Here is a 139844-nt window from a genome sequence, read left to right as displayed (position 1 = left end):
TGGAAACTCAGCTGACTTGGTCACACAGGCCCCCTGTCCCCCGCGTGGGTATGGTCCAGTGGGGCCTCACGGTGACCACACTCCCCGGCCAGGCCTTGGGTGTCCCAGTATGCCACCATCCCCCACCTCGCTCATCCCCCACCCCCTCACCCGCCGGGGTCCTGGGGCCCCGGGGTGTGCCGGCTCTGGCGGTCCCACCAACTCGCTGTGTGACCTTGGCCCAGCCACTGCCCCTCTCTGAATCCTCTCCTCCTGTTCTTGAAACTGGGGCGGGGGAGGGGGGAGGCAGGCTCCTCTCTCTCGGAGGGCCCTCCAGGCTCAGGAAGATGGAAAGTGAGATCAAGAGAAAATAGTTCTGCTTAATTGCCTCATTAAGCCCTCCTTGTTGGAAACCAGAATGGGAGCAGCTTCCTCTGTTTTACGGCAGCCTGCGCCCTCCCCAGCTGAACTAAGCAGCTGAATGCTGGGAGGGGGTGCGGAGGGGGCTGGGGGGGGCTGGAGATAGAGGACGATCCTTGGAAGGGGCAGGCTTCCGGCCGGCCTCAGGCACAAAGCCACGCATATCCCCGTCAGGCACTTATTAGGGCCTCACAGAACAGACCCGCCCCCCCCAGAAGCGACTTGAGAGGAGGACTCCTGTTTCTCCCGTGGAATAACAACAGTGACAACTGGTGAGTGAGGTGTCCGCCCTGCGCAGGTGCACAGACCGACTCCCGCGAACCCTATGACCCCAGGCGGATAGTGCCCCCCTCCCCCGAATTTATGTCTGCCTAGAACCTACGGATATGACCTTCCAGGAGCGTGACCCCTCGGGGAGCCCCGTGTCAGTGCGATCACACAGCACGTGTCCTTTTGCGACCCGCTTCTCTCACTCAGCGTCACGTCCCCCAGGCTGGAGCAGGTGTCAGGCCCTCCTTCCTTTTCGGGGCTGAGTAATACTCCCGCCGCACGGACGGACCACATTTTACTTACCCATCTCGCCGTTGGCGGCCGGCTTCCCCGTTTCACTCTCGGGAGCAACGCTGCGATGAAAACATTCCAGCCGTGATGTCGTGCATTAGCAGCCTCGGCGCTGGATGTTCTCCGTTTGCCCCGGGCACCCACACTCCCCTGGGCTCTAGGCGCCAGGAGGCTGACCCGGGCTCCCTCTGGCTTCCAGCCGGGCTTCCCAGTGGGCGGAGGAGAGAGCGACTTGAACCCAGGCGGTCTGCTTCTACAGTCCACCCCTTACGACCAGGGGGTCCGCAAACTACAGCCCTCGGGCCACATCTGGCCCGCTGCTTGTTTTTGTCAATAAAGGTTTATCGGCACACAGCCGGCCAGGCGCGATCGTTTACATATCGTCTGCGGCTCCTTTCGTGCTAGGCCGGTAAAAGTTGAGACGTTGCAACCCGAGCCAGTGGTGGCCCACAAGTCCAAAAATATTTCCATCTGTCCCTTTACAGGAAAAGTTTGCCAGCCTCTGCTCTTAACTCGCTAAGTTACGCTGCCTTCTGGGCGGGGGGGGGGGGGGGGGGGGGGGTGGGGTTTGGAGCCTTCAAAGCCTCGCTCAGGAATCATTATTATTCTTTTCTGCTTTGACGACCTGAAGAGCCACGCTCTAATGTGGGGCTGCAAAACCACGTGCCTAGCCTGGACCCAGCAGGTGCCAGATCAGTCACTCAACAAAGATTACTGAGCGCTTGACTCTGTGTCAGGCACGGATCCAGGCTCCCCTCCTGGAGCTGACAGTCTCACGAGAGACACTGAGTGTCCAGCCACAGCGATGGGAGATCCACAGGGCACGGCGGGGGCTGCGGAGCACTGGAGGACTCAGGCTCTGGCTCCAGACTCCTGGGCCACAGAAAGTTCTTACCGTCTGAGGATGCCGGGAGGAGGGGGCAGGAGGGGCGCTGGCTGCTGGAGAAGCAACCCCCAGCCCGCTTCTGCTTACCTCTCACGAGCCGGAAGTGAGCCCCGCGGCCACGATTGCTGCCCGGAGGTCTGGAAAGGTGAACTTTTAGCTTTCCAGCTCTTGATAGGGGAAAGCAAGAGAGAGAGGATTGGAATGGGTTGTGCAAAGAGATAACAGCGGGCCGGTGTTGGAGATCTGTCCGGGAAAAATCTCCCGAGTCCCCAGCGCATCCTCCTGGCCACCCCCTGGGCACACCCCACTTTGGTAACCGGGGCTGTAAGGGCTCCCAAAGCTCCAGAAAGTAACTCGGAGGCTGTCCCTGCCATATGCCTTCCCTGAGGCAAAAGGCTTAAATGAGAGTCTGATAGAGTAAGGAAGGGGGAGAAGACCAGAGGACTGTCCCCGGGACCCCACCAAACCAAGAGACAGCCGCCAGCTGGGACAGACGGCAGTCATTTCCAACAGAGCTGCAGGGGAGGTGGGGGGGTGGCCTGGGTGGCTTGGTCGGTTAAGTGTCTGACTTCAGCTCGGGTCATGATCTCGCGGTCCGTGAGTTCGAACCCCGCATCAGGCTCTGTGCTGACAGCTCAGAGCCTGGAGCCTGTTTCGGATTCTGTGTCTCCCTCTTTCTCTGCCCCTCCCCTGTTCATGCTCTGTCTCTCTCTGTCTCAAAAATAAATAAACATTAAAAAAAAAAATTAAAAAAAAAAAAAAAGAAAAAGATAAATCAATAAATACATTTAATTAAATAAAAAACGAGGTTTCAAGGAGGCAGCAAAGCTCTTATGTGACACCGCTAAACGAAGAAACCAAATAAAACGTGTAATACACCGTATGATTATAACCAGGCTAAAAAGAAACGTCGCAATTAGAGAGAGAGAGAAGTCTAGAAGGAAAAGTCCCCACGGGTTACCACATGTTAAGGGTACTGATTGCCTCTGGATGGTGAAACTTGGGGTAAAGCTTTTACATTTCCACGTTTCAATTTTCTCCTTTCTGTTTAATATAATGAATACCTACTATTGTGACGCAGGTGTAAAAAAAAAAATTTTTCTTTTGTTTCTATTGGATAATCCCTGGATCAGCTCCATCCGCCCCGGGGTCACCGAGCAAAACCCAACCGAAGGACTTAGCAAAGAACCGTGTGGCGGGCAAGGCAGGGTCGCCACGATGGCACTCTGTGGCTACGGCCCCCAGGTCCTCACCTGAGCTCCAGGGGTGGAGGAAGCAGTGACAGGGCCTCGGGCCCGGACCTTTCCTCCACCCCCCACAGCCCCGTGGCAAAGACTTCTTGAGTTGTTCCCCCGTACCTGATGGCCCCTGTTCCTCAGTAACAGAAACCCTGATTTTTAGCTGGGCACACAGCTGGCGAGAATGGGTGACATTTTCCAGGCTCCCTTGCAGACAGGTGTGGCCAAACCACGCGGCACTGGCCACTGTAAATGGAAGTCGTTTATTCCTCCTTTCTGCTGGTCGGAATGCAGATGAGATGGCCGGAGCCCCGGCAGCCTCTTAGACCACAAGATGAAAGCCAGGAGTCCCTCCTCACTTTGTTTACCTCTGAGAAGTCAACCTTTGGTTTTTTTAACCCCCGTTACTGGGGTTCTCTGTCAAATATTTTCCTAACTCCTAACGGCAGTAAAGGGCCTGAGTAGTCACAGGTTTCCAAGGGAGGTTGGGAGAGCCTCCAGGTGGCCTTGTTTTGGTTGAGAGGAGGTGATCTTTTTTGACACTGTTCCCGAGGCCTTAGCGCTGGTCACAGAGGTGACAGACAGAGCCCGCTACGCTTGTACGGTATATTTTGAACTCACGCGTACAGACGACGTGATTCAGACCCTTCTAACATGTCCAGCATGCCCCGCGGGGGGAAACATATTTCAAATAACAAACCAGACTCCCACGGTTATTACACCATCGCCGTTCCAAACTCACTTTCTCAATATCTCGAAAACCGCAAACGATTTCAAACAATCAAAGGGTAAAGTTAATAATGTAACAGATTGTGTATCCAACCGGCTCGGGTGACACACGTACTCACATTTTGCTAAATGTGCGTCAGATCTCTCTTTTTACAGAAATAAAAGGTGGCAGATCCAGCTAAAATCCTCCTTCTCCCACTGGTCCTCCCTCCCCTCTCAGCCTCCGAACCTTGGGGGGGGGGGGGGGGAAGGGGAGGTTGGTGGTGAGTGTCTTAACACTTCTCTTACACAGAAGGTCTCCATAAACAAGACGCAGTCATAAAAACCACTTTCGTATTCTAACTAAATTCATTCCTCTGAATATTTGCTCGTGCGGAGCTGAAGCCATCACGCAACAAGAATTCATGTATGACTGCTGGACCCACGGGGAGTATGCAGGTCTCTGGGGACACTTTTTTCCCACCACGATTGCCCAAAGACATAGCTGCTATTTTATTTTTCCCGAGTACACATTACGATACACGTGTAACTATTCAAAAAAAAAAAAAAAGATTTTTTTTTTTTTTCAAAAAGCTGAACTGTGTCCCAGCCAAAATCGTGCTGTGTTTGCCTAAAGGTGTGCTACCAGTTGGGAACCCGCTCTGACACAGTCCCACGAGGACCGGGCTCTGTGACCCCCTGCTCTCCTCGAAGGCCCGCCAAACCACAGTGTTCCAGACGCTTCTGATCGTACCCCGTGACAACGAAAATAAGTTTTGAGCACCAGACCCCATGATATGAATAGTTCCTAGCTTGTAAATTCTGCGCATGCCCTTCCCTATTACTCAGCTGTCTTCTCGCGGCTCCCCCGCACTCATGTTACTAGAATTATCTTCCGCCTGCCATTTCTCTGCAGGAAGACTGTTAAGCCACTTGTCCGTTTGGTGAGGGTTCCTTCGGTTAATACCAAATGTCCTCATCCTTAAAACTGCGCCTGGGCTCACGCAGAATGCGCTCGTGAGACTGGGAGCACCAGCCCCAGGTGCCCCTGAAAGAAATGCAAACAAGCATTTATTGAGCGTTTACTGAGCGCCCGGCAGCGCCCCAGAGTCAGGGGCTCCGCAGGTGCCTGCTTCTTCCGGCCCTGGTGTGGAAACCTTATTTGCTGGGCTGTCCAATCAGCGGGCTTCCACCCAGGGCCAGCCAATGGGAGGTGCCGGTTGGAACCCGAGGGTGGGAGGGAGGGAGCTCCCGGGGTATTTCCCCAGCTCTTTCTCCTGAGGTCTTTTCTCTGTGTCTCTGACTCTCCTGCATCTGCGGCTTCCGCTGAAACACTCTGCTGTGGCTCGGGGAACCCTCACCTCTCGTTCTGGTACCACGGCCTCCTCCATTTGTCCCTCCCGCCTAGCGGTGGCAGTGACTTCCTGCCTTTGCAGGTCACTGGGCTGACTCCTGGCTTCTCAGCTCCTCCCTCTCCTGTGCAACCAATTCCCTGCATTAAGTCCCTTTCATTGGAACACCTACAGTGGCTTCTGTTTTCCTGATTGGACCCGGATGGATACACATTTTAACCGTGTTTCAGTACCATGTGACATCAAAAATATGTAATGGGGCGCCTGGGTGGCTCAGTCGGTTAAGCACCTGACCCTCGATCTCAGCTCAGGTTTTGATCTCAGGCTCGTGAGTTCAAGCCCCGCATTGGGCTCTGCGCTGGGCATGAAGCCTACTTAAAAATAAATAAAATGAAGTATAAAATAAAAAAATAAAATAAAATAAAATAAAATAAAATAAAATAAAATAAAAATAAATAGATGGGCACAAGGGAAATCAGCACCAACTACGGAAACCGCAGAAGTAGGTCTGCCCCTCAGCCCCGCTCATTACGCGAGATGGCCTGGCCGTTGAAATTTCTCTCTCCAGCTGCACAGCAGAATTAGCAGGAACGAGCACACGTTGACGAGTCTGCTCCATAACGTAAAGGGACCAAGTGTCTCAGCAAGCACTGGGGAGTGTGGCAGCCCTGGATTCATGTCCCCGCTCTGCCCCCTTCATAAGCCTTGTGACCGTGGGGCATTCACTGCACATCCCCGGACTCAGTGTGCCCTTCTGTGAAATAGGTATAATTGCCGAGCCGCCGTCGCAGACTTAGGGCAAGAATTCTGGGAGATGGCGTGCAGAACGTGCACACTCCTGGGCTCCTGACACTCACTTTCTAGGGGGAGAGCCAGACAACAAGGTAGTGAGTGTGTTACTGCCGATATCAGGGTGGTGAGTCCTTGAGAGGCCAAAGAGGCAGATGAGGGGTGGGAGGTGCAGGGGACACCCTTGGCGCCCCATCCCCGGGTCCCGTTCCCGGCCGGGGCTCCCTTTCCCCGGCTGCCGTGAGCATTGTCTGTGAGGGGCTCAGCCGCGACCTTTTCCGGGGACTGGCCTTCACCCTGGCTGCTCACTCGGGTGTCCCCCGCCCTTCAGGGGCCCATAACTGACCGATGTGGTGGATGGGGGAGGGGGCAAAAGCCTGGGCCCCCTAACCCGGGACACGCACAGATACCCGCACGCCTCTGTTCATGGCACCACCATCCACAGCAGCCAAAAGTCTAGAGCAACCCGTGTCCATCAGGGGAACAACGGATGAACGAGACATGGCTTCTATATACAGTAGACTACTGTTTGGCCATAGAAAGGAGTGCAGGTGCTGTGAACCTAAAACTAAAAATTCAAGTCTATTTAAAATATATAGGAAGGGGGGCGCCTGGGAGGCTCAGTGGGTGAAGCACCCAACTCTCGGTTTCGGCTCAGGTCGTGAGCTCACGTTCATGAGTTCGAGCCCCGCGTCGGGCTCTGGGCTGACGGCTCGGAGCCTGGAGCTGCTTCGGATCCTGTGTCTCCCTCTCTCTCTGCCCCTCCCCCACTCATGCTCTGTCACTCTCTCCCTCTCTCTCTCTCAAGAAAAAACATTAAAAAAATACTAAACAAAAGATTTAAAAAAAAACATGGCTGAGTAAGCCAGACGCAAAAGGACAAATATGGTGTAATTCCAACATATGGGTTTTGCAGGGGAAACAGTCTACGGCATGTATATGTTACCACAATAAAAAATAAAGCAAAAAGCCCAGTATCGCACCCAGACACACACACACACACACACACACTGACCCATTGGTTGAAGACGGTGGGCCCCTGGTGTAGCATCTCCCTCCCGAGTCCAGGGCCCGTGTGTCCCCGGGCTGAGGCTGGTCATCAGCCGAGAGCACTGGCTTACTTGACTTTTCCTGGGCTCAATCCTGCCTCTTCTTCCCCAACAAATCATCCCTCTCAGGATCCCTGTCTCAGCCGCTGCTTCTGGGAAAGTTGATCTAAGTCAGGAGGGCTGCAATTAAAAAAAAAATGTTTTCAACGCTTATTTATTTTTGAGAGAGAAAGAGAATGGGGGAGGGGGAGACACAGAGTCGGAAGCAGGCTCCAGGCTCCCAGCTGCCAGCACAGGGCCCCACACGGGGCTCGAACCCGCTACCCGTGAGATCAAGACCTGAGCCGAAGTCGGACGCCCAACCGACTGGGCCACCCAGGCATCGCTGCGACTTGAAAATAAACTGATCGGAAGGCCTCGCTGCGAGGTGAGCCCTGGACGGGAGCCCGTGGGCACCAGCAGCTTTGACGAGCAGAGATCGTCAAAGATCTCTTCTTCAGAGAGATCTCTTCTTTCAGAGGAGCGGGAACTCGGTGCGCAAGGGCCGAGGTTACCCCCGAGGGAGGAGGGCACAGGGGGCCCCCACGGGGGGCCCAGACCCACAGCTCGTGGCATCCTGCCTGGCCTAGCCGGCTAGGTGAGAGGTGAGGCTGCCAGCAGTGCTTCAGAAGCTTCTGGAAAATCTGGTTTGACAGCAATGGCCAGGAAACATGAGGTGGCCCCTCACCTCCGGCCCAGCTCGCAGGAAGCCCGCGTCTCGCTGAATCCATCGTTATGCGTGCCTGAGCCAGACTCTGACCTGCGAGCCCTGGAAGCCACCGGGCTCAGCCGGAAGCGGGACAGGAGCAAAGGGCCCGGCTTCGTGGGACCACTTCTCCGTGGCAAAGGCTGAGCAGACGCGGCCCAGGTTTCTTCTCTGCCCTCTGCTGAAACAGTCACTGTGCACAAACGTGGACTACTGGGTCCCGGACAGATTAATTGTGTCTTCAGGTGACAGGGAATTGCACGCAGATAATTATGGTTTTTGCGCGTGAGAGGGGAGGGGGGAGGGGGCAGATCTCATTTGACTATTTACAGTACATAGCAGGAGCCAAGTCAGACGGGGAGAACATTCCAGATTTCCACATTTGGAGCCCCGTGGGGCCGTGGAGCGGCTTCCTCCCCTCCGGAGCCACGCTTCTTCACCCCGGGGACAGGAGTCTCTGCCATAGCAGGTTGTGAGAAGCGACAGGCCCCGTTTGGCCAAAGGCAGCCGTGGGGTGGCTGCTGGGTCCGGGGTGACCCGTCGTGAGAGTCCGCCGTGGCCCGTGTGAAGGTTGCCGAGCCGACCCGATATGGGCCTCCGGGACCCACCACTGTTGCGAGGAAGAAGCAGGGAGAAGGGAACAGCATGCATGGAACACCCATAGGGAGAAGGGAACAGCATGCACGGAACACCCGCAGGAAGAAGGGAACAGCATGACCGAACACCTTCTGTGTGACAGACACGGCGCCAAGTGCTTTATTCCAATGCCTGTCATCGCTCTCTGGCTGTGTGTTCACTCAACCAATATTCATTCGTTGAGCACCTACTATAAGCTTCTTAACAAACAGCCACAGCAGCCCGGGCGTCAAGGACAAGCGCCGCGTCAGCCCGTGTGTCTGCAAGGTGGCGGGACCAGCCGCGTGGGCTGGCTCGGCCGGCAGGCTCTGTGGACACCACCTGGCCGGGCCTGGGGAGCTGCAGCTTGGCTGGGGGTGGGGGTGGGGGTGGGGGTGGGGGTGGGGGTGGGGGGGCCGCAGCTCGGCGGCCCTCCTCGTGGCCGCGGACGAGCACCGAACCTCGAGCCGGGTCTCCGGGGACCACGGCAGGCCTGGCACCGGGTCAAAGCCCAAGTCGAAGGGCAGGGAAGCAGCCCCGCCCCCGCGAGTGGGGGGAGCCGGGAAGGCGTGAAGACGGGGAGGGTGAAGGCCGGAGCTGATCTGGCGCTGCCGGCGCCAGACGGTGCTATTTGCTTCAAGAAGCCATTGTTTACTAGACAGCGAGTGTGGGCTGCTTGCTCGTACATTCCGCAAATATTTACTGAGTGCCTGCCAGCCGGCGCTGTGCAACCGCACAGTGCGCGCTGCAGAAACAATCGGGAACAAAGGCGGAGAAGTCGCCGCCCCCGTAGACGGCGCGGGGCGTGGAGGGGGAGGGCGCGAAACGAGGCACTGCGCGCGAATGTCAGCCGTGATTCGGGTTCCAAGCGAGAGGCGCTTTGCTGCGGGGGTCCCCCCCCCCAGTCATAAGGGAGCTGATCTAGCCTGGGGGGGTGGGGGGCGGTGAGGAAGGCTCCCCGCGGGCAAAGAATGTTGGAGCTGAAATGTGACGGATGGCAGTAATCGCGTCCTGGCGAAGAGGGAAGGGAAAAGCATCTTGGGAGGAGGGCTCAGCAGGTGCAAAGCCCTTACAACGAAGGTGGGGACTGCTTGCCCAAGGGGAGAGGCCTGGGGAGGCTGGCGGGGGAGGCACGGGGTCGGGGAGAGGCAGGGGGAGACGGAGGGGGGCCGGGCAGGCGGCTCGCGGGACCCCAGCCTCCGGGTCCGGGCCGCAGCGAGCCCCGCGGGCCTGGCCGTCAGCGCCTGCGGGCTGCAAGGGCCGGTGCCGACGTCTGAGGCCTTCAAAGCGGCCTGTGCTGCCTCCGAGGTAGAGAAGCCGGTGGTAAGAATCGAGGCGAAGAGCTGTCGACTTGGATCCCGGCAGAAGCCAAAAACGTACGGCCTGGTTAACCAGTCAACTGCCGCTCGGAGCGACTCCTAGGGGTTCCCGCTTTCACGCGTGACAACGGCGGGGACCGCTGCCTCCGGAAAGGTGGAGGGGATGCACCTCGCCTTCTTCCTCGCACCAGTTCAGCGGAACGAGGTGACGCTGAACGCTTACCTCCCCTCGACCAGGAGCAGGTGCCGCGCCAAGGCCGTTGTGCTCGTGGCAGAGCAAGGCGGTGGGGGGGACGATCCATGGGCGCCGCCGCTCCGCAGGTGAGGAAACAGAGGCCCTGGTCACGTGGGTTAGAACACTGGGGACCCATCTGCCTTCTCCCGACTCCATCACTGGCCGGTGCGCACCAGGCTGCCTTTGGGCTGTGACCCCAGAGAGCCCACAGTAAATGCTGAACTGCCCTTTGGATGCACACACGCGGAAAAAGTTTGGTGAGCACCTACTATGTACCGGGAGCTCTTCTAGGTGGAAGGGATACAGCTGTGAGCCGGATGGAAGGAATCCCCTTCCTATAGATGCCCGCATTCGAGTAGCAGGGGGAGACGGGCAATTTCAACAATATATCTATATACCTATATATGACGGATGATCTATATCATTAGCACACCGGTAAGTGCCAAGGACAGAAAATAAACCAGGGCAGGGACACGGAATGCCAGGGGGTACAAGTTTCCAAAAGAGGCGAGAGTGGGGCGCCTGGGTGGCCCCGTCGGTTGAGCGTCCGACTTCGGCTCAGGTCACGATCTCACGGCTGGTGAGTTCGAGCCCCGCGTCGGGCTCTGGGCTGACAGCTCGGAGCCCGGAGCCTGCTTCGGACTCTGTGACCCCCCCCCCTCTGCCCCTCCCCCACTCGTGCTCTGTCTCTCAAAAATAAATAAATGTAAAAAAAAATTTTTTTTTTTTTAACTAAAAGAGGTGAGAGAGTGAGCCACAAGAATCCGAGGGAGGAGGGCACAGCCCGTGCCAAGGCCAGGAGGCTGGCATGTATCCGACGCATGTCAGGAACAGTAAGGAGGCCGGTGTGTCTGATGCTGAGTGAGCAGAGAGGGCGACCCTGGGAGGTGAGGGCAGAAAGGGAAGGGGGGTAGGGCACGCGGGCCCCTGGGGCCACAGTGAGGACTTTTGTTCTTATCCTGAGGGAGGTGGGAGCCATGAGAGGCTTTTGAGCACAGGAGTGGCCAGCCGTGACTAGGGTTTTCATAGGACCCCTCTGGCTGCCACGTGGGCATTAGAGTCGGTGGGGCCGAGGCATCTGCCAGGATTCCGGGAAGGAGGCTACTGCACCAGTCCAAGCAAGAGAGGACGGTGGGCGGGGGCGGGGGGGGGGGGGGGAGCGGTGGAGGCCATGAAAGTGATCAGACTCTGGATCTGTTTTGAGGATGGAAACAACACGGTGTCCCAGTGAAATGGCTATAGCGGCCGCGAGGACGAGAGGGGTCAGGGACGACTCCGAGGTTGCCGGGCTGGCGGCTAGCGTTCCCGGAGATGGGGAGATGGCTGGAGGGACAGGTCTGAGGTCGATTTTAAACGCGGTCGGCTCGGGATGTGCCCGTGAACCGTCTGCGGCCCCGCCAGGTTTTTCTCTAAGGACACAGCCGCAGGAAAATGTAACGCACTGTCTGGGTTGAGCTTCTGAAAATCTTCCCTTCTCAGGTTTGTTCCCCTCTGGGGATAAAACAAACCGACCAGATCCTTCTCTGCCGCCTCCCCTGAGCGCGGCGAGCCTCCAACTGGGTCGGCCTCAACTGGCGGGGAAGCTGGCGCCATAAATCACCGAGCGATGATACCGGGGCCCTCAGAGGATGTCTCCCCGTATGAGGCTCAGACAATAGACGGGGATTCGGAAGAGCTCATACAGCGGCGGGCACATTAGATTTGCCATAAATTATTACAAAGTAACAGGAAATCGCAGTGATCTCAGCTGAGCTGCGGAGGGGAACAGGGGGACGCTGGAAGGGCCCTCACGCAGCCCGGCATGCTCCAAACCACCGCCCACAGCACAGCCTGTGTGTGTGTGTGTGTGTGTGTGTGTCCCCGAGTAGCCCCTGAGCAGACCTGGAATGAGTGAGAAATGTGGCGGTTTTATCAAGGCCACGGGATGATGTCCTTGCTCAGCTGCTTAAAAGCTGTGTGTCCTTGAGCGAGTTGCCTCATGTCTCTGAGCCTCAATCTTCCCATCTGAAAAAGGGGGCTACAAATAACAGCTGTGGAGGGTGCAGGACAGTGATTAGCTGGCTCCCTAAGCCAGCGGCCGGCTTTCCGGTTCTGGCCCCGGGCACACAGTGGGGTTGCAGTTCCCCACCCCCGTGGCACTCAGTGGAAGTGACATGTGTCCCTCTAAGAGCCCGTGCCTCATGCACCACCATTCGCTACATTTGCTTCCCTTCAAATGCTGACTGCTTCCCCAGGGTGCTGTTCTCTGCTCTGACCTACCGGGCGCGGTCATGGTGAAGCTGGGATTTAGGGGTCATTTGTTACTGCTAGGACTCAAAAACGTTAAAAAAATTTAAAAAAAAAAATAAAATAAAATAAAATAAAACTGGAGGTCCGGTCTTCTTGCAAACTGGGACGGTCAGCACCAGTCCGCGCGGGCTGTCGATCGTGACAAGTACCACAGACTAGGGAGGCTTAAGTAAACCCGTAAACGTTATTTCTCCGTTCTGGAGGCTGAAGGTCCACGATGGAGGCGATGGCAGGGTTAGTTTGTCCCGGGGCCTCTCTCCTTGGCGTGGAGACGGCCGTCTTCTCCCTCTGTCCTCACGGGCCTTTCCTCCGTGCGTGTCTGTGTCCTGATCTCCTCTTCTTGTAGGGACACCCGCCCTATGGGCTTAGCGCCCACCCTGGTGGCCTCATTTTAACCAAATCCCCTCTTCAAAGACCCCGTGTCCGATTCCAGTCCCCTTCCGTGGTATCGAGGGTTACGACTCGAACGTATGAATTTGGGGGGGGGGGGGGGGACGCAATCCTGCCCGTAACTATTGGTTACGCTCTTCGGCAGGTTACAACGACCTGAATCGTGCCAAGGACCACGTGAGTGCGCGAGCAGACCCGTCCCCAGTCGGGCATCCAGATGAGCCAGCGCCCAGCCAAGCCACATCCACACTCCCGAGCCGCTGAAACCTGGTGTGTCAGTTTAGGCTGCTCATTTGGTGGTACTTTGTTGCACAACACGGCTAACTGATGCGTCGAGTCGGCAGGCAGGCTTGTCCGACTCCGCGGCTTTCCAGCACAGAACGCTCTGTCCCCAAATTCTCTGGATGTTCTTCTAGAAGAGCTTCAAGGACCCGTGTTACTACTCTCCAAGTTCCCCTTCTGCTTCACCTGATGACTCATTCTGCACTAGGCGGTATAGAGTCTTGTCTTGGCAAAGTGTTTTCACGTGCTTCGTTAGCCGCGCCACTCGCTTGCTTGCTGAGTCTTTACCTTCCTTCCAGCCACACGAGACGGCTGTTCTCTCCTAACTGCAGCTTGAGGGTGAGGGTCAGAGAGGTGACATAATGAGTGCAATAGACCCCATCCTGCGAATGCCTTCACGGCCCTCATCTTGAACCCAGAGTGAAGCAGACTCACTGAAGCACAGAGACGCCTCTGAGAAAGGGATTTCATGGAAAACTGCGTGTTCTCATCCCTGCTTAGAGAAGCACACTGGGCATATTAAAAGCACTGATAAGTCCTACATTGGGGGGAGGGGTGGAGAAACCACCTTGCTGTCTCTTGAGGAACGTTGTTCTGATGCACACCCTAATGCTACAGGGTAAGTAAAATTAATCTCCATTTTCCAGATGAGGATGTCGAGGCTTGTTCTCACGCCTTGCCCAAGGACACCCAGTCTGACCCAGCCAGCCTGGGATTCAGACCAGGCTGGGGGACACCAAAGCCTGGAACGTCACTGACCCATATGACCTCTCAAACCCAGCAAGGAAGTGAGTGAGATTTTGTTGGGTCTCAAGGGGCCGGTTAATGTCGAGAAGTCGCTAGAACGAGGGCAGGGGCCGACACCGGGGGCCTCGTTGATGTCGTTCTGCTACAAACACGGGAGGTTCCAGCACCTCCTTTCTCCTTTGAGAACCACAGGTGCAGATACATTTTAATGTGCCGTTTTCTGTAAAATTATGGCACAAGGTGAAGGAACCGGCTGTCTGGGCCCCAGTGCCTCCTGGAACAGCATGAGCCCCGGCGTTTCTTCCCCTGAGATCTCGCTGGGGGTGGTGACACTGTTATTGAAAATGGCTCAGCGCCTTGCGTCCCACGGACGCGCGGGGTGCGCGCTGCGCTCAGCACGGCCTCGAGAAGCCTGGCGGGGGCCCTGCTCACCCTCCACTCTGCCAGTGAGGAACCCGGGACAGTCACAGCTTGACCAGGTAACGCTGGGCCAGAAGCAGGAGCCAAATGGTCTTCAGATACGTCGGGAGGGATTCCGGGAGATGCTGTAGAGACTTGCCAAGCGTGTGAGAGGGGGATCACCGACAGTGCCAGCAGGAACACCAGGTTTTTGTGCGCCCGGTGCTCTCCCAACGGCTGCGTCTAAACGCGACCTGCATCGTGTTAGACCCCGTGACAACTCTGAGATGCTGTCACCATCCCCGTTTTCTAGGCGAGAAAACTGAGGCACGGGAAGGTGCAGTGACATGCCCAGGGCCCCGCGGCCAAGCGGTGGCGGAGCCGGGACTCCAGCCCGGAGCCCTGTGCTCCCACCCCCTGCCCTCCGCGGCCTCTCCAGGCCTCCCGAGAGCCGGGCCCTGGCATCGGCCCCCCTCCTTCCCGCGTCAGCCCATGGTGCAGAGGCAGCCGCAGCCTGCGCAGGGCGCCGCGGGCCGCGCAGAAGAGCCGCACGGCTGACCCGCAGCCCGTGTTCTAACCACCAGGCGGCCCGCCCTGCCCCTGGGGCACCTGGCGCCAGGCGCCGGACGAACGGGTCTTGCCTTCGGAGGGCCGCGCCCGGCTTGGCAGGGCAGGCCCCGACGGACCCCAGCCGCCACCCCCCGGGCCCGTGGCCGCCCCTACGCCGACGTAACGTTGGCCCGAGAGGCCGGGGGCAGAAGACGGCTTGGTGCTCTCTTCGTCTGCCGCTCGCTCCGCATTCTTGCCGAACTTTAACAAAATAAATAAAAATCCCAGAGAATGCCAGAACCAGAGCTTAGCTTGCTTAAAACGAAGAGAAGGAGGAGGGGGAGGGAGGAGGGAGGAAGAGGGAGGGGGAGGAGGAGGGAGGAGGAGGAGGAAGGAGGAGGGAGGAGGGAGGAGGAGGAGGGAGGAGTGGGGAGGAGGGGGGAGGAAGAGGAGGGAAGAAGAGGGAGGGGGAGGAGGAAGGAGGAGGAGGGAGGAGGAGGGGGAGGGGGGAGGAAGGGGAGGAGGGGGGAGGAGGAGGGGGAGGAGGGAGAAGGAGGAGGGAGGAAGAGGGAGAAGAGGGAGGGGGAGGAGGGAGGAGGAGGGAGGAAGAGGGAGGAAGAGGGAGGAAGAGGGAGGGGGAGGAGGGAGGAGGAGGGAGGAAGAGGGAGGGAGGGGGAGGAGGGGGAGGAGGAGGAGGGAGGCGGAGGAGGAGGGAAGAAGGAGGGGGAGGAGGAGGGAGGAGGGGGAGGAGGAGGAGGGGGGAGGAGGAGGGAGGGGAGGAGGGAGGAGGAGGGAGGGGAGGAGGAGGGAGGAGGAGGAGGGAGGAGGAGGGAGGAGGAGGAGGGAGGGAGAGGGGGGAGGAGGAGGGAGGAGGAGGGGGGAGGAGGGAGGAGGAGGGGGGGAGGAGGGGGGAGGAGGGGGGGAGGAGGAGGGAGGAAGAGGGAGGGGGAGGAGGAGGGAGGAGGAGGGAGGAGGAGGGAGGAGGAGGAGGGAGGAGGAGGAGGGAGGAGGAGGAGGGAGGGAGAGGGAGGAGGAGGAGGGAGGGAGAGGGGGGAGGAGGAGGGAGGAGGAGGGGGGGAGGAGGGGGGAGGAGGGGGGAGGAGGAGGGAGGAAGAGGGAGGGGGAGGAGGGGGGAGGAGGAGGGAGGAGGAGGGAGGAGGAGGGAGGAGGAGGGAGGGGGAGGAGGAGGGAAGAAGAGGGAGGGGGAGGAGGAGGAGGGAGGAAGAGGGAGAGGGAGGAGGGAGGAAGAGGGAGGGGGAGGAGGAGGGAGGAGGAAGAGGAGGGAGGAGGAGGGAGGAGGAGGAGGGAGGAGGGGGAAGAGGAGGGAGGAGGAGGGAGGAGGAGGAGGGAGGAGGAGGAGGGAGGAAGAGGGAGAGAGAGGAGGGAGGAAGAGGGAGGGGGAGGAGGAGGGAGGAAGAGGGAGGGGGAGGAGGAGGGAGGAAGAGGGAGGGGGAGGAGGAGGGAGGAAGAGGGAGGGGGAGGAGGAGGGAGGAGGGGGAAGAGGAGGGAGGAGGAGGGAGGAGGAGGAGGGAGGGAGGGGGAAGAGGAGGGAGGAGGAGGGAGGAGGAGGAGGGAGGAGGAGGAGGGAGGAAGAGGGAGAGAGAGGAGGGAGGAAGAGGGAGGGAGAGGAGGAGGGAGGAAGAGGGAGGGGGAGGAGGAGGGAGGAAGAGGGAGGGGGAGGAGGAGGGAGGAGGGGGAAGAGGAGGGAGGAGGAGGGAGGAGGAGGGAGGAGGAGGGAGGAGGAGGAGGGAGGAAGAGGGAGAGGGAGGAGGGAGGAAGAGGGAGGGGGAGGAGGAGGGAGGAGGAGGGAGGAGGAGGGAGGAGGAGGGAGGAGGGGGGAGGAGGGAGGAGGGGGGAGGAGGGAGGAAGAGGGAGAGGGAGGACGGAGGAAGAGGGAGAGGGAGGACGGAGGAGGAGGGAGGAGGAAGAGGAGGAGGAGAAAAGAAAAAAGTGGGGAACAAAAGAAAACAAAACTGATGATGTCAGGAATCTTTCTTGCAAGCCAGTGCGAATCAAAGTGGCTTAAGCAAAAAGGGGATTTTTTTAGCTCAAGTCACTAACATTCCGGGAGTAGTTCCGCTTCAGGCAAAGCTGGATCCAGGGGTTTAGGTAATGTCATCAGGCCTGAGTCTGTCCCTCCCCCCCTCTCTCTGGTCTGTTCTCTCCTCCACGTTGGTTTTATTCACAGAGGCCGCATGTTGGCAAGATGGCTGCCAGGGGGTTTCTGCCACATCCCGTCATTGTCCCTGGAGGCGACGGTGCGGCTACACCACACCGAGAAACGGAGCAGCCCTGTGTCCCAGCTCTTTCCGTTTGCCCACCTCTCTCCTTCCCGCCCCGGCCCTCTGCCCTGAGGCCGACCCACGCCATCCACAGCCTGCCACTGTCCACCTTCTGGACGGACTCCCCCCAAGGGGAGCCCCTGCAGGGCCCTGGAGGAGAGTGCGTCAAGGGGTCCGTGGGGCGGACTGTTTCCCTCCACCCCAGGGCACCCCTCCTCCTACATCCTCTCTCCTGCTGGGTTTCTGGAACTCTCCCTCCCCTCCCCTCCCCTCTTCCAGCCCAGGGTGGGAACGTCTCCATTTCTAGCCCAGGATTTCCCCACACGCCTGCCCACGTCTTTGCAAATAGCCTCTTTGTAAGGCCTCCTGGAATGACCCTTACGTGACCGACGTGACATTTCCCGAGGTCTTGCCCCCAGAGAGATGCGGAGACGAAATCCAGTCCGGGCTGAGACACTTGCCTTCTCCCATGACCCTCCGGGACCCGCCTTGCCCTTCCCCAAGTCTGAGAGCCATGAGTGGGGGAAGGATGGTCGCACAGTAATGTGAATGTGCTTACTACCTCTGACCTGTGCATTTAAAAATGATGTAAAGGGGGCGCCTGGGGGGCTCAGTCGGCTAAGCGTCCGACTTCGGCTCAGCTCATGACCTCGCGGTGCGTGGGTTCGAGCCCCGCGTTGGGCTCCGTGCTGACAGTTCAGAGCCTGGAACCTGCTTCGGATTCTGTGTCTCCCTCTCTCTCTGCGCCCCCCCCCCCCCCGCACCTTGTGCTCTGTCTCTCAAAAGTAAATAAACATTAAAAAAGGTTTTTAAAAAATACAAATGATGAAAAGGGTAAATTTTACGTTACGGTTTCTTTCTCGCCATGATATGTTTTAATGTCGAAAAAAAAAAAAACCCCAACAAGAGCCACTTTGCCCCAAACCTCCTCCAGGCAGCGGCCCATCTCTGACCCCGCTCCACCCACCCCGGGGTCTGGACCCTGCAGCTCAGAGGCACTGGGTAAGGAAGGCGGGCTTCTCTGGATCAATGCCGTATTGATTCGTGTTTCGCGGGGAGAACAAGGCACAGGCTGATCTCCTTCCAGCACATCTGAACTTCAGATGCCCTCGGGCCTCGGATACATAATGATGCAAACCACTCCCAGGCCTGCCGGGGGCGGGCGGGGGAGAAAGGCGCTTGGCACACTCATGACCTGGGCAAGAGCAGACGCCCAAGGTCCCCCTCCCGGGGCAGGAACTGAGTCATCCCGCCCGGGCCCTCCCGGCAACTGGCATACCTCCCGTGGGTGGGAATGCCCCGGTTCCGTGCACAGAAGCCCACGCTCAGCAGATCGAGGATGAGCCCTTCGACGGCGGGCCGGGCGGGCCAGCTTCTAGGAGCGGTCGATGACGTGCACCCCGAGCGGGGCTGTGTGCGGTCTACGCGGGCTTGGCCGAGCTGGCGGTCCCATCAGCATTCCGGGTCAGCGCTGCTCCGGGGAGACACGAGTGAGCCGCGTGTGGAATTTTAAAATCTCCTCGGGACGCCCGGGTGGCTCGGTCGGGCGAACATTCAGCTCTCATTTTCGGCTCAGGTCCTGATCTCACGGTTTCGTGAGTTCGAGCCCTGCTCTGTGCTGGCAGCATGGAGCCTGCTTGGGATTCTCCCTCTCTCTCTCTCTCTCTCTCTCTCTGCCCTCCCCCACTCACACTGCCTCTGTTTCTCTCAAAGTAAATCCATAAGCTTAAATTTTTTTTTAATTTTTTTAACGTTTTATTTATTTTTGAGACAGAGACAGAGCATGAACGGGGGAGGGGCAGAGAGAGAGGGAGACACAGAATCGGAAACAGGCTCCAGGCTCTGAGCCATCAGCCCAGAGCCCGACGCGGGGCTCGAACTCACGGACCGCGAGATCGTGACCTGAGCTGAAGTCGGAACGCTCAACCGACTGAGCCACCCAGGTGCCCCTAAGCTTAATTTTTTTTTTAATAAGTAAATAAATAGAATCTAGTAGCCACATTTAAAAAAAAAAAAATGAAGGAAAAAGAAACAGATGAAATTAAGTGTCGTATTTTATTTAACCTACTCGGCCAAAGCGTCATCGTTTCTAGCATCGTATCCACATGAAACACCATCAGTGAGATATTTACATTCTTTTTTTTGTTTTTTTGCACACGCACGCCTCGCAATGCACTGTGCCTTTTACGCCTGCAACCCGTCCCACGGTGGCTGCTAAATTCCCATCGGAAACACTTGATCTGTACTTAGATTTCATGAAGCCGACGGCCGGAAAGGTAGGCTGGCCTGCCCGAGTCGTTCCACAGAGACCCAGTCTTCGGGCGCTGAACATCAGAAACGCGTTTCCCTTTCATATTTGCATCCACACCTTCAAAGCCGCTTTGGTGTTTCATTTTAAATTTAAATTAATTGAAATAAAGTAAAAATTGAAAATTCAGTTCCTCCGTCTCGCCGGCCACATTCCACACGTGGCTACTGGCTATCGTTCGGGACGGTGCAGGTCGGAACGCAGGCGAGAGGTGATCAAAATCTGTATGAATGAAATCATCTCACGTAAATGGGATCACGCGGGACGTCTCTTTCCTCTGACTTCTCTCATTTGAGCGTAATTATTCTGAGAGCCATCCACGTTGCTGTTCGTGTGTGTGTGCTTTGCCATTTTACCAGATGGAGGTAAGCACCGACGAGGAGGTCAAGCATAAGGCAAGACTGACGGGGGGGGCCTGAGCCATGTTTAGGTCTGGGGGACCGCGTCCCAGGCAGAGGGAGCAGCCAGGGCAAAGGCCTGCTTGGGAACCTGCCTGGTAGGTTTGGGAAGCAGGCAGAGGCCGGGGGTGGGGGGCTGGAGTGGATGGGGGAGAGGGAGAAAATCAGATCGGAGGGGCCAGATCTTGTGGGCCTCGTGGGACGTCGTAAGGACTCGGGCTTCTGCTCTCAAGTGACAAGCTCCTTCCTGGTCCCCAGCGCACCGTCCCCCCACCCCCACCCATCCTCAGCTGGCTGTTCCTGCCTGGCTTCTTCCACGGGGGTGCATCCACACTTCACTCTCTGCTCCCGCCGAACGGGGTTCCGTCGTGTGGATAGACCGCCAGCCATTTATTTACCCATTCACCTGTTGGTGGACAGCTGGTCTCTTTCCAGCTTGTGGCTCTTACCAAGAAAGCCGCGATAGACACTTGTGGAGGAGAAAACGCAGGCTTTCGTCTCTTCCGGGTGAATACCCAGGAGGGGGGTGGCTGGGTCACAAGGTACGCGCGCGACTGACCTCTTTCCAAAGTGGTTGCACTAGGGGCGCCTGGGTGGCTCAGTCGGTTGAGCGTCCGACTTCGGCTCAGGTCACGATCTCACAGTCCGTGAGTTCGAGCCCCACGTCGGGCTCTGGGCTGATGGCTCAGAGCCTGGAGCCTGCTTCCGATTCTGTGTCTCCCTCTCTCTCTGCCCTGCCCCGCTCATGCTCTGTCTCTCTCTGTCAAAAATAAACATTAAAAATTAAAAAAAAAAAAAAAAAACAAAGTGGTTGCACCGTTTCGCACTCTTGGGAGAACCCCGGGGCCTCCACATCCTCACCCACGCCTGACACGGTCCGTCTCTTTCCGTCGTTCTCGTGGGTGCGCAGTGGTATCCCGTCTTGATTTGGGACTGTGAGACCCTGAAGGTCCAGGATTCCCACTCCTGCGCTCAAAAATATTTGCCACGCGCCTGCCGAGCACCAGGCCCGACTCCAGGCACAGCTGTGAACAGAAACGAGCAGGCCTGTGGAGTGTGACGTGGTCCAGTTCCCGCAGGAGCCGGACATTTGTCCACTGCGAGGCTTTACAGGCAAGGAGGCCGGACGGGAGTGTGAACCAGGAAAGTGGGATCTACTCTTGGTGGGGAGGAAATCAGGGCAGGCTCCTCTGAGGAAGCGGCATGTGAGCGAGGCTCTGCAGAATGACTGAGTACTACCTAGCTGAGTGGGGAGGACGCAGGGAAAAGAAGTCCGCATACAAATGCCGACGAATGAGTGAAGACTCTGTGGGCTGCGGGTAACAGCCGTGCGGAAATTTATCTCATAAAATAAGAGGCCAGGAGAGCACCGATCTCCAGATGATCCGGGCTCCACAAACCTCGGAGCTCATTGACCTCCCGCTCCACCATCCTCAAAGGGTCAGCTGTGTTTTGCCTCATAGTCATAAAATGGTTGCTGTGTCTCCAGGCAACACTCCCTCACACCACAGTGAACCATGCGGAAAGGAAGGTGAGGCAGTAAGAGGGACTTTCGTCTCACTCTCTCTTACTAAAAGGGGGAAATCGGCCCCCAGCACCTTCCCTGAGCATCTCATTGGCTAGAGCTGTATCTCAGGCAGGCTCACCTTGGGTCGACCCAAAATAGGATCTCCTTAGACCTATCTGATTAATCCCCAGAACAAGGCAGCTCACCCTCCGAATAAAACCCAGGCTTTGCTGGAAAGAAAAGGGAGGGAACAGTGTCTGGCAAGGTGACCCCCAGGGCCTGCCGGCGCACGGATTACTGTTTAACTGAATCGGCCACCATCTTGGGACTATCTAGCTGTGTCACCTGAGGTGACAGGGCAAAAGCCGAGCAGCAGTCTAGGGGGCCTCATCTCAAACTCCAAACCTTAGTTCTCAAATGTCCCTCTCCCTGCCAGAGGGCCCAGTGGAAGCCACAGCTGGGAAACAAGGCACCAGCTTGGGGAGGCCCACCCCTGAGGCTTTCTGAGTGAGGGTCCCGGGCCCCCTCTCCCACCCCTACTGAGACATCCGGACCAGAGCTGGGGGCTGGTGACAGCCCCGATCCTCCCTGGCAGCGGCCCCAGCCCAGCCGGCTGGCGTTCAACCAGCACCCCGCCCCCCAACCCCTTCAAAGCCCTTTGTTTTTTCCCTCCCCTGTGGGAAACATCTCAGCGATCCCAGAAGCAGCCCTGAAGAGGAAAGCCAGCCTGGAACAGGATTAATCCAATGCCGGCTCCACCCTGCCCGAGGCGGGAGCGTGGGCACAGCCGGGTTGGGGGGAGGGGTCAGTCTGCACCTGCGGCTGCGCGCTCAGGGGTGTGCGCGTGGGTCTGTGTCCGGGGGCACGGACACCTGTGACAGGTGTGTGCCGTGTGCCTGCCCCCATTCACTGGGCCGGGATCGGAGAAGGACCCACCCACGCCTGGTGCCCCTGAGGCCCCCAGCAGCTCCCCCATCTCTGGGCCTGCGCTCTGCAGGGGAGAGAGACAAGACACAGGGACAAACACAGGGGCCGATTGTAGATAACGCCCCGGGCTGGGACGAAAGCAAAGCCGGTGATGCGTGGATTCCTCTGCCCGAGCGAGCGGCGCGGGAAGGCCGTCCACACGGCCTCCATCGGAGCTGAAATCTGGGTAGGAAGGAGGCAGCTGGGCAGAGAGCTCGGGGAACCTGGTTGCAGATAGAAAGCGTGCAAAAGCCCGGAAGTGCGAGCCCACCAACCAGCGCAAGGGGAAAAGGGCAGGCTGCAGCCGAGGCGGCCGTACTCGGCTCTGTCTCAGTCTGGATATTAAGTCTAGGCCCGGAAGGGTCTGTGGGCTTTGGTAGGAAAGTTTCACTGTTTTCTCCAAGTCGCGGAGCCAGATAGAGCAGTTAAGAATCCGTCTAAATGTCTAAACAGCAAAATGAATCTGAGATTCACCCACGTGGTCGTATGCAGCGGTAAGCTCGTTCTTATTTAATGCTGAATAATATTTCACTGCATGGATACGGGTATATTTCGGTGTATTTATCCGGTCACCCATGGAATCTGCCCTTGCCCCTTCCCCTTCCCCCCACTTCCTGCCTACATGTGGACACGATGACTGGAGCTACAGCAGCCATGTTGTAACCAAGAGACAAAGTTAGAAGCCGCGATAAGAATGGTATTGGAAAAGAAAAGGAAGGGCCTGGGTCCTCTCGCCAGCACCCTCGGGATGTGGGGATCCGCAGGGATTCCTAGTGGCTGCGGCCTGTGAATAGAAAGCAAATCCAGCTGCCCACAAAAGGGTACCTCCATTTTACAGATGAAGAAAGTGGCATTCAGAGAGGTTCAGTGACTTGCCCAGGGTCACACAGCTAGTAAGAGGTGGGGCTGAGATTTGAACCCATTTGATTTGACTTTTGTCATTTGCCGCCAGTAAGGCCTGATTAAGATGCCATGGGACCGTGTGCACCCACTCTGAGTCATCCAGGGGATAAACTGGCCCTTCCTTCTCAAAAAATGGGCTAAATCCCAGCCTTCCCCTGCCAGGAAGCCCTGCCCTTTGCTGTCACGGCTGCCACCGTGTCGGCAAGAGATACATGCACACAGGTCGGGAGCCCCAAGACCACCAAAGGAGCCACATTTCTTTCTCACACCCCACCCACAGAGCAGGGAGGATCTGCCCGGAAGTTCAATCTCCTTTGAAGTCTGAGTCACCAGCCGAAGATTCCATTTAGTGTCCTAATAAAGCAAAACCAGTGGGAAAAAACTCAAGGACCCCTCCACCCCCACCCACCCTGGCGCGCGCGCGCGCGCACACACACACACACACACACACACACACCCACCATCCATGATCCCGGGGTTAGCTTGACCCTAACTCAGGAGTGACTCAAAGCTGGCCTGTCACTCAAGGAAGATCCCGGCCCCCCGGAAGTTGCAAGGCCATGGCCATTAGCCCCATTTTACAGGTGAGGACACAGAGGGCCGGAGAGGTAGCACCACGTGCCTGAAGTTCATGAGGCAGGAAATTGGGAATAACACCCAATCTCCCGATGCCCTTCAGCGCTCTTCCCTCCTTCCTTGGAGCTGAGGGAGGCTCCTCCCTCCTCTGCTGTACAGAACCGTGGCTATTTTTAGCTACATTGCACTCATTCCCGTCTGTAACCAGCTTAATCCTGGGATTTCCTCCACCTACCAAGACTTTCCACTGGGGAAGGTCAGGTGGGGCTCCACCCCCTCGAGGGGCGGAGCCCAGGTCTGGCCAATCATAGTGTTATTAGGACTTACGTAAGAGTTACCAGGGAGAAAACAGCCCGTCTTTTCCACCAGTCTGAAACGGGCCTCTACTGCGCTAAAATCGGAGAGGTCAGCAGGGTCGTGTTCCTCCCAGCGGGTCAAGGGAGAATCCGCGCCTTGCCTTTCCCAGCCCCTTCTGGAGGCTGTCCCCATTCTGTGGCTCGTGTCCCCTTCCCCTGTGGAGCCCTTCGGTCTCTACTTCTGTACTAACATCTCTCTCTGACCTGGATTCTCCGGCCTGGTGTTGCATTACCCTTGCAACGACCCAAGATACGCGCGCCATTTCAAGATCCTTAACTGAATCACAACTGCCAAGTCCCTTTTGCCATGGAAGGTCACAGATTCACGGGTCTGCTGGGATGGGGACATAGGCATCTTTGGGACCATTATTCAGACATCCAGACCATGGAAAGCAGGTGCTGAGGTGGAGAAAAAGTAAATCCTGGTAAATGTTTTGAGCCCCTGAGTCAAACCGTACCTGAAGCGATCTGCTTAGCTTTTCGATTGCATGACGACAATTGCATGACCTTTTCTTGCCCCAGCTACTTTGAGGCTTTTGTTTTGTTTTATTTCTCGGAGAAAGAGGGCCTCATACAAGTCTCAACGAGTAAGGATGTCACAATGAATAATTACCAGCCTGCATGTCTCTGTCTCATGTGAAACCCTCTGAGAGCAGAGACAAGCCCTTATTTAACTCTGTGTCACCGGACCTAGCACAGCGCCTGGCCCATCGGAGGTGCTGAGCCAATGTGTGTTATGGAGTAACAATTTGCTGGGTGAACAATCCAGTAGACGCCCTCCCACACGCCCTCCCTCAGCGGCCATCGCTGGAACAAGAGGGCGGAGAGGAGCCTCAGCAGAATTTTCCAAGGGTGAATTGCAGGCCAGTCGTTTCCTCTCCGGAGCTGGCCACTTCCTCAGAGAGAGGCCCCGAGAGTGACCCAGACAGGAGGCTCAGAGAAGGCCTGGCCTCCGCGGGCAGCCAGCAGCCCCGCCGTCCTGGGCCAGCACTCTCCCAAATTAACCCCAGGGTGGCAGCAGCAGGCTTCCGCCAACAAATCTCTCTGAGTCATTTGTGGTCAGGAAGCACCTCGCTCTTACATGAGAGTCACGGCAGGCCCCTCTGCACACCGGAAAAGACAGACTCCTCATTTTCTGCCGCTGCAAGGAGGGTTTCCGTGGAGGCAGGAGAGGCACTGAAGGCAAATCTCCCAGGAACACCTGCGCATCTTGGTCCCCAGAACTGAACTACCATTTTAATCAACAGGCTCCCCCGTGACTGTTGTCCGCACGCACCCGAGAAACGAGGCCCGAGGGAGGCTTCCTTCCCTCCCCTCTGCACCCACCCCAGACACGGCTGCCTGTTCCTTTCCCGCCTCACATGAAAGGGCCTGATTTGCGGGCGCCTGGGGGGCTCCGTCGGTTAAGCGTCCTACTTAGGGTCCGTGGGTTCGAGCCCCGCGTCGGGCTCTGTGCTGACAGCTCGGAGCCTGGAGCCTGCTTCTGATCTGTGTCTTTCTCTCTCTCTCTGCCCCGTATGTACCAGGCTCTGTTCTGTCTGCTCTAGATACGCATAAATTACTTAATCTTCACCCAAAGCCTAAAAAACTCGCACAACTGGCAAATGGCAGCCGGAGCTGTCCACAAGGGTGGTTGCTTAACCCCCGAGCGGTGCCGACTTGGGACTTAGGGTCCTCGGGGCAGGCTTCCTGGACCCCGGATTTTAACCAAGTTCCTGCTGTGCCCCCCCCCCCCGGCCCCTGGAAGCCCCTGTGCTCTGTGAGGATAGGGGGTCGGGTGGGGTGGGGGCACCTCATTCACCTCTGACCCCAGCACCATCGTGGAATGGATGCGTCAACGCCGCTGGGGGGCTGGGGGTGGATCTTCCAGGCATAAACCAGGTGCCCAGGGTGAGGAAGTTACCAGAACTGCTTGCAGATCTTGGAAGGCGGCTGCCAAGCCCAGAGAATACAGAAGGGAGCACCCTTGACTTCCCCACTCTGGGGGGGGACATTCTGAGGCCTGATCTCTGCTGGGCTCTGGCTTCTCCCGGCCCGGACTCAGGCAGTGGCCCTGTGAGCGGCAAGGGGATGGCTCAGGATTTTAGAAGCCTGGCTGCTGGAATTTCCCGAGCCCAGGCTCCCTCCCCAGAGATCTGGGCTCAGAGAAGACTTCTGAACCCACGTGTCTCTCCGGGTCTGCTTGACAAGCGTGAGATCCCGGGCTGACTCCCGGCCACAACCTCATCCTAAGAAACAAATCTGGATCTCGGGAAATCAGAGCCAGGAGTTCTCGAGGAGGCCGAGGCGTTGTGGGCGTCTTCTGGCAGAGGAGAGGCCTGCCTTTGGAGACAGGCATCCCATCTGCAAGCAGGCCCTGGCAGGCAGCTGGCGTCTTACCTCCAGGGACGGGGAGCTCACTCCTCCCCGAGTTCACGGTTCAGGATGGTGGATTGAGTGTGTGCAGAGAGGACCCTCCAGCAGCCACCTGCTTGCTCAGCTCTGCTCACACAGCAGGAAGCCAGCACCTCCGCCCTTGTCGGGTTCCCCACACCTTCTGGCCTGGCCCCGGTCACTGAAATCAGTCCCAAATTGCCAGGAACCCAGACCCTGAGCCTCCCAGGGCTTTCCTTCTTCATGGAGCCTATGTTCCATCCAGAACAAGGAGGCGGGGACCCCAAAATAATCAAAGAAATAAACCGTGTAGTTACAAATTGTGATAAGTGCCAGGGAGACAGGGGGCAGACCAAGGAGACAGGGGCTACTTGTAAATCTGAGTTTTTACACCAAAGTGTTAGAATTTCCAGAATATTTCCTGGGTTTTGGGGGAAGGAGGTTTTGTTGGAAGAAAAGAGAAGAAAAGAAAAGAGAGGAAAGGAAAGGAAAAGAGAAAAGGAAAGGAAAGGAAAGAAAGGAGAAAAGAAAAGAAAAGAAAAGAAAAGAAAAGAAAAGAAAAAAAAAGAAAAGAAAAGAAGGAAGGAGGGAGGGAAGGAGGGAGAAAAGAGACCATAGGTTTCCATAACTATAATCTAATCCAGGAGTCGGCAAACTATGACCATGGGCCATATCCACTCCGTGGCCTGTTTTTGTGCAGCCTACGTATGATTTCTTGCATTTTTTTTAAACTTCTTACATTTTTAAAGGGCTGTAAGAAAAGAAAACAAACAAACAGAACAAAGAAGAATGTGTAACAGGGACATTTACGGCCCACGACGCCTGACACGTTCACTATCTGGCCCTTTACGGAAAAAGTCGGCGGCCTCGGAATCTCACCAGGTTTCGCTCACCGACAGCTTTCCTGGCCTGGGCCAGCTGGGAAATGCAGCATGAAGGGACAGACCAGACAGCCGAGAATTTTCCATTTCTGCCCGCGAGGCTGAGCGCCATCCATCACAAACCTTTCAAAGCCAAGGCCCAGAAGGTTAAGCGATTTCTGCTCTGGCTCAGCGAGGCGAGGTCGGGGGCCACGGGAGGATGGATGTCCTCACACACCAAAAAGAAAGGAGTGCTCGCGCGGCCTCTCTCGCTGTCCATTTCTCATCAGCTTTTTAGGGAGCAAGGGAATTAATTTTCCGTGTTCAGGTATGCCAGGATTAGTGGGATTTCTGTTCTATGAAATAAGTGGGGGAGGAAAGGCCTACTTACGAGTCAGGGCTCTTGGTTTCGAGTGACAGAATCCCAGTTCAAGGTGACTAAAGCAACAAAGACTTTTGAGTGGCTCGTGTTACTGAAAAGTCCAGAATTTGCACAACCTTCAGGCATAGCTGGATCCAGGGGCTCAAAACGGCACCATCAGGACTCATTGCCTCTGTTTCTTCTGGGTTGGTTTCGTTCTCAGGGAGGCTCTCCCCTCATGAGGCAGGTGGCACCAGGGGCCCGCGTCTCCCCCGCGTGCCAGCCTCAGCGGAAAGATGTGGTGTCCTCGATAGTTCCCAAACTGAGTCTCATTGCACCCTTCCTGGATCACTGACCTCCCCTCTAACCAGCGACTGGGGCCAGGGGCTGAAAGGATCTCATTGGCCAGGCTTAGTCACGTGCTCTCCCAGGAGTGGGGTGGGAGGAGTCAGCCCCACCTGGTCTGCAGGTGCTGAGAGGAAGGAAGAGAACTTTTCTCCCCCAAGGAGATCAGGAGGCCACTGCCAGAAGGAGGGACAGACACTGAGCCATCAAAGGCAGCCGCTGCCCCCACAGAAAACGGATGACACTTCGCAGGCCCCTTTGCTAAGTCTCGTTACCGCCCATTTCACGGGCGAGTAAACTGAGACCCTGGAGGTAAAATCAGTCTCTCAAAGTTACAAACTTCGTTCATGATGGAGGCAGGGTTCCCGTCCTAAGTCGATTCATCCTCCTGCTACCCGCACTGACCCTCATGCATTTACTTCCAATCCTGTCCTCCAAGAGCCTAGCAACACCGCATGCAGTCGGTGGGCAATAAACGCCCCTCGAGTCAAACTGTTGTTGAGTGTCTGCCCCCCAGCGGACTGTAAGATGCCCGAGACCACGTCTGTCTTGTTCACCGCGGCATCCCGAACGCCTGACACGTGGTAGGTGTTCCACAGACACCTGGCAGGTGAATGCACATGGCCTTAGCATTTAGCACATAGTAGGCGCTCCGCAAATAGTTGGTAAATGAGCATGGCCGTAGTGTCCACACATAGTAGGTGCTTAACAAATAGCTGGTGAAGAAATGAATGAATCTCAAGCGGGAGCCAAAGCTGCCTGATGGATCGACATTTCCAGATCATTAACAAGATAGATGGAGAAGGGGGGGGGGCGCGATGAAGGAGCCTTGGTTCCTACGGAAGGTCCTAGAGAGGACCTACAGCGTCAGGGTTACTTGGAGGGGAGCACTCAGCTTTGGAAAGAGACGCTGGGTCTTTGTGAGCCGGGAGAGGGGGGAGGTGGGGCTGGCGGGAGGAAGCCAGGTCAGCCAGGGCCCAGCCAACTGGCTGTGCCAGGGACACTGTGCCCCGGGCAGGGCCCTGCCCCGCCCCGCCTGCCCCTGACCTTGCCTCATCCGACAATAGAGCATCCATTGTAAGGGGGTAATTGGGTTCCGGCACATCCCCTCCCTGGAAGCAAAGGGAAACACAATCTGCTTTCTATTTGTTACTGCGGCCAAGACTCCACTCCCTCCTCTGCCCAGCCCCCCTCCCCATCCTGGCCCTGCTGAGCCACTGTGACATTCCTTGGCCGGATTAGAGCTGCCGGCCCAGGCTGCATAACCTGGGAGAATCTGCATGACCGAAACCTAAAAACAGCGTAAAGGGCCTTGTGGCCCGGGTTCACATCCTCTCCTATGGGAGCCATAAATATGGCCCTAACTGGAGTCTCTCCGCCCACATCCGGGCTCCTCTGCAGCTGTGTGGCCTTGGACCAGTCTGTCACCCTCTCTGGGCCTCAGTTTCCTCACCTGTAAAACAGGGATGACAACAGATGAGAAAGGCTGTAGGCGGCTCAGGATCGTTCATCCAGGCAGGGTTCTGGGCATGGACGCCATTCGAGTCATTGTTTGGGGAGTTAGAGCCTCCTGGTCTCAGCTGACTCTGCAGAGTTGGGTGTCTCGGCCCCAGACCGCTTTGAAGTGGGGAAGAAAAGGGGCACATACTCAGGGGGGCCTTCTCATGAGCCCCAGGGCTGTGCCTACTCTGCCCACTCACATCCAGCGGACCCACTGAAGGTCTGGTGTGTGCCCATCTTGTGTTGATGGGGGAGAAGCAGGGAGGTAAGGGAAGAGACATAAAAAACAGTGGAAGGTTTGGGCTCTGCCTGTGAGGGGCTGACCACCACCTGAGTTGTGTTAGAAGACAAACGGGCTCTGGGGATGTGTCCCTGAGCCCCCAAGTTCTGGAGGAGTTGAGGCAATGCAGCAGGCATGGCGGGCTTCCTGGAGGAGGTGAGATAGGTGTGCATCCTTCCTCTGCTGGGGATCTTGGGTGATGTATTCACCTCTCTGGGCCTTGTGACCTCATCTTTTGGAGACTTCAAGAAAACAACAGCCCCAGCCAGCCAGGCCTGTAATGGAGAGGATTAGGGCCATTCACAGAGAAACCAAAACATCTTGAACTTGGCTTTTGTTGGAGTGAGACCCTGGCATGGGTGTTCAGAGTGACCGTGCCCCAGTCCCTGAAGATCCAGGGAAAAGACAGACCTGCACCGAGGCTCCAGTTCCGAAAGCCGTTGGACACCCAGGCAAGTCAATTAATCTCTGAGACTTGGTTTCCCCATCTATAAAACGGGACACCATGAACTCCAGCGTGACTGTGTGTGCTTAAGCTAACAGCGACTTGGCACGCAGTAGCTGCTCAATAAACCGTAGCAACTACTCCTGATTTCTAGAGCCGAGATGGTCTGAAAAACTCACGGGGACCGGCCAGGCAGCAGAACCCAGGACTTACCCGTGGGGGCTGTTTGAGACCCCCCACCCCCCCTTTCAGCAAACGAACTTGGACGCGGCGGTAGGGCCCAGCATTGGTTCTTCCAGGGCGTCAGGGGCACACGATCAGGTCCATTCTAATCTCATGACTCACTCCCACCATGGATGGGTGCCTGGTCTTATTTCACAGCTTTGTGTCTGTCTTTCTCTTTGTACTTTTTTTTTTTTTTTTGGTACTTTTAAATTTCCTGTTCCATAATGTAACGGACACTCCTGACTGTCCTCCCCCCATTCCGGAACAAGAACACGACTCATGGAGGTACACGTGCGTCCCCCCACCCCCCAGAAGGGAGCACGATTCCTTGATTTACTGCATATTTATATTGTCCTCACTCTGGGCCGGGAACACGATCCTGAATGTGTATTCATCAGTCCCCTGCGTTTCTACATGCAGGTGTGTGTGTGTGTGTGTGTGTGTGTGTGTGTGTGTGTGCCTAACGTGGTTCTCACACGCGTGTGCTCAGAAACACTGGGAAGCCTGTGGGAACAGATTCCAGGCCCCACCCCCCGGAGGGCCCGGGAATCTGCATTTCTAACACGTTCCCCCAGAGGATGCTGCTGCTTTGGGACCACACTTTGCGAACCATTGCCCTAAATACCGCGGCACCCGATCTGTGATTGTGTTCAAATTCCTACCAAGGGTGTGGTGTCCTTTGTAGCCTTCCGTGACCAGATTTTCTCATCCTGCCCCGGTGATTCTCAAGCATGGGCGATTTTACCTCCCGGGGGGAACACTGGGCAATGTCTGGAGACGGTTTTGATGGTCACCAGTGGCGGGGGGGCGGGGGGCGATGTGCTCCTGGCACATGGTGGGTGAGAGCCAGGGGTGCTGATGAACATCCTGCAGGACAGCCCCCCGCACCAGGGAACAAGAGTGAACTTGTCCCAGGAGAAATGGAAGCATATGTCCGCGCAAAACTCTGTATGCAAATATTCACAGTATAGCACTATTCGCGAAAGCCAAAAAATGGAAACAACCCCAGGGGCGCCTGGGTGGCTCAGTCGGTTCAGCGTCCGACTCCGGCTCAGGTCATGATCTCGCGGTTCGTGGGTTCGAGCCCCGCGTCGGGCTCTGTGCTGACAGCTCAGAGCCCGGAGCCTGCTTCCGACTCTTATCTCCCTCTCTCTCTCTGCCCCTCCCCAGCTCCCCTCCTCTGTCTCCCTCTCTCTCTCAAAAAACATGAAAAAAGAAAAAAAAAGCGGGAACAACCCAAACGCCCATCGACCGACGAGCACCTAAACAGACTGTGGCCTCTCCGTGCGGGTGGAAAACGGTGCGAGAGGGCTAGGCGCTCTGGGGATTTCCTTTCAGGGTTTTGAAAATGTTCCACAAGTCATGGCAGGGCTCTGTGAAGAGAGTAAAACCCATCGAACTGTACGCTCTAGAAAGGTGAATTGTATCACACGCAAATTACGTCTCACTAAAGCTACTGGAAAAGGACAACGGGGAAAAAATAATACGTCAAAGTTTGGAAACTCCGCCCCACGCTCTGCCCTCGAGCGAGACGACGCGTGTTCATTTCCACTGCTGCGTAATGTTCCTGTGTGTGAACGAGCCACAATTCGCTTACCCATTTTCTTTCCAGTGAGCGGAACGGTTGGTTCCAGATTTTGCCACGGTGAACAGGGCTGCCACGCACCTCCTTGTACGCGTGGCCTGGGGCACGCGCGCGAGTGTCACTTTGGCGTGTCCCTGAGAGAAGAGTCGCTGAGTCGGGCGGAACAGGAAGATTCGCCGTTGCGAGAAGATGCCAGCGTTACAGCGAGCTTTTTCTGTTTGCTCCAGGGCCCGGGGCTAAGTCCCCACCTGACTTCTCACTGAACTGTACCTGCAACCGTGTTGTGGGGTCCATTTCAGAGACGAGGACACCGAGGCTCAGAGAGGTGAATTAACCGGCCTGGCCTAAAAGCGTTGGGTAATTCACAGCCTCTTCCCGCCCAGCCTGGGGTGGGGAGATGACAGGGGGTGACAACTTGTTCGGAAAACAGCCGTTACTTGTGGAGCCTCCGAGAGGCTTCCCGGGGGGGGGCAGCCTGCTGAACTTTCTAGAACTCCCGGCAAACCTACGTCACACGTCACGGCCACCAGGCGCCCGGAATCCTCCCCCGCCCCGGTTTCTCCCTGCTGCCCTACACCCAAGCCCCAAGCGGTACTTGTACCCCGAGCGGGGCCGGAAGGTGCACGAATGGTGTGCGGGGGAGGGGTGCAAACCTCAGGCTCCGTTCCAAATCCCACCGTGATCATGGACGTGCTGTGCGACCAGGGGCCGGTGACCTGGCATCTCGGAGCAGATCTCGTCACTCAGTGAAACAGGGACACCTGACTTTTATTTCCTTCCAATCAACATACTGCCCATTCCAAGCCCTCATTCTTCCAAGATGATAGAAAATTCCGTCTCCGCTGCAAGACTCGGGCTCCTCCACACTGGGTGACATCAGACACCGAACGGCTGAGAGGTCCCTCCGGCCGCTGCACCCCACCGAGGACCCTGAGACGCTTGGGATCCAGGACCATGCGGCCCCATCTGGTGTGGAACTCTTGTTGCGCGGGAGGAAGGGGCCTGTCTACACTGGGACCGCTTTGCTTAGGGCACCCCCTCCCCGGTGCATGATGCAACCTCTAGATCCTGTCGCCTCCCTGGGGCAGCCCCGCGGAATGAGGTCACAAGGACTGCCTCCCTCCTGCCGACCCCAGCCCCCAGCGTGTGGAAATCTCTCTCCCGCTCTCGCTCCCCCCTCCAGAAGCAGCTCAGGACGCCGCCTGTCCCGCTGTGAGAAAACTTCCACGGGGCCATAGCCGCTGAGCCGGGGGCACCCCTCCCTGCCCCCCTTGCTCCACGGTGGAGTGGGGGTGGGTAGAGGGGTAAGGGGTTAAAGCACGCAGGGCAGACGGCTCAGGAGGCCTGGCACACGGCGAATCCCCAGTAAATGGCAGTGACCCATGGGGACAGCAGCGCCGAGCACTGAGGATCCTGCCTCTGACCTTCTCCAGGGCACGTGATCGCTTCGTAATTGCAGCCAGTAATTATTGAGCGCCCATCGTGCACCAGGCACCGCTCCAGATTCTGAGGGTACGGTCAGAAGTCAATGCCTGGTCCCAGCCCGCTCTGGGCCAGAGTTGGGTCCCTGGAGAGTGGCCACCCCAGGGGCCCTTTGCCTGTGAGCCTGACCCGCTTTAAAATTTAGCAGTAGGCAGGGCGACTGCTGTTCACTGAAGTCTGTAGCAGAAGGGGCGAGGGGGCCGAGTGGGGGAGGGGGGACTAGAGGCAGAAATCAGCGTCTCCAGGAGGGAGAGAAAACGTCCTGACTTCTACGATGGCCCCGCAGAATCGCTCTCCCTGATAAACAATAACGCCTCTGGCTTCCCTGCCTATAGTCACACAGTAGGATTTTTCTGTCCTCCCAGCCCCGCCCCCAGAAGCGAGGCGAGGCCACGCGACTGGCCCGGACCAAGGAGACAGGAGCGGAAGTGAGTTCAGTTGGTCCCGAGAAGGCACTGTAAGAACCGGGGCGCAATTCGCCCCGTGCCCAGGAACGCTGCACGTCGTAGACGGGATGCTTGCTCCGTCAGCCTGGGCCCCCCGGGTGAGGAAACACGGAGCCCACAGCCGACCCCCGGAACACACGCAGCAGCAAGGAGAACTGGGTTGTGGCTGTGTCAAAAGCGAGAGTTGAAGGGGTGGGGGGTAGGGGGGGGGGGCGCTTGTTACTACAATGTAACTGAGCTGGTGCCGACCAGTACGTGCCCATTTCACAGATGTGGAAACCGAGTCTGGGAGCGGCCACGCAGCCTGCCCAGAGTCAAACGTGGAGGCACGGCCAGGACTCACAACCTGGTCTGCCCATCGCTTGCGACCTTTCTGGAGACGAGGTGGCTCCAGCCTGAACAAAGCCAGCCACACCCCTCTCTGCTAACCCCTTCAATTAAAGCCAATTTCAAGGTCTCCTGGTTTCTAAATGAACAGCCCTGATCGTGTTCGTTAAAGGCCCTGCCTGCTCGGGCTGTGCATTTTATCAGAAGCCGCCAACAAGATAAATGGCCCTGTAACTTATTGTTCCACTGCAAAGCACCTCACAGCGAGTGGCGGTACAGATGCCAGGAATAAATCACATCTGATCTTCCGAGAGCCGGGCAGAGCTCCCGTGAGGACGTCAGAGGCAGGGGGAGGCCTGGAGCAGCTGTGGCCCCGGGGGTGGGGGGGGCAGTCTTCTCTGAGGACCACAGACCCGCTGCGGGGGGGGGGGGGGGTCTTGATCGGGACCCCAGATGTCTGGCGTGAGCATTGCTTTCTTCTCTGCCCAGCATCTCCTTCCTTTCCTTAAGGGTGAACAGCACCCACTTTTTCTTTGGGAAAAAACCCCCCTCCTGGGCTCTCAGGCCATATGGTTCAGGTCAGGCCATCCCTTCCCCCAGCAACAGAGGGTGAACCCATGATCCGGCCTGGCCAGTTGGAGCCCCGCACCCCAGCCCGGCCATGAGAGGTTCCGGGTGGGTATACGTACCACGTGATGGGGCTTATCAAGTCTCTACTTCTGTCGAAACCCTAAGACAAGAGTAGTCGTTTTTTTTCAAAATGTTTATCTATTTTGAGAGAGAGAGAGAGAGAGAGAAACAGCTCAAGCGGGGCAGGGGCAGAGAGCGAGAGGGAGAGAGAGAATCCCAAGCAGGCTCCACACTGTCAGCGCAGAGCCCAGTGCGGGGCTCGAACTCATGACCCGTGAGATCATGACCTGAGCCGAAATCAAGAGTCGGACGCTCACCCGACTGGCCACCCAGGCGCCCCAGGAGAAGTTCTTCTAAACCAACGTTGCTTGCAGAAGGGATGTCCTTTTCACTGTGGTATCTCCAGCTCCCAAAACAATTATACACTCATAGTAGGTGCTCAATAAAAACGTGCTGAAGGAATGAGTAAGCCAGCTGGAGTCAAGGCAGCCGGGTTCTTGTCCGGGCTTGGACACGTGAACTATAATGTTGAGAGGCTCTTCTCCCCACTCTGGGCCTCAGCGTCCTCGTCTACAGAATGAGGTTAATAACAGCACTTAGCAATAGCAGGTTTCGGCAGCCAGCCATCGTCACCAGTCGGCTGCGTAACAAGCGGCCCCTCAACTCAGTGGCTTCAAACAACAATCACGCGGGGCACCTGGCTGGCTCAGTTGGTAGAGCGTGGGGCTCTTGTCTTGGGGTTCGAGCCCCACGTGGGGGGTAGAGATTACTTTAAAATACAATTGTAAAATAAACCATCACGCGTTATCAGTTACACCCCTACCCGGGGCTGATCCAGGCCGGGCTTGGCTGGCCCACCTGTCTCTCAACCCCCGTGGATCAGTGTTTGTCCCACACGATGGCAAAGGTGCAGAAAAGGACAAGGTCCCTTGAGGGCCAGGCACAGCATCAGTGACACTTCATTCATTCGGCCAAAGCAGGTCAGAGCAGGGGACTTACGCTCTCGTGGGGAAGGGAGAAGAGCGGAGGCCAGCCGTGCGCCCTCCACGCGGGCGCGACGTGTTTCCTTGCTGCGCACCTGCCTTTTCCCCTAGAACGGAACCTCCCGGGGTGCACGGCCCTTTATCTGCTGTGCTCACTGCGGAAGCTCCAGCACCTGGAACAGGCCTGGGACAGAGTAGATGCTCAGCAAATACTTGTGCAAAGACTGAGCTCCCCGCACCGTCGTGAGGACAAACCCAGGTCAGGGACGTGAACGACGTGTCGAGAATTACAAGATCCCTCCGAGAGTTCGTCCCGATCCTGTACCCCATACCCTGGCCTGGAATCTGCTCCCCCTACTCGGGGATTGTCCCAGCTCAGGCCCCTGATAAACAACAGAGCCAATTGCGGGTGGGGGTGTCACATCTGGGTACCTGCCTCCTGACCTCGGCCAGTCTGTGCTCAGTTGTGTCTCTCGTTCTCGTCCGGCCTGGGGATCCTGGGGGGGCCCCACCGTGGCGGCTCAAACCCATCCCCCTGGATCAGGAAGTTCAGGTTCGGCTGTGTGCTGAAGTCACAGGTCTCTCTGGGCTGAGGAGGAAGTGTCCCGAAGGGCCCCAGGACAGAGGGACAGCCTACCACGGCTGCGTGCTTGTCCGAGGGTCCCCGAGGCCACAGTGCTGCCCCGTGTGGTTTCCCCAGAGCGCTCTCTCCTATCTCTTGAAAACAGCAAAGTCGCAGAGCCCCCGGCCCCCTCCCTGTCTGCTCTTCCCCGAGGAAGCCTCCCCACACCCCCCCACGTCCATCTGGCCCTCCGCACAGCCCTCCCTCCTGGTGGCCCGGCCTCCCCCACGGCCGCCCAGCACGCAGGAAACCTCTCCAGTCTGCCCCCGCGCTCAGCACAAAAACCTTCCCCCTCTCCAGGCCCAGCCGAAAGAACCAAATGTTCCTCTATTATGCAAGCTCATTTCTCTCTTCCTGCCGGGCCGAAATTGCAATCTGCACAGGGGAGGAGGAGGCCTGGCTGGGGAGGCCTCTGAATCAGGAAGCTGAACATCTGTGAAGGCAGGAAACCTCCCTCCTGCCCTGCCCACGGCCACACTGTCACCAGCCCTCACCCTTCCCGCAGCCCGGCCACCAAACTCCAACCCAGCCGTCCCTCGGGCTTCCCCGGGGCAGAAAAACTCAGGGTGTGTTCCTATAGAGCTTAAAGGCAGGTCAGCTACAACACATTCCCCCTCCCCACCCCCCACCCCGCCCCGGGGTCGGGGGAGAGGGGGGAGAGGTGTCACAGGCATGATCGTCAGACAAGAACTTTGCCTAAAACAACACGTGGGTTTTATCTGCTGAGCGTGGGCTCTGTGCCAGGCACTGCTCTCATTCTCCCTTCTCCCTTCATGGATCGATACTATTCTTAGCCCCATTTCACAGAGGAGAACCCTGAGGCTCAGCGCAGGCAACTCATGTGCAAAAACACAACTAGGAATCAGCAGAGCTGGGATCCAAACCAGGCCCCGGGACCCTGGAGCTTGCCCAGTTGACGCCTGTCAAACGTGTGATCACTGTTCTTGCCTCAGAGGCTTTCCCCGCCAGGCGACAACATACTACCTCTTGTCCGGCAGTCCTGCTTCTGGGCGTATACCCAGAAGGGTCGGGGCAGGATCTTGAAGAGGTATCTGTACGCTTTATGTTCGTGGCAGCGCGATTCGCGGTAGCTAAAACACGGGAGCCGTCCAAGTGCCCAGCTGCGGACGAATGGATAAGCAAAATGTGGTCTAGCCACACGATGGGGTATTATTCAGCCTTGAAAAAGGAGACCTGTTGAAAAAAAAAGGAAAGAAAAAGAAAAGAAAGGAAAGGAAAGGAACGGAAAAGAAAAGAAAGGAAAGGAAAGGAAAGGAAAGGAAAGGAAAGGAAAGGAAAGGAAAGGAAAAGAAAAGAAAAGAAAAGAAAGGAAAGGAAAGGAAAAGAAAAAAGAAAAGAAAGGAAAGAAAAAGAAAAGAAAAGAAAAGAAAGGAAAGGAAAGGAAAAGAAAAGAAAAGAAAGGGAACGGAAAAGAAAGGAAAGGAAAGGAAAGGAAAGGAAAGGAAAGGAAAGGAAAGGAAAAGAAAAAAAAGAAAAGAAAAGAAAGGAAAGAAAAAGGAAAGGAAAGGAAAGGAAAGGAAAGGAAAAGAAAAGAAAAGAAAAGAAAAGAAAAGAAAAGAAAAGAAAAGAAGACCTGTTTCTGACCCCTGCTCCCCCATGGACGAGCCTGGAGGACACGATGCTGAGTGAACGAAGCCAGCCGCCGAAGGACGGATACGGCCTGACCGCACTTACACGAGGTGCCCAGAGGAGCCACGTTCATAGAGACAGAAAGTAGATGGTGGGCACCAGGGGCTGGGGAGGGGACCGGGGAGTCAGTGTTTCTCGGGGACAGAAGGTGGGTTTGAGAGCTGAGAGTTCCGGAGACTCGTGTGACAATGATGCGAACATACCGAACGCTGCGAGACCGTTCGCACACCGTGAGAGGTGTGCAGCCGGCTGGATGTCGTAAGAACTTGACTCAGTCTGTGCCAGATTGCCCTGAAGGTCCCAATTCCACACCCCGACCCGTCTCCGTGCCCTTCACGGGCCTCGAGGCTGGTTCCAGCCAATGAGAGTAGGGGTGCGTTCCTGCCTGCCCTCCTACCCCTCTGCTGTCACCGAGGCTCTCGCCCCGGGCAAGCTGGCTGGAGGAGAGACCAGGGGACACAGAGCCCCTCCAGCAGCCACCGGCCGGCCACCCCAGGCACGTGCATATGCCCAGTTGAGACAGGAGACCTCCACCCTCGCCCAGCCTCAACTGCCGGCCCGCAGACTCACGGCTCGAATACATGCTTCCTGGTTGAGGTCACTAATATTTGGGGCCACTTGTTACGCGGCGTTATTCTGCCAGTAGGTAACTCATACGGACTCACATGAAAGGCCTCCAACCATCCAACTGTTCCAGCCTATCGTTAAACACCTAAACTCTGTATCCAGGAACAGAGCTGCCTTCGCGGCACCCGCAGTTGAGAAGGGGGGGGAGACAGACTCAGACCCAAGTACTCATGTTGGTATGATCCGGGGAAGGGCTGAAGCCTAGAGACCGCAGGGAAAGCACATGTCCCAGGTTGGGAAGTCAGGGAAGGCTTCCTGGAGGAGGAGGCGATGAAACGGAGGCCTGGAGAAGTGAGAGACAGCCAGGCTAGGGGATGTGTGTAGGCAGGAGCGGGCAGGGGAGTCCCAGGCGGAAGGAAAGGGTGAAGGCCTGGGCCCGTGGGGGGACAGAGCCGGGCTGCTCAGACGGTAGGCAAGGACGTTGGGGAGGCTGTGCTGACATCCTCAGGGGGGCGAGACTGTCCCGAGGGCCCACGGGGAGTTCAGCCTCATGCTGCAGGATCGGCCGTGCACTTGGGAAAGATCCCTCGGGGCAGCCGTGGAGGCCGACTTCAGTTAGAGGTCCCCGTGGCAAAGTGTGGCGGGGCGGGTCCCCGATCGCCAGCGGCGGCCGGTGGCCGGCTGCCTTGGCTGCCCCTTGCCGCGCCGGGCCCCCTCATGGGCAGCGATGGGGAGACGGAGGCCGCCCCGGGGTAGGCCTCTGCATCATCGAGCCCACTCCCCAGGGACCGGCGTGGTGGCAGGAAGGAGGATCCCCGCCAAATGTCCGTCCTCTGCCTACCCAATGAGCAGGCCGCCGCCAGCAGCAGGAGACGCCCCTGCCCAATCGGGAGCCAGGTCCGCGCCCCGTGAGTTTGCGGATTCTGAGCAGCGGCTGGGGACAGCCAGCCAGCACCCTCCCGCCAGCCGCACCCGGCCAGGCAGCCGGCACCTCTGTCCCCAGCCAGCCTCCACCCCCCCCCCCCCCCACCGGCAAGACCCTACATCCATCAGCCGGGACCGTCCCCTGGCATCCATCACTCCGGAAAAGAGAAATCAAGACATTGCCATATCGTTGTCCCGGGATTAATGTCCCTGCTGTGAAAACAAACGTCGCGTCTTCCCGCCAACATTTATTTTTGATAAATGCTGTGACTTTGCCTTGACATTTCGGAAGCAGCGGGAGACCATTACCCGGTGACAATGTTCTATTCCACTGACATTATCTCTTAATTATAATATGCAAGTAATGCTGAAAAAAATGGCCCATAAATAGCTCTTGGGAGTTGCCGCATTCTGCCCTGTCGGGAAATGCTGAAGGATTTCATTCAGGGCTTGCAAATGAGGGAGACAGATGGATATCTTGGGGCCCCGTATGCGTCCTGCCTCTTCAATGACAAAGCTCGAAGCTCGCAGGGTGGCAGGACGTGGCAGGGAGGCAGGACTCCAGGGCGGCAGCCGTCCCCCGAGCCCCCTCCCGCCGCCCCCCTCCCCCCAATCAGGGGGCCTCCACCCCCCCCACACCCAGTGACACCCGCTAACTCCAGTCTTGCAAAAACGGTGTGTGGTTAGCACAGAGGAGACAGGCAGTGATTCCCCCCCCCCCCCCCGGAAATTAATTCCCTCCAGGGGCAGGGAGGTCGAGGGAAGGGCGTCTGGAGGAAATCCCCCCTTGCCGTTCCTCTGGGGCCTCAAGAACAGAAGAAACATTTGCCAGAGTTCCCGGGGAACGGGGTTCCGGGAGGGGTTCCAGGGGCTCTGGAACGGGCAGAGAAAGAGACAGCAGACACCGACGGAAAGGGCTTTCGGAGACTCGAGGGGCAACCAACCACAAGTGGGGCTCACGCGATGGACATTTCTGGGGACACTTTGGGGCGAGACGGGCCAAGGTGAGTCACATCTTGAAAAGCCTCCTTGCTCCAAACACAGTCAAAACTCAGTCAAACAGTCGAAACTCAAAAACAGTCAAAACTCAGACTCAAACCGATGGTTCCCGAGCAGGGGTGATTTTGCCCCCAGGGGACACCCGGCTCGGTGTGGTAGTGGCTCTTTTGGTTTTCACAGGCGAGGGTGGGGTGCTGCGGGCGTCTACTGGGCCGAGGCCACGAATGACACTGAGCGCGTGACAAGGCCCAGGACGGCCCAAAGGCCGAGAGCTGCCGGTTCCCAGAGGGAAGCGTTGATGGGCCGCCAGAGAACGTGAGGACACCAGGGGTCACCTCTGGGAAGAAAATAGCTACTTAGCTTCAACATCGAGGGGCAGCCTCGAAACTAATGAAACACAATCCATAGTTTCTAGATGGGTGGAGGAAAGGGGGGGCGGGGCGGTAAATACAAAACCAGACCCTGCATCTGCAGCTGAGAAGGAGAAAAATCTTCCCATCCATCCTTTGGGGCAGTTACTACACTTCCTCTTTATTTTACAGGGGAGGAAACCCAGGGCTGGCGGGGAGGGGACATGCCCAGTCACAGCCGCAGCTAGGGAGACGGGGTGCAGGGCAGAGGGCGGCCTGGGCTCAGATCCTGGCCGTATCACTAGCCAGCTGGTCAGCTTGGGGGAGCAACTCAACCTCTCTGGGCCTTTTTCTGGCTCTGCTGTAAAATGGGCTCTTAAACCCACTCCACGGGGCGGCGTGTGGACCGGCCGCGGTGGCCCCCGAACATGGAGCCAGACGTGGAATCCGGGACCAGTGGCTGGAGAGGTTTTAATCAAGGGAACTATTGGCAGAGAGGCGGGCAGGGCCGGGCAGGGGCAGTGGGAGCCGGGAGGGCCCTGGAGGCTGCAGGGCCCTCCTCCTCCCACCGCCTCCCACCGCCTCCCACCTCCACCAGCGCCGCCCATGGGCTGAACCCGGCCGGTAGCCCAAGGAGGGGCCGCCACCCGGTCGCCCTCCAGGACAAGGGCAAAGTGGAGCGGGACGGGGTGGGACCGGAGGACGACTGAAGAATGCCCAGCACGGCAGGAAAAGCAGACCTGAAGCCCCACGGGCTGTGTGACCCGGGGCCAGTGGCTCGCCCTCTCTGAGCCTCACTTTCTCATCGCGTTGCCGGGACCGAACGACTTCGCGGAGAGAGGCACATACGCTAGGCCAGGGCGGGGACCCGTCGGAGCCACACGGCCCCGCGTCACCGTGTTCGTTTCCCGTCGCTGCCGCAGCCAGCGAGCACACGGTCAGCGGCTTCGAGCGGCCGCCCTTTGTTCTCTTACGGTTCCGGAGGCCAGACGTCAAAATCAGGACGTCGGCAGGACTGCGCTCCTTCGGGAGGCTCTGGGGGGGCGGAGTCTGGTCCTTGTCGCAGTTTCTCAAGATGCCCACACCCCTTGGCTCCCGTGCGTCCCGGCATCCTCTGCTTCCGTCCTCTCGGGCCTCGGACCCTCCGGCCTCCCTCTTGGAAGGACCCTCGTGACCACAGAGGGCCACCCGCATGACCTGGGTTGAGCTACTTGCTTCATGATCCTTCCCTGAGCCGCGTCTGCGAAGCCACTTTGCCATGTGAGGTCACACGTTCTCAGGGTCTGCGGGTCAGGTCCTCGCCCCCCCCAGGCTTCGGCGGGAGGGGGGACACAGTCGTCACCGTCACGATTTCCGTCTCCCCCTCTCCGTGCTCCTCCACATACAGCGCTGGGACTCGAGGGGTAACGTTCGAGCGGCAGCAGGGAGGAAACCAGGGGCTGCTGGGCCGTGGGACAGTCCGGGGTGGTCCACACACTGCTGATGTGTTTGCCGTGGCCAGGACAGCCCTCCGCCAGCTTCTAGAAGTCTGTTCCCGAGAGGTCAGGCTCGGTGCAGGGTCACAGGCTCCAATGCCACCAGGACGTGGCAGCATCTCGGCAGCGAGGCCGGCCCGGCAGTGACACAGAATATTCGTCCTTTCTCAAAGCAGCAGTCGCCCAGGGCACCGCGGACAGGCAGGCGCGAGGCCCCCGGGTGCCCAGATCTTCTGATTTTGCAAAAGTAGCTGAAAAGCAGGTTTTGTACGAACTCCCTCGAGTTCGAAATTTTGGCTGCTAGTTTAGTTTTTGTCTCCCCCCTGCACACGGTGTAAGCCAAAGTCAACATGTCTGTGGGCCACTAGCTTGCACCCCCTGGTCTGGTCCAAGGCCATCCCTTCCCCCTGGGACACGACCTGGAGTTACCCTAGAACTTGCACTGCCCTGGGGTCACGGCCAGAGACAACAAGCCACGGCAGGTCCCTGCCAATGGGCCCTCAGGGGACACGCACCTGAAGCTCGATGACCCTCCGCCTCCCGCTGACCCCGCTCTTTGCCTCCAGAGCCCTGTGTCGCATCAGTGCCACAGAACTGCCCTAGACCAGCTGGCCACCTGGCTACGCAGGTCACATCCACGAGCCTCGAGGGCTTCTCCTGTACAATGGGGATAAGGATAGTGTCCGTCACGGCCGTGGTGAGCGTGGGACGAGGGGACGCAGATAGGGTGTTTAGCGGGGCCGGGCACACAGTAGGTTCTCAGCCAACAGGGTGAAGACAATCAGACCCAGAAAGCACAAAGCTTGCCTTGGCCGGAAGTCGCCTTGAGAAGGGTAGGAAGCCCGGGACGGTGCTGTGTGTTTCTTCGTCTGGTTCCCAAGCGCGTCACGAGAGATCAGCACAGGGGACGCACACAGGATTTGGGGGAGAAGAGCTGCGTCGGAATCCCGGCTCCCGCGCTACCTTGCTGTGCAGCTTGGAGCGGCTCACTCAACCTCTCTGAGCCTCAACTTCCTCATCTGTAAAATGCAGGGAATTCTTCCTCCTAGGAGGAATCTGTAGGGACTCGCAGACATAAGGCAAGCACTACGCACGCAAAAAGGCATTTGGAAAACGGTGGTGGCCTTTCAGAAATGCCCGAGATCCCCCCTTTTCAGCGCAGTCTCTGATTTAGGTGCAGATGTGCTCCCCAGGCAAAGTCAATACTGGCCTCTGCCCAAGGCCTGGCGCCGTTACTGACGTCACCGCGGGCCGCCCGGGGTGACCTGGCCTGAAACGGTCACAATCTGCCTGCTGCCTCCTTCGGAGGGAGGGGCTCCCCCAGTCCCTGTCTGCCTGCCACCAATGGTATCTCCAGACCTGCTTTCCATCCCCCCGTGGGCCTGGAACAAAGCGAATGGCCCCATTTTCCTCGCGCACCCAGCCGAGGGAGGAGACAACGCGCCACGTCAGTAGCACGGGACCCCAGGGGGTCAGGAATCTGGGTCTGCTTTGCTCGCTACTCTGTCCCCCGTGCCTCGAACAGGACCCGGCAAGACGTGAGCACTCGACAAATATTTGTTGACTTAAGAGAGAAAACTCTACCAGTTCCCGCCTGGTCACTGTGTGCCAGGTGCTGTGTTAAGTCCCTCCGATCCATCATTTCGTTGAACCCCCCACGACATTCCCGGAGGCGGGTCGTGACAGTCGAGATGGTCTAGGTTATGGACGCCGCGGTTAACAGTCCCCCGGATCTTCGCAGCTTCCGACAACCGAGGTTTATTTTGTGCTCATTCTACACAAGTCAGCTCGGGGGCTGTTTCCTGGGGAAGTCCTCATCCTGGGACCCACGCTGATGGAAGCGTCAGCATCTCAGACGCCGCCCGCCGTCGGGGCAGAGGGAAAAGGAGTTCTGAAGGTTGTCACAGCAGCAGTTAAATGCCACAGTCCACAGAGTGTTACAGATAACCGTCCGCTCTCGAGAGAATCTCACGACCCCATCCAACCACGAGGCTGCCAGCAAAGCAGCCTTCTCCGTGTGCCCGGAAGGTGACAGTTAGAAATCTGTGGTGGACACGCGACTCGGGGCTACGACACTGGGATTTTTATGGCCCCCGTTTTTACAGATGAGGATGTTGAGGTTCAGAGAGGTCAAGTGACTTGCCCAAGGTCACACAGCTAGCAACTCGCGGAGCCGGGATTCGTACCCGGTTCTGACTCCAAAAACCAGTGTCTCAGCTGTTACCACTTACAAACACCAGAGTATGATCTATTTTACCCGGTTTGTGCAGAAGATAAACGCATCCCATGACTTCAGCTGATGGAAGGCACCCACCTACACGCCTCCAGAAAGGGGTTTATAGCCACAGACACGCATGCCTAAATTATACAACTAACACACAAAGGCAAGTACTGCTCAGAAACCGACAGACTGAGTCTTGTCCAAGTTGTGTTTCGTTTGGCCCACGTAGTACTTTATTTAATTGGGATTCGTTGCCAGTAATTAAAAATCGGGAAATTTCACCTTCTTCAAAGCCATCTCCTTTTGAAAATTAAACCAAAAATTAGACGACTTGGCCACAATAGCCTGCATCCAGCCTAACAAGGCGGCGGCCGCGAGCGCGACTGAAGGCAAAGCCAGGTTCTCAGGTGACAGGAAGGCAGCCTGGGCCCGCGGGTGGAGGGAGGGGCGTCACTCGCCCAGAGCGCAGCCCGCGAAATACCGCTCTCTTGGAGCTCGGATCTGACACCCCAGCCGTCTTGCTTTCGTGAAACGTCATCCGTCTTCCAAATGGTGTCCCCTGTATCACTTCAGAAGTGTTAGGGGAGCCTGGCGACTCAGTCGGATAAGCGTCCAGCTCTCGGTCTTGGCTCGGGTCATGATCTCTCATGGTTCAGGAGTCCGAGCCCCGCATCGGGCTCTGGGCCGATGGTGCAGAGCCCGCTTGGGATTCTCTCTCTCCCCTCTCTCTCTGCCCCTCCCCTGCTTGCTCCCTCTCTCGAACATAAATAAGTAAATAAACTTAAAAAAAAAATTTTGGGGGGCGCCTGGGTGGCTCCGTCGGTTGAACGTCCGACTTCGGCTCAGGTCACGATCTCGCGGTCCGTAGGTTCGAGCCCCGCGTCGGGCTCTGTGATGACAGCTCGGAGCCTGGAGCCTGTTTCGGATTCTGTGTCTCCCTCTCTCTCTGACCCTCCCCCGTTCATGCTCTGTCTCTCTCTGTCTCAAAAATAAATAAAATTTAAAAAAAATTTTTTAAAGTGTTGTCAAAATGTTCCTTTGAGGGAGGCCAAGCATCCACTGCTGCGTGGTTCTGTGGGCATTTGAACTCACCCGCACTGACCTCCATCATCTAAAGAAGTCGGGTTTACACACAAAGCCCCCCAAAGACACAGCGGTGTGAGGATGCCCAGGGCGTGTTTGACAGTGACACCTCCTGGTGGCGCCCGGTATTACAGCTCAGCCCAGCGAGACCTGGCGCTCGTTAAGGTGAACTGCATTCTGGGTGCTAGGGTCGGTTCCCAGACTGCTTCGCGAACAGATGTCAAAGTCTTACGCTATTTGCAGCCCGAAGTGCGTAGAAGCTCCTTCTTTACAGCCCTCGTGAGGAGCTGCGAAATGAACGGGGGCAGGAGTTCTAATTCCTGTTGGCAGGGACACAGAGGGGTCCCAGCGACTTGCCCGAGGGACACGGTGAATCAGGCCTGTGCGGCAAACAGCTCCAAACCCTGCCGCCTGCCTGATCCCCAAGGCTGAGCTCATGGAAGAAACCGTGTCCCTCCGTCAGACGGCTGCCGTGGCCACCGCCTGAGACCACAGAGCCGAACGTACCACGAAGCAGGCCCAGACACGTGAGTGTCTCCTCAGAGAGCCTCCGTCCCCCAAAACGGGAGACATCCTGCAGCCCGGGGACAAGCAGACGGGGTGGGTCATGGAAACAGACAGAAGATCCCAGAGACCAGAAGAATGTTCCAGAGCTCTGGAAAACTGCCGCGGGCCCGGCCGCCACTTTTGTGCCTTCCACAGCAACGTGGTTCGAACCCATCTGCCGGAATGTTTTCCCAGGGGAGAGGAAGTCCTACTCCGTGATGGAAATTGAGGAGGTAAATGAGACCTAGTTTGCAGAAATGTGCCTCCTGGCCAGCGTTGTTCGGACATCTGTTCCTTAGAGCCGAATTCAAACGGCTCCCTCGCAAAGGCCCCGCCTTTCTCAGACTGGATCTTGTCAGGTCAGCCGTGCCCAAGGCTTTGTGGCTTTGTGGCCAAGGTGCCGTGAAATCTGGACGCGTCCGTGACTCCAGACTCCAAGATATTGCCACTTGGCCTTCACCCTCTGGGAGAAACACCAGGCCCGGAACCTTCTGGAGCTAGCTCCTGAACCACAGGGAGGGAGGTCTGCGACGTGGGACCCCAGCCGAAAACGAAACGGTGGACCTTATTCAAAAGTCCTGGGGTGCCTGGGTGGCTCGGTCGGTTGAGCGTCCGACTTCGGCTCGGGTCACGATCTCACGGTCCGTGAGTTCAAGCCCCGCGTCGGTCTCTGGGCTGACAGCTCAGACCCTGGAGCCTGCTTCAGATTCTGGGTCTCCCTCTCTCTCTCTCTCTCTCTCTCTCTGACCTTTCCCGCTCATGCTGTCTCTCAAAAATAAATAAACGCTTAAAAAAAAAAAAATTTTTTTTCAAAAGTCCCGGCTGCTTCCCCACCCCCCATCTGCTGCCCTCTCGTTCAAGTTTTGTTGTGGGGGTTGCAGACCACGCACTGTTTCTAGGAATGTTAACTCTTACTCCCCATCTTTCCCTTCCATCTTCAATTTCTTTTGGAAGGAGCCTGGATGTTCCCCCCCGGGGAGCCCTTCCACGGAGGCTCGGGCACGTCCGCGGCATACAGAGCCTCCTTCTAGACGGACTTGGGGTTGTCTCTGTGGGGAGTGCGCCTTGCCTTCCTCCCCGCCCCCCGGCTTCTCAGAGTCTCCAGAACCAGGACCTGTGTGTCCCTTGGGTCGGAAACGAAGCCGGTTCCCCAGTGGGATTCCAGGAGGGATACGAGAGAGCGGTCTCTGGCTACAGGCACCGATATGAGTCCTGGTCAACCGGTCGACAAGGAGGCGTGCAGGGCAGCGGCCGAGCACGTAGGCCTTGGATCCAGCTGCCCGGGGTTCCAATCTGGGCTCTCTGAGGATTCCCAGCCGTAAGACCTCGGACATTGACTTCACCTCTCTGGGCTCAGTTTCCTCGTCGGTAAAAGCAGAGTGATGATGAGCGGGGCACCCACCTGGATCGTGAGGAAAATGAAGGGAGCTCACGCTGAGGGTTTAAAGTAACACACGGCACCCTCTGAACGCTCACCCACCGTTAGCAACAGGCAGAGCCCAGCTCTGGTCTGACATTTTATTTTGGTTATTTTATTTTTTTAATGTTTACTTATTTTTGAGAGAGACAGAGAGAGCAGGGGGAGGGGCAGAGAGAGAGGGAGACCCAGAATCCGAAGCAGGATCCAGGCTCCGAGCTGTCAGCCCAGAGCCCGACGCGGGGCTCGAACCCACGGACTGTGAGATCGTGACCCGAGCCGGAGTCGGACGCTTAACCCAAGAGCCCCCAGTTTTTAATTTTTTTAAGTTTATTTGTTTTGAGAGAGAGACAGAGAGAGAGCATGTGTGCAGAACAGGGGCAGAGAGAGGGAGACAGAAAGAATCCCAAGCAGGTTCTGCCTGTCAGCCCAGAGCCCCATGCGGGGCTGGATCCCACAAACCCTGAGGTCATGACCTGAGCTGAAACCAAGAGCCAGACGCTTAACCAGCTCAGCCACCCAGGCGCCCCTCTGGTCTGACACTTTGTATCTGCTGGGCATCCAAAGTTTTGATCTTGCTGCGGTCCATCCCTGGGGGACAAAGGGTGGCTGGATGGGGCTGGGCCCTGAGTTCACCAGAGTCCCACAGTCAGACTCAGGGGCCGCTGTGGAAGCCCGGTCCCGACACCCAGAGCCAAAGACTCATAATCATTTCCCGTTACCCAAACCTGCCTTCCGCCCACAGGACTAATTCCTATTTTCAGCCTCCCCCACTAAGTTCACACAGGTAGATTGCAGGGCATGTTTAGGTGTGGAAACGGTTGGCTTGTTCAACGTGAATGTACAGAGGGACACGGATTGTGCAGCCCCGGCCCGTCAACTTTTCATTTTTTACGTGTGATTTATCCAGAACCTCACAATACAGACGTGGCGGGGTGCCGCGGGCGGCCGGAGAGGCCCGGGTGCGGGAACCGGGGCCACCAGGCGCACGGCGGTCCCGCAGCGCCCCCTGGTGGCCGCGGCCGGCACTCTCTCGCTCTCTCTCCGGCCACTAAGCCTCGGTCATTCCTTCCTTTACTCAGCCCAGACTCATTTGCACACACGCCTGACCAGGGGCTGCGGACGCAGCGGGGACCCCCACAGACCCGGTGCCCACCCTCCCCTCGGGAGCGCGGAGTCTAAGGAAGGAGGTCCAGCGCTCTTCGTGAGAGTGAGGGCATGCACCCTCCCCTAGAGGAGTCACTTAGGAAGCTAGAGGGCAGGAGAGGCGTGGAACATGCCTCAGTTTCCTCTCCTGTAAAACCGGCCGAGTTCTCCTGCCCCAGACATCGCAGGGGTGCTTTGAGGGCCCCCGGGCACGAGCAGGGGGCAGGGGAGGTGTTACTGTATAGAGTGCCTCCTGCTGGATCCCTCTGCACCCACACCTGTCCCCACTGCGACTCCCACGCAGCAGAAACAGCAATCCTGTCGCTTCCCAGCTTAAAACCCGCCAGTGGTTCCCATTGTGCTTAAAATCCAAACTACAGGGCCCCGCCTGGTTGAGTCCCTGCCTAACTCGCCATCTCATCTCCCTCCCCATCCCCCACCCGCACAGCTGACCAAGCTGCAGACACAGCCCACTGGTCTCTGGTCTGCAGGTCGCTGCCTCAGGGCCTTTGCACATGCGGTCCCCAGTTCCTAAAGTGCTCTTTTCGCGAGTCCTTCAAATCCCTCGGGAATTAGCATCAATGGCACTTCTCAGGGGACACTTCTAAAACACTTCTCATCATGCCACCTTGTTTTTATGTCTTTCCTGGCATTCATCACTCTCTGGAGGTATCTTGCCTTTTCCTGTACTTGTTTGCTGCCCCCCCCCACCCCCACCAGAACGCGAGCCTGGGAGGGCAGGGACCGCTCCCGCTTTATTTGCCCCCACACTTCTGAGGCAGAGCACATCGGTGCTCTGACACATCCAATAGGTCCCTTTCGACTGCTTTTGTGCACCGCTGGAGTCCGTGTACTTCCACGCCCAAACCCTTGGGCTGCGAGAGCCCCCCTTTGTCCTCCTGGGACGCCCCGTGGCTCGGGACACCCCTTTGTCTCAGCCGCTCCAACCGAGGGACCCAACCAAAGACAACTCCCAGGAGACACATCGCTCCCAGGAATGGAGGACCCAGTGAACACGGTCCTCTCAGAGCCCGACTCCCTCTCGGTACCCAGCAAGCGCGCGCGGGGGTTCCCAGACAGTCATGGAGCGGGAATCCGTACCTCCCCTTTCACGGGTGGGCAACCCAAGGCTCAGAGAGGCCACAGTTTTTCTCTAAGGCTGCCCCGCCGCTGGACCACGACAGAGGTTGGCACCCCCTGCAGTACGTACAAAGGAAAAGCAAACATCACGTGACTCCGGTTTTCGTTTTAGGGGTGACGCTCGCCTCCAACACCCCTGGAAAGGGTCAAGGCCCCGCTGAAAATCTGAAGAATATTAAGGAAAAGCTTCCTAGGGAAAAAAAAAGGCCCTTATTAATTAATTAATTAATAAGGGCCTTTTTTAAATTAATTAATTAATTAATTAATTAAATTAATTAATTAAATTTTAATTAATTAATTAATTTCATTTTTAAGGAATCTCCACACCCAATGTGGGGCTCAAACTCACAACCCCAAGGTCAGGAGTCGCATGCTCCATCAACTGAGCCAGCCAGGCGCCCCAAAATGCCCATTTTCATAAAATGCAACGTCTTGAGGTTACAAGTTTCTTTTCTTTGTTTTTTAATTTTTCTTATGTTTGTCTATTTTTGAGACAGACAGAGAGAGAGAGAGAGAGAGAGAGAGAGAGAGCAAGCGGGGGAGGGGCAGAGAGCGAGAGGGAGACACAGAATCCGAAGCAGGCACAGAGCCCGACGCGGGGCTCGAACCCACGAACCACGGGACGATAACCTGAGCTGAAGTCAGAGGTTTAACCGACCGAACCACCCAGGCGCCCCGAGGTTACAAGCTTCGGAAGCCAGGCTGTGGCCCCAGGGAACACTCCCCCAATTTAAGGAACACCCTGAGAACCGACCCGCAGCACCTCTTAGAGCCCTGGCCTCCGAACCACCTGTGTGCACAGCTCGCCCCCCAGTGGCAGATCCTGGAATTGCCCAGAAGCCGGCGCCACTGCAGGAGAGAAGGGATTTTCCGGGCAGCCCCCAGGAGGGGGGACTTGATCCTCAGTGTGGAGAACAGTCCAGGCTAAGCAAGGGATGAACCTTCTGGTAGTTCACACCTCAGAAACACCTCTCGAGCCACTGCATGGAGAAAGGACCTCGCAGGACCTGCATGGGAGCCAGGACCCGGCCGGCCCAGCCTCCAGGTGGGGGACCCCGATGGCATCCGTCAGGCTGGCCCCAAAACAGTGGGCTTGAGTGCAGCGTCCCCAGCCCTGAGCCTTTCACGTGACGCCACCAACTCTTTTGAGATCCACACTTGACCCCGCAGGGCAAGTATTAAATTATCCCCTTTTTTTTTCAGATGAGGGAAGCCACCCTCGGGATTTTATTCACGAGAACATTGCGAGCACTCAATACACTGTGGTTGAAAGAAGGACCGTCTGAGCAAACAAAGGAATTGCAGAGGAGTGCAGCCATCTCAGTTAAGAATATTCCAGTTCCTGCACGATTGTAGGGACTGGGGGTTACACCACAGCCTGTTGGCATTGGGATTTGGGGCTACAGCAAGTAGAATCGGGACTTCTACTGTTCTAGAACATTCTAGCATCATCTAGGGTACAGACACAGTGTCCCTGGAATTCCAAGGCGGGGGATAGCTGAGTGAGCAGAAGTGATCGGGGAGGCTTCCTGGAGGAGAGGGCCTGGCTGGAATGGAGCCTTGGGTGATGCCAGGAGTGAGTGAGACAGGAGGGAAAGCTTCCATACAAGGGTAACGTTTATTCCATGAGCAGAGTGGGCAGATGGGAGAATGCAGGACACAGTAAGGAACAGTAAGGAACAGTGCAGAGTTCCCACATACGGCAGGTCTCGTGGTACCTGGAGGAACATCTTTCTTTTCTTTAATTTTTTTTAACGTTTATTTATTTTTGAGACAGAGAGAGACAGAGCATGAACGGGGGAGGGGCAGAGAGAGAGAGGGAGACACAGAATCGGAAACAGGCTCCAGGCTCCGAGCCATCAGCCCGGAGCCCGACGCGGGGCTCGAACTCACGGACCGCGAGATCATGACCTGAGCCGAAGTCGGACACTTGACCAACTGAGCCACCCAGGCGCCCCGGAGGAACATCTTTAAACTTCAGTAGTTGTATGATTTGTTTTCCTGGATCCTGGAAAACAGGTAACTTGCCCATTGGACCCGCAAGTTGAGATACAACCGCTTTTTTTTGTTTTCAAAAGAGAATTCGTTTTTAAAAGATGAGTCAAATTTTAGAAAAGCATGAAGTTAACAGGGTTACATGGTTACAGGGGGTTAGGGTGTCGAGTGCGCGCGTGAGGGAAAAGTCTGAGCCAGGGACGCTTTTGGGGATTCCTTAGACCAAGGCCACCCCGAAGGCTGGCAAAGGGTCAGGGGCATTTCGCTCGCAGAGCCCTGGATGAAGTCATCGGATGTGTTTGGGCTCCACGGCTGCACCCAAAAAACGAATCGGCCGAAACGTGACAAAGACATTCAGAAGGAAGTTGTTCACACGATGAGCCACGTGGAGGGCAAATCTGCTTCTTCATCCCGTGTTCCCTTGGGACACACACACACACACACACACACACACACACACACACACGGGAATGCCCTCTGGATGTTGCCTTTTTTTTTTCCTTTTTTATAAGCACGTAGAGCTCTGTGCACACGTGTAAAAAAACGCGTCTGTGTTGAGGCTCAGGCCCAAGTGTCCGGTCCTCAAAGGTCATCGCACTCTGGTTCGGGAGTCCTTGGGCTCCGCTTCCCAAGGAGAATAAATGTGGGTTTGAAGGGAACCGTCTCGGAAGCCTGGACTCCCCGCGAGCTTTCGGCCTGTAGGTCTACCCGAGAGCAGGCCCAGGCCGTGGAGAACATTCTCTCCGCCCCTTTGTGAGCGCCCCGCTCCCCACCGCCCGCTCTGCGGCGGGCAGACAGAGTCCCCCCGCTGCCCTCGGGTCCCCACCGGAGGGACACCGAATACCGGTTTACAGAACTAATCTAAAGGTTGAGCAATCCTGCTGCAAATGGGTGACCTCCACTTTGTTGCTTTCCACACATGTGCAGGAAGGTCGAATGGACCGGTCAGCTGACACATCAGCAAAAATACTTTTTGATGACAGACGGCTCTCTGACTTTTGCTCATTACTCACGACTATAAGAATTGAGTGACACCACCATCAGGACATTCCTTCTGCCCCCCGGCTGCTTATTCATGTAAACAGGGCTTCTCCCTCTTCCATCTCCGAAGATAAGAATGGAAATGATGACAAATGTGGTCTCCTTCTGGCAAAAAGTTTTTGTCAGTCAAGGACACATGAATTCATGGGGGAGGACGCAGAAGCCTCATTCGCCTCCACAGGAGGTGTATTTCCGGGCAAGTAAGAACCACAAGGAGATTCCACTCCGAATGACTAAAAGGTTTTAAAATACCGAGGGGCTGGCCGTTACGCAGAGCAGGTGACACTCTCATGCCTTGCTGCTCCGAAAATTATCCGGCGGAAAGTCAAGAGGCTAACCCCAGAATTGCCGTACGACCCCTGCCAACCCCACTCCTAGGTGTTGTTCCTAATCGCCAAAAACTGGAAACACTTTTTTTTTTTTTTTAATGTTTCTTTATTTTTGAGAGAGACAGAGAGTGCGAGCGGGTTGGGGCAGAGAGAGAGGGGGACAGAGGACCCGAAGCGGGCTCTGCGCTGACAGCAGAGAGCCCGACGCGGGGCTCGAACCCACAAACCGCAAGATCACGGCCCGAGCCCAAGTCGGGCGCTCAACTGACTGAGTCATCCAAGCCGCCCCAAAACTGGAAACACGTCTAAATGCCCTGCGAGTCCTGACTCGCCCAAATCCCCGCGGCATGTGCAAACAGCGGGATTCTGCTCCGCAGTGAAGAGAAACAGACGGCTGGTCGGTGCAAGGCTTTGCGTGAATCCCACGACGTTGTGCCAAGAGAAAGCAGCGATCTTAAAAGACCATATACTGTGCGATTCCATTTATAGGACATTCGCAAAAAGGCAAAACTACCTGGTTGCCAGAGGTTAGGCCTCAGGGGAAGGTTTTACCGCAGAGGAGAAGCAGGAGGGAATCGGGAGGGAAAATGAAGTTGTTCGTTAAGTGGGTTGGTGGTAGTCACTCACGTGTGTGTAGGCGTTACAATTTCTGGATCTGCACACACACGTCAATTCCACTCTGCACACTGAAAACATCGTAAAATACGTATAAAAAAGGAGATGCGTTCCAATAAAGGTTTATGGCTTTGTGATAGATAACAAATGTGACCCATCGATGTTGCTGGTCAGTTGTGTACCTACAATGGAATGGCGGTCCAGCCCCCAAAAATGTGAACCTTTGTGGTCACAAGAAGAAATTAGAACACCTGTTTGCATTTCCAGAGACACTTGGGTTGCAAAGAAGTACAAGAGAATGATTAAAGGCGTATATTATACAATGTTTCGCTGAACTTCTGGGGGAGGAGGAGATACACATTAAAAAGGCATCTGACAAGGAGACCTCGTTTGTGAATGTTTTTCAGGGGGAGTATCGTCTATAGATCCCATCCGGGGACACCTGGGTGGCTCAGTGGGTTCGGCAACCGATCCTTGGTTTCGGCTTAGGTCACGATCTCACAGTTCACGAGATCGAGCCCGAGTCGGGCTCTGCGTTAAGCATGGAGCCTCTCTTTCTCTGCCCCTCTCCCCTGCTTGCGATTGCTCTCTCTCTCCCTCTCTCTCTCTCTCTGTCTCTCAGATGGAAAAGTAAAAAGAGGAGCACCTGGGTGGCTCAGGGGGTTAAGCGTCCGAGTCTTGATTATGGCTCAGGTCATGAGGTCACCGTTAGTGGGGCCCGAGCCCCACATTGGGCTCTGGGCTGGCAGTGCAGAGCCTGCTTGGAGTTCTCTCTCTCCACTCCCCCCACCAAACATAAATAAACATTGAAAGAAAAGGAAGAAAGAAAGGAAGAGAGAGAAAGAGAGGAAAAGAGAAAAGGAAAGGAAAGGAAAGGAAAGAGAAAAGGGAAGAAAGAAAGAAAGAAAGAAAGAGAAAAGGAAAGAAAGGAAGGAAGAAAAAGAAGAAAAGAAAGAAAAAAGAAGAAAAGAAAAGAAAGAAGGAGGGAAGGAAGGAAGGAAGGGACAAAAGGAGAGAGAGAGAGAGGAAAAGAGAAAATGAAAGGAAAGGAAAGAAAAAAGGAAAGAAAGAAAGAAGAAAAAAGAGAAAAGGAAAGAAAGGAAGGAAAGAAGAAAAAGAAGAAAAGAAAGAAAAGAAAAAAGAAAAGAAGGAGGGAAGGAAGGGAAAAAGGGAGAGAGAGAAAGAGGAAAAGAGAAAATGAAAGAAAAGAAAAAAGGAAAGAAAGAAATAAAGAAGAAAAAAGAAAAGGAAAGAAAGGAAGGAAGAAAAAGAAGAAAAGAAAAGAAAAAAGAGAAAAGGAAAGGAGGAGGGAAGGAAGGAAGGAAGGAAGGGAGAAAGAGAAAGAGGCAGGCAGGCAGCAGCCCAGCCCCTAGACAACAGCTACCAGGAAGGGGCTATTGACCAGGAAGAGCCCAGAATTTTCCAGAAGCCCCTCACTCCCCCACAAACAGGCTGTCACCGACGCCCGCTTTAACGTTTACAAAAGGTTTATTACTTCAATAGTGAATTACTTTTAAAAGACGATAAAACTCATTTCTCTGGCAGTAGAAAAGAGGCAGAGGCCTGCCCCGGACCAGACGGGACACCCACACCGACCGGGCCGAGGGCCCTCGTGCGGGGCGACTCGGGGCAGGGCCCCCCGCCACCCCCACCCGGGAGCGGCCGGCTCAGTACACAGGATGACGTCAGTTTAGGCGGGAGGAGGGGGCCCCGGGCGGCCCCCGCGGCAACTCTGGGCAGACCCGGGTCGGCCCGCGGAACCAGGACAGGCCGGTCGCGGTCACGCCGCTTGCTGGGGCCCGCGTGACGCCGCCCGGCCCGCAGCCCGGGGGGCCCGCGCGCGGCCAAAGCTCGGGGCGCCCCCCCCCCCCCCCAGGCCCGCAGGGCTTTGGCACGAGAAGTCTGCCTTCCGGGCTGGGCCTGGGGACAGTAGTGAAAGGCGTGTCCTGCAGGGACCGGGCGTCTGGGTCGAGGCTGGTGGCGGGGGCCCCGGGGGGGGGGGGGGGGGGGGGGGGGGGGGAGGCGTGAGTCGTCAGGAGCCCGGGGCCCGGCTCAGTCGGGGGAGGGGACCCGGTGCCCGCGGCACTGTGGGTCACCCGGACAGAAGGTTCCAGATGACGATGCCCTGAGTCTCCCCAGCGGCGGCTCCATCCCTGAGTGTGTCTGCGCACGCCTGCGTACTCGCGTGTGGACACGTGCCGGGGGTGTGCAGCGCGCGGACACGCGTGTGGCAACTGGGGGGGCTCAGGCTTTGGGACTGGTGGGCGGTCCGCCGAGGGAGTCCTGAAGAAGCGGGGTGCAGGGGCTGGGGAGCCGGTCCGGCTCAGTGGCCACGCTGGGCTGGCTGGTGACGTCTCTGGGACCCGGTCTGGGACCCTGTGGAGAGAGAGCGGGGGGCTGGGTCACCAAGCCCCGCCCATACCCCCGGCCCCGCCCACACCCCCGGCCCCGCCCCCACGCCCTCCCGCACGGAAACAGCCCCCTCCGTGTCCCCCTCCGCAGCGCCCACTTATCAAGCCGGAGAGGAGAAAAGCCCGGAGTGACATACAGCGCCCCCCCCCCCCCCGGAACGCGGTTACGAGGCCCCCCCCCCCTCTCACTGGACACTGCCCTCGCCCCATTTCAGAGGTGGGACAACCGAGGCCCAAAGGGACTTGCCTAACACAGTGAGAAGGGCAAGGCCGGGAATCCAGGGCTTACATGCCATACTGTTACCCAGAAACTGGAAACCACCTAAATGTCCACCGACAGAAGAAACGCACTTTTAAAATACAGTCACAGGACGGCACTGAGCCCGGACAGCTTTCACAAACAGAAACCCGAGGAAAGGAAAGCCAGCGGCAGAGTGACCCATGTGCCATGACAGCAGGGGGACAACTTTGTTAGTCGTCTCTTGTTCGTGGATATATGTATACAGACTTAGAGGGGAAAAGCCCAGGCACCAATTTCCCGGCAATGGCTGCCTCTGGGGGAAAAGGCGAACAACCAGGACGAAATGTTAACAATGCTGTTGGGGCGCCTGCGTGGCTCAGTCAACCGCTTAAGCGTCCGACTCTTGATTTCCGCTCAGGTCACGGTCCTACGGTCGTGAGTTCGAGCCCCGAATCAGGCTCTGCGTTGACAGCATGGGGCCTACTTGGGATTCTCTCTCTCAATCTCTCTCCGTCTGCCCCTCCCCTGCTCATGCTCACCCTCTCTCTCAAAATAAATAAACTTAAAAAAAAAAGGAATTGTTTTCAAAAAGTTAATATTGTTGAGTCCGGGTGAGAGGGAACATCACATACTATAATTTATCTACTTTTACGGTTTTAAAAGATTTCTCAACACATCTGTTAAAGACAGCGACGTTGAGGGGCGCCTCGGTGGCTCAGTCGGTTAAGCGTCTGACTTCAGCTCAGCTCAAAGCTCGCGGTTTGGGAGTTCGAGCCCCACGTCAGTCTCTCTGTGTCTCCCTCTCCCTCTGCCCCTCCCCTGCTCATGCTCTGTCTCTCAATAATAAATGGTAAAAAAAAAAAAAAAAAAAATTAATAATATAAAATTAAAAAAAAAAAAAAGACAGCAATGCTGAGGACCGCTTGGGTGGCCCAGTCGCTTAAGCATCCGACTCCAGCTCAGGTCATGATCTCATGGTTCATGGGTTCGAGCCCAGTGCCAGGCTCTGTGCTGTCAGCTCGGAGCCTGGAGCCTGCTTCGGATTCTGGGTCTCCCTCTCTCTCTGCCCCTCCCCTGCTGATGTTCTGTCTCTCTCTCTCTCTCTCTCTCTCTCTCTCTCTCTCAAAAATAAACATTAAAAAAAAAAAAAAAAAAAGACAGCAACATTGATAGGCTTATCGTCCCTCTGAGCCCTGAAGAAGGGAGAGGCCTCAGGGCCCAGCAGTGTGGCCAGGACACCCTGAGGGCCTGTGGCCACTTGTGCCTCATTCCCAAACCCCAAGGACTTGCTTCTCCGGGCAGTGAAGAAAATCAACCCCTTCCCGCCCTCCCGTGTCTACCACCCCCAGGTGGGCAGGACACAGGGAAGGCTTGGACCCCTGTCCCTCTCCCTCCCTCTGGGACGGATCTAAGGCTACCAGGGTTGAGCCACATTCAAGCCAGGGGCAGGAATGGGGGGAGGGGCGGGGAGGCCAGGCCAGAGTGAGACCAGCCTTGCACCCCTCCCTTCCACCACAGAGAGACCGCATGGGGACACCCAGGGGTGCCCAGAACCTCAGCAACGTGGCCCAAAGAATCACAACTTAAGAAAGCCTTGCTCAGAAGTACAAAGGGAAACTAATCCCAGGCTGTGACAGGGGCCCTGGTCCATCCCAAGGAAGACACATGTAACAGATCCGCAAGGAACCAGAAGGTGAACCACATTCCTCCTCTTCCTATTTCCTTCCACTTTCATTTAGCTGAGGAGTGAAGACTTAGAACAGGAGAGAAATCACTGAGAAGGTAGGACAGGTCCAGGAATATTTCCCTGAAGGGTTTCCATGTACGGTTGTCTAAGATGTTCACTGCACAAAGGCACGGCAAATGGGTTATCGTGTTCCGTTTGCCAAGCCCTCTGCCCTAGAGCTGGCCAGGTCTGCCCAAGAGTGGCCGTCTTCCTTCTCGACATGAGAACACCCTTCCGGGCTAGTGGAGGCCCCGTGTCCTGCTCTCTCCCAGGCAAGGCCGCCCCTCAAGACCACTCCCATGCCCAGGTACGAGGCAAGGTGGGGGGCCTCCTCCAGGGACCCAGGCTGAGGCTCCGTGCAGGCTGGGGCCACCATGCCGGGGTTCCAGGTCTCCAGGACCATGGTCACTTCCCAGGTGCCCGGCCCCCAAACCAGAGCCTACAGGGCACTGCTTTCCCCAAGTACCCCACCAGGGGCAGAGGCAGCGTCATCTGGCCTGGAGGCCGAGCTGCCTTCCGCGAGGCAGGGCACTAGAATCTCTCTAAGTCAGAAACTTCCCTAACAACTTGGAAACTGGATTCTGGGGGCAAGATACAGAGGAGACCCCAGTTTTGTTTCTGTGTTATTGGGAAGAGGGTGGGGGGACACTGGAAGGAAAGGGGGACTAGTCTCCAAGCCCGGGGGCCGTGTTCTCAGGAGGACACCCCGTGTCCTGGGTGTCCAGCCCTGGGACACCCTGACGTGCTCAGGCCCCAGCCGGGGACACAGCTGCCCCTCCCTCCGCCTCCTCGCACCTGTCAACACAAACAGGCCTGCGCTCACGACTTCGCATTTTCTATTTTCTTTCCGCCTCCGGCCCTGGCAAAAGACGCCGACTGGAGGCAGCCAACTGGCCCCAAAGAGCAGGGCGGCGGCCTCCCCCTCGTTCCGTGGCTCCCAAGAAGCCTACTTCAACCCGAGCCCGCGCAGCCCCAGAAGCTCGAGGGGGCGGTGCAGTTTTGAGAAGCCAAAGTGACAGCTGTTATCAGAGGTCCAAAACCCACGTGCGTCCCAGTGACGGCATGGGACACACCTACCCTAAACCCTAGTCACCGTTTACCGAACGTCCACCTCTCACCGGGACCCCTTCGTCCTTCTTGTTTCCTGTGGGGGCGGGGGGCGTGTTTGTGCGTCTGTTTTTGCTGCGTCTGGCCAAGCTACCCTCTCGGGCTGAATCCTGGGTACCCGGTCGGTGCCCACTTGGTGCTTACGTTCTTTCTTTCTCGGTCAGTTCTCCCAGATGTATTGAGACTCGTGTTTCTCAAATGTTGGATCGTCCGCATCAGAATCCCCTTGTCGTGGGGGTGGGGTGGGGGGCAGGGGGGGGTCCATGAAAACACAGATCCCGGGGCTCCATCCGTGTGACTCTATTCCAGGGCAGGGGGGGGGGGGGGGGAGTTCTAGAAGGATGTGCAGGGGTCTCAATGTCTCAATTTTGAGCCAACCGCTTAAATTCCCAGAGGAGTCCACTGCACCAGAGGTCTGAGAAGCACCTGTGGCCTGAGCCCGGACCCTACGTTTCTAAGACAACCTGGGCAACGACCACGTCAGCCCGTGGAACGCGATCGCCCTCCACCGTCCCCTACCACGCCGGGGGCCAAAGAAACTGCCATGCACTGCTCCTCACGTCAGAAGGGCGGGTTCCCCACCCGCAAAATCTACAAGTACGAATTTACGGTCTGCAGACACCCCAGGAGAAGTTTAGGCTGAAGAAACGGGTGAGGCCCAAAGTGGGTCAAGCCGCCAGAGTTCTATTTGCTACGGGAGGGGAGGGGAGGGGAGGGGAGGGGAGGGGAGGGGGGGAGGGGCGAGGCGTTACCTGGTACCCACCTACAATCTTGCTTCTTGCAGCACAGAGCCCTTGGGTGCTGATGTCATCAGGGATTCAGAATAGGCCTGAATGGCCTCCTTATCCTTTGAGCCCTTTTTACTACTACTCCAAAATAAATAGCATTTCTCCTAGAAGATAACCAAGCTAATTTATAGTTGACTCCGCAGCCAAACGCAAAAGGTTGTTCAATCGCCGAAAAGCAAAGAGCGGGGTGTTAAGTCCAACAACCGTTAACGACCAGAGAGGCTGAGATTGGGGGTGGGGGGCGGGGAGTGGGTGCCCTTCACCAGAGACAGAAATGCGGGTATCTTCGGGAAACACGCCTGGTCGGACAGACTAGCCACGCAGGAACAGGGGCTGTCGGCCCGAACATTCAGGCTTTGGACGGGAGCCAGGGTGGGGAGACGGGCCACGGTGGACAGGGCGTATTGGCCAAGAACCCGCGGGCTGAGCAGGTGGCGTTTTAAAGGGACCAGAAACAGCTTGGCTATTTGAAAAGAACAACTTGAGAAGAAAAATTTCTCGGCAATTAAAATGTGCTGAGTTCACCAGCATGTGATGATGATTATTTTCTTAAAATCAGGACAAATCACATAAAACCACGGAAGGCCTAGGGGCGCCTGGGTGGCTCAGTCGGTTAAGCGTCCGACTTCAGCTCAGGTCATGATCTCAGAGTCTGTGAGTTCGAGCCCCGCGTCGGGCTCTGTGCGGACAGCTCAGAGCCTGGAGCCTGTTTTGGATTCCTTGTCTCCCTCTCTCTCTGCCCCTCCCCCGCTCATACTCTGTCTCTCTCTCCTTCGAAAATAAACATTAAAAAAATAAAAAAAACACGTAAGGCCTAATGTCTGCTAAGTTCCCCCGCAAAAAAAAATACATAATGGGATAAATTTCCATTATTTGGCCTCCAGTGACACCTGTAGGGACTGCGTCCTCAGTGAAAACAGACGTCCTTACTGGGTCCGAGGGCGGTGAGGCCTGGAGGCCTGGAGGGAAGGGGCCTGAGCCAGCGATTTCACACGTGCTTCCTCATTCTCCTTCCCCCTCTGGCTTCCGACGGACACTTAGGAGACAGAGAGGACAGATCTAGCCAGTCCACTGGGTCCCCTGGCTGTGACAGGACACCTTCACTGCTGGAAGCACCCAAGGAGGGATCCACAGGCTGGGAGCCTTGGCTTCTGGTCCCCTCCACCCTCCTAGCGGAAATCAGTCAAAAAACTATAGGGGGTTTCCTTGCGCTCCCTAGAGCACGAGGTCTGCTCAGCCCGGTCTCCCTGGGCCCCCAACAGGCTGCTTACACCCCTCGATCACCAGGGACTCAAACACCAGAGCACTGGCACGATGAGAGCTCCGGGCCTTGGCACCCTGGCACCAGGGCCAACCTTTCCCCCTAAAGGATGGGGAATTTGGAAGGCACATCGGGTTAAGGGTCCGAAACCTATCTTAGGAGCCTGGGAAGGTTTATCGTTGCCCCCAGCGAGCAAGCAAGCGTGCAAGCCACCCCCCAAAAAGAGGAGAAAACAGAAGAGTTGTTTGCCAAAGCTGAAGCAAGAAAGCAGGTGCTGCGGGGGCCCAAGGCCCCTCCCACACGCCTTGCCCATCCCCGCCTCAGGGCCTTTGCACTGGCTATTCCTGTGCTTGAAGCACTCCTTCTGTGACTCTGTGCTGACTGCCTCATTAGCATTCACATCTAAGCCTAAATTCTGCCTCTTCGGGGAAGGCTTTCCGGATGCTCTCTATAGCTGTCCCCAGCCCTCTTGAATACAATGCTCCCTGGTCCAGTAGCCACATAGGGCTGTTAGGTCTTTTAAGTGCGGTGAGTCTAGGGGCGCCCGAGTGGCACAGCCAGTTAAGTGTCCAAATCTTGATATCGGCTCAGATCACGGTCTCACTGGCAAGAGATCGAGCCCCGTGTCAGGCTCCATGCGCTGGGCACAGAGCCTACTTGGGATTCTCTCTCTCTCTCGCTCTCACCCTCTCCTATCCCTCCCCTGCTCTCTCTCTCTCAAAATAAATAAACATTTAAAAATAAATAAATAAATAAATAAATAAATAAATAAATGGGGTGAGTCCGATTCAAGACCTGCCGTTAAGTGTTAAAACACACAGCAGATTTTAAAGACAACGTAAAAAAAAATAATGTAAAATACAGTTAAATTTGTATTTTTCATGTTGATTGCATGTTCATACGGCCATATTTCGGGCCTATCCGGATTAAACAAAATCTAGGATTAAATCGATTTCTTTTTACTGGATGGGACGACTAAAAAATCTAAATTTCCAATCCCGGATGCGGCTCACGGATTTCTAGCGGACAGCGCTAACCTGTCACGTGTCCCGCCACCTTTATCATCCGCGGAGTGATCTTTTCTATTTACTTGGTCGTCTTCTGTCTCCCCAACAGGGAAGCCACGTGCCCCCAGGGCGGGACCGTGTCTGTCTCGTTCACGGCCGTGAACCTGGCACCCAGCAGGTGCTGACTTGACGAGCAAACCATTCAAGGACCAGGTCTCATAACCAGAGCCCACCCAATGCCCCTCCAAGGGAGGGTCCCCAGGCCTCCCGGGACAGGCAGAAAAAAAGTGGTAAATGCGGGACGCGAGTGAGGCAGAGACGCAGGGCAGCTCCCCTGCCCCAGGCAGAGACATGGCACCGCTGCCCAAGGCGGGCTCCAAGCTGAGGGCGTCTGCGGGAGCGACTGGAGGAACGGCCGGGCGAGCCCATCCGAGTCCCGCTTACCCCGACAGGCGAGCAGGGGGCCGTTCGGCCCGGGCCTCCCTCCAGCCGCCACCTACCTGGCTCCGGATCTGGTGGATGATGGGGATGAACAGCAGGACGCAGCCCAGCCCGACGAGGACGTACTGGGCATAGTGTAGCACACTGGGCACCAACACCAGCTGGGTGTAGAAGGTCTGCAGGGGCTCACCTTCCATTGCCCCGCTCTGGGGATGGAGAACAACAGACTACCAGGCTGGGCCGCACTCGGCAGGCCCCGGGACACGGAGGCCGCGCCACGCCACCTCCAGGCCCCCCGCCCCTTACCCGTCTCACGGCCGCCCCCCTCCCAGAGCTTGTGATGGAGCCTGCGGGGGCCTCCGTTCCCTCGGGGCCCCACGCGGGACTACATTTCCCAGACTCCCTTGCAGCCGGACAGGGCCACGTGATCGTGTTCCGGCCAACAGGAGGCGGGCCCAGTATGCCGCGACTTCCGGCCCGGCCCATAGACACCTGCCCGCGGATTCTCTAGTTCTCTGTCCTAACTCCCTGAAGGTGACGGGCTCTGAGGCTCCCCGGGAGGGCGGGGCCATGAGGCAGAGCTCCGCCTCCCACAACCGGCCCAGCCTGTGAGGTGAGCTCTGCCTGATTGAAAACAAGCTGGCCATGGAAACCAATTTGACAATAAATTTCATAGATTGAAAAAAAAAAAAAAGAAAGAAAACAAGCTGGCCAGAAGGAACCCTGAAAAGCTGGGAGGAGAGAAAGTTCAAGGGAAAAGCTGATACCCTAGGGGGCGGCTGGGGGGCTCAGTTGGTTAAGCATCCAACTTCGGCTCTCTGGGCACGATCTCAAGGTTCGTGGGTTCAAGACCCAACGAGGGCTTAAACCCTGGCGCTTGCTTCGAATTCTGTGTCCCTGTCTCTCTGCTCCTCCCCCCCCCCCCCCCCCCCCCCCGTCCTCTCTCTCTCAAAAATAAACATTAAAAAGTTTTTTTAAAAAAAGAAAAGCTGACACTCTGAAAAGCAACTTCCTCCCTCTCCGGAGAAGTGGTCAAGTGCATTTACAAAATTACACCCTGGGCCAGATAGAGCTTCACATTTTCATGCAGCTTCTGTCTTCCTCACCTCAAGTGATCCTTTCAACTCCGTGGGATAATTGATACAAAGTGCTTGGACCTCAGGAAGCTTCTAACAGATGGTTTTATAGCCTCCCCCCCCCCTTCCAGCTCCCAGCCCAGCCTCCCCTCCTCCACAAACAGCCCCTCTCCTGCAAAGCCCACACCGGCCCCTCCCTGGGGTCCCAGACACCACGCCCAACGGTTCCCCCGCAGGCAACGTGAGACAGCCTCTCACCTCCTCAAACCACATCAACGGCAGGACTACTGGCTCGATCTTCCCTGTTTGTCTGGAAATAAGACCAAAACATTGTGAGTTTTGTCAGCATGTTTTTTATGTCAGGCAGCTTTGGACATGTGATCGTAGGGTCCAGATCAGCAGGGATTTGATTTTGCAAGGACTGGATTGGTGCCGGCTTGAGAGAGGGGTATTTCCTGGCAGGGAGCAACTCGGCGATCTGCTCACGTCTTTTTGAATTAAAAACTCACGTCACCTACACGGTGGGGGGCCGGGGGGACTGCCAGCGACCTGGCTGATGCCCACCGGTGCCTTTTAGAAACAAAAGCCCACACTAATTCGGGATGGTAATGCACCCAGCACCTCCTGCTTTCCTTTGGAGAGTCTGGAGGCTGGGTCCACGCCAGAGGGTGTCTACGTGACCAGGCCCCAATAAATACCCTGGGCGCTGAGTGCCTAATGGACTTCCCTGGTAGAAGACACTTCGCATGCGTTGTCACAACTCAATGCTGGGGGAATTAAGGGCGTCCTATGTGACTGTCCCAGGAGAGGGTTCTGGAAGCTTCTGCCTGGCTCCCCCAGACTTCACCCCACGCACCTTTTCCTTCACTGATTTTGCTTGACTCCTTCCTCCGTAATCAATCACAGCCACGAGTACAACTATGTTCGGGGTCCTGGGTGTCCCCCCACTGAATCATCGAACCGGACGGTGGTCTGTCTTGGGGTCCCCCCGACACAGCACTGACTAGCTGTGTGACCTTGGGCACGCGACCTACCCTCCCTGTGTCTCCTCCGCCAAGTGGGGACTGCACTGGCACTGAATGCGGCCCCGTGAAAAGTGCTCAGAAGAACACCCACCCTATAGAAACCACTCCAAGCTCGTTACTGTCGTCGCTGTTGTTCGTTACCAGCAAACAAACGGGCCAAAATATTCTTCAGCTTCACCGTTTTGGGGTCTGCTTAAAGAAGGCACAGCCGGACGGAGGGGAAAGGGGACCCACCAGGGGGACAGAACCAGAGTCGGCACGAATGGCCAAAATCCTTCAGTCACCACTCTCAGAACTCTCTCGGGCCGCCTGAGACACAGAGTGTCGTGCAGGGCAACGAGTTTATACGGCACCCGCCGCGGAGGCGACACACAGAAAACACTAGAGAAACACAACAGGAAGTCCACGCTGGCCCCTTCTTATTTGAGTTTGTAGGAACTGGTGTAAGTTCAGGGCAAAGAGCACGCAACCCAGCTGTCTGGATCTTGCGAGGATGGGGCGCCAGAGTCCCCCGGACGAGCCGCAGCGAAACAGCTCTCCGTGCAGGCAGCTGTGTCTCCGGCTTTTTCCCACGGCCAGTGGCCCTCGGGGCTGGCGGGAGGCACCGCTGTTAGACCGGTTCCCTCGAGGCCAGAAGGAGTGCGGGGGGGGGAGGGGGGGGGAGTCAGACAGCTGTGTCACCCAGCACCCAGAGGCCCAGAGAGGTCAGGTCAGGGTAGAGGCCCGGGAGTCCCCACCACGCAGAATCCAGCGGCCCCCGGGGGTCCTGCTGACTTGAGCAACGTTTGTCGGGGATTCAAATTCACTTCCCACAGGTGAAAGTTAAGAGAGTGCTGGTTAAAATCCAGATTTTGAGAAACGCCTTTGAAAATGCACCCGATGGGGCCCATGGCCGGCGTGAGCCCCCTGGTGCTGGGGAGGGGCAGGTCCTGGGCCCCATCCCCACCGGCCTGCCCGGCTTCTCCTAGTCACCTGCTGGCCCCCCCACGAAGTGATGCAGGCCCCAGAGCCGGAGCTCCGGGGTCAGGGGGAGGGCAGGCGCCTGGTGAACCCCCTGTGCCATTTCACCACCTAGCACACCCTCGGACAGCCCCCAAACACCCAGATAAAAAGCCAGGGCGGGAGCGGAAGAGAGGAGCCTGTTCTTTCCAGCTGAAAGGCATTTTACAAAGCCGGCGAGATAGATGCTCACATTCCTGCAGCCCAGGAATCTTTGTAGGGGAAGCTTTTTTTAATGAAACTATTCCAAATATGCGTAAAGAAACAAAACAAAACAAAACACGGAAGCCAGACCCCACCACCACGACTAAACCGGCGCAGCCCCTCGCCCAGCCCCCTCGTTCCAGCCGCAGCTGGCGAGGATCGTGGGGGCCCGACGGCTCCCACGCTGCCGGCGGGAAGGCCGACCGGGCAGCTGCCGTGCAAAACAGCAACTCCAACGCTGAACGCAGAGTTCCCGCGACGCCCGGCGAGGGATCCGCCCCCACGTGTCTGCCCCAGGGAATCGAAAGCGTGTGCACCCACCGGCAACATATACGGGCACGTTCGCTACTCACGACGGCCAAAAGCGACAGAGACCCAGATGCCCCTCAACTGAGCGAGAAAACACGCCGTGTGCGTCCAACGGAACGGGATTCGGCCATAAAACGGAAGACGCTCGGACACCTGCTACGCCTCGGATGAGCCCCGACGCCGGTGAGAGACGCCAGACGGCAAAGGCCACGGCTCCTACGCTTCCATTTATGGGACGTTTCCGGCACAGGCAAATCCAGAGGCACGGAAAGTAGGTCAGGGCCTGCCAGGGGCTGGGGGAGGCGGGGGGCGGCTGCTAACGGACACGGGGTATCTTTGGGGGTGACGGACTGCGACGGCCCTGCGCGACTCCACGGATCTGCCTCCAGTCACCGGGTTGTACGTTTGAAAAGGGTGAGCGTAACGGTATGTGAATTGTATCTCGGTAAGGCCACGATGCGACACGGAAATAAAGCGAAACAGAAAGGAATATCAGGGCTTAAAATATTCCTCCCACAAAGGGAAGAGTCACACTTTAAAATGCCTGTTGGGTGAGTTTCCATTTTCAAAGACTTGCTTTTGCCAGGATTTAATTTTTTTTTTTTTTTTTCCCCAGTTTTCTGTTGAGTGGGAAACCGCTTGGACAGAAGAGTCTGCTGAATCTGGGGGACAGATGTTAAGACGGAAAAAGCGGGGGTTCCGGGGCGGGGACCAGCCGGCACATCCGGGAGGAGCGTCTCCCTCCCCACGTGCGGGGTCCCTGGGGACGTGTCCCCCCCCCAGTCCCAAGTCCCGGCCCCCAAACAAGCCACGCGGCCCCTCCTCTCGGACCCACTCACCCGATGCCTTTGATGGCCTTGACGTACAGGCTCAGCTGTAGTTTCACAGAGCAGTTCATGGGGATCCCGGTGACCTGTAGGAACAGCACGGTGAGGGGCCCGGGTTCGCGCCCCGGGAACGCCCCCAAACCCGCGTCCCTGGTCCCGCTCAGAGCGCAGGCGTCAGGGCTGAACTGCCGGGGCACCGGGGCCTGCTCGCTGGCTCCAGGCCCTTGGGGGGGGGGGGAGGGACACGCTTCCCCGAAGGCTCTTGTGCCCACGACGCTTCTCTGAGTGCACAGTGACGTTTGCCACTGGTTGCCCACCCCTCCCCCCTCCTCCAGACCAAACAACACAGATTTGCATGTGAATAAAGCCGCTCTCCATCACACAACTTGCCCTGACCGTCTCAAACCTAATGTTTTATCCTTGTGTTCACTTTTATGGCTGCCGCCTTCTTTTTTTCGAGAAATTTGTAATTTCCGACGCGAGGTGGTGACCGGAAACTTCCTCTGTGCCGAAACCTACCCGTTTCTTCTAAGAGAGGAGTTTTTAAAGCGGTAAGCAGACAGCAGGAGAAGCGACACACACGTAGGCCCCAACTCAGGGAGGTGGCTCCCGAAGAGGAAAGGGACCGAGGTTGGAGGTCGGGAGGCCAGAACTGTCGCCTCTTAGCTGAGGCCTGGTTCTTCATCTGCAAAAGGGGCTCACTCCCGCCACCTCACTGCAGGGCGAAATAAGGGATGGAAAACAGCCACACTCGGGGCCATAAACGCTTGCGTGACGATCACGCACATTGGGGGAAAGGGAACTATCTTCCATGAAAAGTAGGCCTTCCGGGCCCCGATGGCCCAGAGGGACAGCGCAGAGGCCGTGCTCCCAAGAAGAGCTTGGACCCAAGAACCGGCAGGCTGGGAGGGAGTCCACCCGCGGGTGGAAAAGTGATGAGGCAGCAGGCCGGAGGCTGTCCTCCTCAGAGAGGCCTGATGGCCGGGCTGGTCGGCGGCTGGTGTCCGGGAACCTGGATTTCGGGAGCCCCCCCCCACTCCCTAACTGATGAGGGGGGCTCACTGTGCCTGGACTGTTTGTACAAACATTGTGATTTATGCCGACCATCAGTCTCCCCGCGGGAGTCTGGAAGTTCGGGAGGTACCAGGCAGAGGGTGCCGCTGGGAACAGTCCCCGGTGAACACCCAGGGCGCTGTCTCTAACGGGCTTCCCTGGGGGATGATTCACCGCACTGCTGGGGGAATTAAGTGTGTGCTGTGCGGCCCCCCTGGGAGACGGTACTCCGTGTCCTTTCTCTGCAACAAATCACAGCCGTGATTTCCACCATATGCTGAGTCTGGGAGTCCTGCTAGCAAATCGTCAGACTCGGGGGTGGTCTCGGAGACCCCGAAATGTTAAGACGATGTGGAAAAGCCTTAGCATTTCTTTCTTTTTTTTTTTTTTTTTTTACATTTTTTTAAATGTTTATTTTCGAGACAGAGAGAGACAGAACATGAGCGGGGAAGGGGCGGAGACAGAGGGAGACCCAGAATCCAAAGCAGGCTCCGGGCTCCGAGCGGTCCGCACCGGGCCCGACGCGGGGCTCGAACTCACGAACCGTGGGATCGTGACCTGAGCCGAAGTCGGATGCTTAACCGACTGAGCCACCCAGACACCCCGAGCCTTAACATTTCTAACAAGAAAGAACGAACTTCAAAGGAACACATAATATATTAATATGAATTACTACCAATTTAATTAACGAATACCATTAAATTAACCTCATTAAAATTCACTAGATATTAGCACAGGACATGAGGTGGGGGCGTCAGAAGGCCTGTGTTTGGACTCAGCTTTGCCACTTACTTATGCCCACTTATCAAACCCGTACCTACTGAGTTCCTCTATGCGAACTGCTAGAAGTCAAGCGATGAACGGAACACAATGGATCTTTCCTCTGTGGAGCCAACGATCCCGTTTATTAGTTGTATCACGTGACCTACCTGGGCCACAGTTTCCCCATCTGTACAATGGGAGGAGCAGTGCTCCCTGCCCAGATAATTGTGCAAATTTACTGCGTTACTGCATGTGAAAGTATCCGGCTGGTGTCTGGACCATAATGAGTGTGCAAGCACTATTTGCTGGAGGTGAAGTACATGTAGTCACGGTTGACTTAACTAGCCTGGGTTCCTAGTGAAAAGAGACAGAGAGAGAGAGGGACGACTTAACCAGCCTGGGTTCTTAGTGAAAAGAGAGAGAGAGAAGGACACAGTTGACTTAACCAGCCTGGGTTCTTAGTGAAAAGAGAGAGACAGTTGACTTAACTAGCCTGGGTTCTTAGTGAAAAGAGAGAGAGAGAAGGACACAGTTGACTTAACCAGCCTGGGTTCTTAGTGAAAAGAGAGAGACAGTTGACTTAACCAGCCTGGGTTCTTAGTGAAAAGAGAGGGGGGCGGGGCAGGGGGAGAAGGTGGAGTGCCAGGGGCTGGTGAACGGAGTCAGGAGCTCCGAAAATCCGAGGGGTACGCAGAGAAACGACGTGGAACGGTGTCAGGCAGAAGAGGTTTGAAAAAGGCCTGTCCGGAAGGCCACGAGTGTCCATGCAGGAGACAGAAACCCGCAGGATTTTTAATCAACAGTGAAGGCCGCCAGGTCCAAATGGGCACCTTTTACAGTGACAGCGATACTAGGAGATAAGGCAATCAGGTAAAGATAGGCCCACGGGAGGGCCACCTCTGTGGGCCTGCTACCCTCTTCTCTTGGTCCCCACCTGCAGACAGAATGTCACAGAGGACAAATTCCCCAGAACCCAACTTATCTACAAGATATTCCAGGCTCTTGTCGGGACCTAGACATCTTTATGACATATGGGCACAGTCAGAGGGCTCTTCTGGCTAACTCCTATGCTGATAATTCTAACTGATTTACTGTCTTATGGTCCTTTCAGAAAGACAATTCCCTTGTGACGAAATAATGAATCCCTTGAACTATGGAGTCAGGGCAAAGTAGGGACTTCTGACAGCTTGGCATTCCAGAAGCTATCAATGCCAAGGAAAGCCAGGCTTCCCATCACCCCCCTACCCCACCACCAGAATAGCTCAGTGCCTGGGGGGAGGGAAGGGGGAGAAGCTGGCATCCCGCCCCCCACAGGCTGACAGGCAAGGGCTCACCGGGTGGACGTCCAGGAATAAGGAATGTTCCTCTGGGTTGGGGTGGAGGCCAAGCACCGCCTCTGCCAGCATCGGGTCGGCGTTGTAGAAGTGAGGGTGGGAGAGAAACAAGGGTGCATCTAGAAGGCAGAGGGGCGGAGAGAAGGGGGGCATCAGACAAGGGAGAGCGTCAGCACGTCCAAGGCTTGCTTCGTGCCAGGCTCACGGGATGAAACAGAGCCGCTGCCTACAGAGCCCGCGGATGATGACAAAATGCAAACGACAATAACTAGACAGAGAGAATCCCTTCATCCGGCCTGTAAATGCCTGTCAAGTGCCCAAGAGATGCCAGGCACTGGGAAGAGACGAGCCCTGTGTCCCAGGGATGGGAACAGAGGAGCTGCTGACGTGGGTGAGGAGGTCACAGGAAGGAAAGGAGGATGGTTAAAATACGCCAGGCAGGGAAGGCCAGGGAAGGACATTTCAGGGGGAGGGTTTGGCAGAAGCAAAGGCGGGGAGGTGGGGAAATGCACATGGAGCAGACAGGGCGTGGAGGAGAATTACAGGAGTTGAGGAGAGAAAGGTAAGTCGAGGCCAGATCTGGACTTGGGTGGGGAAGGGGTATCCCGATCGCCAAGCCAAGCAGCCCAGGCTGTATTCTGCAGGCAACACGGCAATCATCGGAGACGCTGAGAAACATGAGGCTGAACCTCCCCATCAACTGATTGAGCAAGGCAAACACCAACGCATCCTCGTATGCTCAGGACAACGTACAAAGGGCCTGACGGACAATGAGTTGACGAGGAAAAGAATGAGTCTCTGTCAAAAACCCACGAGGATCCAGAAGAGGCAAATCCTACAGACAGAATGCAGACTGAGCTCGCCAGGGGCCGGGGGAGGGGAGATGGAGAGTGGCTGGTAATGGGTATGGGTCTCTTTTCGGAAGGATGAGAACATTCTGGAACTAGACAGAGACGGGAGGTGCACAATATTGTAAATGTGCTAAATGCCACTGAACTGCATTTTTTTTTTTACATTTTTAAAAATGTTCATTAATTTGACAGGGGGGTGGGGACGGGCAGAGAGAGGGAGACAGAGGATCTCCGTGCTGATAGCAGACAGCCCGATGCGGGGCTCGAACTCACGAAACGTGAGATCATGACCTGAACCGAAGTCGGACACTTAACCGACTGAGTCACCCAGGCAGCCCTGGACTGAACATTTTTAAATGGTTAATTTTAGGGGCTCCTGGGTGGCTGAGTTGGTGACGTGTCTGACTCTTGATTTTGGCTCTGGTCATGATCTCGTGGTTCGTGAGTCTGAGCCCCAAAGTGGGCTCCGTCCGGACAGGGCAGAGGCTGCTTGGGATTCTCTCTCCCCCTCTCTCTGCCCCTCCCCTGCTGGTGTACTCTCTCTCAATATAAATAAATAAACTTTTAAAAAATAAAAAAAATAAAAATCTTTTAAAAAGACAGATGGGCGAGGGGCGCCTGGGTGGCTCAGTCGGTTGAGCGTCGGACTTCGGCTCAGGTCATGATCTCACGGTTCGTGAGTTCGAGCGCAGCGTCGGGCTCTGTGCGGACAGCTCAGAGCCTGGAGCCTGCTTCACATTCTGTGTCTCCTTCTCTCTCTGCCCCTCCCTGACTTGTGCTCTGTCTCTCAAAAATAAATGTAAAAAAAATAATAATTAAAAAAAAAAAAAAAAAGATGGGCGCTGGAAAGGCCTCTTAGCACCGACAGAGACTCTGCTGGGGGTACCTGGAAGGAGGGTAAGGGACTGGGAAAGCACGAAGCCTCTCTCCCACGTCGGCCAATGTCACTTAAAGCCACCTCCTGGGACCTTCGAAGCTACCTTGAGCACCGCACCCCCAGAGACAACGTCCCACAATTCGGAAAACCTCATTTCCCATTCTCCCATCTCTGCCGTGAAACGACCAGAGCAAACACGAGGACCCCATGTTTACAGACGGCAGAAGCGAGACCCTCAGTAAGGGGGGCAGTCACCTCGTCAGGCCCTTGAGGGTCGCAAATCTCAAACAAGCCCCCGCATGTGTCCAAGCCTGGGGAAACCTAAAGTGGGTGAGACCAACGTGCCATCACTTGCTTCGGACGCTAAGCACGCTTGATTTTTCCCGGCAAGCACACACGCACGTGACCCTTTCTATTTGATTTCCAAACGGCACGGGCAATGAGTGGTCAGCCATTGACAGCTTTGTGGTGCCCCCAGCCAGACGGAAGCCCAGGATCGCCACAGATTAGGACTAAGAGGCTCTGCTGAGCAAGTCTGAGGACCTTACACAGCACGGAAGTCTGAGGAGCCGAGAGTCATGATCTGGGTGCCGGTTACACGGGTCCGTGCGCTTTGTGGAATTTCAAACTGCACGTGTTGCTTGGGGACCTCTCGGTACACGTGTTCATTTCAACACAAAAGGGAGAAATCTTATTTATACCTATGTTTCAATTCCCTTGCGCTTTTTTTTTAAGTTTATTTATGTATTTGGGGGGGGGGGGCGGAGGAAGAGAGAGAATTCCAAGCAGGCTCCACGTTGCCAGCACAGAGCCCCACCTGGGGCTCCGACCCACGAACTGGGAGATCATGACCTGAGCCCGTATCAAGACTGGGACACTCAGCCCACTGAGCCACCCGGATGCCCCTAAAATTCCCTTGCACTTTTGAGGTCGTTTGGGCAGATGTGCTAAGATGAGACCGTGCCAACCTCGTCCCTAGCCTTCCCGAGCGGATGGACATACGGTCTGCGCCTGCCGGGCACCCTCTCTTTTTTCTGCAACCTAGACCCCAACCCTGGAACCAGCCCACCCCTCACGGGCTAGGCGAGTGCTGGCCCCACCCACGGAATCAGGGGCTGAGCATGTGACACAGCCTGGCCAATCGGCGTAACCCTTGGCCACGGTGATTGGGTCACAGCTGGCCGTGGATCCAAGGTGGACCAATCAGGGTGAACCCTGGGAGCTTTTGCAGGATGACGAGGTCTTCTGTGGCCCCCTTTGTGCAGGACGCCCAGAGGGGAGCAGGGGAGCCTGGGGCCCGAGGGGAGAGCCCGCCTGGCAGCAAAGCCAGCCCGGAAGAAAACCGAGCTGGCACACGGGGCGGAAGGCAGCTTCCGACGACAGCTGATCTCTGGAGCCATGCCCACGGACCCCACTGAAGGAAGAATTCAACAGAGGGCAAGGCCAGGGGGGCTCACACAAGGCCACGACAGAGGGCATTTCCAGCCCCCAGCTCTAAACCCGTCACCTACCGAGCACCCCATTCTGCCTGAGCTTGGGGACGTCGTCCAACCCGCAGACAGTCCTTCCCTCCCACAAACCCTGCTGCAAACCACCCCTCTCGGATCCCCATCTCCAGCTGGAAATGCGGCTTCGGCCCCCCACAGGCCCCCAGGAGGCAAGACCCAGTCATGTGAGGAGTGGTTTCTCGTCCCACCAACCGTGTGACCTCGGGCATGTCCCAGCCCTGAGCCCCAGTGTCCTAAGTGCAGGATACACCCACACACCCGTACCTTCAAATGCTCCACACCAGCCACAGTTCTAGAAGCTGAGGACAGAGCCCTGCCGAGAACACTTACAGTCTAGTGAAGGACACAGACCGTAAATAAAACAAAACACGCAGTCAGGGATTTCAGGGAGTGCTGAGCACCAAGAACGCAATCAAGGGTGAAGTGACAGAGAGCGGCTGGCGGGGGCAACTTCAGCATGGAAATCAGGGCAGGCCACCTGGAGGAGGTGGCATCTGACCAGACCAAAAGGAAGGGAGGGAATGATCCACATAGATCCACGTGGATATCTAGGGAAAGGACTCTGCAGGCAGGGGGACAGCTGATGCAAAGGGCCTGAGGTAGGACCAAGCTTGACAGACTCTAGAAACAGGGAGAAGACGACGGGGCTGAAGACTAGTTGGTGGGGGAAGCAGAGGAAGAAACGATGTCAGAGAAGCTGGCACGGGCCACATCCCGCAGAGCACGGAGACCAGGGTCAGGGCTCCGGCATACGTCTCGGGGGACCTGTTAGACATTCGAAGCAAAGGGCTGGCTGGCAATCCGTGTTTTGGAAAGGTCCCTCGGGCTGCTCTCTCGAACAGCATCCAACACACCTTTCCACAACGACGAACGTGTCGTCCTTCTGTGCTGGCCGTCCTGTACGGAGGTCACCAGGCACACGCGGGTGGTAAACATCCGAAAGGCGGCCAGTGCGACTAAGGCACCACCTTTTCAACCCGGTTGCGTTCAAACCCGTTTCGATTTACGTAGCCCCGTGGGGCCAGTGGGGAGCGACCGCACGGGGCAGACTGGGGAACAGTTGGTACGTGGGGTGACGCAGTGCGACGTGGCGGGGGCCAAAGGGAGGGGCCCGGACCGCGAGGAGGCGGGGTCCCGGGAGGGAGGACGGACCCCCTTCACTGCTCCATCCACAAGCAGAGGCTTCCTCTCCTCCCAACATGGGACAAAGGGCCCTTCCCACGAGGCCGCGTCCTCAAGGCACGTCTCCTGGTGTGGCAGGCACAACGAGGCCCTCCCCAAACACGTCCGTGGAGCCCGTGAAAACGTTAGCCTCCCCACGGCCAAGGGGACCGAAGGACGCAGGTGGAATTAAGGCTGCTAATCGGCTAGCCTTTAACTCAGGGCGTGTGGCCCGGATTACCCCCCGGGGGGCCCGGGATGGTCTCCGGGGTCTTCAAACTGGAAGAGGGAAGCAGGAGAGATGTGGGATCAGAGATGATCGTGGACGTGGGGCCAGAGACACGTGGTGTCGCTGGCGGTGAGGCTGGAGACGGGGGCCAGGAACCAAGGGATCCCGGGGGCCTCCCAAGGGCACAGCGGCCCGTGGCTCCCCCCTCGAGCGTCCAGCCAGGAAGCTGTCAGCCCGCGGGCATCTGGGCCCTCGCCTGGGGAGGCCTGCGTCGCACCGTCAGAGGCGATAAATTCGCTGTCACTCTCGGCCCCTAAGGTTGTGGGAATTCGTGCCGACAGCCACTAATCTACGCGGCGTATTGCTTTTTCAGATTATCTGTCCGCTGCCCTCCTTATCTCCGGCCAATTAATGGAATTATCAAGAGTAAAGAGGCCAGAGATTAGACAGACGGCGGGGGCCCGTAGGGACAGAGAGATGCCTGGCGGCGTCGGGCTACACCCTCCCGCCCACCCTCCCGGGGGACGAGAGGCACGTACTGAACCTGCAGGTGCTGATGTTCTGAATCCCAGACTCCAGGCAGGGGCAGAAGCCCTCGTTGGGCGGGTAGATGGAGCCGTTGGCAAACAAGGTGCTGGGGGCCACGAAGCGATAGGTGGGGATGCCTTCGAACACCCCTGACTCCTTGTAGACCAGGTTCATGGACCTGTGGGGGACAGACGGGGTACAGGATGACGTCCCGCACGTCGCGGCTAGACCGGTCCCGCTGAAGGCGGCCCCAGCTGAGCCCCTCCTCACTGCACTGTCTCCACCTGCACTGCCACCCCCCCCCCCCACCCCCGGGTCCCAGCAGCTGCCTCCGTCTCTCAGCCGGGGGCTTGCCAATCGCTCCCCCTGCCTCCCCGCCCACACCCATCTGGTCTCCACAAGCAGATGGCAGTTTAAAATAAGAACACAGTCACGTCCCCACGTGAAGTCACAATGGCTTCCCGGGGCGCCCGGGGGGCTCAGTCGGTTGAGCGTCCGACTCCGGCTCAGGTCGCGATCTCGCGGTCCGTGGGTCCGAGCCCCGCGTGGGGCCCTGTGCTGACAGCTCGGAGCCTGGAGCCTGTTTCGGATTCTGTGTCTCCCCCTCTCTCTGCCCCTCCCCAACTTGCGCTCTCTCTCAAAAATAAATAATAAACATTTTAAAAAGTGCAATTGCTTCCAGTATTTTTTTTTTCTAACTTTTTTTAACACTTATTTATTTTTGAGAGACAGAGCATGAGCGGGGGAGGGGCAGAGAGAGAGGGAGACACAGAATCCGAAACCGGCTCCAGGCTCTGAGCTGTCAGCACAGAGCCCGACGTGGGGCTCGAACTCACGGACCGCGAGATCATGACCTGAGCCGAAGCCGGACACTTAACCGACTGAGCCACCCAGGCGCCCCTTTAATGTTTATTTTTAAGAGAGACAGTGTGTGAGCAGGGGAGGGGCAGAGAGAGAGGGAGACACAGAATCCAAAGCAGGCTCCAGGCTCCGAGCCATCAGCATAGAGCCCGACTCGGGACCTGAACCCACAGACCACGAGACCATGACCTGAGCTGAAATCAGACATTAAACCACCTGAGCCGCCCAGGCGCCCCATCAATTGCTTCCAGTCTTATCTAGAATATGATCTGCTGTCCTCACCACGGTCCAAAGGCCTCTTTGGGGTCCAGCCCCTTTACAGCACCCCACGGGCCCCCTGGCTGTGGCTCAGACGTGCTCCCTCCTGCCCCTGGTCCTTTTCCTCCATCCGGCCTCCCCGGGCTGATCACACATCAGCTTCAGTTCTGCACACACGTGGTGACTGAGCCGCCACGGCCTCAGCCAGCGGCACTGTGTCCCCCACCCTGTTCTCCCTGCCGTGTTTCTCGAAGGCACTTCTGAACTTGAATATGGACTCTGGATTACAACCATGCTGTCCACGGAGGCCATCTGTCGCACACGCCCCTCGGATGGGGCGAGTCTGGGTGTGGCCCGCCGTAAGCATAAAACACATTCCACATTTCTACAGCTTGTTACAAAAAAATTTTTTTAAAAAAACAGTAACACATCTCAGTAACATTTGATGTTGCTTACAGGCCAATGTGGTAACGTTTTGGGTACAGTTGGGTCAAATAAAACCTATCGTTAAAATTAACTTCGTGTCCGTCTTGCTACTTTTTTTTAACGCAGCCACTAGAAAATCTAAAATTGCAGACAGGACTCGCGTTCCTAGGGGACAGCAGCGGCCCAGACAACAGTGTTAAGGTGGACGCTAGATTTCTTCATTTTCATGACGGTGATGTGGTCGCGCAAGAAAACGTCCTTGTTTTTAGAAAACGCTCCCTGAGGTACTGAGGCGTCCAACTTACTCTCGGACGGTCCCGGGGGGCTGAGCAGTGACGAGAGAGAGCGGATGGGGCAGGAGAGAAATGACCGCCAAAACTGAGGGAAATGGCACCTGCTTGCGGCTTTTCTCTGGGTTGAAATTTCTCGTTTTAAAAAGTAAACAGAGGCACAGCAAAGGCGGCTCCAGCAGAGGGGTCTCTCAGAGGAGAGCTCTGTCTATTCTCACCCTCACTGGGGCCCCCAGAATCCACCGGGCCTCCAAGGCCACACTCTGGAGCCCAAAGAGGCTGTCGGACGCGCGTCTAGCGATCTGAGCGTCCAAATGGACAACAGGGCAGCTGGATGGATGCCGCAGGGAGCCGGTGCTCACCCCATTCCCAGCCCTCGGGACCTGATGGCTTCCTGCCCCTTACCAGCATGCCGACCCCTGCCCGCAGCCTCTCGGGGTGCAGGAGGGGTGTGGCCCTTCACGGTGTAACCAAAGAGGGTTCCGGACCGTGCCAAGGGCCCAGGAACACACAAAGAGCCAAACGTGCTTCCCAAGCACACGCGAAAAGCCACTCGGTTAGGCCGTGAGCGTCCACAAAGCCAACTTCCGCTGCCCGGGGAAGGCCCAGGATGAGCCAGGGTGTCCCAGCAATTACCGGCAGGCCTCGGGGCTGTAGAATTCCAGTGAGGTCTCAGGAGTCATGAACGGCGCCCACATCTGTCCAGACGTCCCATTGATCATGTTGCACTGGTCAGAATGCCAGTATTTGACCTGCGGGGAAGCGTTCGGACGCGCCCATTGAGCTCCGCGATGACCACACCCGACCTGGGGCGGCGACCGCACGGGGCCCCGGGGAGAAGGGCACCCACCACTCCATTCCAGAAGCCGGTCCCCTCGGGGAGGCGAGCGGGCGGCCGCACGGACAGCCAGAGAGCGTCGGCTGTGGCTCCCCGCTCGCTAACACGGACCCTTGAACGGGCACCTTTGCCCCGGGGACTCGGTGACTTTATCTGTAAAATCACCCCCATCTCCAAGGGGCACAGTGAGCAGGAGAGGAGGGAGGTGAGAGGCGAGAGTCTGGCATCCTCACCATTCAGAGAGGACGTCACCAGAACACAGATAAGGGAGGGGGTAAGTAAAATATTTACCGTATTTACTGTGAAACATCTACGGTAAGCAAAATATTTAAAATCATAATGGTGCCCCCGTCCCCCAGGGGGCGATCTCAACCCAGCAGCCGCCTCTGGGAAGTGAGGCCTGGAAAGAACAAAACAGACCCCTCCGTTTCTGGCCCTCTGTTGTGTGCACGCGTGTATCTGTGCATTGAAAACACAAGCCAGAGAAGGCGGAGAGCCTCCGCTGCGAAGGGTTGTTACCGGCTGCAAATGGTGATCTGGCCGCTCCGGGCATGGACCGGGGGGGGGCGGTGTAGGGGGGGGGTGTGGGGGGGGTGGGGGGTGGGCGGGGGGGGGGGATCGCTGGGGCCCCCAGGTCACGGTGAGCGCTTGGCAGGTGTGAACAACATTTGCATCCGTAACAAGAAAAGGCAAGTAAGGTGGAAAACAGCAAGTTGCGGGCCAACGCATTTCGTCACGTTCGAAGGAGCACACCCACCTTGCACGCGGGCGTGGAAGGGACAGAGGAGGACAGGAAGACCCCATACTGCACACCGTGGACTCCCCGCTGTGCCCCAGTGCAGGGGAGCCGGCGTGTGGAGCGGTGCAAGGGGCACTTAATCTGTCTCTACTGGTTTGTCGTTTCTCGGTTTTAATTTTTATAGCCGGCTCCCAGCTGTCAGCCCAGAGCCCGACGCGGGGCTCGAACTCACAAACCGTGAGATCCTGACCGGAGCCGAAGTCGGACTCTTAACCGACCGAGCCACCCAGGCGCCCCTCTGTTGTCTTATCTTTTTAATGTGAGCGTCTTCCCGTGTTCCTAGTGTAATTATATCTTTTAATGCGATGGGTGGTTATAGGATCAGCGTAGTCTCTTTGGAGTGGTTTTGTAAATTCGACAAAAGGAAAGAAAGAACTCCCTTCCTGGTGCTACACTAGGTGCTACATAAGTAGAGCTTCTATTCCCCACCCGCCCGTTCAGAACCAAGAGCTACTTGAACCCCGACCACAGGCAAAATCCCCGACTTCGAGAACGGTCTCCACTCCAGAGGGGAACACGCTCCGGAGTTCCAAGAGAAACAGGGAGGCCAGCACAGGTGGCCTCTGTGGCTCCCGCCCGGCCCCCGAGCAGGAGGGCACCGCCCCTTGCCCTCACCTTGCTAAGTCCGTTCCACTTGTCCACGAGGTGGATCCTGCTGAAGTCTTTGACCCCCGTGAACACGGTGAAGAGCCCGGAATTGGAGTTGTTCAGCTGCGGACAAGGACAGAGAACAGCGTCTTTAAGCCTCGCGACAGGGGCAGAGGCCCCGGGGCCCGGCCCTCGAGCACACCCGTTTATTTAGAGGCTGTTCCCCGCTTCACCCAGGGGACAGGGGCCTCGATATCTTGTTCACTGCTGCCTCCCGGTGCCTGGGTCCCTGAAGTGGCCAAAAACAGCAGACGGCCCCCTGGTCACCCACACTGGACACAGCATACAAGCCAGGAGCGAACTTACTGTTTCGAGCCTCTGAGGTTCTGGGGCTGCTTATTACACAGCATAACCTGGTCTATCCTAACGGATACAGGACCTAATGTTTGTTATCGAGCAAGTTCTGGACAGAAAGCCCCAGGCTCTGGCACTCTGAGGAGATTTCCTAGAAACAGATTTCTAATTCACACGCAAAGCACACAAAGAAATGAGTGACCGTGGGGTGAAATCTAGAAGCCTCCCCTTCCTCCTTCGTAACAAAACCCAAACCTTACTCAGGGCATCAGCGCAGCAGCTGCGGCCTTTAGCCTTTTCGGCTGCGTTTCCCCACTTCCCTTGCGGTTAGGCGCGGCCACTTGACGAAGTTCTGGCCAAGGGAAAGCAAGTGGAAATCGGTTTCCTCCCTCCCAAAGAAGGAGACAGCTGGGTCATGTTGCTTCGTCCTCAACTCCCTTGCCTGCCTCTCCATCCCCAACCGCTCCTTCCTTCCCATTCTGCTTCCCGGAGGGTGGGTGCGACCGCGGGCGCTCCGGCAGCCACACGGGACCATGTGGTAATCTGGACTACGAAAACCACACCGTAAGGATGGGAGAGCAGAGTAGTAGGAAAACACTCTGGATCCCTGAAGGCTATGAAGACACCACACCAACACTGAACAGTCACTGCTGGGATGTTATTTCGGCTTTTCCGTCATACGCAAACATAGATTACGCGGCTGCTACTCGCTTCGCAATAATTCTCACTTGTTTACGAGTCTATAAGACGCTTTGAAAGGAATCATGTCACTTCACCCCAAACTTGCCAGCTTACCCACCCACTCAGGACCTGCCAAAACGTAGTGAGTGTCTATCACGTGCCAGGGGCGGAATCCCAGCCTGCCTCCCCCGCGCCCCCCAACACAGAGCAGCAGCGCCCAAAGGGGAGGCTGAGGCTGGAGCCACTCGGAGGGCTCGCTGAAACCTGCGGCTGAGGGAGCCAAGGTCAGGCTGTCCGTCGGCCCAGGGCTCAGGAGCCCAGTCCCTACCGGACTATCAGGGGTCGAGATCAAGAGGAAAGCGGGCAGCCCGGGGGAGCGTCGGGGTCAACACTCGTGACCCGCCTGCCCGGCCGCCGGTCTCCGTTCGTCCACTGGCAGCCGCAAGCGTCCAGCCGCACCTGAGCACAGGCCTGGAGTTTCCAGTCTGATGGGCCAGCAAACTCTCTGCTTGTCCTAAGCCACTTTGAGTTAGGTTTTCTGCCCTTGACAACCCAATGCCCCCAGGTCCCCGGCCAGCCCGAAAAGCAGGCCGCTGACCCATCTTCCAGGCCGTGGCAACGAGGACACGACCCAGGCCCCCGAACTGCAGGCCAAGCCGCACTTACCTCCGCAAAGAGCCCAAACTTGCCCTTGAAGGGAAACATGTTTGGCAGGTACTTGTTGACGAGGTGCACCAGAGGGTCCTCGTAGCCCCACATGATCTCGCCCACGGTGCGGTTCATGAAGGCACGCTCTCCGAGGGTGCTGAACGCCAAGGTCATGATCAGCTTCAGGCTCATGGGCTTGTTCTCCATCATCATCGCCGCACCCTGCAGAGCCCGGGGACACCACAGGCTAGATGCCACGGGTCCGTCCACCCTGGACGTCACGCCGGGCCCAGGCCAGCCCGCCACCTGTTCCCGTACGGTCTGAGAGCCAAGAACATTTTTGTATATTTTTCACGTTTACTCATTTTTGAGAGAAAGACCGCAGGGCAGGGGCAGAGAGAGAGAGAGAGAGAGGGAGAGGGAGACAGAGACTCCGAAGCAGGCTCTGTGCTGACCGCAGGGAGCCCGGCGCGGGGCTCGAACTCACAAACCGCGAGACCACGGCCCGAGCTGGAGTCGGGAGACTTGACCGGCGGAGCCACCCGGACGCCCCATAATTTTACGTTTTCAAACGGTTGAAGAAAAGAGTTTTCAAAACAATGAACATGATAGGAAACGCACATTCAGTGTCCATATGAAACAAAGTTTCATTGGAACGTAGCCACGTCTACCCATTTGTGTTGTCTTTGGCTGTTTGTGCATTGGCAGGCAGAGCTGAACGGTTGCAACACAGACTACGTGGCCCTCGGAGCCTAAAATATTTACTATCTGGCCCGTTACAGAAGTTTGCTCCCCTGTTCAAAACACGTAAAAGCACACGTGTGTAAGTGGGGTGTGCATGCAAGGCCCGCTCCTTTATAAATGGTGATAGCCTGCTGCTTGTGCTCTGTACCCGCCTTTCTCCCCCTTGGATACTCCTTAGGGACTGCTCTGAGCCACCACCTACGGCCCCGCCCCCTGCCCCCGTCCCCGGGTCCCCGTCCCCGCCCACCGCCCGCATCCCCGCCCCCTGCTGCCGGGCCAGGTCCTAGCACCGCCTGGCTGCAATAAACCACCGCAACGAAACTTCACACGATGGAACAATATTTAGGTTGTTTCTGGAATCTGCTCTGACGAGGTTGCCAAAATGAATATCCGCGGGTACAAACATCTTCTGTGTGTGTTAGGCCATCAGGAGGACACATTCCTACCCGTGGAGCTTCTGAGGTGGGAAGCAAGGTGCAATTTCTATTTAAAGTCACTACCCTCCGACGGCCCCTCCCAGTTCCTCCCGGCAGGAGGAAGGACGTGAGCGTGTCCGTTTCCACGAATGCTCACGAACCCTGGGAGTTACCGGGAGGGCTGTGCCCACCTGATCGGTGGGGCAAAGCGTCTCCGCTGCCAAAGCTTAAGGATCTAACTCTGGGGGAGGCAGCTGTGAAGCTTCGGGATGCATTCATTCCCCTGTCCCGTCCGTCCAACGGACTCAGCAGGTGAGCTCGCCTTGGATCCAGGGCCCAGCCGAGGGCCGGCCCCCGGATCACCGACAAGTAGACAAGGTAACGTGTGTAAAGCCCAATAACACTAAGCGTGTTAGCAGAGCATTAACACGACAGGCGTGAGCCCCCTCTCTCTAGAAAGGCCTGCTGGCAAAACTGGCCCTTGGCCGCCATCTGGGAACTCGGGTTTGCAGGGGTTCCCACCCCTCTCTGACTGATAAGGGGTGGGGGTGGGGGGCTCTCTGTGCCTGGTCTCCTTGTACAAACAGTATGATTTATGCCGACCAGTGCTTTCCTTCCGGGGATCTGGATTTCGGTGGGTGCCAGGCAGAAGGTGCCTCCGTGACCAGCCCCCGATAAAAGCCCTGGGGACGGAGTGTCTACAGGTCTCCCGGGGGATAAGCCTTCATTCACGTGCGCTGTCACAGCCCGTTGCCGGGGGACGTGGGGGAGTCCTGGCCTCCACCCCACCCGCCTTTTTCCCTTTGCTGATTTTGTGCCGCACCCTCCCTCCGTAACAGATCACAGTGGGCTCCCGCGAGCCCTCCCAGGGAGTCGGCGAGCCTGGAGGCGGGCTCGGGGACCCCAGCCCACGGGCACACAGTCAGCAAGCCCAGCGACGACTGTGGCCCAGCTGCAGGGGGCGGAGGCCCCGCCTGCAAACGCTGCAGACAGTGACACGACCTGGGGGCGCCCGAGGAAGTCCCCCACCAGCACCTCCATTTATGTTAGATTTGCAGACGAAGAAAGGACACACAAGGACTTGGGCCGGGCCCCCCAAGCCAGAGAAAGGACGCACCTGGGAAACTCAATGGGCTGAGAGCCGGGCCCCACGCAGGACGGCCCTGCGCAGGGGGCAGGCGAGAAGAGAGACGGAGACCCGCAGGGACGGGGAGGAGGGCCGGCGGCGGGGGCGGGGGGCGCGGCCGGGGCAGCCTTACCAAGACCAGGATGTTGGGCATGACGATGTAGTCACTCTCCAGGCCGTGGGACCTGTCAGGCTGGAACTGGAAACTGCGGTACTCGAGGAATGACACGGTGTCATTGTCATTGAAGGTGATGTTGCTCTTGTGCCTGAACTCCCTATGGGCGGGGAAGTCGGGGTCAGCGGGTCCCGGCCGCACGGGGACGCAGCACCCGCCGGGAGCCACAGGGCCCCCGGCCCGCCTTCCCTGAGGCCACCGTGAGAACGGGCGCCCAAGCCTCCGCGGGGCTCCTCGGGGCCACCCCCAAGAGCACCCGGATCCCAACACACCCCCCCCCACCGGCCTGGCCGAGTGCCACCTCCTTCACAGCCTCCCCCCACCGCCCCCGGCAGGCGGCTGCTTCTCCGAGGGACGCAGTGTGGCGCGGTGGTTGGGAATGTGCACTCTGGGGACACAGGGCCCAGGCTCGAACCCTGCCTCTGTCACTTACTACCGGGGTCTCGGTTTTCCCGTCTATAAAATGGGAGCGATGACAAGACCCGCTTCGTAGGGCTGTGTGAGGGCTGAGTGGGTCGGTGCCCGTCAACCCACCCGACAGCGGCCCAAAGCACAGGAGACGCTACGTAAGTCTCAGCCGCTTCGATCCGTTATTGTCCCGTTTAACCCATTCTCTACAAGGCACCCGGACAAAGTCTGAAAAGTGGAAACTCTCTCCCCAACAAGCCTTCTTTGCGGACAAGGTAAAATCAAGCCCCTAGTGTGGCCCCCGAGGTCCCCGACACCCAACCCCATCCAATGCTCTGGCCTTGTCTCTGCCACTCTCCCCCTGTCACTCACACCAGACCAGCGACACAGGCCTTCTCCTTCCCGGACTACCAGACTCTGCCTGCCTCAGGGCCTTTGCACCTGCCGCCGCCTCTGCTTGGGGCCCTCCTCCCCCCAGATCTTCAGATAGCGGCACCCCCTTCTCACCACCCAGGCCTCGGGAAGCGCTCCACTGGTAGAGGTCCCCCCCGTGACCCTCCAGTTAGGCCAACCCCGCCCACACCCATCCCTCCAGCACTTCTCCAGGCTTCCCCTGCGTGGCTCTCACCACACTTACGGCCACCTGATTGGCCCGCATGTTTACTCTCGTTGGACGTCAGCTCTGCGAGGCAGGGGCTTGGGTCTGCCTCTCACAGCGACTGGCACGGTGCCCAGCACGCAGGGGCTGCTCAATAAATGCTTCCGGAGGGAAGAAATCAGTAGGAACTTTGGCAAAGCGGGCTCGGCCCCGAAGCCTTTCACGGACCAGCCCGGTCGGCAGTTCTGCGACGTGACTCGTCCCAGAAGGCAGAACGGGCAGGAGCCGGGAACCGGGTCTCACGCTGGAACAGCCCTCCCTCGTCTCTCGGAAAACCGCTCGGGCCGATTCAACGAGCCGCGCTCTCCCAAAGACCATGACCCATCGAAGAGGGTCACGCAGCAACCGTAATAATACGCCAGCAGCTAACGTTTACTGGGCAGACGCCGTCCGAAGGGCCCCCCCGCGATCTCGTCCGGTCCTCAAAACCTCACAGCCACCCCAGGGTGGATACGGTTACCGTCAACTTACAGACGGCAAAACTGAGGCACGAGGAAAGACCGCCCCGTCCTGCAATCAGAAAGCCAGTTTTTAAACCCGGGAGGTGTCTCCCCAGGGTGCACGGTCCCAACCACTAGGGCACTGGACTGGAGAAAGCCAGACCGACCTTAAGCAAGCCTCTCCGCTCCCGGGGGCCTCGGTTTCCTCAACTGTCAAATGGGGTGACGACCCGGACCCCCCCCCCCCAGTCCCCTCCGTCCTCACCTGTACACGTAGGGCCCGCGCTCCCGCACCTGCGGCTTCTCGCCCAAGAGGACGGCGCTGGGGTTGACCACGTCGAAGAAGTAGACGGACAGGTAGAAGGGGACGGGGATCTCCTTCCACATGTTGAAGGACAGGCTGCTGGGGTCGATGCGCACATTCTGGGGGGGCAAAACGAACACGTCCGTGAGGAGCGTGACCCGGGTCCCCACAGGTGCCCACCCCACCGGGCGGCTAGAACAGCGGCCCGGAGCCAGGCTGCACCCACCGCCGGGCCGCACCCGGGCACCACCGCTCTGGAGTGTTCGTTCATCGGCGAGATACTCCTACTATTGTTTTTGCCTTTTTTAAAGATTTTTTTTTTAACGTTTACTTATTTGTTTTTGAGAGACAGAAAGAGCAAGCACAAGTGGGGGAAGGGCACAGCGAGCGAGAGAGAGAGAGAGAGAGAGACACACACACACACACACACACACACACACACACACAGAATCCGAAGCAGGCTCCAGGCTCCGAGCTGTCCGCACAGAGCCCGACGCGGGGCTCGAACCCATGAACCGTTAAGATCGTGACCTGAGCCGAAGTCGGAGGCTTAACCGACTGAGCCCCCCAGGAAGCCCCTGCTGGTATTTTCCATGTGTGTTTTAGTAACAGGCCAGGAGGGGCCTGCTGCTGGACTGCAGACTCGTGGGCTCCATGTGGCCAAAGGCATCATTCATTCATTCAACAAACTTTTCCTGAGCACCTGCTACATACCAGCCACTCTTCTAAGAGCTGGGGATACCAGAGAGAACAAGACAGACCCCAATGCCCAGCGTCGTGGCCTCTTTGACCTAGCCGGGGAAAGGCAGGTATTGCGCACAAAGGTAAAAGGCGGGCCGTGTGAGAGGCGGCGATAGGGAGGGGGACTGCAACTTTAAACGGAGTAGACAGGTGAAACGCCAGCAAAAATAGAACAAAAACAAACACAGAATAAAAACAAAGGGCAGCGAGGGGAACGCGTGGATTTGGTGGGAGGAAGACGGCACACAGATGCAATGTCCAGTGCAAAGGCCCTGAGGCAGGGAGGTGCTGAGACAGAGCCGAAGAAAACAGGTCTGCAGTCTGTCTGTCAGATGCACTGGCCTCTAATCCCTGCCTCCCTCCTCAGCTCTGCAAGCCCTGCTCTAGTGTCACAGGGAGGTCCCCCCGGGACCACCCAACCCACCCCCCAACGTGGCCCGGCCACATCACGGGCCCCTGAAGGCTCAGAGCCTGGGTCTGTCACAGGGAGCCAGCCCATGAGACAGATGCCCAATGTCACAAAGTTAGGTACAACACGGCATGTGTCACCTTCCACGTTCCTTTGAACATGGCCTTCCAGAACAAGGACAGCCACCCCCCATCTGTGCCCAAACAGCCAGAACCAACAGGCAGAGGCTACAGCCGCACGTTCGGGTCCAGGAGGCAGAAGGCGGGAGTTGGCCTGCCAGGCCCCGCCCTCTGTCCCCAACAGGCAGACTCGGGAGAGGAGCGGATTTGAAGGCAGCCGGATCCCAGGACCACGCGGGCAAGACGGTCATCTCTGAGCCTCGGTTTTCCCATCTGTACAATGGGCGCCAGTGACTCAGCTGTGTCTCGTTTGACCGACATGGCAATGAAATGAAGACGGGTTGAATTCATTGCCAAGAATAAAAAACCGGAAGACTGACCACAAAATCTGGATTTCAGGGTGTCGTAATCACCTGTTGACAAACACATCTTCCCTACCAGCCACGGAAGCCACAGGGACCATGTTTATGACGCGACCTGTGATACACGCAAATAGAGCTGACTCACAAATGTGATCTGAGCGAAGGATTCCGTGGCATCTCCGAACTGCTTCCATAGCGACAATTTCTTTTTCAAAATCAAACGCTCCTGGGAGCCAAATCACACACCTCGGGCCACCGCTGGCTCCCGGGCCACCCCTGTGCCACGCCCGCCGGGGCACCGTCTGGAGGAGGGCGGCCCCACAGCTCCTGTGGGCGCGGGCTGGGCGAGAGGCTGCTGGGGGGGAGCGGGGGGTCGCCCAGCGTGGAAATCCTCAAATCTGCAACAGGCCCACAGGGAGGGAGTCCCGACGCGGCCGTCTCAGCCATCGCCTCCCCCAACGGAAAAGACACACACAGGGCTAGTGACCAGGGGTCCCTGCCTGTCCTGGCTTCCGCCGGGAGAGAACGCGACGTCGGTCCCAGCTCCTTCCTCCTGTGTGTGTGTGATAAAAACACGTAACAGCAGATCTGCCCTCTTAGCAAATATTTAAGGAGAGGACGCAGTCCTCTTAACTGGAAACACTGTGGCGTGTGGGAGATCGCCGGGCTTGCTGGGCTTGCGAAACGAAAACAGCAGCAAAGTTGTGGAGGGGGGGTCTTTCCACACACAGCGCGGCGACGAGCTGGAGGGCGAACACTTCCCGCAAACTCGAGTTGTACGCGCTGAATACGTACAGCTCTTTAGAACGTCAATCATACCTCAAGCGAGGGGTTTTAAAAAACGAAGAGTGTTTCCGGTTCCTGCCTCCCCTCCCTCCCCAGCCCTGTTTCTCAGCCGGACCCGGAGAAGCCCTGGGAACTCCAGCATCCCAGAAGCCCACCCCACGTTCCTCGTCCGCTGTCCAGCTCACCCTGCCCTGGGGACAAATCACGACCCAAGAAATGAACCTCCAGGCAAAGCCACGTGTCCCTCCCTCTCTGTCTCCAGCAGAAGGGGCTTCTAGTTCTGGGGTTCCACCCCATTCACCCGCTCACTCACAGGGAACGTTCGATGACCCAGCTCTGCCTTCTGGCTGGGTGACGGTGGGTAAGTCATTGCTCCTCTGCGAACCCTCAACCTCCACATCCATACAATGGGCACGAGGGTAGGGTCCACCTCGCAGAGCTGGGGTGAGGCTTACGTGCGTCTGTAGAGGTAGAGTGCTCAGAACAGGGTATGGCAGAGCCCGGGGCATCCGGAAGGTCAGCCAAGCAGTCACCCGGCATGAAGTGACCGACCCTTCTTCCTCCCCGGCACTGTCGCTGCCCCACCCCCCACCCTCAGGAGGGGGCAGACTTTGCACTGGTTTTGATCGGCATCGGGACAGAGGCATCTGGACAGCAGCGCTAGCCAAGCTCACGGCCTTTTGCCTGATATGACAGAGTCTAGCCCCCTCCCCCTCCCCCTCCCCCCAAGGTCAAAGATCACAGCCCGGAACACAAAGACTTGGGAGAGAGGGCCAAGGTGAGCCCTTGCCAGGCACCACCGCCGCTCACCGAACCAGACCCGCCAGGAGCCCATTCCTGGACGGTCAGAGAGGCCGCCCGGAACAGGGGACACGTGAGCCCAGTACCGAAAGAGTGAGCTGGGCTTTGCCGGGAAAGGAAGACGGGAGAGGGCATTCCCAGCAGAGGACGCAGCCCGTGAACAGGCAGGACGCCTTGAGGACCACGGCTTACCTGAACGTCCATCGACAGCGAATATGTTTTTAAAACGTATTTTTCTTTAATTTTTTTAATGTTTGCTTATCTTTGAGAGACAGAGCACGAACAGATCGACTTGGGAAAAAAAGACGAGCCGCAGAAAGATACAGTCGGTTGGGACCTTTTCACAGCGATTTGTCAAACGTACAACATACTGTGTAAGCTTTTATTTCTTGAAAATACAACGAACATAAAAGCTGTCGTCTTCACCCCAGCCGGCAAGTCCCTCCACCTGGTCTGGCCCCTGTGGCCTCTCCAGGACTCACGTCCTGTCCTGTCCCTGTCATTTACTCAACCCTGTCATGCTGGCCGGCTGGCAGACACTTCTGCCCCAGGGCCTTTGCACTGGTTATTCTGCCTCTAATGTTCTTCCTAAGGTGACCACATAGTCAGATCTCTCACCTGATCTCCCTGAAACTGTGTTTCCCATGGCCCTTGTCGCCTTCCAGCATACTCTATGTCCACTGTTCTTTCTCTGTCTCCCCTGCTAGGTCATGAACTCACAAGGACAGGATCCTCATCTGCTTTGTTCATGGATTCACTGACGTATCCCCAGGGCCTAGGACAGTGCTTGGGAAAGTTTATTTATTTATTTTGAAGGAGAGGGGGGCATAGAGAGAGGGAGAGAGAAAATCCCAAGCAGGCTCTGAGCTGTCAGCACACAGCCTGAGGCGCGGCTCGATCCCACGAAGCGTGAGATCACGACCAGAGCCGAAATCAAGAGTCAGATCCTTAACGGACTGAGCCAGCCAGGCGCCCCTCCTTTGTATATATTTCAAATAGCTCCTACTTAAGCGAGATTTTTTTTTTTTAAAGTACACAGCACGGCCTCCTCGGGGCCCAGCTTGGGCCGGGACAGCGGCCCAGGGGATGCGGGATGGCAAAAATGAACGTTTCGTTCACGCTAACTTTCGGCTATCGGTCTCTGTTTCGGTGAAGTCAATCTGTAAAATCAGAGTCGTGATCGCATTCTGAGGCTTAGCCAGCCGCCACCTCACGGGCCAGGCCGCAGCGCCGGGACCGAGGCCGATGGAGGTCACACATGGATGTCACAGACCGCGAGGGTGGTCTCCACGGGCTCCTCCATTGGCCCCCATCGCCTCCCCAGGCCAGGAGGGGAGGTGCTTCAGACGCTGCCCAGGGAGGGACAGTCGGGCGGGGGATGGGCTGGGGGGTCCTGGGCCAGCCCCGCGTTTCACAGAGAGGCCTGGGAGGTGGGGGGGTCCTGGGCCAGCCCCGGGCATCACCAGAGGGGCCTGGGAGGTGGGGGGTCCTGGGCCAGCCCCGCGCTTCACCAGAGGGGCCTGGGAGGTGGGGGGTCCTGGGCCAGCCCCGGGCATCACCAGAGGGGCCTGGGAGGTGGGGGGTCCTGGGCCAGCCCTGGGCATCACCAGAGAGGCCTGGGAGGTGGGGGGCCCTGGGCCAGCCCCGGGCATCACCAGAGGGGCCTGGGAGGTGGGGGGCCCTGGGCCAGCCCCGCGCTTCACCAGAGGGGCCTGGGAGGTGGGGGGGTCCTGGGCCAGCCCCGGGCATCACCAGAGGGGCCTGGGAGGTGGGGGGTCCTGGGCCAGCCCTGGGCATCACCAGAGAGGCCTGGGAGGTGGGGGGCCCTGGGCCAGCCCCGGGCATCACCAGAGGGGCCTGGGAGGTGGGGGGTCCTGGGCCAGCCCCGGGCATCACCAGAGGGGCCTGGGAGGTGGGGGGTCCTGGGCCAGCCCTGGGCATCACCAGAGAGGCCTGGGAGGTGGGGGGCCCTGGGCCAGCCCCGGGCATCACCAGAGGGGCCTGGGAGGTGGGGGGCCCTGGGCCAGCCCCGCGCTTCACCGGAGGCCCAAGGAAGGCAGGAAGAGGCCAGGGGCCGCATGGCTGTTGTTCCAGGGCCTCAGACCTCCAGCCTGGCCCCAAGCGCGCGGCCGGGATGAGCTCTGAGCTGAGGAGTGGGCAGAGGCCTAGAGGGCCCCACGGCTCCCGGGGACTTCACCGTCACCCTTGGCCGGCGGTGGCGAAAGCTCGGGACCTCAGTCCAGGGGCCGGAAAAGCATCGCTCGCCAGATCCCAAGAGCCAGGGAATCCAAGACCCCAGGCGAAACCACACTCCGGAAGCCTCAGCTGGCCCCTCTCCCCCCCCCGACCCGGCTGCTCGGACGAAGTCACTCCTGGGGCGGGAGGGGGACTTGAAGCAACACACATTTGTTCTCTCACAGGTGGAGGGGGGTGGCCAAAGTCTGACCCCAAGGTGGGGGCAGGGCCATGCTGCCCCTGATCGCTCTGGAATCTGGAAGGGGGGTCCCGACTTGCTCCCCGGCCGCCGGCGGCCACGATCCTCCAAACTCTGCCTCCGTTGTCGCCTCGCTTTCCTGTGTGCCCTCTCCTCTTAAAAAAAAAAAGCTCGCGTTGGATTTAGGGCCCATCTGGTCCTTACCTTAATTTCATCGGCAAAAATCCTATTTTCAAATAAGGTCACATTCACAGGTAACTGGGGTTAGAACTCACACGTCTTTGGTGGGGGGGCGGGGGTGGTGGACACTTACGGAGCCCAATACAGGGGCCAAGGCCAAGCTAAGTGACCAGAGTGTCACCGGAACCCACACCCAGCCAGGATGGCATCCTGGCCCAAAGCTCACGTCCTCGCTCCCCTGGCACCAGGGAGAACTGGGACAGCATCCGGCAGGGAGGCTGTGGGCCCACCTCCGCGCCCCTCGGCACACCCACCGGACCCCACGGCGCTCCTCAGGCTCGACGTCGGGACTCCCGGACGATCGTGGAAAGATGCACCACGCGCCCCAACCATTCACCAGCACCCCCCAAAACTCCCGGGGCACCTGCGGGGGCCCCTCGGCATCCTGAGCGCAGAGAATAAGCCAGCAAGGTCCCCGCACTGGCGGAGGTGATGGCCCCGGGGCAGAGGCCACTGGTGAGCACCAGATAAACAAATCCTTGCAGGAAATGCTTCAGGCCCTGACGCTTACTGGGGAAAAATAAAGCCAGGTGGAGAGTGACAGGGCCGTCACGTCAAACAGGGCAGTCCAGGAAGGCCTCTCGGAGGAGGCCATATTCTCCTTCCTCTGAAGGAGAAATTACAGTCTCCAGAAGCACCTGATGTGTTAAGAAAAAAAAATTTTTTTTAATGTTTATTTATCTTTGAAAGAGAGAGAGAGATCGAGCACGAGCAGGGGAGGGGCAGAGAGAGAGGGAGACACAGAATCAGAAGCAGGCCCCAGGTTCTAAACTGTCAGCACCGAGCCCGACGCGGGGCTCGAACCCACCGACCGTGAGATCATGACCTGGGCCGAAGTCGGACACTTCACCGACTGAGCCACCCAGGCGCCCCAGGTGGCTCTTTTTTAACGTGGCTCCTAGAAAATTTCAAATCACACAGGGCGTTCACATTCATGATTTGCGCTTTTTACAGGCAGCGCTGGTGTGGACGGACCTCGCTGGACCCCACGTCCGTCGCTTCCTAGCCGTGCGGCCTCCAGCGACATCTCGGTGCCTCGGCTCGCTCAGCTGTCCAATGGGAACAGTTAACAGCCCCTCCTGGGCAGAGCCGCGGATGAGATTTAGACACGGCAAGCGCATACAGGAGGCGCTCAGCGTGACCGTGACCGTCGCTGGGTTCCCGACCACCTTCAGATACGAATTCCTGCCCTTGGCACTCGAGGCCTCGCCGTGTTCTCCCACACACGAGTGCACTCCGGGAAGGCAGATCAGCTCACCGCCTCCCACGGCCCTTGCCCCGGTGCCCAGGATGCCCTTGCCACCCAAGTCCAAAACCCCGCTCCCTAGGTGCCACCTGTGCACAACCGCCCACCCCGCGCTGCCCCCGAGGAGGCGGGGGACAAGCGGAGAGCAGGCGAATCGTATCGACCCTCCCCGTACGGCCCCATCCGGGTAACAACGGCCTTCTGCCTGCTTCACCTCGTTACGTTCTCGAAGGCTCACTTAACACACACAGACACCGAGGCGGGGAGGCCGAGCGCGTCCCCGAAGTCCCAGGGAGCGGGGGAGACCCATCGGCCGCGGGGCCCTTAATCACATCCCCGCGGCACCCTTACACCTTCTCACCCACTGGGCTCCGGGCAGCCCTGCAGAATAACCATTAACCTGACCTGGCCCCCGAGTTGCAAAACCGAATCCCTCCCCCGGCGAGAAGAGAGGAGGAAACAGACCGGCCCCTGCACGCCCCGGATCGGCCGGCGGGCCTCTTGCCACCTTCTGCACCCCGGGCTCGCAGGCGCGCCCTGCCCCAGGCGGCCCGGGGGCTCGGGGAGGACCCCGGCGCAGGCTGAGTCAGCGCGGAACCTGGGAACGCCGCGCCCTTGGCTCGGGTTCCGACCTCCGTTGCTTCTCAAGGTGCTTTTCGTAGTAAAGCCGGGCGGTTTGCTAAGACCGCGGACGGGTTTCTTCGGCCGGGAAGTCGAGCCATCTCTGGCCGACGCCTCCGCTTCCCTCCCACCCAACGCCCCGGCGCCAGCGTATCTCGGCCGCGCTCGCCCCGCGACGCGCGCCCCCCCGGAGACCCTCCGCTTCTCCCCAACACCACCCCGCGCCCGGCACGGACCGTCGGGACGGCCGCACTCACTTGGTCAGCGGCTCTCCTGCCTCAGCTCTTGCCGCTGCTCGGCTCTCCCCACGGGCTCAGAGTTCGGCTCCTAAAAGACAGGTCGGCTGCGGCACTCCCCTGCTCAAACGCCTCCAAGTGGCTCCCGGTTTACCCCGGAACAAGAACCCTGACCCTAACCTACGAGATCTCGAGCAACCGGGCTCCCCGCAGCTATCCCTTTATCAACTCCCTCCAGCCACACTGGCCTCGCTGCTCCTCGGCCGACCGGGCAAGCTTCTGCCACAGGGCCTTTGCACAGACTGCTTGCTCCTTCCCTTCCACGGCTTCCCTGGTGACCCCCTCGCTTCTTAGGTCTAAACTCACGCTCTCCGTGCAACCTTCCCTGAGGGCTCTACATCCCCTCAACAATATTTACTGAGCTCCCCCACCACATGTCAGGTTCTGTTCTAAGTCTGGGGACTATATAGCAGTGAATGAAAAGGAGAAGAAGGCCATCCTTTCTAACATAGTCACATTCTATCCATCACCCCGTTTTGCCTTCCTGGCGTTATCGACGTCAGAAGTTCCCCTGTATTTGGTGACAAGTCCCCCTGCTGCCTGGACTGCAGTCGTGAGGGATGGAGCCAGAGCAGCCACCTTGGATCGTGAGGCTGCCCTGAGGATGGAAGCCGCAAACAAAGGACGGCGGGGCGGAAAGATGGGAGACTAGATCCCCACGACTTCATGGAGGCACCCCACCAGTCCCGGGCAGCCTGGTCATCAGAGAAGGTATCCATTAGTCTCACGGTGAGGTCCGACAGCCTCCCCCAGAACGGCTAACACAAAAAAGACGGCGATAACAACGCTGATGAGGACCGGAGCACCAGAACGCTCACACCCCGCTGGGGGAAGTCTAACAGGCACGGCCGGCCGTCGCTGGGACACGGGTGGCATCATCTGCTAACGCGGAACAGACCCGTACCCCCCGATACAGCGACCCACTCTAGAGCTTTCCCCCAGAGAAACGAAAACCTACGTCCGTCCGCACACGAATGAGCATCGGCAAGCGCTCACAGCAGCGTCTCTCAGAAAAGCCCCAAACTGGAAACACAGACGTCCGCAAACGAGGCAAAGGATGACAAGAGGGGGCAGGTTCACACAGTGGGATGCCACCCGCCGGGGAAAAGGAGCGGACGCTGGGTGCCCGCGACGACACAGATGAACCACAAACACAGCGCCGACCGGCAGAAGCTCAACACGCAGGAGGAGTGCCCTGGGAGCCCGCGTCGGCGACGTTCTGGCGGACGTGCAACGCTGAGCTCCGGTGACAGAGGCGGGGGCACCGCGGGGAGGGGGGTGCGGACACAGAGGGTGCAGGAGAACCTCCCGCGGTGCTGGGCGAGCTCGGCAAGTGTGCAGACCGAGTAAAAATTCACCCACAGCGGCTCCGTCGGTGGAGCGTGCGACTCTTGATTTCTGCTCAGGTCACGATCTCACGGTCCGTGGGTTCGAGCCCCGCGTCGGGCTCTGTGCTGAGAGCGGAGAACCCGGAACCCGCTTCGGATTGTGTCTCCCTCTCTCTCTCTGCCCCTCCCTTGCTCACACTCTGTGTCTCCGCGTCTCTCAAAAACTAAACATGAAAAAACTTCGTTAATAAATAAAATAAGTAAAAAAAAGTTAAAATCGCCCCAAATGTCTTAACTGCCCTCTCCCACCCCCTCCCCACCCCCAAAACACCCCACAGCCTGGCCCCACAGCTGTCTTCCCGAAGCCAGCTGTCCACCCACGGGCCAGCTTCGGCCAGAGGCTGCCTTTCGGATCATCACGCGGGATTTCAAAACGTGTGAATGTGTCAACAGTGTTTTTTGAATGGCAAGGTAAGTTCTGGACTTCCGGCACCTTCTGACAACCTGGGAGATGGGCCAGCACGGCGCCTGTATCCCTACGAGGCGGCGGCCCGTCGGGACGGAACTCCTCAGACGGGTTTGCGCTCAGGCCCGCGGCTCCCAAATCAGTTCACGCCAGGCTGTCCCCGCCCCCCCCCCCGCCCCACCCCTGCCTCTGGTACCTGCAGGGCTCCCGTGGGGATCTGAATCTACCCACAATCCCCGTCCTATACACAGCAGCAGCGGATGACAAAACAGCCTTCGTTCGTTCATTCATTCGTTCGCTCGCTCCGACCCCGTCTGAGCGTCTCACGTGCTCAAAGCTGGTGCTTAGTTATGGGGGGGGAACGTTCATCAATCAGGAGCCGAGCACAAAGTGAGAGAGAAGGTCTGTCAATCAGAAAGGGCTCAGGCAGTCAGTCCGAGGAGCTCAGGGTCCTCGAACGTCGCTCCCTACGCGTCGGGCTCCGTGCTGCCAGCTCAGAGCCTGGCGCCTGCTTCCGATTGTGTCTCGCCCTCTCTCTGCCCCAGCTCATGCTCTCGCTCTCAAAAATAAACATTAAAACGTTAAAATGAAAAAAAACAAAAAACAGGGAAGAAAAGAAGCCAGCGGGCAGGATTGTCTGCTGGGTGATTTCATTCTGATAAAGTACAAAACCAATCGACGCTCTAAGAAATCAGGGTGGTGGTCACGCTTGGGGTGGGTGGCGACTAGAGGGGAAACACGGGGGGATTCTGGGTGCTGCTGTTGCTTGATCTGGGTGCTGGGCCATGTGCTAAATAAGAGCGTGTTACTGCTCACCCAAAGCCCACCTCTCTCCCCTCCCTCAACTAAGAGAACTCTGACTTGCTTCCCGTTTGGGGTACACGGCCCTGAATTTCAGGAAGGTGGGTCCAGCTCTGGTCCGGGCCCATGACCTTATGCTAGTCAATGAGAAAGAAAGGGGGCCTTCTGGGGAAAAAATCCCACTCCCAATAAAAGAACAGAACCCTGCCACTGCCCCATCCCTCCTTCTGGCCGAGTGACGTAGGTACCTGCGTGATGTATGGTGCTGTGGCAGCCATTGTGAGACCATGAGGTCAACGTTTAAGAAATCACACAGACACTGACCTAGTGCCCTGACATTACTGAACTGCCAAACACATCTAGAAACACCTACCATCTCTAGTCTCATACGAAGCACAATAACAAACATCTGTATTACACCGGCCACTCGGAAGCAGGTTCGATGTTGCTACAGGCCAGGGCATCCCATCTGAATCAACACTCTTTCATTTAAACCTGACAACTGGTCTGTGAGGTAGATACCATTACATGTTCTGACTTATGAATGAGGAAACTGGGGCACAGTAAGATTTTTTTTTTAAGCTACTTAGTTGCCCAAGGGCACAAACCCAGCAGCGGCAAGGGGTCTTGAACTCCAGTCCGCCTGAAAGCCTGTGGTCTGACCACTACACCCACTGCCCTCAGGGCAGGCTCCCCCCCTCCAGGTGTGGGGGAGTAAGGATCACAGCTGAGTGGGGACACTGCTGGGAGGCACACACCGTCCTGACCCCCGTCCCCGGGGTGGGGGGGGGGGGGAGATCGAGCCCAATCCCACTTCCCAGGACCTCATCCGGGCCCCCTAATTCCGCCGCCATGATGGAATCTGGCAGTCCCATCCACACTCTTTCTGGCAGGCACAGACCAGCCCAGGGCCCCGCTTTTCCACCGAGTCAGGGAGAGGACAACCATTCCTTCCATTGCTTAACTTCACTCCCATAACAAAGCAGGGTGTTTTCAAGTAAACTGCGGCCCAAGAGTCAAATCTATCCCGATGCCTCCTTCCACGCATCCCAGGAGCTAACGATGCTTTTACATTTCCTAATAATGTTTGGGTGTTTGGAGGAGGAAAGAAAGAAAGAAAAGAAAGAAAGAAAGGAAGGAAGGAAGGAAGGAAGGAAGGAAGGAAAGAAGGAAGAAAGAAAAAGAAAAAGAAAGAAAGAAAGAAAGAAAGAAAGAAAGAAAGAAAAAGAAAGAAAGAAAAGAAAAGAAAAGAAGCAGAAAGAACCCTGTTTCAGGACGCATGAAATTTACATAAAATCCCCATCTCAGGCCCGCAAATAAAGCTTCAGGCAGGGGCGGGCCATCCCTGGTGACGGCTTCTGAGCCCCAGTGGCAGGCCGGGGGTTGACACAGAACCTGTTTGGCCTGCCGAGCCCCGTCCTCCCCACCCCGGCCCCCTCCCCGGCCACAGGGATCCCTCCTCCCGCTTCCTTGGAGCTGGCAGTGTGCAGAGAGAATAAAGTGACCCGGGACGTGCTCTGGAGAAGGCAGCCAGGTGTGAACGCGTCCCAAGGACTATTACTAAATGAGCCTTCCTTCGGCCCGCCTTGGCCGCGATTCAAGCACACATGGTGAGACTTGCCAAGGCCTCATCAAATGGGGTAACAGTGGTTTGAGGAGCTCAGGGCTGCCTCCTTCAAAGGCTCCAGCTGTTGCAAGAGGCTCAGCATGTTGTAATCTGACCACGGCCGGTGGGCTGGGCGATCTGGCCACAGCTACAAACCCGCTCCCCCTCGGGTTAAACCCCACCACGAATTTTTGCGTGAACAGCATAAAATTTACCATTTCAGCCACGTTGAAGGGTGCGAGTCTCGGTGACGTGAAGCACATTCACGTCGTTGCGTAACCAGGCCCACCGTCGACCTCCAGGGCTTTCTCATCCTCCTGATCGGAGACTCCGTGGCCCTGAAACACTGACCCCCCGGTCCCCTCCCCCAGCCCCTGGGGCCCACCACCCCCCCCTGCCGTCTCTGCGGACAGGACTCCCCCGGGCGCCTCACACACGTGGGACCATCCCGTATCTGTCCTTGGGCGGCCGGCGCCTTTCATCACGCAGCACACACGTCCTCGAGTTGCGTCCCGGGCGTAGCGGGGTCGGCGCTGCCCTTGTTTTGAAGGCCGAATCATCTCCCACTGCACGTTGGTCCTTCCTCTGTCGACGGACGCTCGGAGCGTTCCCACCCCTTGGCTCTCGATGCCGTGGACACGGGTGGGCGAGGGTCTCTCCTCTCCAAGCCCCAGCTCTCAGTTCCTCGGGGGATAGGCCCACAGGCAGAGGTGCTGGGTCACAGGGCAATGCCGTCTTCAGTTCTCTCAGGGGCCTCCGCACCGTTTTCCACGGTGGCTGCACCATTTCACGTCCCCACCAACAGGGCACAGGGTTCCGATTTCCCCGCATCCTCGTCATCACTGGCTATTCTCTGCTTTTTTGGTGGCACGTCCCGATGGGCGGGAGGTGGGATCTCTGTGGTTTTGACGTGCATTCCCCTAGGGATCAGTGATGCCGAGCTTTTGGTCATTTGTACGCTTTTTCCGGAGAAATCTCTATTAAGTCCTTGGCCCATTTTATTTGATTTTTGTTCCACCAGGAACTTGAGGCCGGATTGAAGGCCGACGCTCTCCATCTGGTCTTGGTTGCCCCGACCCCCCCAACCCAGTCTTTCTGTTTTGGAAGACAGCCCCGCACTCACAGTCCCTCCCACAGAAAAGTCTGAGAGCTATCCTGGACTCCTCCCCTCACACGCCTAGAACAGCCCGTCGGCACAACCCAGTGGCTCTCCCTGCAGAAGAAATCTCCAATCTGTTTCTGTCTTCCAAAGGCATCGCAAGGAACTGAGAACCAAATCTAAACCCCTCACCATGTCCTACAAAGCCCCAGCCTGCCTCATCACCGCCCCCTTCCCCCTCCCCGCACCGTGCCCCAGCCCCACTGGCCTGTTTGCTGTCCCACCACTAAGGAAGCAACTTCCCATCTCTGGGCCTTTGCACGTGCCGTGCCCTCTGCCTGGGAAGCCACTCCAGCACCCGACTCCTTCCTCCTCGGAAAAGCCCGCCCGACCACCCGGGCAGTCTCCGACGTCAACTCCCCCACCTTGCTCCCTTCGGACGCCTTTCGTGAGCGTCTCTGTTTGCTTACTCACGGGCCCCCCCTCCCGCCACGACGTCAGACGTTGAGAGTGGGGCCCGGTCAGCTCCGTCCACAACCGCAGCCCCCACACCGCACAGCACCCCGCACACGGTGCACGCTGAAGGAACGAGCAACCTTCCTGGCCACCCGGGAGCCCGGCCCCCTCCCGTCGGTACCGCTCCCTCGGGCCGGGCTGCCCGGAGCCGATTCTCCACCCGCCTGTCCCACGTGCCCACGGGGACTGCAACCACCCGAATCCTTCGGGGTGTCTAAGCAAGCAGCCGGTGATGAATTGCAAAGCATCCCCCGCCCCCGGCTGGAGGAGGGGGCCCTCTGCTGCTCCTGACCACGTGGCAGAGACACCCGGAACTTTCCCAGCCTGCCCCGCGGCGGGTCAACCAGACCACAGGTGTGGGAGCTCCCCGAAAAGTCAGAGATGCTGCAGAAACGCAAAGCTGCTTGGTGTCACGTCCAAAACCATCGAGAGGGTTCAAGAGGCCCCTCCCGGCACTGACCCCCAGGGTTGAAGGACGCCTCGGGCCTCAGCTGGACTCTGTCCCAGACCCCGGCCTTCCTTCCTTTCCGACCGGGACACAAGTGGCCGTGACGGCCGACAGCCCCACCACACTTATCTCCGCTCCCCGGCCACAAGGGAGCGTGGAGGTCAGCAATGTCAGTCCTTGCGTCTTGCGGGAGAGGCTGCTGAGGGCCAGGCTGCCCCCCAAGGACAGCCTCCCGGCCCCCCGCCCCCGCCCCTCCGCTCCCACCCCCCGGGGCCGTGTGGACACGCCCTGCATCGCCCGCCTCTCCCATCACCATCCCCGGGCTCCCGCCAGGGGCACTTTGCTCCCTGCCTCTCCGACCTCACGACAGCGCACATCCCCATCCCACCTCACAGCTGGGGAAACTGAGGCTCGAGGAGGATCTGAGGTCACTGCCCACATACGGCCAGGAATCGGGGCCACCTTCTGAATCCCCCCATACTTGCCCAGGGAGACAGAAAGGTGCTGTCCCAGATGAGGCAACTGAGGCAGGGGGCTCACGCCTAAGACCTCAGGCGGCATCAGAACCCCCAGCGGCTGCCGATGGCCCGGATGTCCTCTGGGCACCCTTGCATCACCCGGGACCCCGGTGGCCTCTGAATTTATTCCAGAAAGAGCCTGGGAATTGATCACAACGATGCCAGCCTGATGCAGCCACTGCTCAGGTGCACACGCACGGGGCAGGGCAAACCCGCGCCCTATTTACCAACCTGTTTATCCCTCGAAGCAACACCTGCGTGGCCAGGCCTACTGCTAGCCCCATTTTACGGATGAGGAAACCGAGGCCCAGAGAAGCCAAGTCACTCGCCCACGGCCACACGGCCGGAAAGCATCGTCCTGGCGAGGTGAGGCTGCTTCTAGAACAGACGTCAACTAACTACCACGAGTGTCCAGAAACCTAGATTTCCGTATAAACCTGCCCGTCTTTAAATGCTGACGACCAATTTATTTAAATAATTGTTTTTTAACTGCCGTGTGGGCCCCATAAAACACCTCTCCAGCCGGGTCCGGGTCCGTGAGCGGCTGGGCTACGACCTGGGACAAAAGTAGACGGCCCATTCCCACCACCAGCTGTGTGACCTCAGGCAGGTCCGGCAACCTCTCTGAGCCCCTGTGCCTCCACCTGGAAAACACGCATCACCGCACCCCTGAGGGGTCGTGAGGATGTGACAAGCTGTTGTGCGGCTTTGGAGCCAGGCTCACAGGGGACACCCCATCGACGCCGCTGCCGTTAACGTCGGGCTCCCTGCAGCCACTTGAACGGGGGCCCCTCCGAAGACCTGTCCACCTGGAACCTTAACGTGACCCTATTTGGAAGAAAAGGTCTTTGCAGAGGCAATCACGGATCTTAAAATGAGATTACCCTGGGTCACGCGGGTGGGTCCTAAATCCAATGGCGAGCGTCCTTGTCACAGAAGAGAAGTTACAAAAAAGGGCCGTGTGGAAAGGTAGCCAAAGAGTGGAGTGATATGGCCACCAGCCAAGGGCCACCCAGAGCCACCAGAAGAAAGAGGCAGGCTCCTCCCCGAGAGCCTCGGGATGGAAGGCAGTCCAGCCAACACGTTGGTTTCAGGCTTCCGGCCTCCAGAGCTGTGAGAGAATGTATTTCTGTTGCTTTATTTTTTTTAATGTTTATTTACTTTTGAGAGAGAGACAGAGACAGAGCACGAGCAGGGGAGGGGCAGAGAGAGAGGAGGGAGGATGTACCGGTCCCTGGGGACACAAACATTGTTTTTCAGGAAGCAACTACTGGCCCGAGTCAGCAAGGACCCGCGGCAGCGAGGACCCACCGTCGGCCCTGGGAGCGGCGGCTTGCACGTTGTGCCTTCGTTTTGAGGTTGTGCCGGTGTTTTGTACGCTTTCGCTTCGTTTTTAATCGTCCCCTTGTTTTTAAATTCGCTTCTTTCTCTATCTTCTTTCCGATGCCAGGAGGGCCTTTCTGGGCAAGCGTGGGCCCTGCAGGGCACGGCCAGTCCAGCTGTCGCGAGGAACATGACCGTCGGGGGCCACGCGAGCTGACAAAATCACCCCCACCGCACGGGTGGAAAGTGGCTTTCAGGGGAAAATCGAGTTCCCAGAGAACCCGAGACCCAGGGGCTGGCTGTGAACTGGGCATCTGCAGGTCTGGGGCATCGGGCACACACACACTGCGGTGGGGTAAATAGTGTTCCCCCCGCCCCCCGCATTCACGTCCGTCCGGAACCCCAGAACGTGACCTTCTTTGGAAACAGCGTCTTTGCAGGTGGAATCAGGTTGAGGGTCTGGAGATGAGGTCGTCCTGGATTGGGGGGGGGGCCCTAAATCCAATGACAGGTGCCCTTGAAAGAAGAGGAAAGGACACAGACACACGGAGGGTATGGCCGTGTAGGAACAAAGGCGCTAGAAAATAAATACACCCATACACAGGTGCACAGCATTGTCAGCAGGCAAGGAACGCCCAAGCTGGTTTGGGGAGGCGGCGGGGGGGGGGATGGGGGGGTAAGGGGGGGTCACCCACATTCTCTCCCCGTCCTGGATACACGCCCACCTCGCACTCAGGGCTCCCACCGGAGAAGAACCTCACGTTCTCTGCCACTCCAGGGTTAGCTGCCCTTACTCATCAGGGGCCCGAGACTCTTTTGTTGTTGTTGTTGATTTATTTTGACAGGGACAGAGAGCGCGCAAGCAGGGGAGGGGCAGAGAGAGAGGGAGAATCACCAGCAGGCTCCTTGCTGTCAGCGCAGAGCCCGACGCGGGGCTCGAACTCACGAAAACGCGAGGTCACGACCCGAGCCGAAACCCAGAGTCAGGCGCTTAACCCAGCGAGCCACCCGGGCGCCCCCAGGAGCCCCAGACTTGTGATTAAACCGAGCCCGAGCCCCAGTTTGCTGCGTGACCCCCCTCCCCAACAGGCCCCTCAAACTCTGAGCCTCGGACTCTGCACGCCCACTGACGCACAAAAGCAAGGCAAGTCAACCTTACAAGTCACAGATGCGAATCAAAGCAGCAGCCATTGCAACCACAGCCACCGGGGAAGGCCTGAAGGGATGGGGCGCTGGCGTGGCCGCGGGAGGGACCGCGAGGCACAGCTAAGGAAGCTGGCTCCCGTCGCCCCACGACCCCGCACGTCCCGGCAGAGGCCCCGAGAACCGGAGGCAGAGCCAGGATTTGAACCCACACCTCCTGCCTGGCTCCAGAAGCGTGCTCCTGACCCCTGCCGTGCGTGCGGACGCCCAGCGCGACGCGTGACTGTGTAGGGGCTGGGGGGAGAGAATGGGGAGTGACGGCCCAGGGGGAGCAGGCTTCACTTTGGAGGGACGGAAATGTTCTAGAAGCCGACAGAGGTCACGGCCGCACAACTCCGTGAAGGTACTAAATGCCACCGAATGGATCACTTTAAAGCGACTAATCAGGGGCGTCTGGGTGGCTCAGTCGCTTGAACGTCTGACTCTTGATTGCTGCTCACGATCCCAGGGTCATGGGATCCCAGGGTCATGATCCCAGGGTCGTGGGATTCAGCCCCGGGTCCGGCCCTGCACTAAGCACGTAGCCTGCTTGGAATGCTCTCTCTCTCCCTCTGCACCTCTCTTCCTGTGCACATGCTCGCTCTCTCCCTCTCTCTGTCTCTCAAATTAAAAAAAAAGTTTTTAATAAATGAAGTGACTAATTATATGTTATGTGAATTTCGCCTCCATAAATTATTAAGTAAAAAATTAACGAGGGGGCGAGAGCTGGTGCAATCGCTCCGGAAACGAGCGCGGCACGTCCGGGCAAAACTGAGGCTGCACGCACCTGGACCCTCAGCGACCTCGGTGTGTACAGCCTGGGGGCGGGGGCCGCGAGCGTGCACGACCCAGCACCGCAGGGACTCACGGCCGTCATGAGTAGACCGACACCCCGGGATGGCCCCGTGGAATATTACACGGCCGCGAAAAAGGAGGTGTGGCTTCTTGCAACCACAAGGGCATATCCCGGGGCGCCCGGGGGGCTCAGCCCGTTGAGCGTCCGACTTCGGCCCAGGTCACGCTCTCACGGCTCGTGAGTTCGAGCCCCGCGTCGGGCTCTGCGCTGACGGCTCGGAGCCTGGAGCCTGCTTCGGAGTCTGTGTCTCCCTCTCTCTCACTGCTCCTCCCCCACTCATGCTCTGTCTCTCTGTCTCGAGAATAAATAAAAAATTTTTTAAAAAAAGAAAAAAAAAAAAAAAGGCCAGATCTCACAAACATAATGAGAAGAAAAACAAACCAAAAAAAAAAAAAAAAAAATACCTATGTGTGTCTCAGTCCGCCTGGGCGAGGCTGCTGTCACAAAACGCCACAGCCAGGGTGGCTTATGAACAACAGACACTCGCTTCTCAGAGCTGGGAGCCTGGAAGTCTGAGGGCGTCACTGTGGTCGGGGAAGAGCCCCCCTCTGAAGCGGCAGGGAACTCCCTGGGGTCTCCCATCCGTGGCGCCTCATGGCTCTGCCCTCGTGATCAAATCACCTCCAGCACCGTCACCCTGGGCATCAGGTTTTCAATGCAGGAATTTGGCAGGGGAGGGGGGCGGGGGGAGGGGGGCCACAAACATGCCGACCACAGCATTGCCACCCTGGCCCCCCCCTTCTACGCCCTTCTCACGTGGCATCCGCCCACCAGTCTGAGCCCAAAGCCCCATCTAAGTATCTGAATCAGGGGGGCGCCTGGGTGGTTCAGTCGGTTGAGCGTCCGACTCTTGATTTCGACCCAGGTCACGATCTCACGGTTGTGGGATCGAGCCCCACGTCCGGCTCTGTGCTTGCTGGGTGTGGAGCCTGCTTGGGGTTCTCCCTCTTCCTCTCTCTCTCTCTCTCTCTCTCTCTCTCCTTCCCCTGCTCTCTCTCTCTCTCTCTCTCAAAAAAATAATTAAAAATTTAAAAACTATTACGTATCGAAATCAGGCATGAGTGAGACTCCAGCTGTGCGCCTGTGAAATCACAACCGTCTAGGGCTTGTGACATCCCATGTGACACTCCCGTTCCGAAAGGGGGAAAAGGGGGAACAGGTCGAAGGGGAACCCAAAACCCAACGCGGCAAAGAACCCTGAGCCCCGAGCCTCAAGAAGAGGCCCCCTCGGCCGCCGTCCTGCCTCCCCGACCCACCGTGGCTGGGGTCGGGGTCCCCCCACGCTCGCCGGGCACGGCCCACTCGGCGGTTCTCCCGGGTCGGGACGCACGCCCCTGGCTCCACCCGCCTGGGGTCCGGGGCTGCCCCGTCCCCACGGCTCTGCCGGGCGTCACCCCAACAGGGCGTGGGCGGCCGCCTCGCCTGGCGGCCGCCCTCTGCCCAAGGTGCGCGCCCACAGCTCCTGGGGCAGAAGCCAGCCGGGCCTGCTGAAACCCAGGTGGCGCCCCGCCCCGAGGAGGGAGCCCCGAGGACCTCCGGTCCTCCCTGGGGTCCTTCCCTTGTCCGAAGGATCGACACGCGTGCCCCCGCAGGGCCCTAAAACCTAAGGGTGCCGGCCGCCTTCCCCCACTGCCCCGTCCTTCCCTTTCGGGTCGGGCTGGCTGCCTTCCCACGGGGCGAACAAACTGGGGTTCACACCCACACGTATCTCCTTATCAAACGGTCACTGGCCACACCCGTGGCCTTCTCCTCCTCGGCTCTCTCGTTTCCAGTACGGGGAGGCTGAGATGTTTCCAAATGTTTACCTTCTACTTCCCTTTGAGGAACGGTCCCTGTGTCATTTCTCTGCGCTCGCTCCCCTGCAAGGGCTCACACAAGCCACGCCTTGCACGCTGCGCTTACAGAGCCCCCCCCCCGCCCCGGCCCCCCCAGGTACCCGGTTTCCTCGCCCGCCAGCTCCACCTTCCACACGACACGAGGACGCAAACACAACGCAGCTGCTTTAGACCAAGGATCGCCCTTCCTCCAGCTTCGAACCAGGTCCCCGTTTCGGCCCGCAACCACACTCCGCTGGCGACCATGGGGGGGGGGGAGCTGGGCAAAAAGATGGGGGCTCCCTCCCCTCTTCTCCTTCTGAGCCCTCACCAGCACCGACCGCAACCGTCCGTTCGTGGCAGTGGGGGCTCCCTCCGGCGTGCACCCCAAACTCTCCCGGACTCTGCTCGCCACCCAGTTCCAAAGCCGCTTCCCCGGTCGTAGGCGTGTTTATACAGCAGCAACCCACTCCGGGTACCGTTTCTGCCTTAGTCCATCCGGGCTGCGAGGACTCAACGCCCCAGCCGACGAACGACGGACACGCGTCTCTCACCGTCTGGAGGCTGCAAGTCTGAGATCCGGGTGCCGGCGTGGGCAGGCGAGAGCCCTCCCCTGGGTCGTGGGCTTTCTGCTGTGTCCTCGCGTGGCCGAAGTGGCGAGTGAGCTCTCTGGGGACTCTTTGACAAGGGCACTAACACTTTCCTAAGGGCCCCACCCTCACCTCCGGTCACCTCCCAGAGGCCCCCGCTCCCACCAGCATTCTGGGCGCGGGGTTTGCGACCCAGGAGTTTGGGGAAAACAGACATTCAGACCTCGGCAGTATGACTGATTTCAAGTAGAGTTCGGAATCAGAGGAAACCGAGCGTCGTGCTCAGGGGAGCAGAATAAAAAGCACGGCAGGCCGGGAACGAGCCCAGTTTCGTCCGCCGGGGGCTTCTGGAAGGCGTCCGAGGTCCCGCTTCTCCGTCTGGGGGTGATCACACAGGTGTTCGTCTTCGGTGTCTACTTAACCGCGTGTGTCTCCGGCAGTTTCCTTGAAGTGCACGATATTTCACAGCAGAAAGAAATCAAAGTCTCCGGGGCTGACACGAGGAAGCAGGAGGCTCTGATGGGTGGAATCCACGAAGGCTGGGAACGCGCAGTCGAAGGAAGTCCCGGGGACCGGAGAGGCTCTCGAAGCTGCCAAGGGATTCCGGCTGCAGTCGGCTCTCTGCCGAGTAACGCCCATGACCTCCACCGCCGGCCAACAGGCCAGATGGGGCCGGGCTGACGGGGCACGAGATTCCTGCAGGACTCAGAGGGCTGGGGGAGGGGGGGCTCCAGAACAGAGGGGAGCCCCCATCCGCCACCCCAGCGTCCAGCTCTCCAGCCCAGAACAGGAGGAGGCGACCATCCGGCCGTCCCGCAGGCAGTCACCTGTCCGCAGTACTGGGGTTAATCCGGAGGCGGGGAGGGGAGGCGGGGGGTCGAGACACCCTACTCCCATCTGATTCACACAAGGCCGCTTTTGTGTTGCTACACGACAAAATCTGTCGGAAGAGAATGCGCGCTCATGAGGAAACGATCAGACAAATCCAAACCGAGGGGCAAGCTGTCAAAAATGCTGGCCTGGTCCCCTCGCGGACAAACTGTAAGCCTCCAGGGGAGCTGGGGACAGGGCTCAGGCCCGTCCCCCGCACGGTCCTGGCAGTTTCTCCAAGCAAGACCTCGGTCGGGAACAGGGCGCACGGACCGCGGTGTGGTTGTTTCACGAGGCCGAACGGCCCCTTTGTGGGGCCCGCTGGGACGTCCACGCTCCGGAACCTTCCCAGTCCGCCAGACAGACCGGCGAGAGCGACCCAGGTGAGCCGGGGAGGTTTGGAAAAGAGAGCGACGACGGGGTGAGAACAGCAAGACGCAGGAAAACGGCACGGCCCCACTCAGGGGAAATGAAGGCAGCCTGATCCTCTAGGCACGTGTCTATGAGGTTTAGAGGGAGGCAAGAGCAAACACTTATGTAACACTTGCTAAGCTGTTATCCTAAGTGCTCCTCCAGTGTTGAAGAGCCCCAGAGACAAGATACTTTAGCCTCCGCTTCACAGAGGAGGAAGTAGGGCACAGAGCGGTCGAGTCGCTTGCCCAAAGGCACACAGCTGGGGGAAAGGCAGGATCTGAACCCGGACCGTCTGGCTCCAGACTCCACGCTCTTGGGTCCACCTAAGCTCCTGGACGCCAAAACCCTGGCCAAGGGCTGGGCATTTGAGAACTGACCTTGACTGACCTTGGCGGCCCGGGTACCACCTCCCAGCTCCCACACCGCACTCGGCCTCTCACCCAGATGGAAGGTGACCGTGTGGGCACGCAGGGCACTCCGTCAGAGATGCTCCCGGGGGCCCCCCCCGGGCCTGGCCGCCCAGGCAGGCCCCTCCCACGCACACCCCCACACTGTCCTGGCTCAAGAAGGCTGTGCCCCTGGATGCTGCTGCTGACAGATGTGCTCGGCCACACTGCGGAATGTACCTGCCGGCTACACGGCTTTCACCCCAACCACCCCTCTGACGGACGCGGGCAGACGGTGATACAGGCCACAGGGTCCCGGGCTCATCCCTCGCTCGCCACGCTCCATCTGCCGCACGCCCGGGGAGTCGCCCACCCGTGGGGCAGGCCGTCTGAACTTCGGCACATTCCAGCTCTGACGTCTCTCCCAGTTTATAAGGCCTTGCTCCTGCAACCGTCCGGCCTCCCCCGGCCCAGCTGGCCTCCACCCAGCATCCCCCTCCTCTGCTCACCGGGGGCCATCGGCCCCGCCGGCAGCCCTCACTGCCACTTTGCTCCGTGGCTTTACGTAAATCCGTGCTCCCTCTGGATTTGCTTTTCCCCGAAGGAGAAATAAAAAAAAGTGCAATTGAGTAAAACCCAAGTTCCAGATCTAACGATCCGGGAGATTATGAAACCTTCCCCGATACAAACAATTAGCTGATAAGCTACCGCCTCCTCAAGAGGTCTTAGGTGGAGCCAAACAAAATAATCTCTAACACTGTAACGGCCAATGTCACTGAGGCAACGAGATGAAGCGGGGGCAGGGGGGGCTATTCTGGGGCAAAGGGCCCTTCAGCCATTTCTTGCTGCCTGTCTCCTCTTCCTCCTTCTGCTAGCGCGTCCCCATCTTCCATGCCCCCTACTGCCTACCCAGCCTCCTTTTCATTTAGGGCACCACCTGCCCACCCCACTCCCTGCGGTTTGGGGAAAAAGGAAACTCCTTCCCCGGCTCCAGGCCACCGGGCAAATTCTCTAGTTACCCTTAAAGGTCCCTCCACAAGGTTCCCTTGGGGGACCTCTGCAAAGCAGCCGCTCTCCCCCACTCCAGCCCCCCCCCCCCATAGTGCAGGAGACCAATCCCGAGCCCCAGACAAAGCTGCTGGTGACTGATAGGGATTCACACGGCAAAGACATCCACCTTGAACTCTGGGACTGCGTGCAGCCTACCAGGTGCTGCGTTGTGGGACCCGCAGGAAGAAGGGTAGGGCCAGCAAAGCTTCCCTCCCTGCCCTCTCCCTGCGCCCTCAGGTGGCTCACCGGGTGCAGGCACGTGACTTTGCGCGACAGTGACAGTGCCCGTCAGCCGCGCCTCCGGTCCCTTCAGAGTAAAATGAGCAGCAGAACGGGCCTGCTGCTTCCCCTCCCGCCTCACACAGTTTCTGCGGGTGAGGACCCGAGACGACACACAAATGGTTCCACTTTAACGCTCAACTTCTGCTTAAATGCAGCAGGAAGGGAGCCCCCTCCCCCCAAGCGAGCCGCCCGCTGGGGCCACGATGCCGGGACAGGTGCCGCGTGGTTACCCGCCGCTCACAGACGGCCCTGAGGACCTCTTCGTAAATCTGTGTCCCTCCTGGCCACTCCGTCGTCGTGTTGGGACGGAGAAGGGGTCGATCAGAAGACATCGGCCAAGGGAAACACCCAGTCACTGGAATGGGAGAGAAGTCCCAGGGCCCCCGCCTGAATCCACGAACGCACCTCAGAGACCAGGCTCCCGGTGGCTCCTCTGTGCCAGGCACTGCGCTAATACGGGCTCTTCCACAGCACTGTCTGTGGCACGGCCCTCAGAGGCGGGCCTGGGGAAAGTGAGGGACCGCAAGGTTAAGTCACTCGCCACGGTCGCGCAGAAAGGAGTGGAGGAGAAGGTACGGGAATCTAAGGAGTCAGGCTCCAAAGCCCAGGCTTTTGAGGATCCCCAGTAGGATCCCTTCCCTGACTCGGCCCGAAGTCCCATGCCAGCCAGGTCCCCGCCCTGGACCAGGGTCCCCAACCGTGGGATACGGTCAAGGACAAGACAGACGAGGTCCCTGCCTCACGGAACCTCAAGCAAACGAACACCGTAACTTGGGAGAATGGCAGAGGCCCGGAAGGGAATGACACGGGTGGCTCTAACGCAGACGGGGGACACGGTGGGAGTGGGGCTCACGGGGAGGGCTGGTGGTCAGGGGGTATCTTCTTCGAGAGGTCACATTCGAGCTGAAACACAAAAGCACATGCAAAGGCCCAGGGGCAGGAAAGAACACAGTGCCCTGCAGGAAAAGCAAAGCCTGTGGGGCTAGAGCAAGGGCAAGAAATCTGAGAGCCGGAGCAGGCAGGGGCCCTGAAGAAGCGCCACCGTGGGGACAGACAGGCTTCCTACCACCCCCGAGAAGTTTTGTTTTTAATCAGGGCAGTGAAATGATCCAACTTGCATTTTCCGAAGAGCACTCTGGCCGCAGCAGAAAGAGCTGCCCGCAGGGTGGACAGACAGGCAGGGGCGGGCGGCACGGTGAGGAGGCAGGGGCAGCTCGGGCTACAGCAGGGGCCGTGCGGGGGGGAAGGGCAGCCGACCCCACGTCCCCGCCCGGGAGCACCACCCGCCACTGGTCGCAAACCTCCCTGTGAACCACCCTTGTCTTCTAAACCCCCATTCAGTAAATACTTGAGAACCTGTGATTACGTGCTAGGCATCATTCCAGGTGCTGGGGACACAGCAAAAAACAAAACCAAGGTCCCTGCCCTCACGGACCCCACGGTTTCCTGGGGAGACACAGATAATAAACACCACACAGGACGCGCACAGGTGAGAGATGCAGCATCTCACGGGGTGACAGGGCTCCAGAAGTGACCGCAGGGGAAGGAGGGACGGGAGCACAGGGGATGGGGAGGGGGCTGGCAAATTCAAACAAGGGAGGTGGGGGGGGGGGATGAGCCAGTCCCCCTGCGGGGGGGGCGGTTTGGAACAGAGAATGGTGGTCCGGCTGCAGATTTCAGAGGCTCCGTGTGGCCGCTGCATGGACCAAACCCGGCCGGGGAGCAAAGCCAGAGACAGGGAGACGCGATGCAGCCTTGGACCGGGGCGGTGGCCACAGGCACGGCGAGAAGCGGTGGGATCCCGGACGTACTGTGAAGATGAAAACTATAACCGTCCCGCTGGTTCAATGTAGGAAGTAAGAGAGAGAAGGGGGAAGCCAGGCTGGGGCTCAGGCTCTCGGCCTGGACGGCCGTGGGAGAGAAAAACCACCGACAGAGACGGGGGTACGGCCGGAGGCCTGAGGCGGGGGGGGGGGTGGGGGCAGCGGTGAGGGGTCGGACACCCCCCCCCGGGGTAGTGCAAGCAGCCTCTGGCCACCCGAACTGAGATCCGCGGTTGGCCCCTGGCTGCCGGAGGCTGGAATTCGGGAGAAAGGTCTGGGCGTGGGATATCAGCGGCCAGGACAAAGACGCCCCTCACTGCTTGAGACTGGCCGAGGCCCCAACACATAAGACAAAGGAGCAGCTGGCCAGGAGGTAAGGGAACAGATATTTCAAGTGTCTTAAGAGTCCTTCTGGGAGCTTCCAGAAAAGGTGGAAGGAACTTCGCCCAAAATGCCAGGAAGCAAACAAGGGTCGGGCCACTCCTGTTCCTTCCCCCTCCCCAGCAGGGACAGGAAGACATGGGGCGGGGGAGGGGGAGGGGAAGGGGCAAGAGACTGACAGCCAGGCCTCGGACCACCAGGGTCCCGGACCTCTGGGTTCAGGGAGGTTCCGGGCAGACCGAGCAGCTTCACGTCAGGACCAGAAGCATCCGGGACGCCCCGTGATCGCCAGCTGCTGAGCCCTGTAAAGCTTCAAAGCCAAGAACGGACTGTTTTGTTCCTCTTTGCGTTTCTGCCCCTGCCAGCCATTCCCAGGGCCAGTGGAGGCCAAGGTCACGTTTGACAAGGGAAAACGAGGTACGGGAAAGAACTCCTTTTGTTTCTCGGGTGTTTTTTTGTTTTTTTTTTTTATTTTGGCCCTAACCGTACAACTGAGTTCTCTGCACCATAAACATGTTTACGGGGCCAAAGCCACTAGATCTTTGTGGCAAAGGACAGGGGCACCAACTCCTCCACGACTGGGAACCCGAAGCCTGTGCGCAGCAGCCTCGTGCCGGAAACCAGCCCTGGGGGTGGCCGAAGAGCCAGGGGCCTCTCTGCCGCTGACCCAGGACACCGGGTCGACCCACAGACTTTGATGGAGCAGACGCGCTCGTGCGGGGTCTCCGGGGCGACCAGCACGTGCCCCAGGGAGACGTGACGGAGCACGCCTTCGACGCCCACTCGGGACTGGCCTCTGCCTCGTTTGCTGTGCCCGACGAAGGCCGGCACAAGGCGGTTTCAGGTAACTGCACGTAACCACGTTCTGGCTAATCACACTGACTCACTGGGTGCAGGTGTTGGCAGGTGTCAGTCATTCCAGGAAGGGACGGGGAACATTTCACGGAACGGGAAGAGCGAGGCCCGCGGAACATGCCCCTGGTGCCAGGCCGAGGGGAGGCCGGACTGCGGCGGCACGCGCGGCCACACGCGGACGCGTGCACCCAGCACGCGCGGACACGCGTTAACATGCGTGCGCGAGGGTGTCCGCACGCGTCGCGATACGCACGACGCGACCGCGACGACGTGCGCACGTGCGGATGCGTGAGGGCCGCGCGTGCCACTCCTCCCCATGCGCGCACACGTCAACACACGCGCGCACCTCTACGCCAACACGGGACACCGCGATCCCTGTTGACCCACGTGCTCCGGGAAGGGCTGCACATGCCAACGCGTGTTCGCACATCACCAGTCACGCGTGTGCCATCAGCGCACGCACATGCCAGCATTTGCGCGTGCACACACACACACACACACACACACACACCCTCGTGAAGCCAGAGCCGAAAACAAAAATAAACCAGACTCCGGGAGACTCAAAATTGCCCCCGGTCTCCAGCTGTCACCATGGAGTAAGAAGGTCTCTCGTGCGCAGGGGGAGAAACCGAGTTCCGCTGCGGGAAAGAGGAAGCAAAACAGGACAGACCCAGCGCGCACCTGCGATCCCAGCCACCCCGGGGCGGGGGGGGGGGGGGGGGGGGGGGGGGGCGCCCGCCATCGGCCACCACAGATCAATTCCACCGCTTTGCCGCACGCGGCCAGGTGCACGGGGGGGGGCCTGCAGAAAACAGCCCAGGAGCGATCAGCCTGTGACACCACGATGCCCTCCAAGATTGACCGGCGGCCTCCCGGAGCTCCGGAGGGGGCCGCTGGCCGGCGGGCGGGGCTGGCCCAGCAGACCCCGGGGCAGAGGCACGAGCCCACCCTGAGGGTTGCTGCGACGACGGCCCGAGACGGGCCGCCCTCCCCAGCTGGCCTGGGCATCTGTGATTCTAGAACACAGCCCGCTCCATCAGACCGGCCCGCCAGCGAGATAGCCACGAGGCGCGCTGTACCGACAGTTCGGGGGAGGCGCCGATAAGGAGGAAAGGCCGGAGCGGACCCCGCTGCCCACCGGCCGCGCAGGCAAAGGCGAGGTCGACCCACGCGGGGAATCCGGGAGGGGCCTGCCCTACCGCGAAAGATTGACAGCAGTCAATACAGACAGCAGGGAGGCCGGGCCTCGGGGCCCGAGGCCCTCTGGACTGAAATCCTGGTTCTGCCATGTCAGCCGTGTGACCTGGGGCAAGGGACTTCACGGCCCTGTGCTTCTCTTTCCCTCAGGAAAGAGAGGCAACAGTCGCTGTTCGGACGCGAAACGAAATGATGTAATACGTGCACGACACTTCGAACGGCATCTGCCGAATACACTCACTGCCCGTCATCTCCGCCCCCACCTTTTAACTGATGGGCAGAGGACATTTGCCAAAGGGCACAAGGCCACCCAGGGGCAGGGCACGGCGTTCCTGAGGCTCTCCGGGTGGCTCTCGCTGAGGGCAGAAGGAGCAAACTAGAGTCTGGGTCCAAGTCCCGGGCGAGGGGAGAGGGCGAGGAAACACCCCAACCTCACGGCCCTGACCACCTCTCCGTCACCCACCGTACCACGAACCCCCCGCTGCTCTGGCCCCCAGGGACGCTGCCGTGGGAGCGACAACGCCGCCCCTGCCCCAGCAGACGTCCACGCTCATGAGGGCGAAAGAGGACACACAAATAAACATACAGCATAACGGAGGCTACCTTCAGGGACGTGCGGGGCGAGCTACACAGATATCTCAGAGTGAGCCTTCCGGACAGAGAGGAGCGCGAGCCAGAGGCTCTGTGGTGGCACCAGGCTCGGCAGGCTCGAGGACATCCGGGAGATGTGCATGGCAGGTGAGCTGCGGGGCCAAGAGCGGGTGAGGTGAGAGGGGGAAGGAGGGCCAGACTGCAGGGGCCTCTGGGCCACCGAGAGGACCTCGGTCTTCACTCAGAGTAACACAGGGAACCTTGCAGGGTTGTCAGCGAGGGGACGTATGGTCTGCTGAGTGTTTCATCAGGATCCCTCTGGCTGTCTACGGAGACCAGAGAGAAGACTACTGCACCAGTCCAAGCAGCGGTTGGAGAAGGCTTTCGGGGTGATGTTGAGGAGTTGAAACACAGCCAGGTTTTGAAGATAAAGCCAATAGCATCTGCTGATAGACCATATCGGGCATGACCCAAGATCTTCAGCTCTGCGCTCGGGGAGATGGAGGTGTCATTTACCGAGATGGAAATACACACGGGGGAAGCCTTCAGCCTCAGCTGGAAAAATTCGTGCACAAAGCACCTGAGACTGATCCCAACCAGAAAACCAACTTAAAGACAGCAGAGGGGACTCAGCTCCCCTCTGGGATGTGAAGAAGGCTAAGGGGCCCAGCAACACACACGGTGGCCCAGCAGACGAGCCCTTCCCACCGCTGGGCCTTTGCCGTTGGACCAGAGACACCCGGAAATGTACCCTTAGGGACCTTGACCGTGCATTCCTCACCCATTCAAACTTGGGACGACCGCGCATGCCAGGATCAGTTCTAGGCAGTGGATACAAGTGTCCCCATTCTCCTGGCGTTTTCTTCCAGAACATTTTCACACGCGTGCATGCACACGCACGCACACATACACACACACACACACACACACGCACCAGGCAAGGTCAGCTGGGGCAAATTACTCTCCGAAGCTTGTTTCCCTAACTGTTGGTGATGAGAACGAGAAGTGTCACAGAATTCCCCAGGACCAAACAAGAGGACATTTACAAAGATGGCCTGAATACTGCCCAGCACTCGGTAATTCACGATCACGCCGTCCGGCCGAACGCCTCTTGTCCACTCCTGCCTGCCGCGGGGAAGAAGGGACGAGTCTCGCTTCCTTCCCTGGACCTCTCCCAGCGACCTCAATCCACAGGGCTCCTCTGCCATTTGTGTCTAATTCATTGGGCCATTCTCTGGGGAAAGTTGTGGGTTCGTTACTAATGTTTAATTAAACACATAATACACGAATATTCTCTTTGTTTAAAAAAAAGAAAAAGTTGGGGCGCCTGGGAGGCTCAGTCGGCTGAGTGTCCGACTTCGGCTCAGGTCACGATCTCACGGTTCGTGAGTTCGAGCCCCGCATCGGATGGGATGGAGGGCTCCCACTCGATGTCCTATGCCCCTCCAGAAGTGGATACCCCAACTCGGGGCTGGGGTGCCGGCCCACCACGGCCACAAGCCGTGTAAACCCCGGCAAGTTGCCGATCTTTGCTGTGCCTTCGTTTCCTTATCTGTGGGAACAAAAGCACGGTCTCAGCCTGTTTCTCAAGGCAGTGGTCAGATTCAAGTAAGAAACCAGGCACATCCAGGGTATTTCCACACACATGTAATCACCTTTGCGCTTTGTGATCGTGCCAGGAGGCAAACTACATCTGACCCCTGACTCAGAGGTGAAGTAACGCGCGAGGTCCCCAGCCAGCAAATGGCAGAGCCCGGGTCTACAACCCCCGGGCTCCGGAAACCGTCACAGGTTTCAAAATGCATCGCATCCCTAACTCAACCCTATCGGCAACCTGAGACATGTAAATCAAACCCATCAGATTAACAACAACAAAACACGACAATCAATTGGCATGGATGTGGGGGGAGTGGGCACTGTCATGCTGTTGGTGGCTGTGTGAATGCTAGAGCTTTTCAGAAAGGCAATTCGGCGGTAACTGTCAAAACTCAAGCTGAACGGACTTTGCGGTCTAGAGGCTTCTATCCTGAAAATCCACCCGGCGGAGGCGTTGGTGCCTGGACGCCGAGAGGCACGTGCCAGGACATTCACTGTTCGGTTACTCCGCGACAGAGAAAATCAGCCGTCAATAGAGAAACAGGGAAATAATGAAGTGCAAAGCCACTGGAAGGAAAGCCACGCAGCAGTGAAACCAACAGCAAAGACCGGAGAGATCTATCTGTTCTGATATGGAAACGTTTTCCAAGAGGTACGCAGGAACTGAAAAGCAAACTGCAGAATATTTACACATAGCTTAGCTCACTATACGTAACAAGTATGTACCAACGTGTACAAATACGTGCTCACGATGCGTGCACTGATGAAAGTCTAGAAAGACACAGGCCAATGACGGTGGTATTACCTGAGGAAGGGAATAAAGTGGAGGGAACTTTTTGCCTCCATTTGAATGGGTTTTGGTTTTTGGTTTTTTTTTTTTTGTGCAAGCAAGGGCTCATGCCTTTGACACGCGGACTTCTTCAGTGAACCAAAAAGCATAAAAAAATGGAAATCAAAAGCACAAGGCCCGCCATTCAAGCTGTCCAGGGGCCTGTGCAGCCAAAGAAAACACCGGCGGGCAGGAAGTTCCTCCCTCTCCTGGGGTCCCACCCGCCAGGTCCCCTGAACACAGACAGTCTTCTTCCACGGGAGGCACTTGGCCAGGGCTCAGCCGGGGCTGCCCAAGAAGTGGCTCTCACGGGCCAGGCGTTGCCTTCCTGCCCTCACGCCACTCAGTCCCAAACCAATCGCCTTTGGGAGAGTCACATAGGGTGCTGGGTGGCTCTCGCTCAACTTTGAGCCCGGAAATTCTAGCTGCGGGACAAGGGAGGACGATGTCACTCTCCGCTTCGGAAGCCTAGCGTTCGAGTCGGGAATTAGGAGGCACACGCGTGTGAGCTGGTACACATGGAACCGACGTCCCGAACCTGACCAACGTCCACAGACGGAAATCACCCCGAAGTCCGGTCCGAGAAGGACGGGGCCGGTGAGGTTCTTCATCAGCTCTAAACCCCACCCGCCCTCACACTCCCCCCTCCACCACCGGGGTGACAGCGTCTCCAGGATGCACACCGTACGGGAACCGTAACATCGGCGGGCGTCCACGGAAGGCTCGCGCTGGGATAAAGCTCTCACGGCTACTCTGGAAAGCGTAGCCCCTTGGCCACTGCGGGAGAGAACAAAGCAATTTTAATGCTTCGAGGGGAGCTTCTCCTGCCATCCCCAGAGGCCAAAAAACACGAAGAGGACCTCGGTGTTCAGTGCCACCGTCAGCCAGGATCTCCTTGGAATCAGGCTACGGGGCTTAAGGGGAAAAGATCTGAAAACTAAAGAAAACAAAAACAAAAAACACAGTGTGGCCAGTATAACTCAGACAACTACTTCCCCAGAGACCGTGGTAAAAGCCAAACGTTGCAGCATGTTTGAAGATGGCCAGGTCCCAAGAAGGGACAGGCAGGGGTAGGCGGATTGTAGCCTTCATTCATCCACAGATTCATTCATTCCCAGGCATCCTGTGCTGGGCATGGGGCACACACACACGAAATGTGGACAAGTCTCATTCTTTTTTTTTTTTTTTTTTTTTTTGAGAGAGACAGACAGAGTGCAAGCGGGGGAGGGCCAGAGAGAAAGGGAGACACAGACTCTGAAGCAGGCTCCAGGCTCTGAGCTGTCAGCACAGAGCCCGACTCGGGGCTTGAACTCGTGGACCACGAGGCCATGACCTGAGCCCAAGCGGGACACTTAACCCACTGAGCCACCCAGCTGCCCTAAGGACAAGTCTCATTCTTAAGAAACCCACTTAAAGTAGCCAGCGAAGGGGGAGAAGAGAAATCAACGAGCCAGTGACATTATCCACATCTGTATCCCCGCTCAGTGTCTGGGCAAAGCAAGCCTCAGTCTCCCCTCCCCACACTGCAGGTGCTGTCTCTGGCCTCGAAGCCCTGAAACACTTTTAGCTCAGCTGCGATCCTCTCTGCAGTGTCCCTGGCCTTCCTTAACTCCAGCTCATTCAAACAGGCTGTCCAGACACCCAGGGCAGAGTCTAGTCCCAGGCCAGCTCATTTGTCTCCACGGTTGAAAGGGCAATCGTACCTAAGGTTATGAACAGAGGAAAACCCTCTGCGTCTGCAGCCTTGGGCTTGTGGCTGCCTCTGTGTCAATCTGGGGAGAAAGCGGCTTATCGCTTCCAATCCGCATCGGGAAGGCAATGCTGGCGGAGGACAGAGCATTCGGCCCCTGAGAAGGCCTTTCTGTGTGGATTCTGGACAGCAGAGAATGCTCTACTGAGCACCGTGACGGGAGACCGGGGCGCCCATGTGAGTGTCACTGCGGCACATGAATGGAGGGTTCCTGTCCTCTTGGGCGCACAGGAAACAGGCAGAGTGCGGCCCTAATTTTAGTAGACGCGGCCTCAGGCTGCTGTAGTAAAGAGGCGGGAGGGTAGCACCATAATGTGGCCAGACTCCAGGCCCGTCCTGGGCCCCCGACCCCCTTAGGGTGAGGTCAGGCTCCGGGGGGTCTCTCATTCTGGCCTTCCGCGGACCCTGGCCCGCGCCTCCGGGAAAGTCCCTGGAAGCCTCCTTTGCCCCGCACCTCGGCCCGGGTCGCGGAGGGTACTGGGGAGGCGGCCAGCTGCCCCTGGCGATGTGCTCTGGGCTCCGCCGTGCTCGGGGGCCCGGAACCAGGGCGCCGATCCCGGCCGCAGCTCGCCGGGCCTCCGGCTGCGCGCCCTCCAGCCCCCGACCCGGCGCGGGCCCCGGCCGGCGCCCCTCACCCACCTTGAGCACCTGCTGCTTGATGAGCGTGGGCACCATCACGATCATGACGGCGCCCAGCACGGCGCACAGCAGCCCGAGGAAGCCCAGCATCGCGGCCGCCCGGCGCGCTCTGGCGCGGCTGCCCATGTCTGCGCGCCCTGGCGCCCGCCCGGAGCCCGCGCTGCTCCGCGCCTGGGTGGGGACGGGGACCGAGGCGACAGAGGCGCCGACTCCGGGGACGCGGCCCGCAGCGGCACGGCGGGGCCCGGAGCGCGGCGCGCGGAGGAGCGGCCCGGCAGGTGGCCCGCGGTCTTATGAGCCATCGCCGGCGCCGCTGGACCGCCCCCCGGGCCGCCCGGGGCACCGGGATTCGGGCGCGCGCCCACGGGCGGGGGCGGAGGGGCGGGGCCCGCGCGGCCAGGGGGGCGGGGCCGGGGCGGGGCGCGGATCGGACGGTCTGGAGGACACGCCCCGCCGTGGGGTGGGGGGAGTCTCGCGCCCCACGCCCTCGCTTCCGTTTCCGCGGGTGGCGGCGGGGGAGTTCCGCCGTCCGCGTGCAGGGGCGTCGGCGCTGCCCGGCTCCCCCGCTCGCTCCCCTTCCCCTCTCCGCCCCGCACCTCCCTTTCCCGGCTCCTGCTCCCCCCTTGACCTGCTCCTTCTCCTCCTCTGTCTCCCCCACCTCCCCCTGCTGCTCCTTCCCCCATCCCGCGCCCCTGCCCGTCCTCCTCTCCCACTTCCTCTGTCACGGCCCACGTCTTTGGTCACATTGGGTAGGAGTTTCCCAACTCACCAGAAACACCAGAACCCACCCCCCCCCCCCCCCCCCCCCCCCCCCCCCCCCCCCCCCCCCCCCCCCCCCCCGTCCCACCCCCCAAGTCCCCACCACGCACACCTTCTATTTTAGCCTCGCTCTTCCCGGAACCAGCCTCGCAGACTCCCGCCTCAGTGCTCAGTGCCCGGCACAGCGCCCCACCCCCCCTCGCTTGGCATTTCTGTTCGGCTCCTTCCTTCACGACTGCCCCGCCACCTTATCAGAAAGGCCTTCCCCCGCCACCTTGTGCAAAATGAAATAGCGCCGGCTCTCCCGGGCCGCGCTCCCCCTTATCGCGGAGCACCACCTGGCCTGCAACACGTTCATTTGTTCTTTGCGTTCTGAGCCCCCACACACACACACCCCCCACCCCCCTGCGCCCCAACTGGGATGCTGTGGGGTGGACGCTTTGTCTCTCTGCCCCGTCCGGCCCCACTGCCTGGCAGGTGATGGTTGCTCTCAGCAAGCACTTGAGAATGAACGGAGGCTGGGTGCTGTGCTAAGGGCCTGACACACGGGGCTCCATTTCCCAGATCGGAAAGGCGCGCGGAGAGGTCAAGTCAACAGATCCACGTTCGTGCTTTCTAACGAAGAGGGAGACAGATGATGAGCGACTGAACGATGGATAATCGCAGGTAACGAGTTGGAGGAAATGAACAGGTGGCCATGGGCTCCCCGGCAGTCCTCCGCAGCCCCCCACCCCGCCTGGCCTGCCTCCGGGTGCCTGCGACCCCCAGCCCCCACCTCACGCTGGGTTCCGGAGCCCTGACGTAGGCCGAGCCCCTCGTTCCCCGACTGGGCTGCTGAGAGGGCAAGGGCGGGCAGGGGTTACACGGGATGGGAGGCAGTGTCCTCAGCACCCGGCTAAGGCAAGCCAGCCCCTGATGGCTCAGAAAGGGGCCTTCTGAAACCCCCACTTGACCCGGGAGGGAAGCGGCCTTATCCCAGGCCCATCCTGAAGCAGCGTGGCCTGGCCTGAGCCCGTATTTATTGGGCACCCACTGCATACCGGCCAGACAGCCTTGCCTGGGGACCTGCCCTTGTCCAGGGTGCGTGCAGGAGGGGTGCCAGGGCAAGGCTGTGTTGTCCCATGGGAGCAGGTCCAGGGAAACCCGTGCTCCGGGGTTCCCCACGGCAGAGTCCTGGGGGCAAGTGGCTTGGCCCTCTCTGGGCCTCAGTTTGCTCGTTTGTCACGTGGGATAAGAGCCTCTCTCCAAGGGCTGTTGTGAGGATTCAGTGATTTGGAAAACTGGTGGCACTTCATGCCAGCTCCCAGGAGGCGTGAACACAGCTATAAGCCCTGTGCCGTCCCTCGGTCTGCCCCACCTGGCTCCCGTCCGCGTTTCTGTCCCCATCTCCCAGCCTCTCCCCATGTTCACGCTACTCCCAGCCTCCTGGGCTTGCTTTCTGTTCCTTGAACGGCCCCAGCTTTCTTCTGCCACAGGGCCTTTGCACCTGCGGTACCTCAGGCCTACAACACTCTTCCCTCAGATCCTTCTGGGGCTCACTCCTCCTCCAGGCTTCAGCTCAAAGTCCACTCCTCGGAGGGGCCTTTACTGTTAAATGTCCAAAATGGGAACACCAAGCCACCAGTCGCTCTACCAAGTCACCCCGTTTTATCTGAAATTGTTGTCTTCGTTTTTCTATTTCCTTTGTCTCCCCCAGCTCTAGAGCAGAAGCCCTTCTGTTCTTGCTAACGGATGCACCCCCAGCACTGGGACAGTGTCCCGCACGTACTTCATAGGCACTAAAGACGAAGTAATCAACTCGCTCGCTGCAGCATTAAGTAATTAATCAAGTCTCTCATGGAGGAATGAATATACTTCGACGAATTCCCAAAGGTCTTCAACAGCCATCAGCTTCGGGGACTGTCTTATTTCTATTGACTTTGTGGTTCTTGGCAACTGACCGGTTAACTAAAACCTGGGGTCTGCCCTGGCCGGATGCCCCCACCCACTTCCTTGACACCCCTCCTCCCTCAAAGAGGCTCATTCGCCTTGACCGTCTCACCCGATCTAACTTGCATTTATTACGAACTCCTCAAGGTCCAAATGTGCGTGATGCTTACCCAAGACAGGCCCAAGGACATGGCGGGAGTGACCTTGCGTCACGGCTGGCTGTCACCTGACCAGAGGCAGAGGAGATGAAAGGCTGTCTGAGACCCGTGATCTCGTGATCTCGTCGGAGGGGAGTCACTTCCGGTGGGGGGGGTGGCGGGGGGCAGGTTTGTGGGGGTGACTTAAGGCGACCTAAGAAGCAGGAGAAAAAGCTTCATCGCACTTGAGAGAAAGACCTTGCCAGGATGAAGAAAGGCAGCAAAAACGCAGAAGAGAAAGAAAGATGAAAAGGAGTAAAATGTTTTCACCGTGGATGCCGGAGGGATCCCGTGAAAACCAAGTCAGATGACGTTCGTGCTCCGCTCCACAGTCTCCCGTGACCGAAAGACGGAGAGTGAGAGTTGGCAAAGAGGCGGGGACGCTGGTGGCCTCAGACACTGCTGGGGGAGGGGGGTGTAACATGGTTCGGCCCCCGGGGAAGCCATCCCTCAGAAGGCTGGACACAGACTCACCTTAAGACCCGGCTGGTCCAGTCTGGGGCACACACGAGAGAAAGGAGATCCGCGTCCACACAAACACCCGTGCCCCAGTGGCCCTTACAGCGCTGCCCGCGACAGCCCCAAGGTGGAGGTGGCCCCCGCGTCCCTCAGCTGACGAATAGGTAAACGAGAGGGGCGGTATCACCCCACGGGACGTTATTTGGCACGAAAAGGAAAACAGTGCTGCTACGGGCCGCAGTGCGGGTGAACTTTGAAAACACGATGCCAAGTGAAAGAAGCGTGTTAACAAAACACCACATAGTGTTGGGTTCCGTTCACAGGAAATGTCCAGAAGGGGCAACTCCACCAGGCAGAAAGCAGATTCGTGGTGGTCTGGGATCGGGGGGGGGATGATGATATCTTTGGGATGATGACAATGTCCTAAAATTGACTGTGGTGGTGTCTGCACGACCCCGTGCAATAGACTAAAATCTGGTGGGTTGTGCCCATCAAATGAGTGCATTGTATGCTACATGAGCTAACTGTCATTAAAAAAAATCAAACATTTCCCGCGGCCCCCACCTCAGTCAGATTAAAAGCCAAAGTCCTGGGGCGCCTGGGTGGCGCAGTCGGTTAAGCGTCCGACTTCGGCTCAGGTCATGATCTCGCGGTCCGTGAGTTCGAGCCCCGCGTCAGGCTCTGGGCTGATGGCTCGGAGCCTGGAGCCTGTTTCCGATTCTGTGTCTCCCTCTCTCTCTGCCCCTCCCCTGTTCATGCTCTGTCTCTCTCTGTCCCAAAAATAAATAAACATTAAGAAAAATAAAAATAAAAGCCGAAGTTCACATGACAGCCCACAAGGTCACCATCATCTCCCTGACCTCGTGTTCCCCCTCCCCTCCCCCACCCCTGGCCCACCTGCTGGACCTCCCGGTGTTCCTCAAACCTGCCACCTTGCTTCTGCCTCAGGGCCTTTGCACTTACCGGTCCCTTTCCTGGATTGCTCTTCTCTCAAACCCCCACAGAGCTCACCCTCTTCTCTCCCTTCGAGTTCTTGCTCAAATGTCATCGCTGTAAGCACTTCCTTCCTATCCACTCTCTTTAAATTACAAACCACACCCCACAATGCTCCCTATCTCCCTTCTCTGCTTTACTTCTGCACTTATCATCTCCAACACACTACATAATGCAGACTTCATAAGGGCAGGAATCTGTCTGTTCTGCCCGTGACCGTGTCTCCAACTCCTACAACAGCGCCTGGCCCACAGTCGGTGGCTCAGTCGGTTAAGTGTCCGACTTCGGCTCAGGTCATGATCTCGCGGTTCGTGGGTTCGAGCCCCGCGTCGGGCTCTGTGCGGACAGCTTGGAGCCTGGAGCCTGCTTTGGATTCTGCGTCTCCCTCTCTCTCCGCCCCTCCCCTGCTCACGCTCGCTTTCTCAATAATAAACGTTAAAAAAAATTTTTTTCAATCAATATGTGTCGATGAACACTAGCTACCAGAGCCCGGTGGTTCAAAATCCACGGGTGCAGCCAGGCTGCGTAGCTGGGTGGCCTCGGGCAAGCCGTCGATCCTCGCTGCACCCTGGCCCCCTTACCTGTGCGATAGCGATGAGCCCAACCGCGCCCACCTCCGGGGGGTGGTCATGAGCTTGAAATGAGTTCATCCTGATTACACACTCAGCAAGGTGCCCGCGTCAGATGGAATCATCGCTCTGTGCAAGCAGCCACATGCCGTCTGCCCCACCCCAGCCCGGGAAGTCTCGGCGTTCTCCTCAAGAGCTCTAACCGGATCGCGTGGAAAGAAAGGCCTTGGTTTCAAAGAGTCCTGGTTTCCAGTGGAGCAGGGGCTGAACCAGAGGCACTCGCCTCCCGAGCCCCCGAGGGATGCATAACGGACGAGACTCTTAGCCGAGGGAGAGGAACACGCGGAGGAAGGGAAAAGAGAGGCAGCCGGCCGGAGAGAAGACAGGGGTGAGGGCAAGGGCGGGAGAAAAGGAAAAATCTCCTGAGGAAGGGGAAGCAGTCGTGTTTGGCCACAGCTGCCAGGCGAGGGCGAGGGCGAGGGCGGAACCAGAGATCACATCTGCTTTCTCCCTGCTGACTGGGCACCTGCTCTGTGCTGGGTGCTCTGCTGGGCGCCGGGGACCCAGCAGCGTACGTGACAAAGCTCGCTGGCCTTGCACAACTCCCGTTCCAGCAGACAAGCAAGACTGATAAACGAGGGGCGCCCGGGTGGCTCAGTCGGTTGGGCGTCCGACTTGGCTCAGGTCACGATCTCGTGGTCTGTGAGTTCGAGCCCCGCGTCGGGCTCTGTGCTGACAGCTCGGAGCCCGGAGCCTGTTTCGGATTCTGTGTCTCCCTCTCTCTCTGACCCTCCCCTGCTCATGCTCTGTCTCTCTCCGTCTCAAAAATAAATAAATGTTAAAAAAAAAATTAAAAAAAAAGACTGATAAATGATAAACATAATCATTGGTAAATTGTATAACGCGTCAGAGCAGTGCGGTCCCCTACGGTAGCCGCTGGCCACATGGGGCTCCCGGGCGCCCGAGACGGGCTCAGCCCAAGCGAGATGTGTCATAAACATGCCGGGTTGCAAAGACTCGGTAGAAGGAGAGAACATAAACTATCTCAATGTCTTTATATTGATGACACGTTGCAATGAAAACATTCAGATACGTTGGGTTAAATAAAATACACAATTAAAACGAATGTCACCTGTTTCTTTTTGTTCTTTATTGTATTTCTGACAGAGAGAAAGAGGCAGAGTGTGAGCAGGGGAGGGGGAGACACAGAATCCGAAGCAGGCTCCGAGCTGTCCGCACAGGGCCCGACATGGGGCTCGAACCCACAAACCATGAGGTCATGACCGCAGCCGAAGTCAGACGCTTAACCGACTGAACCACCCGGGTGGGCCTCTTTTCACCTTTTAAAATATAGGCAGGGGCACCTGGCCGGCTCAGTCAGAGGAGTGTGCAACTCTTGATCTCAGGGTTGGGAGTTCGAGCCCCACATTGACTGTAGAGACTATTTAAAAATAAAATCTTTAAAAGAAACAAAAGCAGCTACTAAAAACTTTGAAATTGCAGATTTGTCTCCCATTGCATTTCTGTTGAACAGCACTGTGTTAATGAACGATCTGTGCTTGGGGGTGGGGGGGGTGGGTAAGAGAGCAGCGTAAGTGCCCCCAGTAAGGAGGGGGCAATGCATTTAAATGGGGTGATTGGGAGGGCGTCTGTGAGAAGGTGGCACTTGAGCGAAGACTTAAAGGAGGTACAGGAAGGAGCCATGCAGATTTCTAAGGAAGGGCTTCCCAGAGGGAAGAGCCAGTGCAAAGGCCCTGAGGCAGAAGGGTTCCTGGATAGATTTTAATGAAAATGCCAATTTCTCATACTGATGCAAATGACTTCTGAAGAGCTGTTTCTCGTCAATGGGCAAAAATGCCCCTACAATCTTGTAAATATTCGTGGAGGTCCCCAGAACGCCCAGTCCTCCCCTTGGAGACTTAGCCCAGCCCCAAGCAATCCCGGCTTCCTGCAGAATCACTCGACACTTTGCCAGTCTCCAGCCACCTTCCTTCTCTAAAAGCTGGCAGCTGAATAGTACCTTTGCCCCTGGTTCTCAGGACTTGAGATAGTGCCTCTCTGACAAGGGCTAATTCTCCAACACAAAACCACTTTCCAGGACAAAGGTGGAAGGAAGCGCGTGGGGAGAACCGGGCCAGCAGCCGTGAGCTAAGAACTCTGCTCCATTTCTGCCAGCGCACAAGGGGACAGAAGCCTCCCGTAGTTTGCTGCCTGCCGCAGACAAGAGGATGGCCCCTGACCAGGACAAGGCTCTAGAAAGGTGAGGCACGGGGCGCCTGCCTGGCTCAGTCCGTAGAGCATGGGAGTCTCGATCTCGGGGGTGTGGGTTCAAGCCCCACATCGGGCGTGGAGCCTACGTGGAAAATGTAAGCAAATAAACAAACAAACAAACAAACAAGGCAAAACAGGAAATAACAAGTATTAAAGAAGATACGGAGAAAATGGGACCACTGTGCACGCTGCAGCCGCTATGGGGAAAAAAACGTAGTGGCTCCTCCGGAAAATTAAACCTGACCCGGCAACTCCCCTTCCGAGCCCATCCCCCGAGGAACTGAGAGCTGGGGCTTGGAGAGGAGAGACCCTCGCCCACCCGTGTCCACGGCATCGAGAGCCAAGGGGTGGGAACGCTCCGAGCGTCCGTCGACAGAGGAAGGACCAACGTGCAGTGGGAGATGATTCGGCCTTCAAAACAAGGGCAGCGCCGACCCCGCTACGCCCGGGACGCAACTCGAGGACGTGTGTGCTGCGTGATGAAAGGCGCCGGCCGCCCAAGGACAGATACGGGATGGTCCCACGTGTGTGAGGCGCCCGGGGGAGTCCTGTCCGCAGAGACGGCGGGGGGGGGGGGGGGGGGAGGGGACCGGGGGGAGGTTCTCCGCAGCCTCCAGGCCAGGGGAGTGAGGGGCCGTGGGCCTCCCAACTGTCACCAAGCCCACCCTGGAGGGACCGCCTCCCTCCTGGGCCCGTCCTGGGCCCGAGAGGGAAGTCCCGCAAAGTGTGAGGGGGCAGCCCGCTAGCTCCCCTGAGCGACCTGCCAGAAAGAGGACCCTGCCACGCAGGGGGGCAGGAAGGGGACACGTGCCGGCTATGGGGGCTGGCTGCTTTCCAGGCATTCCCCCCCCCTAAGCCCGGGACGCCCCTCTAAGACCCGACTGCCCCCTCGAGGCTGAGACCATGGAGCCAGTCCCCCACAATGCATTGCTTCTAGATAATTTAAAAACAATAATAAAACCCGCTCGGCCTGCTTCTTTTCTTTTTTTAAGTTTATTTATTAATTTGAGAGAGAGAGGATCCCAAGTAAGCTCTGCCCTGTCAACACAGAGCCTGATGCGGGGCTCGACCCCTGAGATCGTGAGCTGAGCCCAAATCAAGAGTTGGACCCAGGAGCCCCAAGCTTTTTCTTTTCTTTTCTTTTTTTTTACAGAGACAGCATGTGCGAGCAGGGGAGGAGCAGGAAGAGAGAGAGAGAGAGAGAGAGAGAAAGAATCTTAAGTAGGTTCCATGCTCAGCACAAAGCCCAACACAGGGCTCGATCCCACGACCCCGGGATCATGACCTGAGCTGAAATCAAGAGTCGGACGCTCAACCAGCTGAGCCGCCCAGGCGTCCCTTCAGTCTGCTTATTATCACCGCACAACAGTAACTCTAAGAAAGTCAGTGATAAAATATTGCCCCTGAAAAAAAAACCCTTTAAGTTTTCTAAACCAGGAATTGTCAAACGACAAGCCAAATCTGACCCCCAGCCTGTTTTTGTAAATGAAGTTTTATTGGAACACATTCACTACATGTCATTGACCGCTGCTGTCTTGCTTCAATGGCAGAGTTGAGTTGTGACAGAAACACTATGGCCCAAAAAGCCTGCAATATTTACCTTCTGGCCCTTTGCAGAAAAAGCTTACCAATTCCCATGCTGAACAATTGCTACCTTGCTGCTGAGTTTTAACAATATCTGCGGAAGCTTCAAATTAGCATCCTTGTGTTACTTGCCCTTTACTTCTTTGTTTAAATTTATTTTGGGGAGAGAGAGAGAGAGAGACAGAGCACATGCAGAGAGAGAGGGAGACACAGAATCCGCAGCAGGCTCCAGGCTCCGAGCTGTCAGCACAGAGCCCGACGCGGGGCTTGAACTCGTGAACCGTGCGATCATGACCAGAGCCAAAGTCAGACACTTAACTGACTGAGCCACCCAGGAGCCCCAATTTGCCCTTTAATAAGTACGGTATTCTATACAGAATTTAGTTCAGAGAACTTCAGATGCCACACACACACACACACACACACACAATATTTTAATAAACATCTTTAAAATAGAAATGTATTCTTCTTTCTGTTTGTCTAAAACTAAAAAAGGAAGGTACCTGGCTGGCTCAGTCTGTGGAGCATGCAACTCTTTTTTTCTTTTCCAAATTTTTCTTTAAGTTCTAGTTAGTTGGGGCACCTAGGTTTTGGCTCAGGCCATGATCTCATGGTTTGCGAGTTTAATCCCCGAGTCGGGCTCTGTGCTGACCGCTCAGAGCCTGGAGCTTGTTTCGGATTCTGTGTCTCCTTCTCTCTCTGCCCCTCCCCTGCTTGCGTTCTCTCTCTCTCTCTCTCTCTCTCTAAAATAAACATTAAAATTTTTTTCAATTAAATCTTTAAAAAAAGAAAGAAACTAAAGAAGGAATCCGGAAAATAATTATTCTTACTGAAAATAATTGTCGTTTAAAGGGTGGGGTGTTAAAAAATGGTGCACTCAGGGGTCAATTGCTGACACGATCTTTGTGACAATGAAATGGAACATTAAACTTGCGTGTGATAGGCACCATTGGCCGCCTTCCCCAAACTCCTCTCCACCCCCCTCTCTGCTGAATGCAGAGTGCCCACCATCTTCCGGGTGGCCACGAGGCTCAAAAAGGGGGACCCCACGCCCCCCTAGGAGGGGATCCCGATTGTGCCGAGCCAGTCTGGAGAATACTATTCGCCTCGCTATGACTGGCTTAGAGACAAGACGGACACATGACCAAATTCTGGCCAATGAGACAAGAGGGTGGCGGGTGTTATCCCGTCTGAGTGGGACAGATGTCTGGGGGGGTGACCGTCATCTTGCCGTGTAGCAAATGCCGGAGCAGGGAGATGGCAAGAGCCTGGGTCCTCAGCGACACCCGTCCTTGGCCACTGAGACTGAGAACCCCAAAGCGGCCCTATCAGAGGACTCTCCCCCTCCGGAAATAATAAATGCCTTGATTGTCCGACTGTTTGGGTTGGTGCTTTCTAGTAGCAAAAAGCCAAAAGCATCTCAATGGATACAGATATGAAACCCTCTGGCAAGCAGCCAGCAGCCACAATCAACAGCGTTATTGATTGATTCGTTCGGGGAATGTTTACTGAGTGCCCTCTATGTGGCAGAACAGTCCTGGGCACTGGAGAGCTCATGGGAGAGGTCCTTCCTCTCCTCGAGGTGCATTCCAGCGGGTGGGGGCAGACACAAAAGCAAGTCCACGAATGAGCAAACAGCATCATTTCGGACAATGCTAAAGGCGCAGAAAGAGACAGCATCGAGCAGTTTGATAGAGAGAGTGAGGGTAGGGCTTCTCCGAGAGGGTAACAGGGGAGCAAAGAACGGCATAGAGAAGAGCCAGCCACGTGAAGACCCAGGGAAAGGGTTCCAGGCAAGCGAGCACAGCAGGTGCAAAGGCCCTGAGGTGAGAGTGAACTTCGTGTGTCCAAGGACCTGAAAGGCGCAACGTGAGGCTGGCGTGGTTGTGGTAGCAGCTTTCGGGGAAGTATCTGGAAGTGCTCCAAAGGCCCGCAGTCCAAGTCTCCCTCTGCCCCCTCCTTGTCTCTCTCTCTCTCTCCCTCTCTCTCTCCCTGTCCCTCTTTCTTAGGGCTTTTGTTCCCAGGCCCAAAGCGTATGAGCGCCGGTTTGTTACACTCTGGGCTGAGTTTGCAGGCTTCTCTTTTTAACTCAAGAGAACCACTTAACCTCTCACCGTCGGGGGGGCCTGACCCCACACTGGCTTGTTAAACGATCGCCAAGTTTTCGTGCTTCGGCCTGACTGAACAGCTCATTTGCACCCAGCCCCCGTCTGTTTGTCTGTCTCGCTGTCTGTCCTGCCGGAGCAACATTTTCTGCCCCGCCCAGAAAAGGGCAGCAGCCTGCCCTCCTCTGCCCGGGGCCCGCTGAGGCACGGGGACACGTCCCGCAGCATCAGGGCAAGACGACGGTCCCTGGGCAGCCAGGCACAGCAGGCCAGTGTCGGGACAGAGAATCCTTTGGGACAGGAAAAGCCCGCCGCCTGCTTTAAAAATTCGCTCAACCGTAGAACAGCAAAGTTGCCTGTTTCTTCCCCGAGGGGGAGAGTGTCCTTGGCCACCAGACTGTATGTCGGAGGCGGCTGGAACCTAGGTAGAAGCAGCTTCCAAAAATATGATCTAGCAAGCGAGGGATGGCAACACCATTCCGGACACAACTGCCAGCATCTGAAACTGCTTTTTGCCAGGGACAGGGTGGTGCTGGTGGGCGGAGGGGGGGAGGAGAGAGAGGCCGGGGCGGGGGGGGGGGGGGGGGGGGGGAGAGGAGGGGGGAGGGGAGAGGGCCCGGGCAGCGGGGGGGGGGGGGGGCACCGCTGGACATTCACAGGGCCGTCGGTTTAACTGTGTCTACTGAGCATTTCTTACGGGCAAGGGAGACACGGGGCCCATCAGCCACGGCCTCGTACAGGTTCCAGACCCGTAGGGACAAAGATATTACTCTCACACCGGTGAGTCTATACTGGCACTAAGAAAAACACTCTCAGGGAAAGGAGTCCGCTTCAGTGAGGGTGTATTACAGAGGTGACAGAGTGGCCCTTTGTCAAAGCGAGCAGGATCGAATTACTTCCTGCCTAAACCCCGTCCTGGTTTCCCATCGGTGCCCGTTGCCCAGGCAGGGCATAAAGCCTCCAGCCCTCCCTGGGGCCCACAAGGCCCTGGGCCTGGGCCACCTCCCTCCTCCACCTCTCCCCGCCCCTCACTCCCTGAGCTGCAGCCACCCTAAGCCTCTGGTGGATCTTCTGATGTGCCCGGCTTGCACCCACCACAGGACCTTGGCACGTGCTGGGCTCACCGCTTTAAACACTCATCACTGGTCTCCACAGCAGCTCCTTCGAGGTCCAGCTCCAATGTCACCTCCTCAGAGAGGCTTCCCCTGGCCGGCGCATCTAAAGAAACACTCCTTATCACATCATCCTGTTTTATTTCCGCGACACCCGGATATCGTCCAGCCTGATTCTGTCTGTCTCCTTCACCAGTATGCCTGTCCTCACACCAGGGCCCACAGCGTGCGAGGGGTGTGACGGTCTGTGGAATGAATGAATGAGTGAGTGAGTGAGTGAGTGAATAGGGGACCTGACCCCAGCGGGAGAGGTCAGGGAAGGCTTTCTGGGTCGCCCTCTGATAGACAAGGAGGAACCAGGCTGTTAACCTCAAATCTGGCTGAACACCAGAATCCCGGGGGTTCTCAGGCATGCCGAGCAAGGTCCAGGGATCTGTGTTTTCACATGCCTTCCAGAGGCTTCTGACGAACACTCCAGATAGGCCATGGGAGGGGGGAGAAGGCCCTTCCAGAAGCCCAAATGTCAGGAGGGACTCCCACGCTGACCTATTCTCCAGCTCCTTCTCACTGAGACAAGCCCGAGGCTGTCTCCCTTTCCACCCTCTCCTTGAGGCGGCTGAGATCTAAGGCGGCCGGGCACCTGATTCTGCATTTGGTGTTGGCTCCCAAGGGCCCCCGCCCCGAGCCGCGGTTAGTGCAATCTGGCTCCGTGGGAAAAGTGCATTTTGCTTCCAGCTCCCCTGTCCCGGCCCTGCCCCCGCACCGGAAAGGGAGAAAGTTGTCAGGTAGGAAGGTGTTTATTTCGGCAACGTGTTTACCACCATATGGGAATCCAGCTCCTGAAACTCAATTCTTAGGAGCCTCCACGGAACGAAACAAGACACCCGCACCCTCTGAGCTTTGCTGCGGGGGGGACAGCAGGGAGTCGAGCTCTTTTTCTCTTCCTTCTCCTTCCACGCCCCTCCCCATCGAATCTAAGATTTCTCCTGCACGGATAGGTCTTGAATTCTTTGGTTTCTCTCCATCTGCGGTGGTTTCAGAATTGGGTCTTCCCTCCTCCCCCCCCACCCGCCCCCAGCAGCACCCGCCCTGCCCTCACCTTGATTACCCACTTCTGGCCCCCAGAGACACGGAATCATTTCTGTTGTGACACATCAGCTCTAGCTGGACAGCCAGATGCCCCCTGAAACTCAGGTGTCTCCAAAGCTCAAAGGGAAAGCGACAAACGGTAACCGGAGGCTAATTCTTCATCTCCCCGCGCTATATTCCCTTCTGCCCACCTGCCCCAATGGCTGATATCCTACCAGTTTCTGATTGAAGAAGAATCTGGGGGAAGGTCAGCACTTTTGCTGTCTTCCTGTTGCCACGTTTTATGTTCCTTGGAATTTCTGAAAAACAAAGAACCGAAGTGAGAGTTTTCCCCAGCACAGGACTGACAAGAGGAACTGAGTTCGAGTGAAACAAAACACAAACTCTTATCTTCCTGCAGAACAGTAACTCAGACGCTGTTCAGAGCAAACACTCTCTCCTTTAAGAAAGCACCTTTTGGGACGCCGGGGGGGGGGGGGGGAGGGGGCTCGGTCAGTTAAGCATCCCACTTTGGCTCAGGTCACGATGTCACCGTTCGTGGGTTCGAGCCCCGCGTCGGGCTCTGTGCTGACAGCTCGGAGCCTGGAGCCTGCTTGGGATTCTGTGTCTGTCTGTTGGTCTCTCTCTGCCCCTCCCCCACTCATGCTCTGTCTCTCTGTCTCTCAAAAATAAATAAACATTAAAAACAAACAAAAGAAAAAAGAAAAAAAGAAAGCAAGCACCTTTCAAGCCAAGAACACAAGCTCTCCAAACCCTATGAGGAAAGGTCAACTTTGCAGTTCGTCTGAATATGAGCCCTGTACAATCCCTATGGTAATTTTACATCTCAAAGCCTCAAGGAAAGCTTCTGGAAAGCCACAGGAGAACCTGGTACTAGACGCTGCCTTCGAGGGGGGCAGCCAGGGCAGGGCAAGACTTATTTTCTGCCCAGACCTGTTTATACTTGTGTGGCTTTAACACGTATCTCTGCAGCCTGTGGCAGTTCTCCAGAAAAAGCGAAGCCTATTTTGTATGAAAGGACATAGTCAACAGGGTGAAAAGGCAACCTAACAGAATGGAAGGAAATATTTGCAAGTCGTGTGTCAGATAAGGGGTTAATATCTAGAATATATACAAAGCTCCTGCAACTCAACAACAACAAATCAAAGAACCCGGTCAAAAAATGAACAAAGGGGGCGCCTGGGTGGCGCAGTCGGTTAAGCGGCCAACTTTGGCTCAGGTCACAATCTCGCGGTCCGTGGGCTCGAGCCCCGCATGGGGCTCTGTGCTGACCGCTCGGAGCCTGGAGCCTGCTTCGGATTCTGTGTCTCCCTCTCTCTCTCTGCCCCTCCCCCGTTCATGCTCTGTCTCTCTCTGTCCCCCCAAAAAAAAAAAAAAAAAAGTTGAAAAAAAAAAAAAATGAACAAAGGACTTGAGTAGGAATTTCTCCAAAAATGATGTACAAGTGGGTCGACAAGCACATAGAAGGATTCTCCGTATCGCTAATTATCGGCGAGATGCCAGTCGGTGAGATCTGACCTCACACCCATCAGGATGGCTACCACCCAAAAGACAGAAAACAACCAGCACGGCCGAGGGCGTGGAGAAATCGGGAATCCAGCAATCCACTTCTAGGTACACACCCCGAAGAACTCAGAGCAGGATCTCAAAGAGAGAGTCACACACGCGTGTTCACAGCAGCGTTATTCACAATAGCTGACAGGTGGGAGCAACCCCAGCGCCCGCTGACGGACGAATGGCTCAGCACGATGTGTTCCAGCCATACAGTGGAATATCATCCAGCCTTGGAAATTTGGAATGGGGCGCCCGGGGGGGCTCAGTCGGTTAAGCGTCCGACTTCGGCCCAGGTCACGATCTCGCGGTTCATGGGTTCGAGCCCCGCTAGCGCTCTGTCTCTCTCTCTCTCTCCGAAATAAATAAAACATTTTTTAAAAGTTCAGAATAAAATTCCGTCACCTCCTACAACAGGAGCGAACCTCGAGAACATTATGCTAAGTGAAATAGGCCAGTCACAAAAGTCAAATACGGATTCCTGTTACGTGAGCAGATTTACAGTCTGGCGGGGGGGCGCCAGGGTCTGGGGGAGCGGGAGCGAGAAGTTCATGTTTAATGAGCTTCTGTTTTCCAAGATGAAAAAGTTCTAGATAGCCTTAACCCTGCACCTTCTAGCTGTGCTCGCTTCTAATGAACAGGATGTGGCACAGGCGATGAGGTCCGCCTGGCTCTCACGGGCTGCTCGCTCTTGGACCCCAGACCAAGTGCCGATGCTCTGTGCTGTGTTCTAGCCAACAACCGCCACCGAGGACCCAGCCCAAACCAGCACCAACTGCCAGCCGTGCGAGGGAGGGAGCTTCTTGGTTTCCGCAGCCACTTCTGACCCAAGCACCTGACAAAGCTGCGCAGGGACCGCCCTGCTGAGCCCGGTCACCCCCAGAGCCGAGCCACACAATCGTTGGACGGCGTGATGTCCTGCCCCTAAGTCCGGAACGGTTTATTAAGCAGCGACAGATAACTAAGCAATCCTGCGGAATCATTTTCATTATGTGTGTATATTAGGTATGCTTTTAATACCTCATAAATAGAATTAAAGGGCCATCTTTTACGGGGGCGCCTGGTTGGTTCCATCGGTCAAGCATCCGACTCTTGATTTTGGCTCAGGTCACGATCTCAGTGTTTGTGAGTTTGAGCCCCGCGTTGGGCTCCAAACCTGACAGCTCAGCGCTGAGCCTGTTGGGACTCTCTCCCTCCCTCTCTGCCCCTCTCCCATGCATGCTCTCTCTCTCTCTCTCTCTCTTCCAAAATGAAATAAATAAACTTAAAAAAAGATCAGCGTTTAAAAATATAATTTAAAGGATAAGTAAAGCCCTACGGCTGCTGTTCAAGTCTAAAGATTTGCACAAAAGCTCAAAAAAAAATTCTAGATCAGTTTTTGCCCCTGTATCTCAAGGAAATACTTTCAGCTTTTTTTTTCCTGATTGTGAAATATCTTAAAAGTATGCTATATAGTATAGCATCATGCACACCGGGTACCTAGCACCCAGACCTAATAAATCTTCCTATTGTGACGTATTTCTTTCTGCTTGTTTTTTTTTGAAAATGGTACCAAAAAAAAAAAAAAAGACATAAATTTAACATCTTAACTCTTCTTAAGCGCGCAGTTCAGTGCTGTTAAGTACATTCACGTGGCTGGACACAGAGGTCCAGAACTTCTGCATCTCACGAAAGTAAAGCTCTGTCCCCATAAACAACATTTCCCTGCTTCCTCCCTTCCCCAGCCCCTGGCAACCGCCACCCTGCTTTGTGTTTCAATGAGTTCGGCTACTTTAGACACTTCATATAAGTGGAATCAGGCAGTAGTTGCCTTTGGTGACTGGCTTCTTTCTTTCAATTGAGGTGAAGCGACAGAAAAGTAACATTTTCCTACGAACAGTTCGGGGGCATCCAGTCCTTCCACGGCGCTGTGCAACCCCATTTCTGTCTATTTCCGAGACTTTTCATCACCCCAGATCAAACCCCGCCCCCATTAACGTTACTGCCTGCTCCACCCCCACCCCCACCCCACCCCACCCCACCCCAGACCCTGGCACCCACCAGGCTACTTCCTGTCCCGATGGATTTGCCGATTCTGGACATTTCATATAAATTAGATCAGGCATCATGTGGCCGTACTGTCTCTGCTTGTTTGGGAAATGCAGTATCGGGGCGCCCGGCTGGCTGCGCAGTAGAGCAGGTGACTCCTGATCTTGGGGTCCTGAGTGCGAGCTCCACATCAGGTATGGAGATTATTTAAAAATAAGACCTTAAAAAAAATATATTATTACTGACTGATGCCTCTGTCCAGTACCATTCTAATAACTAATAAAGAATTTTTTGAAATGAGGAACTGTATTTCAGGATGATAACAAGACTCAAACTTGTAGGGACACCTGCGTGGCTCGGTCGGTTAAGTATCCAACTCTTGATTTGGGCTCAGGTCCTGATCTCGCGGTTGGGGAGTTTGAGCCCCGCGTCAGGCGCTGATGGTGCGGAGCCTGCTTGGGATTCTCTCTCCCCCTCTCTCTGCCCCTCTCCTGCTCGTATGCTCTCTCTCTCTCGAATTAAATAAATAAAAACTTTTTTAAAAAAGGCTTGAAGTTGTAGTAAGAATGTCTCCCCAAGTTGGAACCAACTTATTTCACAGACTTTTATTGAGTGACTACTATCGCCAAGCCCTGTTTGTGGCCCCGGAGATACGGCAACGAAAAGGCAGGTGAGGCTCCTGCTTTTATTTTTATTTTTTAAGTTTATTTACTGATTTTGAGAAAGTGAGAGCGCACACAGGCAGGGGAGGGGCAGAGAGAGAGAGAAAGAGAATCCCAAGCAGGCTCCGGACTCTCAGGGCAGGGCCCAGTGCGGGGCTCAAAACCGAAAACCATGAGATAGTGACCTCAGCGGAAGTCAAGGTTGGAGACTTAAGGGACCGAGCCCCCCAGGCACCCTGAGGCCCTTGCTTTTAAAGAACAGTGGAGGGGCACCTGGTTGGCTCAGTAGGTAGAGTGTGCAATTCTTAAAAAAAAAAAAAAAAAAAAAAAAAAAATTAATGTTTATTTGTTTTTGGGAGAGAAAGAAACACTGAGCTTGAGTGGGAGAGAGGCGGGGAGGGGGGGGGGGGGCACGGAATCCGAAGCAGGCTCCAGGCTCTGAGCCCTCAGCACAGAGCCCGATGTGGGGCTCGAACCTGCGAACCGTGAGAATATGACCTGAGCCGAAGTCGGATGCTTAACAGACAGCCACCCAGGCACCCCCCGAACGTGCAATTCTTGATCCCAGGGTCCGGAGTTCAAGCCTCATGTCGGATGTTAGAAATTACTTAAAAAAATAAAATCTTAGGGGCACCTGGGTGGCTCGGTTGGTTAAGTGTCTGACTCTTGACCTCGGCTCAGATCATGGTCTCACAGCTCTCAAGTTCAAACCCCACGCCAGCCTTGTGCTGACCGCTCAGAGCCTGGAGCCGGCTTCTGATTCTGCGTCTCCCTCTCCCTCTGCTCCTACCCCACTCACACTCTCTCTGAAAAATAAATAAACATTAAAAAAGGACTTAAAAAAAAAAAAAGAAAGAAAGAAAGCCCAGGCTGGTGCTGCCAGGAGCCGGGGGAGAGACAGCAGAGGTGACCCCTTGGCGGGTACGAAGTTTCCTTTCCGAGTGACGAAATGTTCCGGAGCCAGAGAGAGGCGATGGTTGCACAATGTCGTGAACGGATGAAACCCCGCTGGGTTGTGCGCTCCACCGCGGTCGAAACGGCGCTTTGTGTGTTCCGTGAATGTCACCCCAAGGTTAAGAAGGGGGGATACCACTCTGCTGGGGGACGCGAATAGCGGCGAGGCTGTGGGGGGCAGCGTGTATGGAAACGCCCTGTACCTCCCGTCAAACTTTGCTGTGAGCCTGAAACTGCCCTAAAAAATAAGGGCTCTAACAAAAAACAAAAACAAAAAGCAGGAGGAAATGGAATGAGGAAGGGAGGAAGGGAGACGGGCCTTGCTCACCCCCTTTCTGGGGTGTTCGGCCGCCTCCTTGCGCCCCCTTGTGGCTCAGGTCGCGATCTTGCGGTTGGTGAGTTCGAGCCCCGCTTAGGGCTCTCAGCGCACAGCCTGCTTCAGACCCTGTGTCCCCTTCTCTCTCTGCCCCTCCCCAGCTTGCGCCCTTTCAAACATAAATAAAACATTAAAATAATAGTAACAATAAATAAATGAAAATCTGGGGCGCCTGGGTGGCTCAGTGAGTTAGGCGTCCAACTTTGGCTCAGGTCACGATCTCACGGCTGGTGAGTTTGAGCCACAGGTCGGGTTCCCTGCTGTCAGTGTGGAGCCGGCTTCGGCTCCTCTGTCCCCCCTCTCTCTCTGCCTCTCCCCTGTTTGATCGCTCTCTCCCTCTCTCTCTCAAAAAGAAATAAACGCCTTAAAAGGTAAAATACAAATAAAAATCTTCCCACATGAAAGGCTCTGTGACCGCTCTCAGGTTCTCCATCTATCACCTAAACTCTGTTCCACGTCTTGCCTCCGCACGTATATTTTTCTCCCCACTTGGAGCATTTTTAAGCGTACGGTTCACGGCACAAAGTACATGCCCGCTGTTGTGCGGCCGTCACCTCCGTGCGTCTCCAGAGTTCTTTCATCTTCCCGAACTCAGACTCTGTCCCCATGAAACACTGACTCCCCAGTCCCCCCCACCCCGCCTCCCGCCAGCCCCTAGTGCCCACCATCCTGCTTTCTGTCCCTGTGAATGTGAATCCTCTGGGGACCTCATGTACGTGGAATCAGCCAGTAGCTGCCCTTTGTCACTGGCATATTTCACCTAGCGTGATGCCCTCCGGATTCGTCCATGCTGTAGCAGGTGCCGGAGTCCCCTTCCCCTTGGTGGCTGTTTCCTATTCCGTCGCATGGGTAGATGAGGCTTTGCTGCTCTGTTCATCCCTTGATAGAAGTCTGGGCTGTTGCCACCTTTTGGCTGCTGGAACAGTGCTGGTGTAAACACGGGCGTACCATAATTATCTTTAAGTGTTACACAGTTTAGCTGAAGTCAAGGGTCCTGCGTAGCCACGGCTGCAGAAATCTTGGGTCCCCAGAGCAGATCAGTCGAGCAGTCGCTGAGGATGAGGGCCAGGTGACAGCCCTTGACTGCTTCAGGCAAATGAACAGGCTGTACCTGAAAACTAAGTCTCACTGAGAAACATCACACGTTTTCTTTGAAAGTGACACCCGGGTACCCTTATAGTTGGTCAATAGCTTCGAGCACTCCATATCCGATCTTGCCTCTGCTTCTCCATCCACCGTAGCTAATAATTAGCACACAGTTCAACACCTAATGACAGGTGAGGCAATCAACATAAACATCCAACGCCCTCCTGAAGGCCAAAGTCCCCAACTGATCCACAAAGGGCTTCGAGAAACGTTTTTCACCTCAAGAATGGATTTTGTCGCGTGAAATCGTGAATGAGGTCCTTCTTACGTTGGGGGAAACTTAAAATAGTGTCTGAATTAAAGCTGTTCTAAGATCCCATCATTCACCAAGCCAAGATCAAAGTTCGAGAAGCCCCGTGCTGGCTCACATGTGGGGAACCAGGCGCTCTTGGCAATCGGTGGCAGGAGTGCACATTTCTGTCACCTCTTTGCAGGGGGATTCGGCAAAGCCTGTGTAAATTTAAAATGTATATGCCCTTTGACCCAGCAAGTTGCCTTGAGAAGTTGGTTTTTCAGATATACATGCACAGGTGGGCAGAGATCTGTGCTAACAACAGTCTTTGTCGCAGTGTGGATAGAACCAAAGTATCGGAAACAACATGAACGTCCAACAATAGGGGATTGCTTAACTAAATTACGGCTCGTCTACACTGGCACCCATCCAGCAGAACCTTCTGTGATCATGGACTCGTCTCTGTCTGCGCTGTCCAGTAGATTAGCCCAAATCCAACCTTTCTACTGGACACTTGAAATGTGGCTGGTGCAATTGAGGAACTCATTTTGTTAAATTTTAACTAATCTAAAGGTAAATAGGGGCGCCCGGGTGGCTCAGTCGGTTAAGCGTCCGACTTCGGCTCAGGTCATGATCTTGTGGCCCGTGGGTTCGAGCCCCGCATCGGGCTCTGCGCTGACAGCATGGAGCCTGCTTCGGATCCTCTGTCTCCCTCTCTCTCTGCCCCTCCCCTGCGCTCGCGCTCTTTCTCTCTCTCTCAAAAATAAACAAACATTTTTAAAATTTTTTAAAAATATTTTTTATTTTGTATTTTTAAAAGCATCCTTATTACTCATCAAAGGCCTTTGATCATAAAACCCCATCACTTTACTAATTGTTCAGATCCATGCAGACTTGTCTCAAGGCAGAAAATAATATTTGGCTCTCTCTGCTGGTTCTACACCTAACACAAGAACCCGGTCCTTAATCTTGTTTTCTTTTCAAGCGAATAAGAAGACCCAGTTGGGGTCATTT

General features: G+C 57.3%; 1 protein-coding gene and 3 long non-coding RNA genes across 10 annotated transcripts; 1 reads left to right on the top strand and 3 right to left on the bottom strand.

Moving 5' to 3' along the window:
• Positions 1 to 34990: 34990 nt before the first annotated feature.
• LOC122203916 lies at positions 34991 to 36435 on the bottom strand. Its single transcript, XR_006195399.1, has 3 exons — positions 36123 to 36435; positions 35707 to 35874; positions 34991 to 35277 (listed from the first exon to the last, which is right to left on the bottom strand). It is a non-coding gene; the product is annotated as an uncharacterized LOC122203916 (long non-coding RNA).
• Positions 36436 to 55279: 18844 nt separating this feature from the next.
• SCARB1 (scavenger receptor class B member 1) lies at positions 55280 to 124413 on the bottom strand. 5 transcript variants are annotated; one of them, XM_042911419.1, is made up of 13 exons: positions 118815 to 119029; positions 85511 to 85668; positions 83698 to 83839; positions 81297 to 81500; positions 79623 to 79718; positions 78007 to 78122; positions 75547 to 75713; positions 70382 to 70500; positions 67245 to 67318; positions 64127 to 64178; positions 62852 to 62998; positions 60059 to 60187; positions 56088 to 56186 (listed from the first exon to the last, which is right to left on the bottom strand). In XM_042911419.1, the coding sequence occupies exons 1-12, from the start codon at positions 118938 to 118940 to the stop codon at positions 60059 to 60061; spliced, it is 1530 nt and encodes a 509-aa protein (XP_042767353.1). In that variant the 5' UTR covers positions 118941 to 119029; the 3' UTR covers positions 56088 to 56186. The 5 variants fall into 5 exon arrangements, with proteins under 5 accessions (XP_042767354.1, XP_042767358.1, XP_042767355.1 ...); XM_042911420.1 differs by lacking the exons at positions 60059 to 60187; positions 118815 to 119029 and adding an exon at positions 123733 to 124413 and having other exon boundaries at positions 55280 to 56186; XM_042911424.1 differs by lacking the exon at positions 60059 to 60187 and having other exon boundaries at positions 55280 to 56186; positions 118815 to 119071.
• On the top strand, positions 119478 to 122707 carry LOC122204166. 2 transcript variants are annotated; one of them, XR_006195529.1, is made up of 3 exons: positions 119478 to 119563; positions 119698 to 120239; positions 121270 to 122707. It is a non-coding gene; the product is annotated as an uncharacterized LOC122204166 (long non-coding RNA). The 2 variants fall into 2 exon arrangements; XR_006195528.1 differs by lacking the exon at positions 119478 to 119563 and having other exon boundaries at positions 119653 to 120239.
• A 6272-nt stretch (positions 124414 to 130685) lies between the features above and the next one.
• Positions 130686 to 135657, bottom strand: LOC122204027. 2 transcript variants are annotated; one of them, XR_006195439.1, is made up of 3 exons: positions 135473 to 135657; positions 132097 to 132180; positions 130686 to 130898 (listed from the first exon to the last, which is right to left on the bottom strand). It is a non-coding gene; the product is annotated as an uncharacterized LOC122204027 (long non-coding RNA). The 2 variants fall into 2 exon arrangements; XR_006195438.1 differs by lacking the exon at positions 130686 to 130898 and adding an exon at positions 130906 to 131037.
• Between the last annotated feature and the right edge of the window lie 4187 nt (positions 135658 to 139844).

Source organism: Panthera leo, chromosome D3 (genome assembly GCF_018350215.1).
Source record: "Panthera leo isolate Ple1 chromosome D3, P.leo_Ple1_pat1.1, whole genome shotgun sequence".
NCBI lineage: Eukaryota > Metazoa > Chordata > Mammalia > Carnivora > Felidae > Panthera > Panthera leo.
Note: the sequence above shows the minus strand (reverse complement) of the source record. Positions and strands in the feature narration are given on the sequence as shown.

What these genes read in the sequence shown, in the direction of transcription:
- SCARB1 (XM_042911424.1), bottom strand. Translation starts at nt 118,940, where the DNA reads ATGGGCAGCCGCGCCAGAGCGCGCCGGGCGGCCGCGATGCTGGGCTTC. An exon ending in TACAGCCCCGAGGCCTGCCG is followed by an intron (nt 75,714 to 78,006) that starts GTAATTGCTGGG and finishes TGTCCCCCACAG; the next exon opens with GTCCATGAACCTGGTCTACA. An exon ending in CGTTGATGTGGTTTGAGGAG is followed by an intron (nt 62,999 to 64,126) that starts GTGAGAGGCTGT and finishes CTCCATCCCCAG; the next exon opens with AGCGGGGCAATGGAAGGTGA.